General features: G+C 45.1%; 4 protein-coding genes across 6 annotated transcripts; 1 reads left to right on the top strand and 3 right to left on the bottom strand.

The window, feature by feature from the left end:
* Positions 1–1,433: 1,433 nt before the first annotated feature.
* tbc1d9b (TBC1 domain family member 9b) lies at positions 1,434–20,793 on the bottom strand. 2 transcript variants are annotated; one of them, XM_079250283.1, is made up of 23 exons: positions 20,595–20,793; positions 17,630–17,740; positions 17,432–17,550; positions 17,129–17,360; positions 16,762–17,020; positions 16,155–16,362; positions 15,071–15,268; positions 14,848–14,994; positions 14,621–14,771; positions 14,112–14,326; positions 12,820–12,937; positions 12,315–12,517; positions 10,559–10,641; positions 10,322–10,451; positions 10,117–10,215; positions 9,971–10,039; positions 9,651–9,891; positions 9,507–9,572; positions 6,057–6,125; positions 5,796–5,849; positions 2,803–2,847; positions 2,634–2,725; positions 1,434–2,539 (listed from the first exon to the last, which is right to left on the bottom strand). In XM_079250283.1, the coding sequence occupies exons 1-23, from the start codon at positions 20,710–20,712 to the stop codon at positions 1,916–1,918; spliced, it is 3,651 nt and encodes a 1,216-aa protein (XP_079106409.1). In that variant the 5' UTR covers positions 20,713–20,793; the 3' UTR covers positions 1,434–1,915. The 2 variants fall into 2 exon arrangements, with proteins under 2 accessions (XP_079106409.1, XP_079106410.1); XM_079250284.1 differs by lacking the exon at positions 5,796–5,849.
* Positions 20,794–23,756: 2,963 nt separating this feature from the next.
* Positions 23,757–49,799, bottom strand: rnf130 (ring finger protein 130). The gene is made up of 8 exons (XM_079250378.1): positions 47,713–49,799; positions 31,632–31,823; positions 29,371–29,621; positions 29,222–29,293; positions 28,796–28,878; positions 27,166–27,262; positions 26,895–27,081; positions 23,757–25,846 (listed from the first exon to the last, which is right to left on the bottom strand). Exons 1-8 carry the CDS (start codon positions 47,984–47,986, stop codon positions 25,734–25,736), a joined length of 1,269 nt encoding a protein of 422 aa, XP_079106504.1. The 5' UTR covers positions 47,987–49,799; the 3' UTR covers positions 23,757–25,733.
* Positions 49,800–53,953: 4,154 nt separating this feature from the next.
* Positions 53,954–71,948, top strand: LOC306763562 (proteinase-activated receptor 4). Its single transcript, XM_079250400.1, has 2 exons — positions 53,954–54,010; positions 70,634–71,948. The coding sequence occupies exons 1-2, from the start codon at positions 54,001–54,003 to the stop codon at positions 71,668–71,670; spliced, it is 1,047 nt and encodes a 348-aa protein (XP_079106526.1). The 5' UTR covers positions 53,954–54,000; the 3' UTR covers positions 71,671–71,948.
* Positions 71,949–77,163: 5,215 nt separating this feature from the next.
* On the bottom strand, positions 77,164–140,347 carry arap3 (ArfGAP with RhoGAP domain, ankyrin repeat and PH domain 3). Of its 2 annotated transcripts, XM_079250314.1 has the most exons (35): positions 140,243–140,347; positions 116,284–116,434; positions 114,165–115,067; positions 111,845–111,885; positions 111,632–111,714; positions 111,472–111,554; positions 110,966–111,205; positions 109,709–109,778; positions 107,226–107,346; positions 105,854–106,038; positions 105,629–105,735; positions 103,809–104,008; positions 103,450–103,535; positions 102,710–102,892; positions 102,474–102,615; positions 97,867–97,971; positions 96,588–96,744; positions 96,411–96,513; positions 96,088–96,286; positions 95,331–95,394; positions 95,035–95,198; positions 93,864–94,076; positions 91,676–91,781; positions 91,460–91,607; positions 91,317–91,385; positions 84,956–85,030; positions 84,764–84,881; positions 84,550–84,678; positions 82,586–82,722; positions 82,434–82,516; positions 80,006–80,041; positions 79,823–79,886; positions 79,608–79,745; positions 78,118–78,156; positions 77,164–78,022 (listed from the first exon to the last, which is right to left on the bottom strand). In XM_079250314.1, exons 2-35 carry the CDS (start codon positions 116,355–116,357, stop codon positions 77,549–77,551), a joined length of 5,139 nt encoding a protein of 1,712 aa, XP_079106440.1. In that variant the 5' UTR covers positions 116,358–116,434; positions 140,243–140,347; the 3' UTR covers positions 77,164–77,548. The 2 variants fall into 2 exon arrangements, with proteins under 2 accessions (XP_079106440.1, XP_079106441.1); XM_079250315.1 differs by lacking the exon at positions 140,243–140,347 and having other exon boundaries at positions 111,472–111,539; positions 116,284–116,360.
* Positions 140,348–144,179: the final 3,832 nt, after the last annotated feature.

Here is a 144,179-nt window from a genome sequence, read left to right as displayed (position 1 = left end):
CTCTGCGCCGGTCCGTCGTGGTGAAGAAGGAGCTGAGCCAGAAGGCGAAGCTCTCGATTTATCAGTCGATCTACGTTCCTACCCTCACCTATGGTCATGAGCTGTGGGTCGTGACCGAAAGAACGAGATCTCGTATACAGGCGGCTGAAATGAGTTTCCTCCGCAGGGTGGCCGGGCTCTCCCTTAGAGATAGGGTGAGGAGCTCGGTCATCCGGGAGGGGCTCAGAGTAGAGCCGCTGCTCCTTCGCATCGAGAGGAACCAGTTGAGGTGGCTCGGGCATCTGGTCAGGATGCCTCCTGGACGCCTCCCTGGTGAGGTGTTCCAGGCACGTCCCTCGGGGAGGAGACCCCGGGGAAGACCCAGGACACGCTGGAGGGATTACATCTCTCGGCTGGCCTGGGAACGCCTCGGGATCCCCCCCGCAGAGTTGGCAAATGTGGCTGGGGAGAGGGAAGTCTGGGCTTCCCTGCTTAGGCTGCTGCCCCCGCGACCCGACCCCGGATAAGCGGCAGAAGATGGATGGATGGATGGATGGATGGAAGAAAAATGGAAGGTGTACTGGAGTTACATGACGCTTTTCTAGTCATCTAAAAAAACTGCCTTATATGGAGTTTAGTCTTTATTGTATTTTAATATTGTAATATTAAAGTTTGATCTGATTTTAATTGATGTTTCGCTCATCTTTACAGTTGACGTGTCATACTTACGGTAGGTTTTCCTGAAAATGTGCCGTAAAGCTGGGGATTATAGAATTTTTCCTGTATCAATGCTGCTGATCAGTTATATGGATAAATAATAACACACAGTTCCATACAAATAAGCTGATAACCACTGATAGTGCTGAATCAGTCTGTGTGACTGTGTGAAAATACAAGCACCAAACCAGCGACCTTCGTTCTGCGACGCTAAACCACTGCGCCATCGTGCTAAAATAATTTCATATGAGGAATTAAAGCTATTTTCTTTTATTATAGTTATTTTGATGATGTAAACACATTTTCTTCTTTAGTCTTCCCCAAAAATACGCCAACAAATGAAACTGGTTCAGAACTCAGCAGCCCGGGTCACCACAGCCCGCCCTGTTCTGCAGCAGCTCCACTGGTTCCCCATCACTTACTGCATTCACTACAAAATCCTGCTGTTCACCTCCATAACCTCTCCCTCCCGACCTTTCTCGCCTTCTCTAGTATGTTTTCGTCGTAACATTTCACTGTTTCTGATTGTTTTATGCGTCTTTTATCGATGAGTTTATTGTTTTATCTTGTAAGATGACCATATAAAATGTGTTATGATTATTTTATCTTTGAGCTTTTCTTTGAACTCTAAAACTGAAACGTTGCTGTTTCTGAACGTTAGTTTGGACAATAAAAAAATAAAATGAAGTATAAAAGAAGGCAAAAAAAAAAAGCATTTGATTTCCTCCAGTGTTTATTAGAGTACAGATCAATAACCGATCAATATGATGGATTTAAAAGCAGGCAGGTTAAAGTGACAGAAACACTAACGGTGAGAGGAAGTACACACAAGTTCTGTCATTAAAACAGGAAAAAAACAAAACAAGGCTTCAAAACAAATGTGGAAAAAAAAACAGACCTTTTTTTCTTCAAATCAATAAAATCAATAAGTTTATTGACGAGTCTCAAAGTTAAAACATCAGAAAACGGGGATGGAAATATCCAACCGGTGAGTTCACCTGTCAGCCTGTTTGGACCTGCAGACACCAACAGTGACTGATGAATGACGCGGTATCACACGTCGATCGCTGATGACGACTTTCTTCCCTCTGCAGGACCAACCAGCCAATCAGAGTCACCGTCAGCATGATGTCATCAGTTAAGGGTCAATCAGCAGCACAAATTATATGATGACACTGGCGTCTCACCTGAGACGTCTCGTGTGGGTGAGTCAGGTGATTTAGGTGGAATGCTGTGCGAGTTCGAGGTCAGAGGCGGAACTTGTTTGGCGCTCCACGACCCGCTGAGCCTTACAGGCGGCCATCTTGGCCTTAATGTCTCCCTTCCTCTCGAAGTAGTCGACGAGCGGCGGCTCAGTGAGCAGCGACGCCAGCACCTGCTCGAATGTGATGGACCAGTCCACATCCAGCACGCTGCCCCGCCTCTGCTCGGCGCCGATCAGCACGGTGTCGTCTGCGATGTCCTCGCACTGCAGCGAGCCGGAGCTCACCACCGAGTACGACGACACCGACGTGTCATCTTTGATTTCCTCGTCAGATGTTTGTGGAGCCGGCGACTCCAGCTGGGCGTCGGCCAAAGCCTGGCACACCTGAGCCTCCCCTGAAACGCCCTCGCTGGGCCCGCCATCCTCCGCCTCCTGTGGGCCGACGGGCAACGTCTGAGCTGTGGGCGGGGCTGGAGGCGTGGTCTCCGGCTTCTTGCTGCCGTTACCGAACTTTTTCCCGACCTCCCCGATGCGCAGCAGCAGGCTGGCCACGGTGGCAATGGAGTGATAGAGCTCCTGCTCCAACGGCTCCTCGCTGAACAGGTTGTACAGAGTTTTACACAACTCTATGAACTGCTCCTGCACACACACACACACACACACACACACACACACACACAAGTAAACACACCAGTTTACACACCTTTACCTGCTCACCTGCACAACGCCTCACCTGATTCATCCTTGGCAGGTCTTTGATCGTCTCTTTCTTGGGCTCCTTCTCTTTGGCCCACATCCGCAGGTAGTACCTATAGTCCTTCACCTCTGAAAGGGGAACAGGTGAAAGGTTAGACAGGACCGTGCACCTGACAGACCGAGGTCAGGGAGTAGTTACCATTTACCTTTCTTCTCCTCACCATCTCCTCCTCCATCCTTTCCCTCCTCACCTGTTCAGAGAGGAAGTCGTCATCATTACCAGCATCATTATGATAATCATCATCGTCATTATCATTACAATTACTATAATCACCAATAACATGATCATAACCATCACCATTACCATTAACTTCACCACCCTCATCATCCTCCTTACCACTTTTATCATCAACATAACCATCGTCACCACCATTATCATGATCACCACCACCATCATCATATCCTCATCATCATCAGAATCAGCATCCCAACAAAACAAAATTACTTCCAGTACAACCAGTCCAAGACTTAGACAACATTCATGTGACATAAAAAGGATCAGGCAGACTGAGGCGCACCTTCTTATGCAGAATGAGGAAAAGATTACATGAGGAAGGATAGGTGGGTGTTAAAAAAAGAAAAAAAGAAGTATCACTACACTTCACCTAAAAGGGGGGAGGATAAAAATGCACACTTCTGAACAAAATAAGCACATTTTCAGACAGTTACAACCATAAACCGTATAGGAAAGATGGACGGAGCCTGCGGCGGTTAAAAGTGAAACCTATGTGGGAGTACATAAAACTGCAGTTCCCCCTTCATCCACTCGGGGCTGTAAAACAGAGCAAATCCCCATAGACTCCCATGTTAAAAAGACCAAGTTCACGGCAGAAACAAACATGTTTACAGCAGAAATAAACATCTTTACAGCCTGGTTCAAAAATCCATTTTAGGTTTAATAGGTCAGGTTTACCTTCATGACAACTGTGGGGGGAGTGAATTTTTATCTAACTTGCCCGTTTAAAAGTAATTTAATCTCGAAGTTCAGCACATTTAGGGGCGTGTCCTTTTGATTGACAGGTACCCGATCTCCCGCTTCAGGTAAGAACGTAGAACCGCGGTTTTTAGCCGGTTAACAACGTGACTTAGCTTTAGGCCGCTTAACTCTGTTAGCTGGTTAGCTCCTGTTATCTCCGGGTTAGCTCGGTTAGCTCTTAGCTACAGGCAGCTCGGAGTTCGCTCGTTGTCAATCATCCACCATGACGCTCACAGCCCCCCCTCTCGGCTCCACCTCTTTGCCCATTTATGTATTTTCTGGGTGAGACGACATGCATGCCCCTGCCAAGATGGCGATGGTAGGAACCGCCCACCGAACTTCAATTCAGCTTTTTGGAAACCAACGGGTGACGTTACGGAGGCTCCGCCCATCTTTTTTTATACAGTCTGTGGTTACAACATGAGAACAAATGGGAGCGGGGTGTGGGTGTGGGTGTGGTCTCCCAGACACCCAAGTGAGGTCGCTGCCAAATGGAGGGGCAAGATCCGGAAAAGGCAGAGAAAGATAGAAGTGTGTGCATTCAGTGAGTCTGCGAACTATCCCCCAGTTCATCCCAGTCTGCCACCAGTTGATGTAAAAGTGGCCTTGAGAGCTGAGTTCAGTTTATTTCCACAGGCCTGTAGTGGGAGTGGGTTAGGGTGGGGTCAGTTTCCACCAAACCGAGTCGACAGCTTCTCCATGATGTTTCCTACCCACAGATCAGCTCCAGAACCGCCACCAGTCTGCCACCTGGTAGACTCTGGCAGTAGACTGGTAAACTGGTGTGTAAACTGGTGTGTTAACAAAGAGGCGGAGTGGGAACTGGAGGGAGAGGAAAAACGTCCGTCCTCTCTGGGAGCATAACAAACGTCACCATCACCACATCTTAACCACCATCATCATCACCATTATCTTCATCCCCCTCATCATCATAATAATCATCACCCTCATCATCATCACCACCTTCACCATCATCACACCACATCATAACTGCCATCATCACCACCATAATCTTCATCACACTCATCATCATCATCAACATCACCGATTTCACCATCATCACGCTCATCATCATCACCCTCATCACCAACTTTACCTTCACCATCATCACCATAATCACCATCATCATCATCACCACCTTCACCATCATCACACCACATCATAACTGCCATCTTCACCACCATAATCTTCATCACACTCATCACCCTCATCACCAACTTTACCTTCACCATCATCACCATAATCACCATCATCATCATCATCAACTTTACCTTCATCATCATCACCATAATCACCATCATCATCATCAACAACTTTACCTTCATCATCATCATCATCATCAACTTTACCTTCATCATCATCACCATACTCACCATCATCATCATCATCAACTTTACCTTCATCATCATCACCATAATCACCATCATCATCATCAACAACTTTACCTTCATCATCATCATCAACTTTACCTTCATCATCATCACCATAATCACCATCATCATCATCAACTTTACCTTCATCATCATCACCATAATCACCATCATCAACAACTTTACCTTCATCATCATCATCATCATCAACTTTACCTTCATCATCATCACCATACTCACCATCATCATCATCATCAACTTTACCTTCATCATCATCACCATAATCACCATCATCATCATCAACAACTTTACCTTCATCATCATCATCAACTTTACCTTCATCATCATCACCATAATCACCATCATCATCATCAACTTTACCTTCATCATCATCACCATAATCACCATCATCATCATCATCAACTTTACCTTCATCATCTGATCCAAAAGTTTAGGGTTTTATGTGATGTAATCTAATTCCTATGGCAGTAATCAGATTACATTCTAAACATTAACAGTCAAACTGCAGCGTGATGCAACACTGGCCCTGTGATGTCATCGCAGGTGTGACACCTGGTTTACAGTTTCTGTCTGTGTTGTTCTGAGGTACTGGTGGGACGACGAACTCCCCCAACAGCCCGAGCCAAGGTGAGCAACGGGTCTGATCCGGGTTGAAGCCAGGTCGTCCTGGAGACGGTTAACGGTTTGGGACGTGCAGGTGGGACACACCTGCTGTGACATCACTGCCTATGTGGCATCAGCAAAGCATCATGTCTGACCAAAGGACACAAACCTGATGTCACTTCCTGCTGCCGCAAAGAGTCCAGATCAGACAGGAAGGAAGATTCTGGAGGAAAACATCACAGGGAGACGACGGCGGAGCAAGAGGAGAAGAAGAAGAAGAGGAAGAGGAGAAAGAGGAAGCAGCAGAGTGAAACAATCAGATTGGTTCATGCAGATCAAACAGTTTGTGGCTCTGAAAGCTGATGATCAGCAGGAAGGCAGCGTGTGTGTGTGTGTGTGTGTGTGTGTGTGTGTGTGTGTGTTTACTCACCTGGTGGCTCGTCCTCCGTGAAGAAGTGTGCGGCCTCCAGAGCAGATTCCGCCTCCTCGGGACACAAAGCTGCAACAAAACAAACAAAACAAACAAATAAACAAACGTCACCTGCAGGAATGAATCCATGAAACAACAACTTCAGTTCAACACCTGGACCCTCATTTACCGAGCGTACCCTCACGTCTACCTGTACCTGGTTCTTCTGCCAGCGCTAACACACGCGTTGGGTCTGCAGGTGTGTGTGTGCTGGAGCATCGGTATCGGCTCCATACCAAGTGTGTGTACTCCTACTTGGTAATAATAGAAGTGTACCGATACCACAACCCGATACTACACTAGTCAAACCAGCGCAGATGACATGAGATGACATGCTTCTGACATGTTTTAAAAAAACATAAATGCCTTAAATGTTAAAATGTGACATTTTTTGTTTTTCACTTTTGTTTTTCTTTGCCTTTTCACTTTTCATTTTCACTAAAAGCTGGATCTTTGTTTCCAAATCACACATTTATAGTTGTATTTAGGTAAAATGTGACAAATCAGAATAAAACTTGTTAAAATTGTTAGATCTGTAATGTTATTATATCTATTGGTGAGGTAACTTCAGAAAGGATGGCTCATTTATTACAACCTGATGAAATCTTACACAGTTATAACAGCAGTAATAAGCATAGTCACTATAATGTTCACATAAACAGATCTGGTATCGGCAAATATCAGTATCGGCAGATATTCAAATTTCAAATATCGGTATTGGATCAGAACTCCCTAGTGCACCCCTAGTGTGTGTGTGTGTGTGTGTGTGTTTTGCAGGTGGAGCTGACGTTGATCATCTTGGCCTCAGTATTTCAGCTCCGGCCTGATCACCAGGCTCTGCCAGACGGTCGCCACGCCACTGTTTCGACGTCAGACCTTTCCAGAATATTCGGCTTCTATTTTATAAATCGGCTTTTCTGACTCCACTCAGTCATCCCTGCTGCTGCTCCGAGCTCCGGTTCATTCCCGTTCACAGGGACACGTCACCGCTCGTTACGACATTGCATCTCAGCTTCCTCGTGTCGTTTTTATTTATTCAGTCAAGATAATAGTTTGTTGTCTTTTTACTAAATAAAGATTTAGTCTCGTTGTTCAGAAACCACTGTGTCAGACAGGTGAGACCTGACGGTGATGGATTTCATCACCATACAGCTGATCTGTTTGGTGAGATCATATTGATTTCTGATCAGTTTCGTTCATGATTTGCGACTTATGTTATAAAGTTGTACTTACTACATTACGGTTAATACAGAAGCAGACTTTAATCAATAACATGAGATAAGATACATTATCTGACGATCAATGATGCATCTTTAAATGCACTTTGTCCATCATCACCTTCATCTGAAACCAACTCAGACAAAACCAGAGAGCTTCATGTGGTTCTGCTTGGTTCTGTCCTCCAGCTACAGATACTTTTCACTTCTTTCTGTTATCGTTTGATATCAGCTGAAGAATTTTCATTAAAGGGATGCTACGATGGTATTTGGAGTTTTCTGAGCTTTCTACAGTGTTACAGTGTTGAATCCTCATCAGACATGTGAACGACACTGTTTTTTATCACCTAAACACATGTTTGAGTTTGAGTTTGAGTTCCAGCACGCTCTCCGTTCGGTTTCCATGGCGACGAAAAACGCGTGGTTTTAGAGAGTTTTTTCTACGTGGAAATCCTTGTGACGTCCCGGGGGATAAGGTTCGGTGATTGGTTACCTTCTACTGGTTAACAAGGGCATGTACAAATACACCAGGCGGGTGGAAAACATGGGATGAAGTTATTTCCAACGATGGCTGGTGAGTTTACCAAAGAGAGACATCCTGCTGCATTCGTTGCTGTGGGTTGCTGTTTTCCACTTCGTTTTCAGGCTCTGATTCAGGTTCCAACATGTAGGGCTGTATGCTATGTGTTGACATGGTATTTTGTTTTTCTATTGAGTTCATATGAGCCTAATCCTTCTGTTTATGAGATGTTACAATGACGGTGAAAGCAGGTGCGGTGCGCGCTCCCGATGTAGTGCAGTGGCGGGAGGCGGGGCTTAATGCGGAAGAGTCTCAATCCACTCGTTTTGCCCGCAGGCTGATCTGACAGCCTACGGAGAGGGTCGGTCTGAAGTAAATAAAGCCATTTGTGACAATAACTCCATCAATCCCAGCCCTTCTGGTCTCAGAAATAAAAATAAATTAGCCTGAAATGCACAGAATAGTTCCACTTTAACCTCTTTAAAACAAATCTTGAGCACAAACAGGAAATGGACCATGTCTGACTTTGTCTGGGAAAAAATTAATCAGAATATTTATTAATCTTCAATTTGTTTGAGACAAAGCTGGAGTCCAGTCCGAAGTCGTACACCGTCTGCCTTGGTCCAAAGATAAACTGTGGAAGATAAAGACTGATCTGGATCCTGCTTGTAACCGTTGTAAACATTCCCCGGCTACACTCCTACACACGTTTTGGACCCGTCTAAAGCTGCATGGTTATTGGTTATTGGTTATTTTTGACACTTCCTCTGGGATATGTGAGAGAACTGTACACCCATCACCGTTCATTTCATTGTTTGGAGTGGTCCTTATGGACGCTTCCTTCAGCAAACACCAAAGATCTATGACACTTTTTTGCTCTCTGTTAGCCACAAGACTCATTTTATGTAAATGGAAAGATCCGAACCCGCCAGCATACGGTCACTGGACGAGAGAGGTCATGTTTACTAGGAAAAGATTAGACATACTATAAAAGGGTCAGTTGAGATATTTTATGACATTTAGCACCCATTTATATCTTATTTTGATAGTATGTCAGCAGATATTTCTGTATAATTATCATACATTGTGCTGTACATGTTTACACATGACCTGAGTGAGTTTGTCATGCTGGTACCTGGATGCTCATCTTTTGTATACATCAGTATTGTAGCTGATCTGGTTTGAAGGGTAAAGGGTGGGTGGGGTTTTATCCGTTTATTTTATGTTTTCTTTTGTTGTATATTTTTATGTTTGCTTTGTATGTTCTAAATGTAAAAACAATAAAAAAAATTAAAAAAAACAAATCTTACAGATCTCATCGTCTCATCGCTTCATTTACTGCACTTCTTTCTTTGTTTTCTTTGTTTTTTTTTCTTTCAATCAGGTGATTGTTTATTAACATTTATCACCTACTTTTACATTTTTTAAAAATTGAGCTTTAAATCTATCGTTTTTAAAATAAACACAACTGATTGAACCAAAGCAGGTTTTTGGTTTGCAAACGCAGTAGAAACGGTTTCTATCTCCGTCGATTTAGAACATGTGGGATTTATCAAAAACCTCCATATGTTTGGATATTTTCTCTGCGTGTAGTTTCTGTGACCAGTTGATAAACGAAGGACCAGTCTGGGGGACTAACTGGACCCTGTGGTCGCCTGGTCAGGTGAGTGATACCTGGCGGCAGGTGGAGCTTGAAGAGCAGTTTGAGTTTCTCTGTCAGGTCTCCGTGATACATCCCACCTGCACAGACACAAACACACAGATGGAACCGCCTTCTGCCAAACTGGGTCCGTTTACTGGACCTGGATCGGGACTCACTGAGTCCAGTGATGAACTCTTTGAAGTTGACGAGTCCGTCCTGGTTCTGGTCCAGAAGTCGGAAGAGTCGGGCCGACAGCGTGGGGGTGTGGCCTCCACAGATCCAGGAAGCAAGAGCTGAGTAGAGCTGGGCGAACTGGACCGGGTCTATGCGGTACTGCTCCAGGTACGGCAGGCTGGGGTCATGGCGCTCTGCTGCGGAGCTGCAGGAGCCCCAGTAACAGCTGGTCATGTGTTTGGACTGAACCGGGTGAGAGAAAGAGACAGGTTAGATACAGAAGACAGAAACTTAGCAGACAGAGACTGGGTCTGATGCTGACCTTAAACAGACAGTAGAGCTCCTCCAGCTCCTCGATGCTGAAGGCCGACTCCGTCATCATCGCCCTCACCTGCACACAGACGCATCGAGCTGAACCCCGTGTCCTCAGGTACATGCTAGCATCGCTCACAACATGCCAACACCCACCACACTCCTCTTGGCTGTGTCTTCCAGTGACTGGATGACCTTTAACCTCTGCTTGAACCTCATCTGCTCGATGACATCAGAGCGCAGGCTGCCGAACCGCTGCAGAGAGAACGTCCAGGATTTAGACAGAGCCGGTCCCAGTCTAATCGCAGAAAGGCATTTTAACCGTCATGTGAGAAGTTCCTGCAGATGACATCACTCTGACCTCATAGGACGACTTGATGAGATCAAAGACGTCAATCTCAGGTGGGGGTTCGTCTCCACAGGTCAGCAGGGCGTGAAGATGGGGGATGGGTGCAGCCACAGTCTGCTTATTCACAACGTTATCCAGGTACCTGCAGCACAGGTGTGATGAACTTTTACCCTCATCTACAGCCTGATCAGCTTCAACCTGAACCAGGTCCAGGTCTGGTCCAGTTCTGCACCTGGTCTGGACTCCTACCTGCCCAAAATGGTCATGGCCTCTCCCTCATCACTGCAGGACAGCAGGGCATCCATGTTGTCATGCAGAACAGCCAACGCCACCTGCAGGTCAGTGAGAAAACTGAAGAGAACCAGGAGCAGAGACCAGTTCTGTCCTCATCAGATCCAGACTAGAACCTAAAATTCTTCTAATGACACATGACGCTCTTAGTGATGAGGCTCTACTGGAGCTTAAAGACCTCAGAGCTCCAGACTTTCCCAACAAATCACTCCAATCTGCAGGCTTACTTCTGGTTCCTAGAGGTTCTAACTCCAGAACCTCCGGTAATCGGACCTGGAACCAGGTTGGCCTCGGGAAGCAGACTCCTGGTTCCACAGATCAACTTCAATCTTTCCAACCTGATAAATCTTACAGCCAGGTCTGGTTTGGTGACCCTGATCCACCTTCAGTCCTGCCAGCCGCTACAGGCCGAGGCTGCTGGAGGATGTCCCATGATGCACTGGGAGACGTCCCATGATGCACTGGGAGACGTCCCATGATGCACCGGGAGACGTCCCATGATGCACCGGGAGACGTCCCATGATGCACCGGGAGACGTCCCATGATGCACTGGGAGACATCTGGGAGACATCCCATGACGCACTGGGAGACGTCCCATGATGCACCGGGAGACGTCCCATGACGCACTGGGAGACGTCCCATGATGCACCGGGAGACGTCCCATGATGCACCGGGAGACGTCCCATGATGCACCGGGAGATGTCCCATGATGCACCGGGAGATGTCCCATGATGCACCGGGAGACGTCCCATGATGCACCGGGAGACGTCCCATGATGCACCGGGAGATGTCCCATGATGCACCGGGAGACGTCCCATGATGCACCGGGAGATGTCCCATGATGCACCGGGAGACGTCCCATGATGCACCGGGAGACGTCCCATGATGCACCGGGAGATGTCCCATGATGCACCGGGAGACGTCCCATGATGCACCGGGAGATGTCCCATGATGCACCGGGAGACGTCCCATGATGCACCGGGAGACGTCCCATGATGCACCGGGAGATGTCCCATGATGCACCGGGAGATGTCCCATGATGCACCGGGAGACGTCCCATGATGCACCGGGAGATGTCCCATGATGCACCGGGAGATGTCCCATGATGCACTGGGAAACGTCCCATGACGCACTGGGAGACATGTCCCATGATGCACCGGGAGACGTCCCATGATGCACCGGGATATGTCCCATGATGCACCGGGAGATGTCCCATGATGCACTGGGAAACGTCCCATGACGCACTGGGAGACATGTCCCATGATGCACCGGGAGACGTCCCATTATGCACCGGGAGACGTCCCATTATGCACCGGGAGATGTCCCATGATGCACTGGGAAACGTCCCATGACGCACTGGGAGACATGTCCCATGATGCACTGGGCTCCTCTCTGCTGTTCATGTAAAAATATCTGACATTGGATTTTTTTATTCATGTGTATTTTCTTTCCCATCCGGCTTAGAGAATGGTACCAGTTGACCTGGTTCTGGTTCTGCTGGGAGCCTTCTTTCTAAATGGTAAATGGGAGTTTTTTTTCTCTCCACTGTAACTTCGTGCAGCTCAGGATGAGTCTCACTAAATTCCATGACATCACTTGGTTTCTTTATCTGCTCTCTATGAATTGACATCATATAAATTCTGAAGTGTGAACTTGTGCCTCCATTTTACTGTAAACTGATGCTACGTCGTCACGCCCATCAGCTGGTTCGTACCTGGAAGATAACTTTGATTCCTTCGTAGAAGAAGCAGTCGACCAAGAGGACAGCGCTGTCGAACGGCATCACAGACAGGAAGAGGGTGAGGAACCAGGAGAGGCTGATGGTGGAGATGACGCCCATCTCCTGCATGTGCTCGTATAGCAGGGGGAGGAAGGCCCGGGTCAGCTCCTCAAACACCCCCTGATCTACCAGAGCTCCTGTGGGGACAAACCCAGTGAGACCCACCATAACTGGTCTGCACGGTCTTAACTCTGATTGTGGTTCTGCACCTGTAGCTGAACCTGTTTCTGGACTCTCATCTTTTCACCAGACCTGGTTCTGTTAATGATCCAGGTTGTGTGTGTTGTGACGACACCAGTCCTGTTATCAATCCTGGCCTTATCAACCACTTTTGTCTGTTTATGAAACCTTATTTAGTTTCTAACCTCCGTCTTGTTAACAACCCCCAATCTCCAAACAAGGCCTTGCTTCTGTTACAGATGTTGGTCATGTTACTGACCTACGACCCTGGTGTTGTAGTAGTCTGGCAGCATGCGCTCACACAGCGCCACCAGCAGCCAGAAGGCCTCTTCCTCGGTACAGTAGAGCAGCAGGACAGAGGTGACGATGTTCATGGCCTGATGGAGGACAGAAAGAGTCAGCTAAAAGCAAAAGATCTTTGTGGGCCAAGCACTGATCTTGATAGTTTGATGGAAAAGTTGTGATTTTCCTTCAGTTTTTCAGTCTTAGTAAAAATTATTTATTCATTTCTTATTTTACACACAATTACATAAAAATGATATAAAAATACAAGGTCAGAAAATTTAGATTAGATCCAGGTGAATCCAGGTCAAACAAGTTAATGAGCATGTGTGTTTGTGTGTGTGTGTGTGTGTGAGTGGTGTACATGACATGTAGTGTAAACAAGCGGCGACCTCCAGCGGTGAAAAGTGAAGCCTATGTGGAAGTCCACCCCCACCCCGCCTACCTCCATTAGCCGGTTAGCTCCTGTTAGCTCTGGGTTAGCTCAGTTAGCTGTTAGCTACAGGCAGATCAGAGTTTGATGCCAATCATCTGCCCCCACACTCACAGCCCCCCCTCTCAGCTCCACCTCTTTGCCCCTTTTTGTATTTTCTGGAAGAGACGGCATGCATGACGCTGCCAAGATGGCGATGGTAGGAACCGCCCAATGAGATTCAATTTAGCTCTTCAGACACCTACAGGTGACGTCACGGAGGCTTTGCCATCTTGTATTCATACAGTTTATGGTAAAAACGCTTTGAGTGATGAACATGTGACTTCCTGTTTAAGTGCAGCACATTTTAGACTAAAGTCTGAAGTTATTCTCTGGAAGACTTGAGAAAGAGCAGTTCTGTGAAAAAGCTTGGCTTGATCCGAGCGTAGAACTGAAGAACCAGACGGTAACGATGAACATGGACTCAGATGATAACGGTGATCGCAAAACCGTACAAAAATAATCAATATAGAACCTGACGATAACGGAGACTGTAGAAATAAACTAGAACCATGACCACAAGAGCGATAACAATAACCATAGAACCCGGTATAGAACCGGATGGTGACCGTAGAACCGAATGATAATGATCACGTACAAACGTTTTAATAAAACTGTTTTAATGTGTCTGAAATCTCTGAATCAGAGTCTCTCTGTTGATCGTTTACTGAAACCACCACAGGGATCACTGTGCAGGATGGTGAGGAGGAGCACCATCTAATGCAAAGAACCAGAACCAAACTGAGGAACAGGAAGTTGGATTTCTCTGCCCAGTTCATCAGATGTTTTTTTTTTACCTGACAGTATCCAATGCTGGGATTGCGGTGAGCGTAGGCGGTGAGGACGCGGCGCAGGGCGGCGATTCCCATCTCATTCTGGAAGGCTCTGTGCTCCGGCATCGAACGATGAAGGTCACGTTCAATCTCCTCTGTAGCCAGTGAAGACAGTCCCACAGCCTGCTCCACCAAGTCGCCATAGTAACCAGGATGTGACGCCATTTCATTCTGCGCTCCTGAAGAGGTGGATGGACCGGAGGAAAGGTGGTTAAATTCAGATTTATGGATTCCCGACTGGATGGATGGATGGATGTCTGACTGGATGGATGGATGGATGGATGGATAGATGTCTGACTGGATGGATGGATGGATGGATGGATAGATGTCTGACTGGATGGATGGTTGGATGGTTGGATGGATGGATGTCTGACTGGATGGATGGATGGATGGATGGATAGATGTCTGACTGGATGGATGGTTGGATGGATGGATGTCTGACTGGATGGATGGATGGTTGGATGGATACTGACCAGAAAACAGCAGCCACAGCTCCCCTCTCAAACGCTCTGGGATCCCGTTGAGGACCAGCTCTCTGGCTCTGGAGGTCCGGTACATGCAGACACCTCGACCAAACTCTGAAAAATGGATGTTCCACGCTTCTTCCTTCATCTTCTCCTTCATCTGCAGGAGAAAGGTGGGACGAGGAAGATGTTTTTTGTTCCTAAGGATGTGTTGTATCAGCGGGACGTGAACTCACAGCTTTGGGTCCAAGGTCCTCTGGAGCGTCTCGGTGGAAGAGCTGTAGCAGACCCTGGCTGGCGGTGGGGAGACCATTGTGGTAATGGCGCCCCTTGTGGACTGAGTCTGACTCTGCAGATGAGGACAAGGGGCCGCTGGAAGGGACCTGAGGACATTTATAGCATTAACTTAGACTGATCTGTGGGACAGTAAAGCCTCAGTCTGAGGTGTGAGGGACATACCGAGTGTCCAATCAGCGACAGAGGGTTGGTGTCCCCCCAGGAGCTGTCTGGTGTACGCTGTAGGAAGTCTGAAATCCGCTGGACCAGGAAGTCTCTGTCTTTAAGGTTTGCAAAGAGGAAGTTCATCTTGTTCTTCATGCTGATGGAGACGGGACAAGGAAGGACGCTGCTGCTGTCCGCCTTCTCCACAATGGACACCTGACAAGCAGAGGATCATAGGTAAAATGACCAGAATGAGTCTGAAAACGTCCTCATGCTGTGTGAAGCTGTTGTTTGTTTCAACGCATCAGGGTCCAAATAGATGTTCCACTGCAGGACCGTTCCTGAGTTGGTTCTGTATCTGGACTCATTTTCCAGCCTAGATCCAGGTCATAGCTTCAGATAGGCATACCTATAGAACCTGACAGAACCCTCACAGCCCTTTCACACTGGTCCGGTTCTGGCACGGTGCAGGGTCCCAAACCCAACTTCAAACTGGCCAGCATATTTAGACCAAACAGAATAAAACAGTTGGTTCTCAACAGGAACCGAAAGATAATGGTTCCTCTTCGTGAACCGTGACATCATTGGTGGACAGAGGCTGGCCGGTCCACAGCTGGTTCTGGTGCATAACCAGTACGAAAACCTGAGAGAAACTGGAAGATCATCGTCTTCCCAATCCTGATGTTGAACCACCAGGGACATCCAGACCGGAAAAAGTTGGTCTTCCATCACACACCATGGCATCATTAGTGGACAAAGGCTAGATCCCCCTACAGGCCAGAACGCAGAACTTTCTTATGGTCTGAAATTGCCAACCGGTTCAGAAGGAGGTTCTGGAACCGGCACCACAGCTGTAACCAGCCAGTGTGAAAGGACCATTACAGGAATCTAAAGAAGACCAGAGAGGAACCTCTGGAAACCTGAAGGGAACCAAAGAGGAACCTCTGGAAACCTGAAGGGAACCAAAGAGGAACCTCTGGAAACCTGAAGGGAACCAGAGAGGAACCTAGAAAGAACCACTTTAAGCCTTTTAAAAGAAAGAGGACTAGAACTCTGAATGTGCCCGAAGTACCAGCAGGTCCGGCCCAGTCCGGTGGTTTACCTCTCTCAGTGGGATGATGAGCTGACACAGATCCTCCTCTTTGCTGCTGAAGCAGATGTAGTTGTTGGAGATGAACAGCTGTCCGACCACATGCATCTTCGCAAACGGCGTCCACAGCGTGCAGTCCGTGTGTCCGTCCAGCCGCTCATCCTGTGTAAGCCGGAACATGGCCCGGTACCGCTCGTTCTTCGCTCTGGCATCGAAGTCTCTGTGGAGAGGAAACGGCGGATCAGGTCAACCACAGAACCCGGATCTGGTTATAATGCAACCACAGAACCCTGATCTGGTCCCGATGGAACCACAGAACCCTGATCTGGACCCTATATCATCACAGAACCCTGATCTGGTCCCGATACCACCACAGAACCAGGTTTTTGGACTTGTTCCTGACAACAATTTGGATGCTTTCCTCTCTTTGATCCATTTCTTCATCAGAGATCTGGAAGACTGATTGGTCCGACCACAGTCCAGGTTTCTGGTGTGATCGCCCTTCTCAGATGCCTCTGAGTCCAAAAAATTTCACAGGAAATTTAAGAATCTGTTCATTTTCTGCTTTGTAAAGAAAATAAAACCCATTTCAGACTCAGAGTTTGGAGCAGAGTGAGACCTCTTTAGTGCAGAGACGTTTTTTAGTGTCTTGCAGGGTTTCGGCAGCGAGCGGTCTGCGGCGAACGCCTCATTGTCGAGCAGCTGGCGCATGGCGATGTTGGCAAGCTGCTCCATCAGCTTGAAGGTGTCGTTGATGTTGAGGAACATGGAGAAGAAATGTTCGGTGTGACGGGTGCTCACACGGACACTCTCAGGAAAAACCAGGGTGGCGTTCTTCTCCAACTGTGTCACCTCGGTCCACGGCACCACCAGGGTCACTGAGGTCACAGGAAATGATCACATGATGGAGACAGGTCAGTACAAATAAAAAACAGCTGTGGCGTGGATGGCTTCACTAACTCTGGCCTCTGATTGGCTGTTCTTACCCTCCTTTCCCAGCAGGAAGGAGTAGAAGCAGAGGTGGTTGATGGACAGGTAGAGCCAGCCCTGCCGCGGCACTCTGCCCTTCCAGTAGCTGCACGAGTAGTAATTCACCAGCTTCTCCTCTTCCGGCATCCCGAAGAGCTTCCTCATCTTCAGCTCCGCCTCCCGAAACTTCCCGCTGTCCTCCTCCTGCTCTTCGCTTTCCTTCAGCCGATTCTCCTCCGCGATGATGCCCTGCGTAAACGACGCCAGTCACCAACAGAACCAGGACAAGACCTAAACGGCACCAACATTAAGGAGCGTACACAAATTTTCCCTTTCACAAACGTGACGACGTCTTCGTCGTTGTCGAAGATGGAGATGGTCTGCAGCAGGTTGGACTCCAGCCAATCCCAATGCTCTGTGATCTCCTTCCTGGATGTGCCTGCAAGACACAGCAGAGGGTTAAAACACAACCGGCTCACCCAGCCAACTGGTGGGATGACCCGGTCCAGCTGACTCACCGCAGGCGATGGTCCAGTAGATCTGAGAGTCCCCCGTCTGCAGCAGGATTCTGTACGGAGCTACTCTGGCACTGGAGTCCAGGACCACATCCAGAGTCCCAACCAGGAGACCTGAAGGCAAACAAACAGGTAAACATACGAGGATAACCTTGATAACCATGGCAACTGGGCAACAAAGATGCAGAGGAACCAACATGCTCGCCTCGGGAGGCGACTACCGCTGTTCGATGCCTGCTGGAAGACCGCAGTGCAGAACTGGTTCTATTCTGAGCAAGGCAGGTTTAATCTACACAACATTTCACGTACAAGACAAGTCAGTGTTTTACATGAATCATGAAAAGCATCACAGCCAGGTGAAGAGAGCGTTGAAGTTATACTAAAAATATAGAAAAGATATAAAAAAAATTCAAATAAAGTGGCTAAAATGTGTGAACCAGAAGTTCCAGTGGGAGGGATTAACTGGTATTTTCATTAAAACTGACAAATATAAAAGTTTTTAACATGATCTAAAGCAGCAGATTTTCAGCAGATCTTAACGCTGCCTTTATGTTTGGTTCTGACTCTGGATCAGGACGTGGACCTGACCCTGATAACCTGAGGCACAGGTGTCAGACTCCAGTCCTCGAGGACCGGTATCCTGCAGGTTTTTGTCGTCTCCACGCTCCAACACACCTGACCGAAATTTAGAAATAGTTTCACAAGAAGCTGCTGGCTCCATTAGATTTGAATCTGCTGTGTTGGCAGAGGGAAACAACAAAAACTTGCCAGATACCGACACTCGAGGACTGGAGTTCGATGCCGACGGGATCGGATTGGTCCATAACAAACCAGAAGATCCTGCATGGATTCTGGTCTGAAACCATTCAGAGCTTCTAACAGCAGGATTTAGAAACCAGTTCTTTGACAGACAGAAAACCAGTATGATGATCTGAGGACTGGAGTCATATGATCCACTTCCTGGTCCTAGTGGGGACTGGATCAGCAGCGTTCTGGACTAACTGCAGGGCTCTGGTGGACTTTAGGGAGACCTGTAAGGACAGCGTTACAGTAGTCTAGTCTACTAAGATAAAAGCAGAAATCCTGCTGAGTCATCAGTCCTTTAATCCTCCAGATGTTCTTTCAGAGATAAAAGGCGACTTCACATCTGTCTTAATGTGATGCTGAAGTCCAGGTCTGAGTCAAGGACTAGACCCAGATTTCTGGTCTTTTCCATTTAACTGAAGGCAGTTCTGGCACATCCAGTCTTTAATCTGATCGATGCATTTGATCAGTTTGGGTCAGACTACGGTCTCCTGGTGAGATGGTTGTGTAGATTTGTGTGTTATCAACGTAACTATGGTAACATTTATTTGTTTTTTAGTTTGTTTTTTTATCTTTTGAGCAAGAGGGAGCCTGCAGATGCTGAACAGCAGCAACCCCAAGATGGAACCTTGTGGAACTCCGCCAGTTGTTTTAGTTCACTCAGATTTTAGCTGAAGACAGACGACTGTCTGTTAAATAGGACTTGGACCAACAGCAGTGCCAGAAGGTTCTAGATCAGGGGTGTCAAACTCCAGTCCTGGAGGGCTGGTATCTGGCAGGTTTTAGTTGTTTCCCTCTACCAACACAGCTGATTGAAATCAAATGGATCCAGCAGCTTCTTGTCAACCTATTTTTGAGTTTCAGTCAGGTGGGTCAGAGCGTGGAAACAACAAAAACCTGCAGGATAGTGGTCTGACACCTGTGTTCTAGATAGAGGACTGGACCCGCGTGTAGTGGGGCAGAGGATGGGGAAGAATCTGCTTCAACAGACACCAACATCCCTGGTTCTACTTACTCTGCAGAACAGCTCGATTCAACGTTCCCCTTCTGTAAACAGGAGACCGTTTAAGAGATCGGGTTTTATACTTTGGGGTGAAGCGGTTTCCGCTCTCCCGGGGATCTGGTCTGTGGAGATCTGAGTCCTGTTCCGGAAAGCAGCAACTGACTCTGAGTTTCTGCTTCCAGATCAGTAGCTTTGAGACGGTTCAACCAACTCTGAGTGTCCTTAGGAACCACATCAAACCCATCGATGGAGCTATGATAACTGGAGTCACCATGGCGACCGCTGGGGTCCACTGTAGCAAGAGGTTCCCAGCGTACGAGGAGACAAAGAGGAATTCTAAGTGTGCTTCAGGTGGTATGCGACAGGTAGAGACTTGTAGAAAACCTGTCAGCAAGCCGGTTATGTTCGTAGAATCAGTTACCATGGTGACACACTCGGTGTTTGACTTTCCCTTTCATGACCTGAAAACCCTGAAGTTCCCTTAACTCAACGTAGTCAAGCGTTTCAGCATGACCTGCTTCCTGGAGCATTTCTACACCAAGGTAGTCTATGACGAACCGGTCCATGGTGATCTGGACCATGGTGATCCAGTCCACAGTGATCTGGACCATGGTGACCAAGCTTGTTGACCCACTCTGCCTTGACCTTTAACCTCCACCAGGTTAACACCACATGTTGCCACCAGATGTAAACAAACCCATCAGCTGGAGACACAGCTGACTTCCTGTCAGCTGATTGCTGATGACGTCAGAGAACAGCTGATTATACAGAAAATTTAATTTTTACTGTAGATTATTTTACAGGGAAATGACAAGAACCTTCTTATTCTGGAAGTAGGCTCTGGTTCTGGACCGAGGCAGACTCGAGGTTCGGTGTCGGTCCAATCTAATAAACCGGAACAATGTGAGGTGTGTGTGCTGCATTCAGGGCCTGTGAGCAAAGTGTGCAACTCTGAGCTCCAACAGTCTGAAGGAGATGAGATGGAAGTCTGGTTCCGCTGAGGAAAACGGGCCGAACCTGAAGAATCGGTTCATACCAGCAGATCCGGTTTACTGACCCGTGTTTCTGACGGATCAGCTGGTTCACAATAAAACATCTGCTCTCACGTAACATGGCGAAGCCGGAACACACGAACCGAGCCAAAACTTGGACCGAACTCACCAGAGAGCCCCCCTCCGCGGCCATGACCCCTCCTCCTCTGCAGGATGAAGAACGGGTTGGCCCGCTCGGACACCCACAGGGCTCCGGCCAGCAGCACCTCCTCCGGGGGGATCCACATGTCTGCCTGCCGCTGCGCACCCTCCGCCGGGGAACACCGGGGAAACAAACCGGGCTCGGGAGGACTTGGATGGACCCGATGTTGTTGTTTTCAGCAAGTCTGATGACTCCACATCACTTCCGGGACTGGCGTGCACGGCCACGCCTTCTTTACACGCTGCGTCGTTGCGTCACAGCATCAAATCCGTTACAGAGGTGGAGCAAAAGATGATGATGATGATGATGATACCAAACAAACAAACAAACCGAGTGTAATAAAAACTGTTTTATTTCCTTTTGCCTTTTATTTGAACATCTAAGAAGTAAAATTAAAGCAGAAATATGGGTAAAGCAAATTGATAATAAAGCGATAAAAGATCAACACATTTAATATAAAAACGCAGTTATGAAATTAAATGAAGTGAAAAATACTTTATAAATCCCCAAAGGGAAATTCAATATTGTAGTATATAATTAATTTGAGGAGGTCTTGTTCCAGAAGATGATGGCTGCTGGCAGGAATGATCTTCTGTATCTTTCAGTCCTACAGCGGACCTGAAGAAGCCTCTCACTGAACACACTTTGTTGTTTCTTCACTGTGTTGTGGAGAAACACACTGTGTTGTGTCTGTGTTTATTTAGTAAAAGGTAGAAATCAACAAATAAAAAATATTGTTTTCAGTTTCTTTTCTGATTTAATTTATTCTTAAGTAAATTTCCTGGGGTCTTTTCACAAATATAGAGTTCAGTTTGACCACGTTTTTGAACATCAAGTCAGGCTGAGAAGGAGCCAAAAGGTCAGGATGGAGGCTGTAGGTGCATCTTCACAGCTGTCTTCAAAACACCACGGTGGATCTTATTCACTGATGCTGAAACGGAGAAATGGCTGCTCCTCACTTCGCTTCATGTGAACATCAAGTAATGGTGGAGGATGATGAAGAGTTTATGCATTTTATTTATAAAATAGATAAAACTTAAGAACCACTTTAGCAGACTGACTGACCTTATAGTGAAAACAAGTAATAGGCTTACTTTTGATAATCATTTCTCTTGAATAACACCAACATAATAAATGTTTCCTTCAGCCATTTACTCAGTAAACAGTTCCATTAAACCTGAGCAGGTAATTCCCATGTTATTGAGGAAAAATAATCCCAGCATTAATTCATGTTAAAACTTACTGTATGTTCAAGCTTGTAAAAATATCTGGGAGTTGTATTCCTGTCATTGTAAACGTGTCTTTGTTGTATGGAGGGTGCATGTTGTACTGTCACATCTGGCCTAGATCATCCCTGTAAATGAGAAGACAGATCTGTTCCAGTCGGGGGGTAAATACCAGTAAGTACCAGTACCACTTGTAGTCCATTGCTGTTTTCATCTAAGTGTGGGAGTGGATGATTGACATCTATCAAACTCCAACCTACCAGTAGCTAAGAGTTAACTGACCTAACCCGGAGCTAACCAGCTAAGTGGTCTAAAGTTAAGTCACACTGTTAACTAACTAAAAACCGCGGTTGTACTACACTTCGCCATCTTGCAGCCGGATATTGAGTACCTGTCAATCAAAAGGACACGCCCCCCCCCCCCCCAATTATTCCAAATATTGAGCCCCATAGTTATCATGACGGTAAACCTGACTTATTAAACCGAAAATAATTTTTGGCACAGGGCTGTAAACATGTTTATTTCTGCTGTGCAGTTGCCTGTTTAACATAGAAGTCTATGGAAATTGGCTCTGTTTTGGAGCCCCTAGTGGATGGGGGGGGGACTGCAGTTTTTTGGTACTTACGCATCGGCTTCACAACCACCGGAGGTTGCCACTTGGTTACTCATTGTTTACTTTCGGTGAAGGAGCTGTTTTCAGTCCTGTCTAATCCATTAGATAGATTTTCGTCTGCTTTCTTGTTAAGTCAGTGTTTGTTAGGGAAATATTGCCCCCTATCAGGTGTCTGTTGTAACTGCATGACATTGTCCAGGTGGTTTGGTCTCCTTCAGCAAAGTGCAGTGTGGAAGCAAACAGCACCCAGTGGTATACCCACTTCTTTTACAGTCAGCTTTGAGTATACTCACTTCTAAAGCACCTGTGATGCTGCTTTTATGGTTACAAACATTCCCATGACTGTATGTCCACCAGCAGCTTAGCTAATGTTACGAAAGACCCAATGGTGCAGTTAGCCAGCATCTGCATTAATTTTAGCCTTAACACAGACATAAAGATGTTTATATGCCTAGCAACCTGACGCTCGCAGACACTTTTTTTCCAAGGGCAAAAAATTAGAGAGTATACCAACTTCTTGAAGAATCACTACACCACTGACAACACCAACACCAGAAGTATAAAACTATTCAGATTTCCTACCCCATCAAACCGAGACCCCCAGGCTATCATGGTGTGAATGCACCCTAAATGAACCAGGTTCTGTGTTTTTCAAAACCAGTGTTTCCCAGTTCTGGTCCTCAGGACCTCACTGCCTTGTATGGTTTAGATGTTTGGCAGAGAACCCTGGTCCTCGAAGGATGCTGTCCTGCAAGGTTTAGGTTTCTCAGCTGCAGATCCAAAGTGTCTTTGAGTAGGGAAACATCTAAACCCTACAGGACAATGGCCCTCAAGGACCTGGTTGAACACCCTTGTTTTAGATGTTTTAGTATTTTATCACCTTTGTTATTAGCCGACGAACAGTTAACTTGACGTGCAGTTCAATTAATCTGGATCAAGTGTGCTGGAGGTGGAAACATCTCAAACATGCAGGGCCTTTACACCACAAAACTGTTTATATGTAGAGAGGGATTTGCCCTCGCAAGGTTCTAGACCGAGTGCCAAGATAAAGCACAAAGACCAAAGTTTTCTTGTCCTGTAACAGAACTGTCTCCAACCCCAGACTAACCCCTCAGACCCAACCGATGAAGACCTTCCCCAGGACGAAGAGACCTGACAGAAGCCGGTTTAACGCCAAACGGTGACAAACGAGCAGAGACTGGATTTAAACACAATAAAGAAAGTTTAATGATGACACTTGATGTTGAGGCAGTCAAGACACAATGGATTCAAAGCATCATACACCCTCCTTCCTCATTATCATCATCACCATTAGACACAGAAACAAGGACAGACAGACAGACATACGAGGACAAACAAAGACAGCAGCTGAGCGTCTCTCAGGACATCTTCAGGTCACTTTAGAGATAATATTGATTGATCAGTCTGATTATAGATGGTATAATAATACTGTTTATATAGTGAATGATTACAGGTGGTTATTTAATAAGTTGTTTAATACACGTTAAAGGAGCAGTCCGTCACTTCAGGAAACCCTCTGATGTCAACAACAACCTCGTCTAGTGATCACAAACTGGTTTATTCAACGGCTGGGGGGTCTTGGTAGAATGGTCCTGAATCCGTCCAGGAGAGGTCCACAGACCTGGACCTTCAGGACCGATGTGTTCTGGTGGTCCAGCAGCTTACTGAGACACATCATCACACTGCCGGAGCCAACAGCTGATTAAACCAGAGACAGATTTTACCAGTTTCCCTCTGAAAGTCTTTGTGCTAAGCTAGACCGACCAGATCCCGGACAAGACCCCGTTTCCTCCTCTGAGTTACATCGGAGCATGAAACATGTTTTGTCAGAGGTCGGAGAACAGAGAACGTTCCAGACATCAGGGGTTTCTGACATGTTGGACTGTTTCTTTAAATCTAACGCCTCTTTGTTCTACAGAGAAACTTGTTTCTCTACGGGGGGTTAACACGGTTAAAGTCCATATGATTGTTTCCTGCAGGGGACCTGTGTCCCGGTCTACATCCAGGACATCCTCTGGTTCCATATGATGAGGGAGAGGAAGCTCAGTCCGTATTTACAGACAAGAGGCACCGATTCAGGTCTAGGTCTGAACACAGAGCCTGTTAATGATGCAATCATCAATCAGTCAATCAGGAGGTCAGGTTATTCATGCTGAGAGGCTGAGTGATGATGACTGAACATAGAACATCAGAAAACACTGACAGGAACTTTTCTAGGTCCAGGTTCTTTGTGTCTGCTCTGGTTCTGGTCCAGCTGGAAGGTCCATCTAAGTGCAGGTCTAACATTTGATCTGTTTTCCGGGAACAAAAGGAGTCAAACTTACAGGAACCATATGAAGAACCTTTGTGGAGGAACACGTTAGCTTTTTTGGGTCACAGAAATGTTTCAGAACCTATCTTACACAAGGAACTTTTCCAGAAAGCCACAGGGCATCTTTAGGGACTCAGAAACTTTTCCTGGAACAGAAAAATCCAAGTGAGACTCCAAGAAGCCATTCCAGGAACCCTTTTAGGCACTCGGGAACATCACCAGGGGCATCTGTAGGAACGTGTGTTTTGAAAGAATTCCTTTGAGCTTTTCGGTACCAGCAAACGTTCCCAGGAACCATTTCCAGAAACAAATTCAGCTTTTAAGGGTCTTCTTATAGTTCCCAGAAAGCTCTCATCAGGGAACCAGGAACCTTTTACTTATGTTTCATACATAGAACACAGAACCTGCTTAGAACCTGGGAACACTTGTCGAAATACATAAAAACGTAGAACTTTCTTCAAGTTTCTGGTTACTTATCAGTTTCCCACAAAAGTTTAATAAAGGAAATAAACTGTCATTCTAGGAGAGGAAGAGCACTTTTATGGTTTTGTCAGGACGTCTTGAGGCTCTGAAACCTTCCCAGGAACTCAATGCTAACATCAACTCCAGCTATACAACGGATCTTGGATCATGTTGTTCCTGGACTGCAGATGGTTCTGGATTTCAGGATATAGTTTTAATCTAAAACTGAAATAAAAACATGACTTAACCAGTCTAAACTGAGACCAAGATCCAAACCGGGACTCAAAATGAGGATCAAGACCAGGTTCTGTTTAGTCTGAAGGAGGAGGATGTTTTCACCAGAACTCCTCCCAGTACCACCCCACATTCCAACAGGAAACGTTCTGTGAAAACCCTCCGGGTCCAGTAAAGATCGTCCATTTCCCAGCAGCTGAGTCGGTGCTGGAGATGGGCTGTAACCATGACGACAAGACTCATGACTTGTTGTCATCATAGAGATCGAGTGAAGCCTGGATGTCTGGCAGCTCCATCTCACAGATGATGTTGCGAGGAGACACCGAATTCCTGTTGAAGAAGTGACCACCACCTAGAGAACCAGGAGAACATGGTAAACATGGAACCAGGACAACATAGAGAAAATAGAACCAGGAGAACGTGGAGAATATAGAACCAAGCGAACATGGAGAACATAGAATCACGAAAACATGGAGAAAATAGAACCAGGATAACATGGAGAACATGGAACCAGAACAACATTGAACCAGGAGAACATGGAACCATGAGAACGTGGAGAAGATAGAACCAAGAGAACACAGACAACATAGAACAAGGAGAACATGGAGAACATGGAACCAAGGAGAACACGGAGAACATAGAATCACAAAAACATGGAGAAAATAGAACCAGGATAACATGGAGGACAGAAAACCAGGATAACATGGAGAACATAGAATCACGAAAACATGGAGAAAATAGAACCAGGATAACATGGAGAACATGGAACCAGAACAACATTGAACCAGGAGAACATGGAACCATGAGAACGTGGAGAAGATAGAACCAAGAGAACACAGACAACATAGAACCAGGATAACATGGAGAACATAAAACCAGGATAACATGGAGAACATAGAATCACAAAAACATGGAGAAAATAGAACCAGGATAACATGGAGAACATGGAACCAGAACAACATTGAACCAGGAGAACATGGAACCATGAGAACGTGGAGAAGATAGAACCAAGAGAACACAGAAAACATAAAACAAGGAGAACATGGAGAACATAGAACCAGGAGAGCATGGAACATGGAGAACATGGAACCAGGAGAACACGGAGAACATAGAATCACAAAAACATGGAGAAAATAGAACCAGGATAACATGGAGAACATAAAACCAGGATAACATGGAGAACATGGAACCAGAACAACATTGAACCAGGAGAACATGGAATATGGAAAAGATAGAACCAAGAGAACCAAGAGAACATAGAACAAGGAGAACATGGAGAACATAGAACCAGGAGAGCATGGAACATGGAGAACATGGAACCAGGAGAACGTGGAGAACATGGGACCAGGAAGCAGTTAACCATCAGGAACGGGATTGGTGTCGCTCTGGTAGTCTCTTACTTGTAACGGCGATAGTGATGTCAGCAGGTGTCCTGGGCGTGGCCTCAGTGTGGGGGGGGCTAAGCGGCTCCAGGCTGATGGACGGCTGGCTGTTGTCACTCAGAGGCGCCCTCTGGCTGCCAGAAGGCTGACTGACACCCAGATGCTCCACATCCAGCACCACACTGTCCATGCAGGGGAGACTGGTCTGAGGACAGACGCAGGACAAAGACAGTCATTTCCAGGTGTCCTTCAGACTCACCTGGTCTGCAGCCGGTGATGTCAGACTCACCATGATGCCGAGAGCTTTGAGGATGTTGAGTTTGCACATAGGACAGGTGCAATGTTCGTTCAGCCAGGGATCCACGCACGCTTTATGGAAGACATGTCTGCGTAAGACAGACGGTCTCATGTTAAAAGTAAAGAAGCAGGACAGAGACGGAGAATAAAGGCAGAGGTAGGAAACACATGGAGCTGCCTGTCTGAACACGCTCCTGGTGACCTTCCCAGAAACCATTACACTGGGGATAAGTCTGAACAATGAATGCTGCTCTAAAATCCAGCAACGTTCTGCAGTGTCGATATAGCCTATCCCAGCAGTCTTTGGGCGAAAGGCAGGGTACACCCTGGACAGCTCGACAATCCATCACAAGTTGTCTGAGGTATATTAAATGTATATAAATGTGTTTGTACTTTATATTTTCTTACTGTTTTTCTCATCTGAAAGCTGGATGGAGCCTTCTGTGGTTAAAAGTGAAGCCTATGCGGAAGTGCATAAAACTGCAGTTCCCCCTTCATCCACTAGGGGCTGGCTCCAAAACAGAGCGAATCCCCATAGACTCCCATGTTAAAAAGACCAACTTCACAGCAGAAATAAACATGTTTACAGCAGAAATAAACAGCCTGGTACAAAAATCCATTTTCCGTTTAACAGGTCAGGTTTACCTTCATGACAACTGTGGGGGGAGTGAATTTTTTTGGAACTCGCCCATTTAAAAGTAATTTAATCTCAAAGTTTGGCATATTTAGGGGCGTGTCCTTTTGATTGACAGGTACGTGATCTCCCGCTTAAGTAATAAGAAAAACATAGAACAACCGGTTTTTAGCCGGTTAACAACGTGACTTAGCTTTAGCCCGCTTACCTCTGCTAGCTGGTTAGCTCCTGTTATCTCCAGGTTAGCCCGGTTAGCTCTTAGCTACAGGCAGCTCAGAGTTCGCTCGATGTCAATCATTCACCATGACGATCACAGCCTCCCTCTCAGCTCCACCTCTTTGCCCATATTTGTATTTTTCGTGCAAGACGACACACATGCCCTGCCAAGATGGGGATGGTAGGAACTGCCCACTGAACTTCAGTTCAGCTCTTCAGAAACCAATGGGTGACGCCACGGAGGCTCCGTCCATCTTTTTATATACAGTCTACAGTTTTTCTCTACTGAGTTGTGGAAATGCAAAAATTGTGGGTGTGATAAAGTTTTATCTTTATGTAAGCATTTAACACGTCTTCTCTCACTGGTTCCTACTAACTCACTGCATAGTTTTAGTGGCTTTTAGGAGCTGCATGGTTGATATTTACATTTAATGGAGCTCAAAGGTTAGTGGTGAAAATGGCGGTTTATGTTCCAGTCTGTCCCTGGATGGGACTTTTTACTCCAAGATGATGGGAGAGAACTCCCTCTGAGCTGAGCCAGACTTATTGCTTAAATCAAGACTTTTTCTAAATTCAGTTTCATGGAAAAACCCCCACCAGATGTCCGGGGTCTGGTCAAGGAGTTTTGTTCACAGCATTTGGGTTTGGGTGATTTAGACTATCAGGATGGCCCGCCAGGGTGCGATAAGGGAGCACAACAAAAGTCCAGAGACAAAGTCTAGAACAACAGCAGGACCAAGCCCACTAGTCATCCTGTGAGTGCTGGACTCACTTGCACGGCAGAATCCGAACCACATCGTTCAGCTGGTATGCTTCAATGCAAACTGCACAGTGGTTGAAGTCTGGATCTGTTTCCTGCAAACACACACACACAAACAGAAGATGTTAAACTTAAGTCTGCTACACACTCCGCAAGGAGCAGGGACTTTTTTCATGTTCTCAAATCATTGTTCTCGCAGACGTGGTTAAAGGCAGATCTAAATACGTCGGCTGGCAGAACTTTCTCGTTGGGTTCTGAGAAGTATCGTGTGATTGGTTGGACATTTGAGGTGGGCGTGGTTAACACAGAGAAGCATGAAGCAGAAAGTCGCCGCTGCCACATTTTTGCTGATGCAAACTGATTAATAAAACAGCTGATGAAAGTGGCGGGAAAGTACGACGGACCTGGCCGTGTGCACAACAACTGCCAGGTGTTTACCTTGTCTCCTTTCTTCACCGTCCTGGTCGTCATCTTCCCGATGGCTTTCTTGGCAGCGTCGCTGAGACGGCGCTGCAGGGAGACGAGAGAGCGTTAGGTTTCCATGAGAACACCGGTGTGATCATGAAGTGACTCCACCAGCAGCTTACCTGGCCGCGGTCGCGTGCGCTGCTGTAGCGGATCTTCTGGATGAAGTAGAATATGAGCCAAGCAGATGAGATGATCATGAGGACGATGAAGGAGATGGAGACGAAGACCAGCGAGCCACGGTTGATGTTTTTGGTGGAACCACGTTGACCCACCACAATGGAGACCAGGACCGTCAGGTTCCGCTCCAGGTGAGCCAGGATCTCTTTACCGTACACCTCAGTGATCATCACTGCCACTATGTCACCAGTACCTGCACAGAGAACCACAATAAGGACCAGAACAATACTATAACACCAGACTGAAAAGGTTCTGGTTCAGTTAACAATCTGGCCGACTATCCCACCCTCAGCATTCATACAGCATCGTCTCACCAACTTCCTACATGTGTGATCATTTTTATCTTTCCAGCAGTTTTAAAGAGGATGCTAGTATGGTAAAATAGTAAAAAAAGACACAGAACAACCACCACAGGCCGACATCAAATCCTACAGTTTTAAGGGAGATAATTGAAAAAGCTGTTTTTCATAATCCAATTCTGTGTTTTTCAACACTGTCGTGGCACAGTGGTGTGCCTTGAGAGATTGTCAGGTGTGCCACTGTAAATGATCTTCAAGACACTTTGACAAGAAAAACTTCATGTTGTTAATATTGGCTACAGACTTTAATTTTTCAATATTTTCAGTTTGTGGTGTGCCCTGTGTTCTTTTCAATGAAAATAATGTACCTTGCCTGAGACTTTTCTGACAAAAGTGATCAATAAAAATATGTTTGAGTACAGATGATGGAAAAATCTGTCAGTTACTGGGCATCAGTGTTGGGTTTGACACAGCTGACCAGAATATATTACCCCAACAACCGCAGAGATGGATAGGCTTCTTTGGCGCCGTACTAAACTGGTCCAAAACGTACTTAGAGAACAGGCAGTACTTTGTGTTAATATGTAACTTTAAATCTGAGCAGACAAAAATTAAATTAAATGTGGAGTTCCTCAAGGTTTCATACTGGGGCCTCTTCAGTTTAACATCCACAAGCTCCCGCTGGCACAGTTTATACAGTATAACAACATCAGGTACTGCACCTACACAGACGACACACAGATTTATTTACATTACTACCAGAGGTCCAAGGACTTGTACAAATTGGTGAATCCATCAAGGAGAACTGGATGTGCCAAATTTTGTTCAGTTAAAATTAAATCTGAGGTGATTGTGATTGAAGCCAGAGAGAAATGATTCACAGCTTTATTCTATACACCTATAAACCACCAACCAGACCAGGAATCTGGGTGTAGCGATGAATTCAGACCTAAAAACCACCAACCAGACCAGGAATCTGGGTGTAGCGATGAATTCAGACCTAAAAACCACCAACTAGGGCAGAAATATGGGTGTAGCGATGAATTCAGACCTAAAAACCACCAACCAGGCCAGAAATATGGGTGTAGCGATGAATTCAGACCTAAAAACCACCAACCAGGCCAGAAATCTGGGTGTAGTGTTATATAATACATATGTAGCTAAATAAATATCTTCTCTGATAATACTTGTTTATCCACATTTTAAATGTATTTGTATTGATGACGAAAAATATTAAATCACTTCATTTTGCTGTAAATTGAAAATTAAATTTGAACTTGAAAGTGACAAAGAGTTCAGACTGTGATGAAGAATACAGACCAAATATTGACTTTTAAGCTCCTTGGAATCGGACCAAATCAGCTGGTTCCCGTTGTCATGGCAACAGAAAGGAGGGAGTCCAGTTCATTCCTTTATTTTCTGTTTGAATTTAATATTCAGTCCCAGTCAGGATGATTCATCCTTCTGAGCCAACCACACACACACACACACACACACACACACACACACACACACACACACACACACACACACACACACACACACACACACACACACACACACAGTGAGGTCACTGTGACCTCATCAATAATGATGCTTGTCTATATTTAGACCTGAAGCCACAGATCACTCACACCTTGCTCTGCTTCTGCCCTCCTTGTGTCAGAATCCTGCAGAGCTGGTGACACATCTTTCTTCTGATTTAAAGTCTGTCTGCTGGTGTTAGGTCTTGGTTTTAGGTCTATATCCTGGTCTCGGGTCTATCTTCTGGTCTCAGGTCTATATACTGGGTTCAGATGTCTTTGCTGGCCTTTGGTCAGTATGTTGGTTTGAGTTCTTAGTCTCAGCTCTGTCTGCTGGTCTCAGGTCTGTCAGAATCAAGGTGGTCTGTGCTGGACTCTGACCTTCGTGTCCCATCTTGACGGTGTTCTCGGTGGAGTTGTTGTAGATCAGCACCGCCGTGGCGTTGTAAGCCGCTGCCTTCAGGATCTTCTCTTTAAAGGTGCAGTTTCCTCTCTGCAGCAGCGCCACCCAGTGGACGCTCCGAGGAGGAACCAGGAAGCGAGTGTTTGGATCACAGCCCTGCCGGTCCACCACTGGGGAGACAAAAATGTTGTCATGGTTACTGAACATCAGACTGCGTCTTCAGGAAGCTCAAACTAGTCGCAGTAAAACAAAAGATTTTATCTCGTCAGTCAACATTCTGGTGACCATAATCAATCATGTTAACACATTATAATACAAACTAACACATTTAACCCCTGAGCTTGTCTTCTCAGGCAGGATAGCCTCACAGACAATCAGATCAGAGATCAATATCTGAATCACAACTGCAGATTGTGGGCGTCTACACAGAATCTCACTAGGATATGTGGATCAGTGACGGTACTGAAAACAAATCATCGGTCAGGAGGGTTAGGCGAATCCGAAAGGGTCGGGTACGGCAGCAAGGTCAAGGCGTGCGTCCAACAAACTGAATATGCATATGAAGGATGCAGAAGAGGAATGAAGAAAGGATTTTATCCTCTTTTAGCATAGAGCAGAAATAGGTCTATAAGAGACGGACCACGGCAGAGGTTTTCCCAGGGACACAGAAAGAAACAGATCTCTCTGGTTTTAAAAGACTTGACACTGGCTTTATGAGAACATCATTTTAATGTCTCAAATAACCAGAAAAAAAATCTGTTGTCATGAAAAGTGTTCCTCAAAAGATAGAAGTAACCAGCAGGAAATGTGTAATACCACAGATGACCACTAGGTGCTCCTGGGATCGGATCCCTGATCCCACGACTCATTCGGAAGCGAATTCAGTTTTCCCAGCAGACACTGTCATGTCGGATCCTCTCCTTTGGATCAGTGTTCTATCTGACAATAGCTCCAGGTATCAGGCCCGAAAGGTCCTGTCCAATCAGACGTCTCAGGTGTGCTCTTCACAGGTTAACAAGCACAAGCTGATCCAGGATCGGTGTTCGTCCTGTTTAGAGTTTCAGCTGCTGCAGTCTGCCGGCCGGATGCTGCTCCGTAAACTGAGATGAGTTACTTTTAGACTCCGCTGACAGCTGCTTCTCCTCATTCACATCCCAACGTTCTCTGCTGTAATTAAGCACTTCCTTCGTTCAAGCTAGTTTTTATTTATTTTCATTTATTTATGGTCAGTTGTGTTTGGTTGAACTTCTCCTGGCTGTAATCTTCATTCTCATCAGATTGGACATGAAGAAATAGCTAAGCTGATGTTGTCTTCCTGATAAACAGACCCACCATTGTGAGTTGCCATGGTGACGCTCACATGAATTACATGTATTGGTGTTTTAAAAGAAAAAAGACAAACTTTTGCTTGCACTGACATGTCGACACATGTTGGAGTCTCTGGGCAGTTGACATGCTCTTCATCAGTTTCATCCTGGAGACTGACCACCTGTCCAGCACCTGACCAGGTGAAAGACTGAACATACAACTACCTGAAATACAAACCACCTAACTAGGAAGTCCTCTTGCGTTCAATCATACCTCTCCGCAGTACAGCAGTGGGGGACTGGCTTTGGTTCTTTATAAACAAACAGAATCTAAAAAGTTTTAGCTGTCAATCTCTGACACAATAACTGTCTAAACATCTACAGCAGGGGTGTCCAACTCAGGTCCTCGAGGGCCACAATCATGCAAGTTTTCCATGCACCCCTGCTCCAACACACCTGACTCAAATTAATCAGTCATTGTTTAGAAGTTTATTGGCTGTTGGATCCATTTAATGGAAGCCAGGTTTGTTGGAGCAGGGATACATGGAAAACATGCTTGACAGCTGCCCTCAAGCACCGACTTGGGCACCGCTGATCTACAAAGTAGCCAGATCATAACAACACCGAACATGAAAGGTTCAGTAAAGAAGCATTATACCTCGCACACAAAACCCAATGGAAGAGACAAGATAACAAGCCTCATAATAAAACACCATGAAAACAGAAAGTGATACAAACTAAACACATCAATATTTTGGGAAAATAAGATGGACAGATGTGCAGAATAATCAAGATAAAGAAAATGGCCGATACCTGCTGCCTTTAACCCTTCGATGCGTCGTGTCCACCAAAGTGTAAACCTATTTAAAGGTTGTTTCTTAGTATATTCATTCATTTGCAATTTTGCCCCTTTAGTGGACATTAGGAGAGTCAACCAACACAATGCCACTCACTGAAGATTTTGTGGAAAAGTACAGGAAATTCCTCTTGACACCACAGATCGAGGGACACGGGAATATTTCATATGTACACGTACATGTTATTACCAACTTTACCTCAGTTATAAACATGTCAAGATGATATTAAGTCAGCTTTTAGAGGATATTTGTATTATATCAAGATGACAATATATTATTTTATAAATATTTCTACAGAATAGATACAATAAATAACTAAATAAAAAAAACCAAATAATATTAAAGACAAAGAAAAGTGTCTGTACATGTCAGTAGCAGTAAAATATTGCATGTGAAATATGTGGAATTGTTTATTAATAATTCATGTATCAGACGGTTTAGAACTGCAGAAATGAACCTCAAAGTCACTTTTAAGACAAAGATATTTGCTCTCAGTCACCTTTATTCTCTTTCTACCGTGCAGACCCTGCATGGCGGCCTTTGCATCTAGCCTCTGATCCTCTCCTTACTGGACTTGTTCTCTCCATTGTGGCAAAAAAACACTCCTTTTTAATATGTGGAAAGCAACAGTGAGCACAAGCCCAGGACTGAAATGAAAGAGCACTTTGTTTATTTCTAGTATAAACAAATTAGCAAATGATGTAACATAGGTTTAAGATTAGTACTCTTGTTAACTAGCTTAAAACTGTATGTATTAACTAGTCATCGTGCAGCTAACATTACCTGAAAAAGCATCAGTCAACTTACAGGCTTTGTTTGGAAAAAACTGCAAAGTCTTTGCAGACTTTGGTTGGTTTCCTGAACAAGATTCTGACCCACATCGTGCAGCACAGCTCAGCAGAACGTCTCCACCACGGCATGTGTATGATCATGGTGCATTTAAAGACGGCTTGGAAAAACAAGTTACTACATATTAACGGTTGATTAAATGGTTGCAATGGCTAAAGAAAAGTATGAGAGACAGAGGGCACAAATGAGAAAAATGTGGGGGGCATCCAGACCGTTACGCCCATATACACAAGGACAACATGCAAACTCCACACAAAAAGGTCCGATTGGAACCAGGAACCTCCCTGCTGTCAGGCAGTGGTTCTTCCAAACCATCCCACCACGGCGCCGACGGAGCAGCTCACCAGGTGACAAACAGACCACCTCATTAGATTAAAACCATGGTGAACCAGCTGATTTAATTATATCCTGTTTCTTTGACTTGTTCACCTTTCAGGTTGAAATAAAAGATGAAATGTTTCATTTGACAGAATAAAATTCATCTTCATCGAGCTGAAACTTTGGTGAATATGACTTTTTATATGTTATAATACAAAATTATATATAATGTTTAATAAAAAATCTGAGTGAACTTTCCAAAAAGGTAAAAAAAAAAAAAAAAAGCCTTTATGTGAATGAGATTTATATTTCATTTCATGTTTCCGTGCGGGAATGTTTGTGTGAGAGATTTACAGCAACGATGCAGCCAGTCGGCAGTCACAGCTCTGTCCAGAAGCTGCAGTGTCCTTGGACCGCCTGACTGTAACACGACACTTCAGAGCGGAGACGCCGAGTCCTTCACGAGCCGGAAACCTCCGCAGTGTCTCCAAGAGACACACACCACCGCTGCTTCAACAGACGACAAACACAACATGCACACAACTGCTGGAACCTCCACAACTAGAAACACAACGTACACACAACTGCTAGAACGTCCACAACTAGAAACACAACGTACACACAACGGCTAGAACGTCCACAACTAGAAACACAAAAATCATACAACTGCTAGAACGTCCACAACTAGAAACACAACGTACACACAACTGCTGGAACCTCCACAACTAGAAACACAACGTACACACAACTGCTAGAACGTCCACAACTAGAAACACAACGTACACACAACGGCTAGAACGTCCACAACTAGAAACACAACGTACACACAACTGCTAGAACGTCCACAACTAGAAACACAACGTACACACAACTGCTAGAACGTCCACAACTAGAAACACAACGTACACACAACGGCTAGAACGTCCACAACTAGAAACACAAAAATCATACAACTGCTAGAACGTCCACAACTAGAAACACAACGTACACACAACTGCTGGAACCTCCACAACTAGAAACACAACATGCACACAACTGCTAGAACGTCCACAACTAGAAACACAAAAATCACACAACTGCTAGAACGTCCACAACTAGAAACACAACGTACACACAACGGCTAGAACGTCCACAACTAGAAACACAAAAATCATACAACTGCTAGAACGTCCACAACTACAAACACAACGTACACACAACTGCTGGAACCTCCACAACTAGAAACACAACGTACACACAACTGCTAGAACGTCCACAACTAGAAACACAACATACACACAACTGCTGGAACCTCCACAACTAGAAACACAACGTACACACAACTGCTAGAACGTCCACAACTAGAAACACAACGTACACACAACGGCTAGAACGTCCACAACTAGAAACACAACGTACACACAACGGCTAGAACGTCCACAACTAGAAACACAACATACACACAACTGCTAGAACGTCCACAACTAGAAACACAACATGCACACAACTGCTAGAACGTCCACAACTAGAAACACAACATACACACAACTGCTGGAACCTCCACAACTAGAAACACAACGTACACACAACTGCTAGAACGTCCACAACTAGAAACACAACATACACACAACTGCTGGAACCTCCACAACTAGAAACACAACGTACACACAACTGCTAGAACGTCCACAACTAGAAACACAACGTACACACAACGGCTAGAACGTCCACAACTAGAAACACAACGTACACACAACTGCTAGAACGTCCACAACTAGAAACACAACATACACACAACTGCTAGAACGTCCACAACTAGAAACACAACATACACACAACTGCTAGAACGTCCACAACTAGAAACACAACATACACACAACTGCTAGAACGTCCACAACTAGAAACACAACATACACACAACTGCTAGAACGTCCACAACTAGAAACACAACATACACACAACTGCTAGAACGTCCACAACTAGAAACACAACGTACACACAACTGCTAGAACGTCCACAACTAGAAACACAACGTACACACAACTGCTAGAACGTCCACAACTAGAAACACAACATACACACAACTGCTGGAACCTCCACAACTAGAAACACAACGTACACACAACTGCTAGAACGTCCACAACTAGAAACACAACATACACACAACTGCTGGAACCTCCACAACTAGAAACACAACGTACACACAACTGCTAGAACGTCCACAACTAGAAACACAACGTACACACAACTGCTGGAACCTCCACAACTAGAAACACAACGTACACACAACTGCTAGAACGTCCACAACTAGAAACACAACGTACACACAACTGCTAGAACGTCCACAACTAGAAACACAACGTACACACAACTGCTAGAACGTCCACAACTAGAAACACAACATACACACAACTGCTGGAACCTCCACAACTAGAAACACAACGTACACACAACTGCTAGAACGTCCACAACTAGAAACACAACATACACACAACTGCTGGAACCTCCACAACTAGAAACACAACGTACACACAACTGCTAGAACGTCCACAACTAGAAACACAACATACACACAACTGCTAGAACGTCCACAACTAGAAACACAACGTACACACAACGGCTAGAACGTCCACAACTAGAAACACAACATACACACAACTGCTAGAACGTCCACAACTAGAAACACAACATACACACAACTGCTAGAACGTCCACAACTAGAAACACAACATACACACAACTGCTAGAACGTCCACAACTAGAAACACAACATGCACACAACTGCTAGAACGTCCACAACTAGAAACACAACATACATACAACTGCTAGAACGTCCACAACTAGAAACACAACGTACACACAACGGCTAGAACGTCCACAACTAGAAACACAACATACACACAACTGCTAGAACGTCCACAACTAGAAACACAACATACACACAACTGCTAGAACGTCCACAACTAGAAACACAACGTACACACAACTGCTAGAACGTCCACAACTAGAAACACAACATACACACAACTGCTAGAACGTCCACAACTAGAAACACAACGTACACACAACTGCTAGAACGTCCACAACTAGAAACACAACATACACACAACTGCTAGAACGTCCACAACTAGAAACACAACATACACACAACTGCTAGAACGTCCACAACTAGAAACACAACATACACACAACGGCTAGAACGTCCACAACTAGAAATACAACGTACACACAACTGCTAGAACGTCCACAACTAGAAACACAACATACACACAACTGCTAGAACGTCCACAACTAGAAACACAACATACACACAACTGCTAGAACGTCCACAACTAGAAACACAACATACACACAACTGCTAGAACGTCCACAACTACAAACACAAAAATCATACAACTGCTAGAACGTCCACAACTACAAACACAAAAATCATACAACTGCTAGAACGTCCACAACTACAAACACAAAAATCATACAACTGCTAGAACGTCCACAACTAGAAACACAACATACACACAACTGCTAGAACGTCCACAACTAGAAACACAACATACACACAACTGCTAGAACGTCCACAACTAGAAACACAAAAATCATACAACTGCTAGAACGTCCACAACTAGAAACACAACATACACACAACTGCTAGAACGTCCACAACTAGAAACACAAAAATCATACAACTGCTAGAACGTCCACAACTAGAAACACAACATACACACAACTGCTAGAACGTCCACAACTAGAAACACAACATACACACAACTGCTAGAACGTCCACAACTAGAAACACAACGTACACACAACTGCTAGAACGTCCACAACTAGAAACACAACATGCACACAACTGCTAGAACGTCCACAACTAGAAACACAACATACACACAACTGCTAGAACGTCCACAACTAGAAACACAACGTACACACAACTGCTAGAACGTCCACAACTAGAAACACAACATGCACACAACTGCTAGAACGTCCACAACTAGAAACACAACGTACACACAACGGCTAGAACGTCCACAACTAGAAACACAACATACACACAACGGCTAGAACGTCCACAACTAGAAATACAACGTACACACAACTGCTAGAACGTCCACAACTAGAAACACAACATACACACAACTGCTAGAACGTCCACAACTAGAAACACAACATACACACAACTGCTAGAACGTCCACAACTAGAAACACAACATGCACACAACTGCTAGAACGTCCATATTTATGGATAGAAGCGGAATAAGCGGAATAATATTAAGTTTCTATTGTCAATACGAGTCCTTGTCATTATTTCTAGTATTGGTATTATGACTCTGCGTGATGTAGCTTTAACATTTCCACGCTTTACTTTTTGAAATCTTTGTTATATCTTATTAATCTTAGAAGAGAAATTTCTGCATGTCACTCCTCCTTGGAGGAGCACCAGCCTACCAGACACTCCCTGCAGCAGCCTGAACACCCCGTATCGTCACCATTATATATAGTATACCGCTTATTGTGCTATAGCCCACCTCGTGGCAGTATTATGGATATTATATTGTTATGTATAATATTTTATTAAATATTCACTGATATTACTGTTTATTTTAGCCTACATCAGTAACATACAGATTATTATTATTATTTCACTGTGTTTATTATATCACAGTGTTGTACTGTGTAGAATCCAATATTCTGTAATGAAAAAGCACACACCGCTTTGAGCATCCATGATGTTGTGACGGCTCAGTGTTTCTTCCTTTGTGTGTTTTAATCACAGTTCTGGTGTTCTGTTACTGCTGCTGGTTCTGTAAATCCCGTGTGATGCTTGTTGGTTCTGGTTTTCAGAACCAGATTTCTCATCTGCCTCAGTCTTCATTTGGTTCTGTTTGTTTTGATCTCTGATTCTGGTTTCACAAACTGTGGTTTTTCTGGGCTTGTAGAGTTACATTCAGTTGTTCGTGCAGTCGACGCTCGTCAATGTCTTGCTGAAGGACACGTAAACAGAGTCTTGTGCTGCTGGGAATAAAACTGTCGACTTTTCTGAGCGAAGAACGTGCTGCCACACTAAAGCTACACTACTGACATCAAACGCTGCATCAGTGCTTTCAGCTCCGTCTGCTGAACCAGCATTATTGATCAGCTACAGCTTTAATAATACAGGATAAAGGTAAAAACAACACAACCACGCTGTAAATCTGCAGAGCCTCTACTGGTTTGTCAGACAGATGGATGAGGGACTGGAGAGAACTGGTTTTCAGGGATTCAACTGGTATGGTGGCGACATTCCACATGGTTATAGTAGTAAACAAGGGATTGACAGAGGTCATCACAAACCCTTCAACTGTTTTTATTCTGATCCAGGATCAGTTTTTCCAGGTGGCTGACAACGTAAGAGGAGTTCGAAATGAACAACTCCTCCGAATTCACCGTCTGTGGTGAATTCGTACAGTTCCTACAGACCTTTCTCAGCTTCATCTCTGATCACCTGACTTGCACGCTGGTGACAAAAACATAAACAGGTGTCCTGGAACCGGCTCGTCTGCTGCTGCAGCTAGCTTTTAATGCAGAGAAAAACCAATAGATTTCCGCTGCATGAAGCTGTTGCAATCAGTTTCCCATTGATGGATTTTATTTTCCAGACTTCTAACTGAACTTGAACGGCGAGATATGCTGCCATCAAACCAGATAACGGGAAGCCTCTCAGCCGTGTTAGCAGCACAAATTAACCAAAAAATCATTTCCTTTGTTGCGTCAACAAGTCATGGAGTTCCTCAAGGTTCTGTACTTGGACCAATACTCTTCACGCTATATATGCTCCCTTTAGGCAAAATTATTAGACAGCATGGAATAAACTTTCATTGTTAGGCAGATGATACTCAACTATACTTATCCTTTAAACCAGATGAAACAAATCAGCCCAATAGGCTACAAAATTGTCTCATAGACATAAAGACTTGGATGTCTAGAAATTTTCTCCTCTTAAACTCAGATAAGACTGAAGTAATTCTCGTTGGATCTGAAAAACTCAGAGCTAAATTTTCCGGTTTTGTAATGAACCTGGATGGCATTACTTTAGCTTCCAGTGCTACAGTGAGAAACCTTGGAGTAATATTTGACCCTGACCTGTCCTTTGGCCCACATATTAAGCAGGTTACTAAAACAGCCTTCTTTCATTTACGTAATATAGCCAAAATTAGGGACATTCTGTCTCGGAGTGATGCAGAAAAACTGGTTCACGCTTTTGTTACTTCGAGACTAGATTACTGTAACTCTCTATTACTGGGCTGTCCTAAATATGCCCTGAAAAGCCTTCAGCTGATCCAGAATTCTGCAGCCAGAGTCCTGACCAGAACCAGCATGAGAGATCATATTTCTCCAGTTTTAGCCTCTCTTCATTGGCTGCCTGTTGAATCTAGAATAGAATTTAAAATCCTTCTCCTTACATATAAAGCCCTCCACAACCAGGCACCACTATATATCAAAGACCTCATTGTTCCTTATATACCAAGCAGAGTACTTCGTTCACAGACTGCAGGCTTACTTGTGGTTCCTAGAGTCTCAAAGAGCCGAGCAGGAGGCAGAGCCTTTGGTTATCAGGCCCCTCTCTTATGGAATAAGCTCCCAGTTAGTGTTAGGGAAGCAGACACCCTCCCCACCTTTAAGACTAGGCTGAAGACTTATCTTTTTGATAAGTCCTATAGCTAGGGATGGTTAGCATCCCTTAGTTATGCTGCTATAGGTTTAGACTGCTGAGGGACATTTCCTGATACACTGAGCTTCTTTCTTTTTCTCTTTATCTCTTTCTTTTACCCCCCCCCCCCCCCCCCCCATAACAGTGTTGCATCATTAACATGTATGTCTCCTGTCTCAGCAGGTCTCCCTGGCCGGGAGTAGCAGTTCCTGTTGTCTGTTGTCTTTCTGTCCTCTTCCCCCCACACAGCAGAGGCAGATGGCTGCCTGTCCTGAGCCGGGTTCTGCCGGAGGTTTCCTTCCTGTTAAAAGGGAGTTTTTTCCTTCCCACTGTTGCCAGTGTGCTTGCTCAGGATGGGAGATTGAGTTGGACTCAACTCAATCTGTTGGTTTCCTTATATAGGCTGTTATGAATTGGCCTTCATTATGTTTTCCCCTCTGTCTGTAAAGCGTCTTGAGATGACATTGCCGTGATTTGACGCTATATAAATAAAGTTGAATTGAATTGAATTGAGACGTAAAATATAATTGTTTCCTCACATTAAAGCTGGGGTATGTAATGTTGGGGATCTAGCAAGATGTGAAAGTGGCGCCCTGTCCTGGCTCCTCCCCCTCTGGTTTTGCTCCTTGTGTGATCCAAGGCTTTTTTATTTGCAGCTTTTTCCACCAACGATTTTCTCTTTCTCGGCTGTTTAGCGGGAGGAGGCAAACAAACCGGGTCGGGAAATCCTTCCTGCATTTTCTCAGTCATGTTTGAGGGGGCTGGGGGAGTGAATTTTTTTCTAACTCGCCCGTTTAAAAGTAATTTAATCTCTAAATATGGCATATCTAGGGGCGTGTCTTTTTGATTGACAGGTACACGATCTCCCGCTTCAAGTCAGAAGAACGTAGAAGAACTGCGGTTTTATCCGGTTAACAATGTGACTTAGCTTTAGCCCGCTTACCTCCGTTAGCTGGTTAGCTCCTGTTATCTCCGGGTTACCTCGGTTAGCTCTTAGCTACAGAAAGCTCGGAGTTCGCTCAATGTCAATCATCCACCATGACGCTCACAGCCCCCCCTCTCAGCTCCATCTCTTTGCCCATATTTGTATTTTCCAGGCGAGATGAAACGCATGCCCCTGCCAAGATGGTGATGGTAGGAACCGCCCACTGAGCTTCAATTCAGCTCTTCAGAGACCTATGGGTGATGTCACGGAGGCTCCGTCCATCTTTTTATTAGGGCCCGACCGATATATCGGCCGGCCGATATTATCGACCGATATGGGGGTCCAGGGTGATATCGGCTATCGGTAAAAAGTTGCCGATTTTTTATTGATTTATTTTTGTCATATATTTGTTTCTGCATCCATTAATGAGACTGCCCAGTTAAAAATATAATTGGGCGCCCCCGCTACTTATCCAACAGATAAGTAGCGGGGGCGGGGTCATCCTTGCTCATGGCTGCCTACCGTGGATGCCGAGTGAAATAAAAATTAAAAAAAAAGCTGTGTGCATAATAGTTCCACACAAGTGCAGCGTGGTCATGGCGAGCAGAGGAACTTGAACGCCTCAGTTCATTCCAATCCCCTGTGTGGGAACACTTTGGTTTCCCTGTCAGATACGATGAAGAAGGAAAGAGGTCAGCTGATAAAACAGTGAGGGTGTGTCGGCACTGTGGAATAAGAAAACTGTATTTAGATTTTTTTAAATCAGTGAATAATTCAGATAGTTCATGGTGTCTAACAGGTAGACATGACTTTAACAATGAGCTTAGAATGTAGTGTTTAAGCTTTGAGTAATATTTTTGAATTTTTTTCTGGTGGATGGATTTATCAGCCATCGGCCTGCTCTAAAGTCTTTATATCGGTATCGGTATAAAAAATCCAAATCGGTCGGGCCCTACTTTTTATACATAGTCTATGAATGAAGCATGCCTACTTCAGTGGAACACTAACACCTCCATTCGTGAAACACATATTAGGCATACTAGACCTCACAGTTCTTCAGGATCTTTGAGGACTGAAAAGCTCTTCAAAAAACAAAACACCCTCAAGATCTTTAGTCTGGTTGCATTTTCATCCCAGTCCAAAGGAACAAAGTCTCCAATCGGACAGAGTCTATCCTGATGTGAATGCACCCTTATTTATCCACACTTACTGAAGTCAAACAGCATCATGATTATAACTGTATTTCAATCACTTTATTTGACCAAACTGTGGGACTCGAGAAAGGTCCTAAAAGCTTCCCAAGCGCCAGAACATGTCAGCTTACTGCTCCTGGTGTATCTGGAAATTAGTAAAATGCAGAGGTCAATGTACTGGTTGGAAGTTAATATTATCAGTATTATTTTTACTATCATGGCTGTGAAGCAGAGCCCCCCCCAACACAAATACATAGACGGCACATTTTTATCTGAATTGCACATTGACGTTTGAGGAGTAAATGGAGAAATTCCTGGAAGCTGCAGAAACCACATCTGGGGAAAAAACCTGCCACTAATCATTCAGATCACAAAGACATTTAGCGTAATACTGTAGTTTGATATGTTAACACCCCTGCAGATCAATTTACGATCAATGACAATAACAACCGTGTGCTGCTGTAACTGACTGCAGATTTTTGCACCATTTCATAAAAAAAAACCCATTCATCCATCCAGTATCCAAACCACTTAGTCCAATAGAGGGTTGCAGGGAAGCTGGAGCTTATCCCAGCAGCCATTGGGCTAAAGGCAGGGTACCGCCAGGACAGCTCGCCAGTCCATCGCAGGGCCACACAGAGACAAACAACCACTCATACTCAGTCCTATGGGCAATTTAAAGTAACCAATTAGCCTAACATGCATGTCTTTGGATGGTGGGAAGAAGCTGGAGAACCCGGAGAGAACCCACACATACACGGGGAGAACATGCAAACTCCACACAGAAAGACCACTGACCAAACCAGCCAACTGAGGATCGAACCAGCGACCTTACTGTGACGCCACAGTGCTAACTTCTTTATGCAGCCCTCATAAAAAATATGATGTTTTTATTTGTTTTCCCATGTCACTGATTTATTGTAGTTTGGAGATCATTAAAACTGAGTATTTGCTGTTTTTTGTGCTTTGGAGTTTCAGGAAGTAAAGTCAGCAGATTTCTGCTCTTTCACAGTTTTATTTGTATTTACTCATTTTATAATATATAGATAGAAAAAGGCATCAGTGCACGTGATAAAATTCTTTGCATTAGTTTAAGGTCATAAACCCCACAGGTACCAGGGGACGGGATCATAGACCTCACAGGTACCGGGGGGCGGGTCATAGACCTCACAGGTACCGGGGGGCGGGGTCATAAATCCAACAAGTACCGGGGGGCGGGGTCATAGACCTCACAGGTACCGGGGGGCGGGTCATAGACCTCACAGGTACCGGGGGGCTGGGTCATAAACCCCACAGGTACCAGGGGGCGGGGTCATAAACCCCACAGGTACCGGGGGGCTGGGTCATAAACCCCACAGGTACCAGGGGGCTGGGTCATAGACCTCACAGGTACCAGGGGGCGGGGTCATAAACCCCACAGGTACCGGGGGGCTGGGTCATAAACCCCACAGGTACCAGGGGGCTGGGTCATAGACCTCACAGGTACCAGGGGGCGGGGTCATAAACCCCACAGGTACCGGGGGGCTGGGTCATAAACCCCACAGGTACCAGGGGGCGGGGTCATAGACCTCACAGGTACCAGGGGGCGGGGTCATAAACCCCACAGGTACCGGGGGGCTGGGTCATAAACCCCACAGGTACCAGGGGGCGGGGTCATAAACCCCACAGGTACTGGGGGCGGGGTCATAGACCTCACAGGTACCGGGGGGCTGGGTCATAGACCTCACAGGTACGAAACACCTTCAGGTTTTTCTCATTAAGATATTAAACCTTTAGAACCAAGCAGGCTTTGATGTCCTTGAGACTGGCCGGGAGAGTTACGAAGGAGAAAGCACTTTCTTTTTGACTGGCACATATAACGGATGATTATCGGTGTAAACATTTCAGAACCGATCCTAGGGCCAGAAAGAGAACAGAACGGGTCCTAAACCGGACCCCAGCAGAATCCCAGACGTGGAGCAGAGCTGGATTCAAAGTGATTTAAAAGCCTAGAGGTGGTGTGAAGGTGGCCCGCACCAGGCCAGGTGTCGGATCTGAGCATGCTCAGTTCATATCAGGTTCTGATGGAAGAACGGGTCGGTCAGAGCCACAGAAAATGGAATCGGACAGAACCTCTCATCAATGAACAGAATGTGACTTTAGACCTTCAGCAGAACTGATCAAAACTTTAAGTTTGTTCTTCAGACAAGAAGAAAAACACCTGAACAGGTGTGTGCAGGGGTGTGTGTTCTTAGATGTGTGTGTTTAGATGTATGTGTGTTCAGATGTGTGTGTGCAGGTGTGTGTGAGACGTTGATACTTCCTTGGTGCGGGGCAGGTGTGTGTGTGTGTGAGACGTTGATACCTCCTTGGTGCGGGGCAGGTGTGTGTGTGTGTGAGACGTTGATACCTCCTTGGTGCGGGGCAGGTGTGTGTGTGTGTGAGATGTTGATACTTCCTTGGTGCGCGGCAGGTGTGTGTGTGTGTGTGAGACGTTGATACCTCCTTGGTGCGGGGCAGGTGTGTGTGTGTGTGAGACGTTGATACCTCCTTGGTGCGGGGCAGGTGTGTGTGTGTGTGTGAGACGTTGATACCTCCTTGGTGCGGGGCAGGTGTGTGTGTGTGTGAGACGTTGATACCTCCTTGGTGCGGGGCAGGTGTGTGTGTGTGTGAGACGTTGATACCTCCTTGGTGCGGGGCAGGTGTGTGTGTGTGTGAGACGTTGATACCTCCTTGGTGCGGGGCAGGTGTGTGTGTGTGTGTGTGTGTGTGTGTGTGTGAGACGTCGGTACCTCCGTGGTGCGGGGCAGGTGTGTGTGTGTGTGAGATGTTGATACTTCCTTGGTGCGGGGCAGGTGTGTGTGTGTGTGTGATGTTGATACTTCCTTGGTGCGGGGCAGGTGTGTGTGTGTGTGAGATGTTGATACTTCCTTGGTGCGGGGCAGGTGTGTGTGTGTGTGAGATGTTGATACCTCCTTGGTGCGGGGCAGGTGTGTGTGTGTGTGTGTGTGTGTGTGTGTGTGTGTGTGACGTCGGTACCTCCGTGGTGCGGGGCAGGTGTGTGTGTGTGTGAGATGTTGATACTTCCTTGGTGCGGGGCAGGTGTGTGTGTGTGTGAGATGTTGATACCTCCTTGGTGCGGGGCAGGTGTGTGTGTGTGTGTGTGTGTGTGTGTGTGAGACGTCGGTACCTCCGTGGTGCGGGGCAGGTGTGTGTGTGTGTGTGACGTCGGTACCTCCGTGGTGCGGGGCAGGTGTGTGTGTGTGTGAGATGTTGATACCTCCTTGGTGCGGGGCAGGTGTGTGTGTGTGTGTGTGTGTGTGTGAGACGTCGGTACCTCCGTGGTGCGGGGCAGGTGTGTGTGTGTGTGTGTGTGTGTGTGTGTGTGTGTGTGTGTGAGACGTCGGTACCTCCGTGGTGCGGGGCAGGTGTGTGTGTGTGTGAGATGTTGATACTTCCTTGGTGCGGGGCAGGTGTGTGTGTGTGTGTGTGTGTGTGTGTGTGTGTGTGTGAGACGTCGGTACCTCCGTGGTGCGGGGCAGGTGCGTGTGTGTGTGAGATGTTGATACTTCCTTGGTGCGGGGCAGGTGTGTGTGTGTGTGTGTGTGTGTGTGTGTGTGTGTGTGTGAGACGTCGGTACCTCCGTGGTGCGGGGCAGGTGCGTGTGTGTGTGAGATGTTGATACTTCCTTGGTGCGGGGCAGGTGTGTGTGTGTGTGTGTGTGTGTGTGTGTGTGTGTGTGTGTGTGTGTGAGACGTCGGTACCTCCGTGGTGCGGGGCAGGTGCGTGTGTGTGTGAGATGTTGATACTTCCTTGGTGCGGGGCAGGTGTGTGTGTGTGTGTGTGTGTGTGTGTGTGAGACGTCGGTACCTCCGTGGTGCGGGGCAGGTGCGTGTGTGTGTGAGATGTTGATACTTCCTTGGTGCGGGGCAGGTGTGTGTGTGTGTGTGTGTGTGTGAGACGTCGGTACCTCCGTGGTGCGGGGCAGGTGTGATGATGAGACCCTTGGTGTCCACTTTCGGGGAGTTCTGTCCGTATGTCCCGTCATCGCTGCTCATCATGTGGACGGCGTTTCCTCGTCCATCCAGGACTGTGGCGTTCACCGTGGCGCCCACGTTCTCTTCCAACGGCGTGTTCCTGTCTGAGCGGGCCGAGGACACAGAGCAGGTCTGGACCAGAATCTGGACCAGCACCAGGATCAGTACAGACGGGAAGGAGAGACAAGTCCATTTCTGGGACGTCATGTTGTCGTTTCGTTACATCCAAGCTGCCAGAAATAAAAAGTTTCACTTCCTGTCTTATAGAGACTGTCCGTCTCCCAACGTGTCCCTGAATGTCCTCTCTACATCGCCTCTGACAAGGTTCTATCCTGAATGTTCAACGTCCTGTTCTGTCCATAGGTGTCCTACTGTCCCACGTGTTCTCCTTGTCCTCCTTCTGTCTCTGCTCAACACTTTAATGTCCGTCCATTAAAACGTTTTTATGTCCGACAAATATTTTCATTTGTCTCTCACCTCAAAATGTCCTGCTGTCACGCTAAACGTCCTCCAGATGTTTGTCTATAAACGTCCTCCAGATGTTTGTCTATAAACGTCCTCCAGATGTTTGTCTCTTAATGTCCTCCAGATGTTTGTCTCTGAATGTCCTCCAGATGTTTGTCTATAAATGTCCTCCAGATGTTTGTCTAAAAATGTCCTCCAGATGTTTGTCTATAAATGTCCTCCAGATGTTTGTCTAAAAATGTCCTCCAGATGTTTGTCTATAAATGTCCTCCAGATGTTTGTCTATAAATGTCCTCCAGATGTTTGTCTAAAAATGTCCTCCAGATGTTTGTCTATAAATGTCCTCCAGATGTTTGTCTCTGAATGTCCTCCAGATGTTTGTCTCTGAATGTCCTCCAGATGTTTGTCTCTGAATGTCCTCCAGATGTTTGTCTCTGAATGCCCTCCAGATGTTTGTCTAAAAATGTCCTCCAGATGTTTGTCTCTTAATGTCCTCCAGATGTTTGTCTCTGAATGTCCTCCAGATGTTTGTCTATAAATGTCCTCCAGATGTTTGTTAGCGTCTCTTAATGTCATCCAGGTGTTTGTTATTTGCTTTAGGTCACATCTGGATGTTTGTTATTGTCTCAGAATATCCCCCAGATGTTGTTTACTGTCTCTGAATGTCCTCCAGATGTTGTCTCCTGTCTCAGAATATCCTCCAGATGTTATTTACTGTCTCTGAATGTCCTCCAGATGTTGTCTCCTTCTCAGAATGTCCTCCAGATGTTATTTACTGTCTCTGAATGTCCTCCAGATGTTGTCTCCTGTCTCAGAATATCCTCCAGATGTTATTTACTGTCTCTGAATGTCCTCCAGATGTTGTCTCCTGTCTCAGAATATCCTCCAGATGTTATTTACTGTCTCTGAATGTCCTCCAGATGTTGTCTCCTGTCTCAGAATGTCCTCCAGATGTTGTTTACTGTCGCTGAATGTCCTTTAGACGCTTGGATACCTACCAGTGTTCAGTAAATCCTGCGTTTTGTCTGTCAGGCGCAGGAATGCCAGTGTGAGGGCATGGGGACTCTGCTGTCACACTGGCAGGACATGGAGCATCATCAGCAGGCCAACATCTGTTCCCTCCGTCCTGGAAGCCTCTGCTGCTGGAGACAAGCTCGGTATTCACAGCATAAAGCAGCTTTTAAATCTCTGCGGTGGATCCAGAACCGTGAATCTGTGTTTAGGCTTCGTTTGGAAGCGGAGCTGGAAGCCTCTTCATGCCGCCTGCAGGCGGCCAGACAGGCGGTCTCCCCCGGTCCCCCGGCCCGGTCTCCCTTCACTGGCTGATGTCTGGCGGGGTCTGGTGGGGTTTTCTGTCAGGTTCCAGCTGGATGACGGTGATCCAACACGGTTTGGACTCAGAGCTGCACGGCCAGGAGGCTCCGTCTCCGCTTTCGGAGCGCACTACGCATGCGCAGAAGCACGGCAAGGGCGTGTGAGACGCGTAAATGCCGACAGTTGAAGAGCGACCCTCCTCCTGGAGCTGCGCAGACTGTTATTAATCACCGATCAGACCCCCGTGGACTTGTATTGACTGCTGATCGCTTTTCCGTGACGCGACAGAAGCAGCAGGCGGTGCGCGCGGCTGTCAGGACTGACACCTGCTGGACACCGTCAGTAACGCGCGCGCAGGTTCCGATCAGTTCAGTCCTCAGTTGATCAGGGTTCAGTAAAGGGGCGTTTGGGGGGGTCATTTTGCAACATGGTTCTCTAAGTCACGTGCACATCACATCACTTTAAGCTGCTTTTAGAAAATCATTTAGGAAACTAAATAAAAAAATATCCACTGACACATAACTATGTTTTAGTGCTTGGGATGGACAGTATTATTATTTTATGTACTTAAAAGCCAGATAGTTACACCACAGTCTCCAGTGTGTTGCTACTGGTACCACTGGCTGAGATTTGTGAGAAAAGTCATTTTACAGTGTTTCATTCAGAATTTCCACAATGTTGTGGATGGGGAAGGGGTGCTCTGGAACACTCTGGGCTCAGGGGCTTGTGCACTTTTAATACGGCCGTGATCATTAACATAACCAGTGTCAGTGTTGTGTGCGCTCACAATGCATCCTGCACCGAAGCTAAAACACACAAACACACACTGGGTCTGCAGGCAAAACTAAACAGCTGTGGAATACATGCTACTACATGTTCAAATGTAAAAACTTTCATAAAACTCAACTCGAAGACGATTCATTCCCCTGAAATTTACAGACGTTCAAATATACAAACTTTTTATTTATTTATTTTTTTTTATTAACTTTTAAAACTCAACTCTAAAGCGATTCATTCACCTGAAATCCATGACTGAGGCACCAACAAAAAGCACTTTTACATAAAACAAAAGTTAAAGGAGAAAAAAGTTACATTTCATCTGGTGATGTGAATCACATGTATCATAAAAACACCGTTAGATGTTAACTGCTTATTCACTAACCTCAGTTTCAATAATTAGTCTGGTAGCTCCAACACAAACAGGGTTGAGGAACAAAACATGTTTGACTTGGACTCGAACATGTACAGATGTGTTTGTTGTTGACATTATTTCCAGAGGAACTACTTTGATTTGGCAGATCTGAGAGGATCAATACAAAATCAATAAAGGGGTTTGTTTAAAATGCTTGATTATTTCTAGACCTTCTGGACTTGCTTATTAAAATGAAATAGCATGAAATGTGCATGAAAGAGCCACTTTAAGTTGATTTATTTGTACTTGCCTTGCATTATGTTACTTCACCGCGCCAGACGCTCTTATTGGGCATCATGGTCACGTGACGGTCACGTGTTGACGGTAGGCCGTGCAGATGCGGTTTACCGCCGGTAGATGGCGCCAGAGATTTTTGGTTCCTAACGTCACTGGATTTTGATGATTTATTGTATATTTAATTAAGTTAACACATTTCCAGTTGAATATGGTTATCGTTTCTCATTTATTATATATTTAATATTGTACAGTTTTAGTAATGTTAATTTTTTGTACTCTTGTTTTCTGTATAGACCACACACACACACACACACACACACACACACACACACATACACATTTCCTCACCTGCATTAATTTAAAACCCACTATAACAATAAAGTGAGCTCAGAACCAGCTTCTCCAAGCCCTTTTCTTTGAATGGAGCTCTGTGGAAAGAATCTTATTAACCCAGCAAAGAGTCCCACTTACCCCAAAAAGCAGCAACACACTGTAAAACCACAATAAAATAACAGATTAAATTAAATTAATTAAAAGTAAGATCATTTAGAGGTTGCAGTGCAGGTTTAACTGAGACACATGAGAAAAGAAACTGTTTAAAGCTGCAGTAGGTGATCCTGCTAAGAGACATGTTCCTCTGGGTGAAGTGGTTCCTCGTCCTGATAGTAGTCTGTACATTCTGTAATCATGAACAATAAGAAATATTGTTTACTGTAAATCTGTAAAAACTCTGACCAATCAGGTGGAAAAAGCTGCAAATTAACAAGCAAACCTCTGCCTAGGCCTTTAAAAAGTTCCTAGATCCTAAAGGTGATCCGGATCACCATCAAAACTGAATGAGTTCTTTTTTTCTCATTTCCAACAAGTCCTGAAAATTGAATTAATATCTGTCGATAACTTTTTGAGTTATCTTGAACACAGACAGATAAACGCCTGTAAAAACATAACCTGTCACGTAAGGAGCAAAACCAAAGGGGGAGGAGCCAAAACAGGGGGAGGGGGCATATAAGGGGGAGGGGCCAAAACAGGGTGTTCCTTTCACATCCTGCTAGCTCTCCAACATACCTACCCCAGCTTTAATCCAGATAAAAACATGGCATCATGTGGTGAAACTCTCTGCTCTGAACCCTGATCTGGTCCCTGATCTGGACTCTGATCTAGTCTCTTTGCCTGGACTCTGGTTTGGTCTCTGGTCTGGTCTCTGGTCTGGTCTGGTCTCTGGCCTGGACTCTGGTCTGGTCTCTGATCTGGTCCCTGATCTGGAATCTGGTCTGGTCTCTGGTTTGGTCCCTGATCTAAACTCTGGTCTGGACTCTGGTCTGAACTCTGGTCTGGTCTATGGTCTGGTCTATGGTCTGGTTTCTGGTCTGGACTCTGGTCTGGACTCTGGTCTGAACTCTGGTCTGGACTCTGGTCTGGACTCTGGTCTGGACTCTGGTCTGGACTCTGGTCTGGTCTATGGTCTGGTTTCTGGTCTGGACTTTGGTCTGGACTCTGGTCTGGTCTCTGGTCTGGTGTCTGGTCTCTGGCCTGGTCTCTGGTCTGGTGTCTGGTCTCTGGTCTGGTCTGGTCTCTGGCCTGGACTCTGGTCTGGTCTCTGATCTGGTCCCTGATCTGGAATCTGGCCTGGTCTCTGGTCTGGTGTCTGGTCTGGTCTGGTCTCTGGCCTGGACTCTGGTCTGGTCTCTGATCTGGTCCCTGATCTGGAATCTGGTCTGGTCTCTGGTTTGGTCTCTGGTCTGGTCTCTGGTCTGGTGTCTGGTCTCTGGCCTGGTCTGGTCTCTGGCCTGGTCTCTGGTCTGGTGTCTGGTCTCTGGCCTGGTCTCTGGTCTGGTGTCTGGCCTATGGCCTGGTCTCTGGTCTGGTGTCTGGTCTCTGGCCTGGTCTCTGGTCTGGTGTCTGGCCTATGGCCTGGTCTCTGGTCTGGTGTCTGGCCTATGGCCTGGTGTCTGGTCTCTGGTCTGGTCTGGTCTCTGGCCTGGACTCTGGTCTGGTCTCTGATCTGGTCCCTGATCTGGAATCTGGCCTGGTCTCTGGTCTGGTCTCTGGTGTCTGGTCTAGTGTCTGGTCTCTGGCCTGGTCTCTGGTCTGGTGTCTGGCCTATGGCCTGGTCTCTGGTCTGGTGTCTGGCCTATGGCCTGGTCTCTGGTCTGGTGTCTGGTCTCTGGTCTCTGGTCTGGTCTGGTCTCTGGCCTGGACTCTGGTCTGGTCTCTGATCTGGTCCCTGATCTGGAATCTGGCCTGGTCTCTGGTCTGGTCTCTGGTGTCTGGTCTAGTGTCTGGTCTCTGGCCTGGTCTCTGGTCTGGTGTCTGGCCTATGGCCTGGTCTCTGGTCTGGTGTCTGGCCTGTGGCCTGGTCTCTGGTCTGGTGTCTGGTCTCTGGTCTCTGGTCTGGTCTGGTCTCTGGCCTGGTCTCTGGTCTGGTCTCTGATCTGGTCCCTGATCTGGAATCTGGCCTGGTCTCTGGTCTGGTCTCTGGTGTCTGGTCTAGTGTCTGGTCTCTGGCCTGGTCTCTGGTCTGGTGTCTGGTCTATGGGCGGAACCGTTTCCTGTTTATCAATAACAGCAGGAAACGCCCACCACCACTATCTCACACATGTTCAGCCTTCTTGTTGCAGCACGTTGATGTGTTGAATTTAAAACCAACAGAACTAAGTCAGTTAAAGTGAAACATGAGAGTGGTCCTCATAGAGGCACACACACACACACACACACACACACACATACACACACACACACACACACATACACACACACACACACACACACACACACATGCCCTGTGCGGTGGGGGTGGGGATGAGGGGCGGATCGGGCTGTTGAACTCAGATCGGAGCCAGACATCTCGGCTGCAGAAGGACGAGAAAGAGGCTGATGAAGATAAATTCAGAAGGAGAAAAACTCCAGAAGAAGAAGAAGAATGAGGCTGCTTGTTGGTGCTCTGGTCTTCCTCTCCATGGCCTCCGTCTGCAGCGTCTCTCCGTCGTCCCGTCCTCCAGATGAATGTCCCATCATGTCCACCCGTAAGTCGGCTCCTCTTCCTGTGAGAAATGTGTCTGCTTCACGGTTTTTATTCACTCTGGGATCCTTTACGTTTAAATAATCACACAGAAATGTGTAAAATGATATTATTACCTTTTCACCGTGGACGTGGGTTAAAAGCTGTTTTCTGGTATCTTCATGGTGTGTTTGTAAACTAATCATGTAATCATTAGTGAGTCATCCAACCCCACCCGGAACATGCAAACAAAGTATATGATGGAGCATACATGCATACATTGTGATGAGAAAGTAAATACAAACACAACTTTGTACATGTCTGTAGATGTAAAATATAAAAAAAAATTTAAATGTAAAATGTCAAACATGTAAAAAAATATGTATTTTACACACATTTAAAACGATTGAGTAGAATATGTCCAATTCTCTTTTATTTCATTTTCAATGTCTCTCACATAGTAAAAGAAAAACTAAATAAAAACAAACTCCAAATATACCCAACATAAACTACCCCAACTATCCGGTCAAACAGTAATGTCTACACAAACGTCTCTCATCAGGAAGAATAAGAAAATAAACTAGAAATAAACAAACAACGTAACTGGTTTACTCTCAGGCATTTCTATTTGTAAAATATGACATGAAACAGGTGCATTGCTAGACGTAGAGCTCTACTGGGGGCACCGCCCCCCCCCCTCATAATCAGTGCTTTAAGTGGTGGTACTCCCTTATTGACTTGCTGTCAGTTTGTTTTGCAAATATGGGACAAAAACATGGGTAATACTTACATGCAGCTCTATAAATTGATCTATAGGTTAATAGTTTTATTGCACAGAAATGACAAAAAAAAACCAAAACAAAACAAAACAAACAGGAAGTTCTAAATCAAATCCACATTTGCCAAATTCAAAGTGCCATGGTAACACTTTTATGAACTTTAAGCCTCATTGCATGGACATTAAAAATAACACTGAAAAGTAAATACATAAACTTAAAGTTTATGTTGATGAAGAACACATCAATATATTGTCTTATTTTTAGCTAATTTTATTTTACGACTCCTTATAGATGTTGGTATCTGCATTGTTTTAACCCAATGCCACATGGTTGGCAACATGCGTTATTTACTAATGTTTATCTGGTTATTTGTTTAGCCTCAAGCAGTACACAACTAGCAATCTCAATGTTAAAGCACTAGTAACATTTAATTACTATTCTGCTAGCCTTGTAGCTAACAACTGTGTGCCAGTTGGCGTTAGCGTCTTACCTGGGAACAATCACCATAGTTTTTGTTATATTTGATGGATTCAGCTGCGAGTCAGGTCTTCCACATAGATTTATCCATATTTGGCATCTGTCCTACCGTGTTTTGTGTTTTGGGAAGGTAAAATACGTCACCCTAACCCAAGTACACGCACCACTTTGGCATTTTGGAAGAGAAAGCTCACCAGACCCTTCTCTCTTAGTTATTGTTGCTAACGTATGATTGGTCAGTGATTGCAGGGCGGGACTTAGCGAAGGGTCAGATGTAAGTTCAGGGGTGTCCCAGCTAATCCCTGCCCCGTCATGTGCAAAGCTGAAATAATCAGATGGGTCTCACTTGGTTGCCGAAGCCTATCTTCTGTATTGGTTCCAAGCCATGGGCTTGGAAGGTTAAAAGTGAAGCCTATGCAGAAGTGCATAAAACTGCAGTTCCCCCTTCATCCAATAGGGGCTGCAAAACAGAGAGAATCCCCATAGATTCCAATGTTAAAAAGACCAACTTCACAACAGAAATAAACATGTTTACAGCAGAAGTAAACATGTTTACAGCCTGGTACAAAAATCCGTTTTTGGTTTAATAGGTCAGGTTTACCTTCATGATAACTGTGGGGAGAGTAATTTTTTTCTAACTTGCCCTTTAAAAAGTAATTCAACCTCGAAATTCGGCATATTTAGGGGCGTGTGCTTTTGATTGACAGGTACCTGATCTCCTGCTTCAAGTCAGAAGAATGTAGAACAACCGTGGTTTTCAGCCAGTTAACAACGTGACTTAGCTTTAGCCCAATTACCTCCATTAGCTGGTTAGCTCCTGTTAGCTCCGGGTTAGCTCGGTTAGCTCTTAGCTACAGAACGCTCGGTGTTTACTCGATGTCAATCATCCACCATGACGCTCACGGCTCCTCTCTCAGCCCCACCTCTTTACCCGTTTATGTATTTTCCAGGTGAGACGACACACATGCCTCTGCCAAAATGGCGATGCTAGGAACCACCCACCGAGCTTCTTTTTTTTTTTTTTTTTGTCCTGTCCAGCATTTAAGCAAGCAGACTGATGTTCTGAATGCTGTGTTCTGCTGAGCAAATTTATTTTGCCAAGGGGAACTTTTATAGATGTAATGATCCCCTTGTATTTCTGGATTCTTATTTTATTTTTCTATTTGTTTTGGATAATAGTTTGTATTACAGAGTTTATGCTGCTGGACCGGAAAGGATAGAAAAGGGGCAGAAAGAGAACAGAAAAGAAAACAGAAAACAAGAGAAAGAGATAAATGCATACACGTATATGCACATACATACCCACCTATAGACACACGTGCACACACACACATACACACACATATATATACATATATGTGTGTGTGTGTGTGTGTGTGTGTGTGTGTATGTACACACACACACATACACATACATTCACATATATACATATAAATATATATATATATATATACACACCCACACAAGCCAACTCTAGATTCATGGTCCCTGTGGAGAACAAAACCACTGACTGTCAGGAGGACCAGAAACTAGCAAGGTAAATAAAAAAAAAGACAGAAAGAGAGCTACCTGCTGCTAATGAACAAACTTGCTGGATGACTCAGTGACTGTGACACATGCAGAACATTCAGAGTGGAACGTGTTCAAAGAAGAGTGATCATGCCAATGTGACCCCACCCACCCACGGCTAGAGGCAGGCCAGGAGAACCCAGAGACCCGGGTAACCGGCAGTCACTTCCAAGCACAGACCCCAACCACCCCACTCCGGAGCCAGCCATGCATCCGCCCAGGAGGTGGTGAAGGAGGTGCCCGAACCAGAGTCCCCCGCAGTCAGGGGGAACAGGCCCCAGCAGGCCAAGGGCCGACCCCGCCGGGCCAGGGCAGACAGAACGTAGGCCCCAGGGCCCCAAGAGCCCGAGAGCAGCCTCCCGCCCCTGCAGGCAGAGGGCAAAACCCACACCACGCCAGAATCCCCAGACCGCCACCTAGCGGCAGCCAGGTCACACCCCAGTGCACCAGCCGCGCTCCCCGTCTACAGGGGTTTTTTGGTTAATTATTTCATTCAGCTCTAGTTTAGCCTTCCTTATGTGATTCAGCACTTGCTCTTCTGGAGAAGCCTTGTAAATCTTCTAGTGATTTTATTTTAAGCTCTAGTTCAGATGTTTTTGAACTCTCCTTCTTTTTCTTATGTGATGAAAACTAAATTATTTTCCCTTTCATTACTGCTTTTCCTGCCTCCCAAAGAACACATGCTGATGTTCCTGGTATGTCATTGTTTTCTATATACAAAGACCACTCCCGTTTGAAGTAACTGATAAAATCAGGATCTTTAAGTAATGATGTATTAAATCTCCATTTGCTATAAGATGGTTTTCTTATTAATTAGGGTAAATGATACTGGTGCGTGATCACTGATAGTGATGGAATGAATTTTAGTTTCTGAGATATTGTTCATCATAGAGCTGTTAGTGAGGAAGTAGTCTATTCTGGGATATGAGTGGTGGACCGATGAAAAGTAAGTGTACTCTCTAGCAGTGAGGTGTTGTGAGCGCCAGACATCACAAAGACCAAAATCCTCCATATATTGTTTAACAACTCTTGTTGACTGCCCACCGAGGTTCAATTCAGCTCTTCAGAAACCTATGGATGACGTCACAGAGGCTCCGCCCATCTTTTTATATACAGTCTATGGTCCATGCTTTCCTCTGTGACATACTTCCTCTGAAACATACTAAGTATTGCATCATCATTAGTGGCTGTATTGTAGTTTACTATAGTTAAACTGTGTCGGTGTCTGTAGTATTGCCCATTCTTCTGCTGGGTTGAATCATTTTAAACCAGGAATCTCTACTACTTCATGTGAGCTGAGTTTTCAGTGAGATGATACTGTTTGATACTGTGACACTGTGGTCTCTTCATTATTAATTGTTGATTATTGATTGATTGATGATTACTATTCCCTGGTCGTTACCTGGTCAAGCAGGGGCAGATATGCTCCATCATACTTTCTTCTGTTTTTATTGTACTTGAAGTCTCTCTTGTTGATTCATCATCGTCATAAACGATGCATTCTGACTAAATTTGATAAAACCTTAAGGTATCATCAACATCTAGCTTTACGTTTTGTTTCTGGAAAATAAGGATGAATCTTCGGCACTTTGGCATTTCTCAGATATGTTACACTAATGAAATGGTGCAAATGGTTTCCAGGCTCCCAAACACTGCTTCCATGAGAAAGAAACACCCAAATACTAAAAAACATAAGTGAGTACATCTCAACTTGTCTCTGGACAGACGTGGCCTTTATTCATACTGGCTCTGGACAGTAGTATGAATCTCAGTGACCCCCTGTGCTCTCTGTAGGTGGAGTCCTTGTTTCTACCAATGGGTCCTGGTCGGTATGGTATATTTTGGGGTTTCCACAGGCAGAAACTTGGTACCAGAATGTCTGGTCCAACTTGTCCTTTATGGGTCCCCTCTGTTGGGGTACCAGTCTTATGGATCTGACCCCAAAGGGTGGAGCTTAAACACACACGAATGACTCTGGTGTGAGTGATTTGGAAAGTGCCTGGGAAGGAAGCTGCTCTGTAGACAAAATTTCTGTGTTTACCATGCAGCTTTTTCACTCCCCTCTCAGACGACAGATGGACGTTTCCTGTCCATCTTTGCACGTCACTGCCGTCCCTACGATGAAGAGGGATTATTGCTGAATCTTGACATGAGGAGCTGCTCTTCTCTGTTGAGCCATACGTTCATTAAGCTTCTCCCACGTAGAGGTCTGAACGCTCCCTGGACTGCATAAACAACACTGGAATGCTGCTTTTCCAGTCATGTATGGAATAACAACGTTCTGGTGTCTGTTTTACGCTTTAATCTTTGCTTCTGTTTTATTTGATAAGACATTGTTTTCATTTTTATTTGACAGGGACATTCAGCAATCCACTGAGCTCGAGGCAAAGCATGCCTGGTGCCGGGCTTCAGTAAAGCTTCTAATTTCCACCTGTGGTTCCTTCTCTTTTCCCTCTCTCCTGCCCTTTTGGACATTGTAGGTAGTTTTCTTTTTCCGGTTCACTTAACATGTGGCTTCAGTTGAGCACAAGTCGGCCTGCAGTGCACATATGATGCTCAACCTCTATGTATGTAGAAATGCTTGATAACTGATATGTTTAGAAAAAGTAAAATTAGGTAGTTAGTAAGTAAACAGTAATAATTAGTGTTCCTTTGGCCAGTGCACATGTGGTAGACTAAATCTTTTATTGCTTATGTCAGCAGTTACCAACTTACCAGCTTGCTTTTATCCTTTATTTGTAATATTGAGCTTAGTTTGTGTTTAATACATTTACAACCCTAATACCAATGAAGTTGAGGCATCGGGTAAAACAGAAGTGCCCTAGTTCGGTCCTCCAGATCTACCATCCTGCAACTTTAAGATGTAATCCTTCTCAACACACCTGATTAAAATGTCTGAACTCCCTCTTCTGTACATCGTCCAGCTCTGCAGAGGCCTGGGACATTTACTTGATTCAGGTGTCTTGGACAAGAATTGCATCTAAAAGTTGCAATAAAATAGATCTCGAGGACTGAACTTGGGCACATCTGGTGTAAAACATAGATATAATCAGAATACAGTGATTTGCACATTCTTTTTTTTTTATTATCAATTAAATTGAATTCACTCGAAAGATATTTAGTGCTCAAACTGATAAGCTTCAGGTTTTTTTTTGTTTGATTTTTGCAAATATTTACTCATTTTGAATGTGATTCCAGCACCCGGTTCCAGTAATATTTTATACTTCAACAAGTCCCTCATCACCCTCTCCGATCATTTTATGTATTGATATCTGATATTGTTTCTCATGTCAGACCAGATGCAGCTTCTGTTCTCTTCAGATATTTGTTTCAGTCTTCTGTCATCAGTATTAAATCTGTGTACGGAGTCTAGATAGATCTGGTCCAGAAGTCCAGTGTCTGACAGAAGCAGACAGCATTCCTGAGAGGATCTCAGTGGTCTTAAAGGACTGAGTTTAAGGAGATCCAGAAGTCTTTCTGAATTTGATTCAGGCAGCCATGGACAGCTGGTAGAGGTTCATAAGGAGCAGAGGGTCCCGTGACCTTTTTGCTAGACTGACTCTGCCGGGTTCTGAACTATCTGTGGAGGTTTCACTGTGAGAGAAAACCGAGGTCTGAACCAGACGATGGCGTTGGATGAATCAGACAAGACAGAACATGGATAGAAGCAGGATGAGCGGAGACATTTGGGTCTCATAGAGCTCAGTTTCTTCATAGAAACAAGTCTTCTGCATGTCTTGGTTCTGGTTTCCTACAGTGTAATCTGCTTCTTTTGGCTGTTATCTTCAGGAAACATCACATCCTATCCTTTCATATGCTGATGACAAACCCTTTTAGTTTTTGTATAGTTCCCGGAGTAACTAGTCAGTTCCTGAAACTATGGCTTTGCTTTGGAGCCAGTGAGTCCCTACCTTCAAAACTTTTTGTTCCTGGCCTTTAAAATCTCATAGATTCCCCATTTAACCATGTAATTATTCTGGATGATGAAATCTTGGCGTCCAGGGCTAGTCAGGAACATCAACTGGATTTTATTCACCAAAAATGCCTTACATTTCCCCCAGTCAGGTTTAAAAAATGTCTTCTTTTATTTAATGTTACCAACATGAAGATGACTTGCCCCAAAGGAACACTTAAAAACTGGTCCATGGATTGATCATATCTAGGCTGGACTACTGCGTTGAACCAGATCAGACTGGGAATCTTTGAGCAAACAGAAAACTGTCCAGAGAACTGAAAGCGGTGATATCTTTCCTCTTATCCTCTCCACCTTGCTTCCTGTAACTGGTTGGATTTCAACTCCAACCTGGGTCCAGAACTGAGCAGTTTTCCATTGTCAGGAACCAGCTCCTGCTCTGGGTATGAAACATTACCGCTTTCATTTTAACCCATTCTGACCGAAACAGCAACATCACTTTGTTGTCAACACGCTTGTTGCACCAACCTTTTTAAATATGATCCTTTTAAATGACTTACAAACAAATTCAGCGATCAAACAGATGCTGAAGGCTTAATTCTCCAGTTTCTTTAGACAGAAAAGGTTTTCTGATGTCTTTGGTTCACGTTGTTTTAAAATAGACCTATCTTAACAAGTGGAGACCACATCCTGCTCATGTTCTTCCTCATTTCTTTGTCTATTACTGTCCATGTTGGTACGTGAAGTGTACCGCACCATCGCTTTACTGCTGTGGTATACCATTTTACGTTCAACCATAGTTGTTTTGGATGAGCTTTATAAATAAATTTGGACAGAGACATAAAAAATATGGTTTTACTGAAGGACAGTGGAGTCCAGCAAGAAAAATATTAATAACATGAAATAAGTTGTCAGTCCTTCCAGTTATGTACAGTGGCTTTCAAAAGTATTCATACCCCTTGAACTTTTCATCATTTTGACACATTACACGCCACAAACATAAATATAGTTTATTGGAATTTTATGTGAAAGACCAACACATGAGCAGTCCCCTTCCCAGAATGTTGCCTTCACAAGCATGATGTGGGGCAGAATTATCAAACCAGGGCAGCGGTGGAGTGTGTTATCACACTCGTGTAAGACTCTGTAGACACGGATGTCTAGGTATCACATGTAATTCCCACCCTCTCTGCTGATTGAAGTTTATTTTCACATTTTCTTTGACCGACTGGTCCATGTTTGGAATGACTTCTTCAGACAGACGTTTGTAAGGCACCATAACGTGGTGCCGTTCCACTACTTTCATTATCCACCTGAAACCTTCGTTTTCAACGACAGAATACATATCCCTAAAAATGAAGCCTGCAATCGCCTCAGTCATTTTGAGAAAATGTGCAGAATTGGCCGGATAATTGTAAAGTTTGCTTCAGTTTCATCTGTTGCGGCCCGGTGGACGACTTAGACACAAGATCATGTCTCAACATGCGGTTACTCAGGTTTGTTGTATTTCCAGAAAGCTTCACCTCCGTTTGGCATGTCCTGCAAATCGCTTTGCTTTTGTAGAGTTTGTCTTTCTGTTTGTCTTTTCGGAATCCAAAATGTTTCCAGATATCAGTCTTAAACGTTTCGGGTGTTTTCAAAGCCGGGGCTTGGCTAACAGCGCTAGTGCCTGACGCCATGGTCACTGTTTTAAAGTCTCCACACGCGTATGAGTGAATTCAGTGACGCAGCAAAAAGGTTAAAGTTCACCGGGGAAACATTTCTTTGGACTTACGGATCAATGTTTTGAAAGTAACATGAAAATTGGTTTAGAATTGCTGAATCGATCTTTCCAACACACCTCTAGTCTGTAAGGACTGGAAAAGCTGCATCACCAGTTTAAACAGCCTCTCAGGATAAAATGGTGAGTTTAGCATCAAGGTCGCCACAGTTGAGGATCTGGAGCAGCTGTTTGACCCTGATTTTCTGGTCCAGATACTGAAGCGCTGCAAAACGGCAGCTTATAATCCCCCAATTGGTTGGTAATTACAATGACGTCACTTTAAAACCACATGAGACACCGAGTTACAACAGACAAGAGGAAGGAACATCCCTCATCTGGTTCAGAACTCTGTTACTGGATCAGAACTGTTACTCTGTTTGACACAGTCAACCAAAACGTCTTACAAGACCAGCGAAACAAAACTAGGTAGGAGTCGATGGCACTGCAAATAAGTATTTTAAGTCTTATTTAAAGGCAGGGACTACTTTGTGCCTATAGGTAATAAATCTGAGTGAACTACAATGACCTGTGGCGTTTCCCATGTCTCCATTGTTGGGCCCCTGATGTTGAAGATCTACAGGCTCCCACTCGCTCAAGTTATGAAATTCAACAAATATATGTTACCACAGTTACGTTGATGATGCACATATCTATACAACCATCTCACCAGGAGACCGTAGTCTGATCCAAACTCTGATCAAATGCATCGATCAGATTAAAGACTAGATGTGCCAGAACTTCCTTCAGTTAATAAAACTGAAATAATTGTCTTCGGAGAAAAAGAAGAAAGATTAAAAGTCACAATCAGCTCCAAATGACAAAGCCAGAAATCTTGGTCTAGTCCTGGACTCAGACCTGGACTTCAGGATCACATTAAGACAGATGTGGAGTCGCCTTTTATCTCTGAAAGAACATCTGGAGGATTAAAGGACTGATGGCTCAGCAGGATTTCTGCTTTTATCTTAGTAGACTAGACTACTGTAACGCTGTCCTTACAGGTCTCCCTAAAGTCCATCAGAGCCCCGCAGGTAGTCCAGAACGCTGCTGATCCAGTCCCCACTAAGACCAGGAAGGGGATCGTATGAATCCAGTCCTCAGATCATCATACTGGTTTCCTGTCTGTCAAAGAACTGGTTTCTAAATCCTGCTGTTAGAAGCTCTGAATGGTTTCAGACCAAAATCCATTCAGGATCGTCTGGTTTGTTATGGACCAATCAGATCCCTCAGGTCATCAGGGTCAGGTCTACGTCCTGTTCCAGAGTCAGAACCAAACATGGAGGTTGGGTTCAGATCTGCTGAAACTCTGCTGCTTTAGATCATGTTAAAAACTTTCACATTTTAACTGCTTGTTATGTTTTCATGTAAAGCACTTTGAATAGTTTCGTACATGATGTGTGCGATAAAAATACACTTGCCTTGCCACCTTAATCCCAAAAACCCACACTTGTTACAAAAAGGAAACAGTTCTTAATACAGGAAGCCCAGCTCGTCACTGATAATTAAACGGGAAGTTCGGCTGTCAGCAGAAGGACTGAGGGCACAGTTTGCTGGTGAGAAGTCGTTCAGACCACAGTAAACCATCTGCACTTGTGGTCAGCTCAGTTTTTGGTTGAGTAGACATCATGAGGACGGTCCATAGACCAGGAAACGGACTCACCTGCTGGTGAGTCAGGTGTTAAAAACCATAACTTCCAACTTGAGATGATCAACATGACCAATCACAGTGAGACAATACTGGAAAAAAGCGAAAGATCAGAACTCCAAAATAGTAATGGAGCTGATGTGTGATGGTCTCTACAGGTCTACGGACTCATGTGTGATGGTCTCTGCAGGTCTACGGACTCATGTGTGATGGTCTCTACAGGTCTACGGACTGATGTGTGATGGTCTCTACAGGTCTACGGACTGATGTGTGATGGTCTCTGCAGGTCTACAGACTGATGTGTGATGGTCTCTGCAGGTCTACAGACTGATGTGTGATGGTCTCTGCAGGTCTACAGACTGATGTGTGATGGTCTCTGCAGGTCTACAGACTGATGTGTGATGGTCTCTACAGGTCTACGGACTGATGTGTGATGGTCTCTGCAGGTCTACAGACTGATGTGTGATGGTCTCTGCAGGTCTACAGACTGATGTGTGATGGTCTCTACAGGTCTACGGACTGATGTGTGATGGTCTCTGCAGGTCTACAGACTGATGTGTGATGGTCTCTACAGGTCTACGGACTGATGTGTGATGGTCTCTACAGGTCTACGGACTGATGTGTGATGGTCTCTACAGGTCTACGGACTGATGTGTGATGGTCTCTGCAGGTCTACGGACTGATGTGTGATGGTCTCTGCAGGTCTACGGACTGATGTGTGATGGTCTCTGCAGGTCTACAGACTGATGTGTGATGGGCTCTACAGGTCTACGGACTGATGTGTGATGGTCTCTACAGGTCTACGGACTGATGTGTGATGGTCTCTACAGGTCTACGGACTGATGTGTGATGGTCTCTACAGGTCTACGGACTGATGTGTGATGGTCTCTGCAGGTCTACGGACTGATGTGTGATGGTCTCTGCAGGTCTACGGACTGATGTGTGATGGTCTCTACAGGTCTACGGACTGATGTGTGATGGTCTCTGCAGGTCTACGGACTGATGTGTGATGGTCTCTGCAGGTCTACAGACTGATGTGTGATGGTCTCTGCAGGTCTACAGACTGATGTGTGATGGTCTCTGCAGGTCTACAGACTGATGTGTGATGGTCTCTGCAGGTCTACAGACTGATGTGTGATGGTCTCTACAGGTCTACGGACTGATGTGTGATGGTCTCTGCAGGTCTACAGACTGATGTGTGATGGTCTCTGCAGGTCTACAGACTGATGTGTGATGGTCTCTACAGGTCTACGGACTGATGTGTGATGGTCTCTGCAGGTCTACAGACTGATGTGTGATGGTCTCTACAGGTCTACGGACTGATGTGTGATGGTCTCTACAGGTCTACGGACTGATGTGTGATGGTCTCTACAGGTCTACGGACTGATGTGTGATGGTCTCTGCAGGTCTACGGACTGATGTGTGATGGTCTCTGCAGGTCTACGGACTGATGTGTGATGGTCTCTGCAGGTCTACGGACTGATGTGTGATGGGCTCTACAGGTCTACGGACTGATGTGTGATGGTCTCTACAGGTCTACGGACTGATGTGTGATGGTCTCTACAGGTCTACGGACTGATGTGTGATGGTCTCTACAGGTCTACGGACTGATGTGTGATGGTCTCTGCAGGTCTACGGACTGATGTGTGATGGTCTCTGCAGGTCTACGGACTGATGTGTGATGGTCTCTGCAGGTCTACGGACTGATGTGTGATGGTCTCTACAGGTCTACGGACTGATGTGTGATGGTCTCTGCAGGCCTACAGACTGATGTGTGATGGTCTCTACAGGTCTACGGACTGATGTGTGATGGTCTCTGCAGGTCTACAGACTGATGTGTGATGGTCTCTGCAGGTCTACAGACTGATGTGTGATGGTCTCTACAGGTCTACGGACTGATGTGTGATGGTCTCTGCAGGTCTACGGACTGATGTGTGATGGTCTCTACAGGTCTACGGACTGATGTGTGATGGTCTCTACAGGTCTACGGACTGATGTGTGATGGTCTCTACAGGTCTACGGACTGATGTGTGATGGTCTCTGCAGGTCTACGGACTGATGTGTGATGGTCTCTGCAGGTCTACGGACTGATGTGTGATGGTCTCTGCAGGTCTACAGACTGATGTGTGATGGGCTCTACAGGTCTACGGACTGATGTGTGATGGTCTCTACAGGTCTACGGACTGATGTGTGATGGTCTCTACAGGTCTACGGACTGATGTGTGATGGTCTCTACAGGTCTACGGACTGATGTGTGATGGTCTCTGCAGGTCTACGGACTGATGTGTGATGGTCTCTGCAGGTCTACGGACTGATGTGTGATGGTCTCTACAGGTCTACGGACTGATGTGTGATGGTCTCTGCAGGTCTACGGACTGATGTGTGATGGTCTCTACAGGTCTACGGACTGATGTGTGATGGTCTCTGCAGGCCTACAGACTGATGTGTGATGGTCTCTACAGGTCTACGGACTGATGTGTGATGGTCTCTGCAGGTCTACAGACTGATGTGTGATGGTCTCTACAGGTCTACGGACTGATGTGTGATGGTCTCTGCAGGTCTACAGACTGATGTGTGATGGTCTCTGCAGGTCTACAGACTGATGTGTGATGGTCTCTGCAGGTCTACGGACTGATGTGTGATGGTCTCTACAGGTCTACGGACTGATGTGTGATGGTCTCTGCAGGTCTACGGACTGATGTGTGATGGTCTCTACAGGTCTACAGACTGATGTGTGATGGTCTCTGCAGGTCTACAGACTGATGTGTGATGGTCTCTGCAGGTCTACAGACTGATGTGTGATGGTCTCTACAGGTCTACGGACTGATGTGTGATGGTCTCTGCAGGTCTACAGACTGATGTGTGATGGTCTCTGCAGGTCTACAGACTGATGTGTGATGGTCTCTACAGGTCTACGGACTGATGTGTGATGGTCTCTGCAGGTCTACAGACTGATGTGTGATGGTCTCTACAGGTCTACGGACTGATGTGTGATGGTCTCTGCAGGTCTACGGACTGATGTGTGATGGTCTCTACAGGTCTACGGACTGATGTGTGATGGTCTCTGCAGGTCTACAGACTGATGTGTGATGGTCTCTGCAGGTCTACGGACTGATGTGTGATGGTCTCTACAGGTCTACGGACTGATGTGTGATGGTCTCTGCAGGTCTACGGACTGATGTGTGATGGTCTCTACAGGTCTACGGACTGATGTGTGATGGTCTCTACAGGTCTACGGACTGATGTGTGATGGTCTCTACAGGTCTACGGACTGATGTGTGATGGTCTCTGCAGGTCTACGGACTGATGTGTGATGGTCTCTACAGGTCTACAGACTGATGTGTGATGGTCTCTGCAGGTCTACGGACTGATGTGTGATGGTCTCTGCAGGTCTACAGACTGATGTGTGATGGTCTCTACAGGTCTACGGACTGATGTGTGATGGTCTCTGCAGGTCTACGGACTGATGTGTGATGGTCTCTACAGGTCTACAGACTGATGTGTGATGGTCTCTGCAGGTCTACAGACTGATGTGTGATGGTCTCTGCAGGTCTACAGACTGATGTGTGATGGTCTCTACAGGTCTACGGACTGATGTGTGATGGTCTCTGCAGGTCTACAGACTGATGTGTGATGGTCTCTGCAGGTCTACGGACTGATGTGTGATGGTCTCTGCAGGTCTACGGACTGATGTGTGATGGTCTCTACAGCTCTACAGACTGATGTGTGATGGTCTCTGCAGGTCTACAGACTGATGTGTGATGGTCTCTGCAGGTCTACGGACTGATGTGTGATGGTCTCTGCAGGTCTACAGACTGATGTGTGATGGTCTCTGCAGGTCTACAGACTGATGTGTGATGGTCTCTACAGGTCTACGGACTGATGTGTGATGGTCTCTGCAGGTCTACGGACTGATGTGTGATGGTCTCTACAGGTCTACGGACTGATGTGTGATGGTCTCTGCAGGTCTACGGACTGATGTGTGATGGTCTCTACAGGTCTACGGACTGATGTGTGATGGTCTCTGCAGGTCTACGGACTGATGTGTGATGGTCTCTGCAGGTCTACAGACTGATGTGTGATGGTCTCTACAGGTCTACGGACTGATGTGTGATGGTCTCTACAGGTCTACGGACTGATGTGTGATGGTCTCTACAGGTCTACGGACTGATGTGTGATGGTCTCTGCAGGTCTACGGTCTGATGTGTGATGGTCTCTGCAGGTCTACGGACTGATGTGTGATGGTCTCTACAGGTCTACGGACTGATGTGTGATGGTCTCTGCAGGTCTACAGACTGATGTGTGATGGTCTCTACAGGTCTACGGACTGATGTGTGATGGTCTCTACAGGTCTACGGACTGATGTGTGATGGTCTCTACAGGTCTACGGACTGATGTGTGATGGTCTCTGCAGGTCTACGGTCTGATGTGTGATGGTCTCTGCAGGTCTACGGACTGATGTGTGATGGTCTCTACAGGTCTACGGACTGATGTGTGATGGTCTCTGCAGGTCTACGGACTGATGTGTGATGGTCTCTACAGGTCTACGGACTGATGTGTGATGGTCTCTGCAGGCCACTGACTGATGTGTGATGGTCTCTACAGGTCTACGGACTGATGTGTGATGGTCTCTGCAGGTCTACAGACTGATGTGTGATGGTCTCTACAGGTCTACGGACTGATGTGTGATGGTCTCTGCAGGTCTACAGACTGATGTGTGATGGTCTCTGCAGGTCCACAGACTGATGTGTGATGGTCTCTGCAGGTCTACGGACTGATGTGTGATGGTCTCTACAGGTCTACGGACTGATGTGTGATGGTCTCTGCAGGTTTACAGACTGATGTGTGATGGTCTCTGCAGGTCTACAGACTGATGTGTGATGTCTCTACAGGTCTACGGACTGATGTGTGATGGTCTCTGCAGGTCTACAGACTGATGTGTGATGGTCTCTGCAGGTCTACGGACTGATGTGTGATGGTCTCTACAGGTCTACAGACTGATGTGTGATGGTCTCTGCAGGTCTACGGACTGATGTGTGATGGTCTCTACAGGTCTACGGACTGATGTGTGATGGTCTCTACAGGTCTACGGACTGATGTGTGATGGTCTCTGCAGGTCTACGGACTGATGTGTGATGGTCTCTACAGGTCTACAGACTGATGTGTGATGGTCTCTGCAGGTCTACGGACTGATGTGTGATGGTCTCTGCAGGTCTACAGACTGATGTGTGATGGTCTCTACAGGTCTACGGACTGATGTGTGATGGTCTCTGCAGGTCTACGGACTGATGTGTGATGGTCTCTACAGGTCTACAGACTGATGTGTGATGGTCTCTGCAGGTCTACAGACTGATGTGTGATGGTCTCTGCAGGTCTACGGACTGATGTGTGATGGTCTCTGCAGGTCTACAGACTGATGTGTGATGGTCTCTACAGGTCTACGGACTGATGTGTGATGGTCTCTGCAGGTCTACAGACTGATGTGTGATGGTCTCTGCAGGTCTACAGACTGATGTGTGATGGTCTCTACAGGTCTACGGACTGATGTGTGATGGTCTCTGCAGGTCTACAGACTGATGTGTGATGGTCTCTGCAGGTCTACGGACTGATGTGTGATGGTCTCTGCAGGTCTACGGACTGATGTGTGATGGTCTCTACAGGTCTACGGACTGATGTGTGATGGTCTCTGCAGGTCTACGGACTGATGTGTGATGGTCTCTGCAGGTCTACGGACTGATGTGTGATGGTCTCTGCAGGTCTACAGACTGATGTGTGATGGTCTCTGCAGGTCTACGGACTGATGTGTGATGGTCTCTGCAGGTCTACGGACTGATGTGTGATGGTCTCTGCAGGTCTACGGACTGATGTGTGATGGGCTCTGCAGGTCTACGGACTGATGTGTGATGGTCTCTGCAGGTCTACGGACTGATGTGTGATGGTCTCTGCAGGTCTACAGACTGATGTGTGATGGTCTCTGCAGGTCTACGGACTGATGTGTGATGGTCTCTGCAGGTCTACAGACTGATGTGTGATGGTCTCTGCAGGTCTACAGACTGATGTGTGATGGTCTCTACAGGTCTACGGACTGAGGTCTACGGACTGATGTGTGATGGTCTCTGCAGGTCTACGGACTGATGTGTGATGGTCTCTACAGGTCTACGGACTGATGTGTGATGGTCTCTACAGGTCTACGGACTGATGTGTGATGGTCTCTGCAGGTCTACGGACTGATGTGTGATGGTCTCTGCAGGTCTACGGACTGATGTGTGATGGTCTCTACAGGTCTACGGACTGATGTGTGATGGTCTCTGCAGGTCTACGGACTGATGTGTGATGGTCTCTGCAGGTCTACGGACTGATGTGTGATGGTCTCTGCAGGTCTACGGACTGATGTGTGATGGTCTCTGCAGGTCTACGGACTGATGTGTGATGGTCTCTACAGGTCTACGGACTGATGTGTGATGGTCTCTACAGGTCTATGGACTGATGTGTGATGGTCTCTACAGGTCTACGGACCTTCAGGCTGACCACCACCACCTGTAACACCACCACTCTAAAGGAGAAGCAGCTGAAGGAGATCCAGGCTCCGACTACCAACCTCTACCTGCCGGTTCTGTACCTGGTGGTTTTCTGCGTGGGTCTTCCCTCCAACCTGCTGGCTCTCTGGGTTCTAGTGTTCAAGACCAAACCGTTGCCGTCCATCGCCCTGCTCATCAACCTGACGGTGGTGGACTGCCTCCTGCTGCTGATTCTGCCGTTTCGTATCGTCTATCATATCCGAGGCAACCACTGGGAGCTGGGGGAGCCCTTCTGCCGCATCGTCATGGCGATGTTTTACGGCAACATGTATGGATCTGTCTGGTGTCTGGCCTTCGTGGCTCTGGACCGCTACGTTGCCTTAGTTCACCCGTTCAGGGCCAGGACTCTGCGCAGCCAGCGGCTGTCTCTTTACCTGACAGTCGCAGTGTGGGTGGTGGTGCTGGTTGCCATGGTTCCACTGCTGCTGTCACAGCAGACCTACCTCCTTCACGAGCTGAACATCATAACCTGCCATGATGCCCTCCCCGAGGAGGAGCATGAGACCTACTTTCTGCCGTACTTCACCACCCTGTTTGCCTCCTGCTTCCTCCTTCCCTTTACCATCGTGGTGTTCTGCCACATCGCCGTGTTGCGCACTCTGCTGGCTGAGGGGAAGCGCTACGTCCATGCCATCGTGGTGACGGTGCTGGTGCTGTTCGTCTTCATTGTGTGTCTCCTGCCCAGTAACATCCTCCTCCTTGTCACCTACACAGACAGCTGGGCAGACGGAGACGGCGAGGACGCCTACGTCCCTTACATGATTAGCTTGGCAGTCAGCACCTTCAACAGCTGCATCGACCCCTTTATCTTCTACTTTGTGTCCAAGGAGTTCAGGCAGAGGACCAAAAGTGCTCTGTGTTGCCATGACTACTGCAAAGAGAAATCAACCTCGAACAGAGACGGGTTGTCATCATCAGGCCCGAAGTCTCAGGTCACCCTGCTGTCCGTCTCCAGTCGAAAGTGAACATCCGAGGCTGTGCTTAACTCCCAAGAGGATAACGTGACGGTCACATGACCGCTGACATCATCAGGATGAATCCACATCAAATGTATTGATATTCTATAACATGCAGGCTGTAGTGGTCGCTGGTCCATTCTGGTCAGCTGCAGTTTATTCATGTTGAAAACAAACAGATGTTTACATAAAACCTGAAAGCCTGGTTTCACACCTGTCGGTGACACACCTGTAACCAACCCCAGCTAACGAACCAATCAGAAACGGAGGTTCCTGTCCCAGACGCTGCTTCCTCTAATCACATCGTTTGACAGGTATGATCACAGTTTGGACTTTGAACATGAGCCTGGAAACGTTATATCTGTAATATTGATCCCTTTTTATCATCTTTCTTTTTTTTTTTTTAACCTGTCCTGTGCAGTAACCATGACGACAGAATGTCATTCTAGCCGCCATGTTGTGCATTCAGGAGGAGCTTTGATGTTATATATGAATATATCATTCTGAAGTATTATTCTTTATGCTTAATGAGGCTGATGCTGAATTTACAAAATAATGCTAGATCCAACGGGGGGATGGGGGCGTAACGGGCTTTACAGAAAAGAAAAATCTATGTTTTGTTTTATTAATATTAATGTTTGCTTTACTTTTATCTGCTAAAGTTCTGAACTTGGTCTGTTTTTATGAGTCAACATGAAAACGGTCACAATGAGCTGAATTATAATAAAGTAGAAACAGATCAAAATCCTGATGCGAACTTTCTGACCTGAAACGTACTCCTGATAATCTATCTATCTATCTATCTATCTATCTTTGAATTGGTTTTCCACTCGTTTTTCCACTTGAAAAGGAGTGTTTTCCTGTTTCAAAGCAGTGGATGTAATGGTATGAATCAGTCTGAACTGGGAGCAGGTGTGTGTAAACATGATTCCTGTACAAACAAATAAAAACGTCATTCTCTTTGGTGACTTATTTTAACTCGAGTCAGAAGAAAAGAATCGAGTTCACCATAAACACACACGCTGCCATGTCTTCTGTCATGCTGCCTTTCAGACATCTTATACCGCCACCTATTGGTCATGTATACAAATAACACCAATCAGTGCCCTACTGTGTTATCTGGAAGTTTCATTTTCAGGTTATATCATACATGCCATGAGTCACGTGACCCTTTGAACACACAAATCGTCCCTCTGGGAGGAACATGGATGGACCACAGGAAGCTTAATGTCAGATCCATCCAAAACCAAAAAATGAAAAATAAATGATATTTTATGTTTTTGTTAGTAGACAAAGAGACAGCAGCATTGGTATTCATGATGACTTTCTACATGTGACCTCAGGTCCTCTTCATCCTCAGTTTGAAGGTAAAGCTGAGAAATTCACTCATTCTGGCAAACAGCTGTTTAAGTCAGATCCAGGTCTGGGTTTGTTGCTTCATCCAGCTTCACTGCTTGAACATGATGTGTCTCCTGATGACCTTATGATGCGACGAAGACAAAAACATCTTCAGAGAAGATGCTCAAATCCTCAAGAGAAACCGTCACATATGTGTGATGTGTGTTTTATCTACATATATACATATATATATATATATATATATATATATATATATATATATATAGTTTATATATATGTAGATATATATAAATATAGTTTTATATTTATACTATATTTATATATATATATTTATATATATAGTTTATGTTTCGGTTCAATTAATTTTGTAATAAACACACAAAGGTCCATAAATGTAAATTCTTAGAAACATTAAAAAAAAAAAAAGCAGATTTGTGGATTTTCACACAATAATAATTGTGAGATAATGCAGACTGGTTCCTGTGGTGGGAGAGGTCCTTAAACTCCTTAATGTGAAAATAAGCAGATAAAGAAAAGCACTGGGAAAATCTCATATCAATTATCTGAACAATTTTGGTTCTAATTCTGTTTATCCTCACGGACACACTTCACACCGAGAATCAGATGTTATTTACAACTGTTTTTACCCAGTACAATACATTTAAATGAAAAATATTGTAGTTTTCACACAACAATGTGACTAATAAAGGTTAAACATTTAAATCCTTGCCCAGCTCTAGTTTAAAAATAAAGGTTTTGTGTTTTTAGGAGCCATCAGGTGTGTGTTTAAAAGTGTTTTATAATGTCAAGTTAAGGAAAATAGCTGAGAATGAGTAAATTGTTGGAGCAGCCTGTTGTGTCTCATGTTTTTATAAACGCGGTTTGTTTCTGCGTCCACTAGAGGGCAGAAAGTCTCTTATTAACTGCATCATGTTGGATGTTTATATTGATCCCTGCGGTTCTGTTTCTGTAATAATATAATGAACTTTACGGAGTCGTAGTCACGGTGGTTTGAGATCTTTGTCTGTCTGTCTGTCTCTCCTGCAGGTTTATGCAGAACTGGAAATATCAGGTGTATCAGGACTGTTTGCGATTGGATGCTGGGTAATGCTGTAAAAATCTTACATTATTCAAAGGAGCTGCAGAGATTGTTCTGGGTTGTTTTGGAGAGAGTAAAACATTGCTGCATGATGGGAAAGATGACTGTCCAAACTGTCAGAAACCTGCCAGGTCCTACAGGAGAAAAAAAAAACCTCACAAAACTTACTTTCAGGGAAGTTTCTGGAAATTACAGCTGCAGTTGTAAAACCCTGAAAAATCCAGTCCGCTGTCCTGATCATTGATGTCAAACATGTTGGATTTTATAGAGCTGCGTTAGATGATTAGAGGCATTAACGTAATACTGCACCGTGACAGGGAAATATCCAGGAAATATACTGCGCCATTGCAGGTTAACATGGAGAAAATGCACCAAACTGTGATAGGTTGATATCCAGGAAATATAAGGGACCTTTAGAGATCAGCATCAAGGGAATGTTCTGGACTCTTACATGTCAACTGCAGAAAACAAAACATTTTACCCCACTGTGAGCTGGACCGGATTAAGAGTGCACAGGCCCCTGGGACACTCTGGGCCCCTTTACCACCACAACATTGTGAAAATGGTCAATGATACACTGTGAAACAATATTTATAACATCTCTCAGCCAGTGGTACCAATAGCAATACACTAGACACTCTCAATACACTAGACACTCTTGTGTAACAATATGGCTTTAAAGTACATTTTGTTTTATATCCAAACTGCTGGTGTTTGCCCTTTGTGGGCCCAACATGGGCCCCAAGTGGGCTTGGGTCCCTGGCCTGTGCCCAGAATGCCCAGTGAATAATCCGCCCTTGACTGTAAGGTCAATATCCAGGAAATATACTAGACCAGTACGAGGTCAAGCTCCAGGAAATATGCTAGACCAGTACGAGGTCAAGCTCCAGTAAATATACTAGACTAGTACGAGGTCAAGCTCCAGGAAATATACTAGACCAGTACGAGGTCAAGCTCCAGGAAATATGCTAGACCAGTACGAGGTCAAGCTCCAGTAAATATACTAGACTAGTACGAGGTCAAGCTCCAGGAAATATACTAGACCAGTATGAGGTTGAGCTCCAGGAAATATGCTAGACCAGTACGAGGTCAAGCTCCAGTAAATATACTAGACTAGTACGAGGTCAAGCTCCAGGAAATATACTAGACTAGTACGAGGTCAAGCTCCAGGAAATATGCTAGAACAGTACGAGGTCAAGCTCCAGGAAATATACTAGACTAGTACGAGGTCAAGCTCCAGGAAATATGCTAGAACAGTACGAGGTCAAGCTCCAGGAAATATGCTAGAACAATACGAGGTCCAGCTCCAGGAAATATGCTAGACCAGTACTAAGTCAAGATCCAGTAAATATACTAGACCAGTTCAAGGTCAAGATCCAAGAATTATATTAGACCAGTAGGAGGTCAAGATCCAGGAAATATACTAGACCAGTTCAAGGTCAAGATCCAAGAATTATACTAGACCAGTAGGAGGTCAAGCTCCAGGAAATATGCTAGACCAGTACGAGGTCAAGCTCCAGTAAATATACTAGACTAGTACGAGGTCAAGCTCCAGGAAATATACTAGACCAGTAGGAGGTCAAGCTCCAGGAAATATGCTAGACCAGTACGAGGTCAAGCTCCAGTAAATATACTAGACTAGTACGAGGTCAAGCTCCAGGAAATATACTAGACCAGTACGAGGTCAAGCTCCAGGAAATATGCTAGACCAGTACGAGGTCAAGCTCCAGTAAATATACTAGACTAGTACGAGGTCAAGCTCCAGGAAATATACTAGACCAGTATGAGGTTGAGCTCCAGGAAATATGCTAGACCAGTACGAGGTCAAGCTCCAGTAAATATACTAGACTAGTACGAGGTCAAGCTCCAGGAAATATACTAGACTAGTACGAGGTCAAGCTCCAGGAAATATGCTAGAACAGTACGAGGTCAAGCTCCAGGAAATATACTAGACTAGTACGAGGTCAAGCTCCAGGAAATATGCTAGAACAGTACGAGGTCAAGCTCCAGGAAATATGCTAGAACAATATGAGGTCCAGCTCCAGGAAATATGCTAGACCAGTACTAAGTCAAGATCCAGTAAATATACTAGACCAGTTCAAGGTCAAGATCCAAGAATTATATTAGACCAGTAGGAGGTCAAGATCCAGGAAATATACTAGACCAGTTCAAGGTCAAGATCCAAGAATTATACTAGACCAGTAGGAGGTCAAGCTCCAGGAAATATGCTAGACCAGTACTAAGTCAAGATCCAGTAAATATACTAGACCAGTTCAAGGTCAAGATCCAAGAATTATACTAGACCAGTAGGAGGTCAAGATCCAGGAAATATACTAGACCAGTAGCAGGTCAAGATCCAGGAAATATACTAGACCCATACGAGGTCAAGATCCAGAGAATGTACTGTGCTGTTACTGTCAACATCCAGGAAATATATTCCAGGAAATGTCCACTGGAGCTTAGAAAAACTGTCCTCGCTATGAATTTAATTTCCTTTTCATAAAATGGCCAAATCCGTCTGACTCGTTGGAGTCTGACATACATTCCATTCTCGGTTGCGCTGTCTGTTGGCAGCAAATTGTAGTAGCTCTGACTTGCTATCTTGATTTTTTAAAAAGTACAAAGTCTTCTTGCATAGATATTACTTCAAATTTGGTTTTTTTTTTCTGAGGATTTCATGCCGGTTCAGAGGGTGTGCTGCAAGGACGATTTTTCTGCATATTTTTGTGTCTTTCAAGACTTGTTATGATGAGTCTCCATGGCAACGAAAGACTTGTTTACAATCGGTGTGTTCAGTGAGAGACTTCTTCAGGTCCGATGCAAGACTGAAAGATACAGAAGATCATTCCTGCCAGCAGCCATCAGGATCAAGACCTCCTCTATGGTTCAGCTTTTACAGGTACGCCAGCAGAACCTCCAGGTGAACCTGACTAATGGAAAGGAGATTTATTTACCTGCAACCTCTCACCTGTAACAGTTGATTGATTTCTAACAGAAAATGTATCAACAGGAAACAAACGCAATTCCTTTTATTCATCCGGGTTTATTGGGTCTCCACAAGCAGAACAGAACCGCAGTCATTTACATCACAACCATGTTGGAGCGTCTCCAGACAGCGCCTTCCTGTCACGCTCAGAAAGAAAACCGACCAATCAGAGTCCGGCTCAGGCCGACGTTTCTGTCCAAAGGTTCTGCTCCGACCCAAGGCTGGTTCTGATCCGGTTCACTCTGAACCAGTACACACACTTTAGCTTCTACACTGGAACCAGTCAAACTTCTGAAAACCAGTAATGTGATTAGACTGATGAAGACCACACGATGAAGGCTAAAACCTGCCGAATGAACGCTTGTTCAGTTTCTGACACGTTTCAACTTGCTTGAGGAGTTTCTCCTTCTCCTTCTCCTCCTCCTCCTCCTCAAGTTCGTTGGTCAGACATCATATGGTTGCTCCTCCTCCTCGGTCTTCTTGGTGAAGGCAAACGACAGCTCCTGCAGGAGCAGCTCCTGTGACGGCGTGCAGACTCCCTGCAGCTGCTGCCTCCTCCCTGCAGGCTGAAGGAGGACCTTTGAATCCAAACAGCTGACGTCTGCTCCATCACCTCCTCCTTCTGCTCCTCCGTTGCTGCTGCAACTGCTCTGCTCCAGCGTCTCCGTGGAGCCACCGACCGGCCGGTCTGTCTCCGGGACAACCATGTGGTCCAGATGTCCAGCGTCTGACAGGACCAGTCTCAGTGGCGGTCGGTCCAGGACTTCTTGCGTCTCTGCGGCGCTGCTGGACAGGAAGCTGGTCTCCAGAGATTTCAGAACCTGCAGGCCGAAGTCTCCAACCTCTTCGTAGAGCGGCTCTGGGAGGTCTGGACACTCTGAACGCTCCTCAAAGGAGTCCTGCTGGACCTTCATGGGCTGCAGACACAGAGAACACATCAGTCCTACAGGATCCAGTCCACGATCCTCCCAAAGTCCACAGATACACACAGTGTTAAGAAGAAATAACTCACAAAGTACATGGACAATGTCCGTCTGTCGTGTAACTTCCTCTGCAGAGAACACAAAGATGACATGTTATGAGTGTCTGTAGTGGACAAGAGGGACAAACTGTCCCTTCCATGTCCACCAGACTCCTTCAGGTCACAGAAAACATGGAAACATCACTGGTTTTATGGTAGACAAGACGGTCGAACATCTAGATGTGAGACGTGTCTGTCCTGCAGATGTGTGGACTCTGAGACGTTGGGACTTGGTTTGAGATATGAAGAGTCGATTTATGACTCTGTGTGTCTTGTGTCGACATTGTGTGACCATAGAAGTATATGAAAGATGGACAGAGCCTTCGGCGGTTAAAAGTGAAGCCTGTGCAGAAGTGCATAAAACTGCAGTTCCCCCTTCATCCACTAGGGGCTGCAAAACAGAGCGAATCCCCATAGACTCCCATGTTAAAAAGACCAACTTCACAGCAAGAATAAACATGTTTACAGCCTGGTAAAAAAATCCATTTTAGGTTTAATAGGTCAGGTTTACCTTCATGACAACTGTGGAGGGAGGGAATTTTTTTTCTAACTCGCCCGTTTAAAAGTAATTTAATCAGGAAGTTCGGCATATTTAGTGGCGTGTCCTTTTGATTGACAGGTACCCGATCTCCCGCATCAAGTAAGAAGAATGTAGAACAACCGCAGTTTTTAGCTGGTTAACAGCTTTAGCCTGCGTACTTCCATTAGCTGGTTATCTCCTGTTATCTCCTGGTTAGCTCGGTTAGCTCTTAGCTAGACACGCATGCCTCTGCCAAGATGGCGATGGTAGGAACCGCCCACCGAGCTTCAATTCAGCTCCTCAGAAACCTACGGGTGACGTCACGGAGACTCCGTCCATCTTTTTATATACAGTCTGTGTGTGTGACTCCTGGACTAGAGTGGGACTGGTATCTATCAACCTCCAAACTGCCTGGTGCTAAAAGCTAACCAAGCTAACCTTGAGCTAACGGGAGCTAATCAGCTAACGGAGGTAAGCGGGCTAAAGCAAAATCATGCTGTTAGTCAACTAAAACCTGCGGTCGTGCTGCACTCTGTCTTCTTAAAACTATTGGGTACCTGTCAATTAAAAGGACACACTTGAAATTATGCCGCATTTCAACATGAAATCACTTTTAAACGGGCAAGTTGGAAAAAAGTTCACTCCCCCCCAGTTTTTCATGAAGGTTAACCTGACTTATTAAGCCTAAAATGGATTTTTGTAGCAGGCTGTAAACATGTTTATTCCTGCTGTAAACATGTTTATTTCTGCTGTTAAGTTGGTCTTTTAAATATGGAGTCTATGGGGATTCGCTCTGTTTTGGAGCCCCTAGTGGATGAAGGGGGGAACTGCAATTTTGGCTCTTCTGCATAGGCTTCACTTTTAACCGCCGGAGGTTGCTGCTTGGATTTAGTTCATGGACTGTGTGTAACTCGTAAACTCGATGTCAATCGTGAACCCGGTGTGCCTCGTGGACCCTGACCAGCGTCTGATTGGCTGACAACATGCTGCTGTTGCTCTCGTCTCCGCGGATCGGAACGAGCGGCATCGTTCCAAACTTCTGCTTGGAGATGTCTGAGGAGGAGTGGCGGCGCAGCACTGGAGGACCTGGGTCATCATTCTGAAAAAGAAGATGGTCAGTGGACGGACACGGACTTCTGATCCTGGATCAGTCAGCTTGTGGACAGGTGGACTTACCTGAGCTTTGAGGAAGCTGGTGACCCAGTCCCAGAGCTCGGCCTCGCAGCTGCAGCACAGGTACCTGAGAAGAGAGAACACCTGTCTCTGTGAGGTCCGCTCAGATCCTCTGTCATTTTGATGATGATGATGCACCTGTTTCTGAATGTGAGAGATGAAATGTACCTTACAGGTGATACTTACAGCTGGTGTTTCTCTGATATCACCGTGAATCCCCACCTACAGGACAACACACAAACATCTCAGTAAGTTGTATCACCTGTCTGACCCCTGACCTTTGCAGATAAACTGGTCTCTAGACTCTAGTGGTTTTCCTCCATTCACCTGTTTGGATCTCAGAAGGACAGCAGAAGGGAATGTAGACCAACTGAGAGATCTGAGTATTTTTCTCACAAAAAACAAACAAAAAGATTTCTTAAGAGTTTTTTTTTTAAGTCTCAGGGATCAATTCAATTCAATTCAATTCAACTTTATTTATATAGCGTCAAATCACGGCAATGCCATCTCAAGACGCTTTACAGACAGAGGGGAAAACATAATGAAGGCCAATTCATAACAGCCTATATAGGGAAACCAACAGATTGAGTTGAGTCCAACTCAATCTCCCATCCTGAGCAAGCACACTGGCGACAGTGGGATCACAGGCTCCAAGCCTCTCAGGTCAGTTTCCTGAGAGGAAAATGAGGTTAAAATGGACCATATGACAAAGGCGTTGGAGGGTGATGCAGCCAAATGTGGAAAGCCATGGTTTTTCTTTTGACAAAAGGACTAACAAGCCAGAAACAACAGATAAATAAATAAATGAGTGTCATCACGTCATTGGAAGTCAGAAGCTTGTAATTAGAAGCAACATTAAATAGGATAAAAAAACTGCTTGTAAATTAAAAAGACAAAATGTGTCTGCAGCAAAGATCTGAAACCAACATCTGGAACTAACACCAGAGACAAACCTCTAGAACCAGCATCTGGAAGCAACATCTGGAACTAACACCAGAGACAAACCTCTAGAACAAGCATCTGGAAGCAACATCTGGAACTAACACCAGAGACACACCTCTAGAACCAGCATCTGGAAGCAACATCTGGAACTAACACCAGAGACAAACCTCTAGAACCAGCATCTGGAACTAACACCAGAAACACACCTCTAGAACAAGCATCTGGAAGAAACATCTGGAACTAACACCAGAGACAAACCTCTAGAACAAGCATCTGGAAGCAACATCTGGAACTAACACCAGAGACAAACCTCTAGAACCAGCATCTGGAAGCAACATCTGGAACTAACACCAGAGACACACCTCTAGAACAAGCATCTGGAAGCAACATCTGGAACTAACACCGGAGACAAACCTCTAGAACCAGCATCTGGAACTAACACCAAAAGCACACCTCTAGAACAAGCATCTGGAAGCAACATCTGGAACTAACACCAGAGACACACCTCTAGAACAAGCATCTGGAAGCAACATCTGGAACTAACACCAGAGACACACCTCTAGAACAAGCATCTGGAACCAACATCTGGAACTAACACCAGAGACACACCTCTAGAACCAGCATCTGGAAGCAACATCTGGAACTAACACCAGAGACACACCTCTAGAACCAGCATCTGGAAGCAACATCTGGAACTAACACCAGAGACAAACCTCTAGAACAAGCATCTGGAAGCAACATTTAAAACAAAGATTTGGAACAAACGTAAAAAGACCTGAAATAAAAAGAAAGAGAAGAAAAAGAGACAGAAACCTTCAGTGGGACAACAGTCAAGCAGCTGTTACTGTCGGTACTGGTAAGTTTAATTTCTTTACTTGCCCTAAAATGCAGGATGTGGACATGTTTTACACAAACTTACAGCAAAGATGCAAAAGAGTTGCATGTTTGCAGCAAGTGTATAACCAACTGTAAGTGGCTGAGACCGATTAAAACGCAGTCTCTAAAACCCTTTGTGTTTCATATTTTCACCTGCTGGAAACCATTTTTTATAAAGGAAGGTATGAAAACATGGAAACAAAGTGATTTAGTCATTGTGTTTGCAATCTGGTGAATCCCTGCAGGATTTGGGGCTTTTAAATGGTAAATGGACTTGTACTTCTATAGTGCTTTTCTAGTCATACAGACCACTCAAAGCGCTTTACACTACTTGTCACATTCACCCATTCACACACACACACACTCATTCAACACACTCATACCCCGATAGACACATCGGGGGGCAGTTTGGGGTTCAGTGTCTTGCCCTAGGACACTTCGGCATTTCAGGGGAAGCCTGGAATCGATCCCCCAACTTACCAGTTGAAGGACAACTGCTCTTCCTCCTGAGCTACAGCCGCCATGTCTCCATTTTCCCAATAAACTACATTTGATCTCCTGTTATAGAATAAGTGAACACCTTTGTCCCCCATCCGGACATCTCTGACCTCTGACCCAACCTGGAGCTGATAAACTGGATCTGCTCGGACAGGTGGGTCAGCAGGTGAAAACGGAGTACCAAGAACCAGGAAGAACCAGATTCTCCTCTCTGTCTGTCCTTCATGTTTCTAATCAGTCAGCTCTGAAAGAAACGCCTGAAACAGACGCAGTGACATCAGCACGACATTAGCATCACCTGGTTGGAGCTTTGAGCTTCCTGCGGATGCCGATGTAGATCTTCATGGACTTCAGAGGCCACTCCTTCTCTGGTTTGATGCTCTGAGTGGAGACAGACTGGTCAGGACCGAGATGACACCGGTTCTATGGTTCATTCTGTACCCTGCTTACCTTCTTGTCTTTAAGCAGCAGCAGTTTGTGGTCTTGGATCTGGAATGTTCTCTCCTGGAATCTGGTTCCCTGAAGGAGCTTGGGAGGCTCCTCTCGACACCTCAACAGACCAATCTTCATGACCTCGCTCTTATAAGCTGAAAGACGGACAGACATGTTGGAGTTAAAGTGGTAACGTTCCTCTCAGTCTGGCACCGGTTCTCCTTCAGAACAAAGTCTGTATGCAGGTCAGAACCTCCTGAAGGTGAACAAGTGCATCTGAAAGCTTGGACTGAGACTCTGCTGCTTTGTTTGCTGCTGGACAGTCAGGACCTGCAGAGCTTCTCAGGCCTTCAACAGAAATGCAGTCTCACAAAGTCCATGATCATTCTCACCATGGAGCGAGCAGCCTGGACAGAACCTCACTGGGATGTTAGACCTGGATCGGAAACTGGAAGGATATAACAAGCCAAAAACATCTGGGATAAACCACCATCTGAAACATCTGAAACAAAGACCTTGAACCAACATCTGGGACAAAGACCACGTTCCCATGTCTGGAACCAACATCTGGAAAAAAAATGGAGCAAGGATCCAAAATCAACATCTAAAACAAAGATCTGAAACCAAACTTTGGAGCAAAGACTTAGAACCAACATTTAAGACATACCAAAAGCAAACTTCTAAAACAAAGGCCTAAAACAGCAAGGATCTGGAACCAACGCCCGCTACCAAAATCTAAAACAAAGACCTGCAGCAGACATTTGGAACCAATGTCCAACCAACTAAGATTTGGAACAAGCATGTAAAAAGACCTGAAATGAAAATCTAGAACCAGCATCTGGAACAAAGGCCTGGTCCACTGATGTACAACAAAGATATAGAACCAACATCTGGAACCAATGTAAAAAACAAACCAACCTAACACAAATATGGAACCAAAATCTTAAATAAAGACCTTGAACCTAACAAGGACCTGCTACAAATATCTACAGTCAACGTTTAAACAAAGATCTGGAAAAAAAAAGACCTCTAAATAAAAAAACCAACCTCTAAAACAAAAACAGAACCAAGATCTGGATCTTGAAAGAGTTCATGAAATGAAAACATGTTACTGAACGACCAGAAGTTGGATGTGAAACCATATTTATTGTTTCTATGGAAACACTGCATCACCAACATCTGTTTAGTAAAATTCATGTTTCCTGTAGTCTGAGAGCACCTCATTTATCTGCAGTCTATTCAAACTGGCCGGAAACACAGTCTGCACCAGTACAAGCTGGTATGAATGGTAAGAGCAGTTTCTGACCGGTATCTCCATCTCTTACTGGTATCGGCAATGTTCTGACTGGTATCTCCGTCTGTGAATGTTACTGGCAGTTCTGACTGGTACCAGCGATACTGACTGGTCCCAGCAGCTCTGTCTGTGCTGGAACTGATATTTGGACTGAACATTGTGCTGAAAGTCACATGACTGCAGCAGCTTTATGTGACTAGTCGGCCTATGAGCGTTGTTACGACTGCGGTCCTTATGTTGTGTGTATATATTGTATTTTGTGTGTACTCTGTGAATAGGTGTGTCCCACCGACGTTACGGATGTGCCAGGGCCTAAACCAGGATTCAGACTGAATCAAGCTGGTAGTGTGTGAAGTCCTTTGTACAGAGTAGATGTTGAGAGGATTGCTGGATAGCAGTAAGCTCAGTTATGTAAGAACCAGATCTTGTTTACCCATTTGTTTCTTCAGGTAAGTTTCATTGAGGTAGCAGTTTGTTATTTTAGCTGTTGCTTACTTGAAAGTTACTTTAAACATATTATCACTGATTTGTTTTTAAATCTGTCATTTTTTTGTTACATCATTATTCGTATTGTAAATAAAAACTTGATTTTTCGTTTAAACCTGTGAGCCAGTTTGAGTCAGTTTGAAGGATGGTGCTTCATGTTGGGTTCAGGAAACCCTGGACTGTGTTCAGATGTGTGACCTACAGGTGAGGATGGTGATGGCTTCTCCTTTAGGAACCCTCTTCACCACCAGGTAGGCAGAGCTCGGGTCGGCCAGTTTACACCACTGCAGCGCCTGCTCCAAAACCTTCTCTTTGGGGTGTAACGGGCGCTCTGCGACAACAAGAACAAACCCGTCAGCTGCTCCGTCCAGCTACATCAAAAAGAGGGAAATACTTATGTGGCGGTGCTCGCTCACCCAGCTGTCCATCTTCAATGGCCTCAAACGTCATCCAGACCTCTTTGTCTCCAGCCGGGACGTTCCTCATGTACAGAACCTGATTGGTCAGCTCCTCAGCACACATGGTGGGAGAAACCTGCAGGGTCAGAGGCCACAATGGTCGCACCTGTGTCACACCTGGGCAGTATCAGTGGTGATGGTGAGACGTACCTTCAGGGTGATGCAGCAGTCGGGGATCTTCATCTCCAGGTAGACTTCGATGATCAGATCACCGGCCTGAGACAGCTGCACACAGAAACTCAAGGCTGTTACTACACATCCGTCACTGATCACTAACTTATAAACACACACACACACACACACACACACACACACACACACACACACACACACACACACACACACACACACACACACACACACACACACAGAGAGAGGATGTTCCTGAGTAGCTCCAGACGTTCTGCAATAATTTTCCACTAAGAACCAGGTCAACGGGTGAGATGATGTATAAATGTGTCAGTAAATAGTCTGACCCAGACACAAATTTCATAAATTATGAAAAAAAAAACCCAAAACAAAAGCCCTCAGAGAACTCAAACTCCCATCAAGCAGAACATCTGGTGACTTACGGCTGATGTTCTGTTCCTACATTCATGTCACATGGATCCGCTATCACATTCCAGATCCACAGCGTTTTGGCTACATTGTGGGGTTTGTTGCATGTTTGTTCTGATGTACTGATGAAATGTTGTTCCTGTTCTGGATGGTAGTATTTAGAATGTTCTTCCTGTTCTGGATGGTAGTATCCAGAATGTTGCAAAGATCCACATCTATCTTTGATATCTTGGAAAACTTGTTGGGAACAATCCTGCATCCAAATGCTGATCCGGATCACTCCCAACATTTAATGGAGTCTAATTTAGATCAAGTCCCGTCTTAACCCATCATGAGAATCTTTTCAGTAGTTTTTGCATAAAGAAGCAAACAAACAAACAAACAAACAGATAAACATCAGCATGGGATTTTCCGGTATGACGTCACACTGAGAGGTTCAGCGCTTAAGAGCTCCCGATGAGGCTTTCTCAATTTTAATATATTACGGTTGAATAAAGCTACCAATTTTTACACACGACGGATACTTTGCATATGTAAACATGTCTGGCAAAAGAGGAGGCGAAACTGTGGATAAGAGGCCAGTGAGAAGCACTCGAAATCAAACTGGCGTCGAGGCCACTGCTACGGCTAATGATGACTGCACCGTGGATGCTAACCAAGCTAACTCCGGCTATCCCTTTGATTTTACGGCCTTGAAAAAGGACATTAGGGACACAGTTGCTGCCGTTGTAGAAGACAAGATGGCGGTTATCACCGATAAACTGGACACAATCCAGACTACTTTAGACGGCAATACAAAGCGTCTGGAGGAAGCCGAAAATCGCATTTCTGGTGCGGAAGACACCATCGCCAATATTGAGACAAGAATGATGCAGGCTGAGAGACGACTTACCACGCTGACAAACCGAATGGATGAACAGGAATCTAGAATGCGAAGAGACAACATAAGAATATTTGGAGTGAAAGAAGGCATAGAAGGAAAGGATGCCATTCACTTTTTTGAAACCTGGCAAGATCCGGCTGGACCGCTGCCACAGGAGTTTGGGAACGCCAAGACCAGGAGTTCCACGGGCTGTCATCATGAAGCTTCACTATCCGACCGACGCAATGAGAGTCTTCGCTCTCAGCAAGAAAAAGAAATTGGTTTTCGATGGAGCCTCGATTATCATCCGTCAAGACTTCCCACAAAGAGTATTATTGCAACGAAGAAAGTTCAACGCAGTATGTCAACAGCTGATCAGCAAGAACATCAGGTTTGGGATGCTGTATCCTGCGGTTCTTCGTTTTTCTTACAATGGTAAGAATTTCTCCTTCGATTCTGCTGAAGACGCAGCAAGTGTTGTAGAGGCGTTGGACGGCCAAACGAGTGATGAATAGTGTGGATAAGACGCCAGATTATGTTTTTGAATATTTTCATTTCAACCATATTTGAGTAAGGATAAAAGTGACTGTTCGTTGTTTACCTTCATTACAGTATAAGGTAGCTTTTACGTTTTGAACTGAAAGTTTGATCGGGAGTATGAGAGTGCCGTTATGGGAGCGGACGTGCGGAGTCTGCCTTGGAATGTGCGCTCACAACAGGTGGTGATTCCTCCCAGACCGGAGAGTCTTGAACTGTTTCTCCAGAGGACTATTATACCTCTCATGCTTGGGTGTTTTGATCTTTTTATTGATATATATATGTTGTTTTCGCCCAGGCTTTTTTTTTCTTTTTCTCTTTTTCTTTCTTTTGTTCTTTTCTGTTCTGGTTCGAGCAAGTCTGAGCAAGGTTTTCTGTATTTTAATGCAGATTATGAGTGTTATGTGTTTTTTCCCTCCATTGTGTTGCATAAATGTTTAGTTTTTCTTTTTTCTTATGAGTACAACTAAGTATATTTCTTTGAATGTTAAAGGAATAAATAATGCGGTAAAACGGAAAAAAATATTAAGTTGGTTTAAGAAAGAGAAGGTTAATATCGCCCTTTTACAAGAAACCCACCTCACTGATGAGGAACACAAAAAGCTTAAAAGAGAATGGGTTGGACAAGTATATTATTCATCTTTTTCAAGTAGTAAGAGAGGAGTTGCAATATTAATTAATAAAAACACACCATTTACCTTAGAAAAGACTGTGACAGACACTGAAGGTAGATATGTTATCATCAGAGGTTATTTGTATGGGGAAAATATTTTGATTGGCTGTATTTATGCCCCAAATGTTTATTTAAAAGACTTTTATTCTAAACTTCTTGCTGTGAGTTCTTCTTTTATGGTCGCATTTAGTATTCTTGCAGGTGACTTTAATTGCACTATGGATGCTAAGATGGATCAAAGTCCTCCAGCAAGAAGTTCAATGTGTAGAATGAGAGAGGCAACTAAGGCATTATGCTCTGATTTGCAATTGATTGATGTGTGGAGAGCTATTCATCCACTTGAAAAAGATTATACGTTTTATTCAAATCCACACTGTAGCTTCTCTCGCATAGATTACTTTTTTTGCTTCTAGGTCGGTTCTGGATAGAGTTCAGGTATGTGACATTGGTACGAGGGTACTTTCAGATCATGCAGATGTTCATATGCTGGTATTGCCACCTCAACCACAACTAATATCACGTAACTGGCGTCTCAATCCATCACTTTTAAACAGCCCATTATTTGTAACATTTATTAGAGACCAAATTGAACTGTTTTTGTCCACTAATGATAATGACAGTACAAACCCATCTATCCTCTGGGAGGCGCTGAAGGCCTTTTTAAGGGGAGCCATAATTTCTTACAGTACAGCTAGAAAAAAGGAGGCAATCCAACAACAATTAGAGTTAGAACAGGAGTTACACAGGTTGGAAACTCAACTTAAGGCCGGTTTTACAGTGGTTCTGCACAAAAAGGTTGAGGCCACTCGCTCAGCTTTGAATCATTTGTTGACTCAGAAAGCTGAGGCCAGTGTTTTTTATGCTAGACACAGATTCTTTGAAATGGGAGATAAACCAGGACGGCTCCTGGCACGGTTGGCAGCAGGCAGACAAGACATTCAAGCTATATCATCCTTGAAAGATGAGAATGGTCAAACTCACTATGAAAGTACAAAGTTAGTAAAAATAATGGAACATTTTTATCAGAAAATATATTCATCAGAGACATCAATATCACCAAATGCTACTTCTAAGTTCTTGGAAACTCTCAATTTGCCTTCTTTAACAGATGAGGATCAGGCTGCCCTTGGAGGGCCAATAACAAAAGAAGAAGTGATTAATGCAATAAAATCTCTTCAAAGTGGAAAAGTAGGTGGGCCTGACGGATATGGTCCCGAGTTTTACAAGACTTTCCAAGACCAACTTGTTCAACCGCTTCTAAATATGTACCGGCATGCGGCAGGATTGGGCACCTTCCCTACTACATTGTACTCAGCAAATATCTCTTTAATATTAAAAAAAGGTAAACCAGCAGATCAGTGTAGCTCCTATCGTCCAATTAGTTTGATAAATGTAGATAGCAAGGTTTTCTCAAAAATATTATCAAGAAGATTAGAGAAATATTTACCAACCCTCATCAGGTCGGAGCAAACAGGGTTTATTAAAAATCGACTCTCATTTAGTAATATGCGAAAGCTCATGAACATCATTGAATACTCCAACGTCACTAAAACAAAAGGTCTGGTCATATCGCTTGACGCTGAAAAAGCGTTTGACCATGTGGAGTGGCCATATTTATTTGCAGTTATGGAGAAATTTGGTCTGGGGGATGGCTTTATTGCCCTAATTAAGTTGTTATATAATTCTCCCAAAGCTTGTGTTATTGTAAATGGTATTAAATCGACTGAGTTTAAACTGAGTAGATCCACGCGCCAAGGGGACCCGATTTCTCCATTAATTTTTGCATTGGCAATTGAGCCTTTGGCTGAGGCCATTCGAAGTCATAGTTCCATTTCTGGATACCAAATTGGAGGGTCTGAATATAAAATTGTGTTATATGCTGACGATGTTTTGCTGTTTATCACTAATCCTGAGAAGTCTGTTTCAGCTGTCAGTTATAAAATCATTTGGGTCTCTTTCAGGTTATAAAGTTAATTTTGATAAAACAATTGCCATGCCATTAGGAAATTGTAACAAGATTGATACTTTTCCATTTTCTTGGTCTGACACTGGGTTCATATATTTAGGTATTCATATTTCGCCAAATATTAGGACTATTCTTAGGAAAAATTTTGAGGTGGTTCATAAGAAAGTTAAAGGAGATCTCACTAGATGGGCGGAGCTCCCAGTGTCCTGGATGGGCAGGATAAATTTAATTAAAATGAATGTGTTACCACGTCTTCTATACCCTTTACAAATGCTTCCAATATATTTAACAAAAAAGGTGATAAAGGATATTGAGAGGGACTTGTCAAATTTATATGGAGAGGGAAAAAGCCCAGATTAAGTTTTAAAACTTTGCAGTTACCCAAAGATGGGGGTGGACTCGCTCTTCCTAATATTATGTATTACAACTGGTCTTGTCATTGTAGAATTCTCCATGACTGGGTACATGCTTATTTGAAGGGAAAAGGAAATCCCCTTGAATCATGGGCGTGTACTCCCTATTCATTAATAAGTGAACTTATGAGAAAGAAGAAGGTAACACAGACTAATGTGTTGATTTACAATACTATAAAAGTTTGGCGAGATATGAATAAACATACATCTTATATTTCCAACCTCTATTACTTGACACCTTTAATGAATAATATTGATTTTCCCCCAGGGGTCAAAAGTGCTGTTTTTCAAAGATGGTACAGTGCTGGAATAAGAGTAGTTGGTGACTTATTTGAAGGTAATATCCTTTTGTCTTTTGTACAGGTACAGAGTAAATATGGTATTTCTCAAAAGGACTTTTTTGCATATTTACAAATTAGACATTTTGTTCAAGTAAATTTTGGACTTACTCAAGGAACAATGTTGCCAGGACCCATCGAGAAATTTGTACTGGATCTTAATGTGAAGAAGTCCATCATTAAGCAGTCGTGTGCAAATTTACAGGAATATGCTGGACATCATCTTGGAAAGTTGATTGATCGATGGGAGGAGGATCTTCAGTGCCACTATGATGAGACTGACTGGAAAGATTGTATTCGATTTACGCATACATTATTTCTTAGCAATAAATACAAAGAAATTCAGTATAAAATATTACATAGGCAGCACAGGACTCCGGTCTTCCTGAACAAGATAGACTCACTATGGTCCCCCTTATGTACTAAATGTAAAATTACTGATGGGACGTATTTACATTGTCTATGGAGCTGTCCAAAGATATCGAAGTATTGGACTTGTGTAACAAAAGAAATAAGTGCTATATTGAAGAGAAGAATCTGCAAAGACCCGGGTCAGTTTCTTTTGGGGCTGCCGTCTTCTAATAAGTTTGCAGATAGAAAACAATTTATGTTAGTAAATAAGCTTTTATTTTTAGCACGGAAGTGTATTTTATTCAATTGGATAAAAGATAAACCACCAACTGTTACTCAGTGGTATAAAGAAATTTTTCAAGTTTTACCTATGGAAAGACTGAGTGCAAAGTTGAATGGTAATGATGACCGTTTTTTTTATTTATGGCGTCCCTTCTTGGACTACTTACCCGGAGACTTGAGCGGTGTCCTTCGGAGAGGTACAGGCCTGAAGTGGAGTGCTTTGGGTCTATCCGAATGAATATGTGATGTTACGTTTGTGACAGATGGAGGTATTTATTTTTTCTATTTTTGTGATATATTTTTTTTTTTTTTTATATTGCTCAGACTGCTCATCGTTCAGTGTTATGTTTTGTATTTATTTTTCCATTTGTGTTGTTTTGTTTTGTTATATTAAAATTCAATAAAATATATTTACAAAAAAAAAAAAAACATCAGCATGAACACAACCTGTTCGGTGAAGGTAAAAAAGAAAAAGGTCTGGATTCCAGTCTTGGGATTCTGATTTGGGACCAGGTCTGGATGTGTTGATACCTGTGTGTCCTTCCAAGAGGTGATGAGGCTGACTTCCAGCTCGATCTGAGTCTGATGCTCCTCGTCAATCTGAAACAGCGTCGGAGGTAAGCAGGTTGTTCATTCAGAAGAAGATCTTCTTCAGGTGCGCTTGGTTTACTCACCTCAAAGACATACAGGTAGTTGTCGATCAGATCCTCCACGATCTTCACCTCGTGCTCCCCTTTCCCGTCGGTCTGGAACAGGCTCGGGGCAAACAGCAGCGACAGGTTCTTAGTGCACATCTGGTTCAGATCGGCACACTTCTGGACCCTGACAAAGAGATGAGGAGTCAGAATTTGGTTTACAGAGACGGTTCTGTTTCTGCTGCTGGAACTCACCTGTACAGGTGACTGATGAGGGCCGCCAGAGTGGTCCGGTTCACACGAGGAAGACTCCGGATGATTTCTTTGTAGCGGTCCAACCTCAGACGCTTCGGAGAGATTTCTGGACATGAAAAGAATATTTTCAGGAAACAGTTCTTCAGAGTCTGGACCCGAATTCTGACAGCAGAGATTCTGGGGCCTCATTTACGAAGCTGTCGCAGCACAAAACCTGGCGTACGCCAATTATAGTCAACTTTTGGGATTTATCAAAACACGACTTGGTGGTAAAACGTCCGTACCTCCACGCCAACTCTGACCCCGGCGTACACACAAAATCTGGAGAAACGGGAAACGGCGACACCAAAGGCAGAAAATAAAACCAAAGAAATTGTGTGAAATTTGATACATCTGTTCAAAATCCAATATAAACCTTTTCGCAGAATGCCGTACATTAATAGCATTTGCAAAAAAAAAAAAAAAAATAGAAAAGAAAAAAAAAACCCCGCACATTTGATATTGTTCCTCCACCACAGAAAACATCAACTACTAAAATCTGTTCTGAAACTAAACAGTTCTACATGTTATAAAAACCATTTCACACAGTTAAGTCGTACAGAAGCAGCCATAATAACAAAAGTCTAAATGAATAATTGCATTAAAATGACGTGGTTGCCCATCATCAGGCTGATCAGGGTGTTTCCTCCACCTGAAGTGATGGTTGGATATAAAATGCTCCCCAATGCGTAACGGCGCACAGTGGCTTATCTGTCCCTGCGGATGATCATGGAGACCCTGGAGTTGATCCGGCACCTTCCAAAGGGAAGAACTGACAAGTTGCGGCTGCTCGCTCCTTTTTCCAACCCAGAGCAGAGGAACAGAACGATGTTCTCCACAACCAGACACGCCGTGGTGTAGCGGCCATCGGGCAGGTGGAGGCAGGTGGAGGTGCCTCCATGCCCAGGAGGAAACCTGTTGTACAGCTGCAGATGTGTGCAGATAGTGGAGACGCTACATAACATGCTACTAAATGACGTCAGCGCTTCACCTGCGTTCACCTGAACAATCATCCAATCTGAATGATTGTGTTGTCAATCATCCTCTCACGTTGGAACCAAACGCTGCTGCTTTACGTCTAGAAGTGATGCAACACATCAGAGGTGGAGAATTCTGATTTATTCACAAGTTTATCTTTAGTGTGGTTTCTGTCAGGGTGGTGTTTGTTTCTCTCCATCTCCTGCACCTCCTCCTTCATGGCAGTTATTGGTTCCTCTGTGAGGACACCGCAGCTAGGGCACAAGGTGGAACCACCGCCCCCCCCTCTCCGACCACATCTGCAGCGCTGCAACCCAGCTGGGACACACAGGAACACCAGTATGTTCCCAGTAAATAAACTGGAGTCAGAGATGTCTCATTTATGTCCGTTCATTTTATAAAATGAAACAAAGGAATGAAGCACTTCCAGCATCATCTGGAGCATTTTGTTCCAGCGTATCTCTGGACTCCTTCATTTCCCCGCCAGCTTCTAATCTGTGGGAGTGGGCAGCGCCCCCCCCCTTCCTCCTCCTGTGAACCAAGATGCACTTTCTCCCTACATTTTATTTTCTGACCACTTTATTTTTACTTTCGGGATAAGTCCGGACTTATCCCGGACTTTCGGGATAAGTCCGGTCGCTGAAGAGACAAGCTGACAGTGTCTGTCCTCTGCTAACCTCCTCTGCCTTTCTGGTGGTGCTGATGTCCATCCCGTCTCCACCAGATAAAATATTTTGACATTTTACAACCTCATCGATTAGAATTTCTACCTGATTTTCAAAAAAATCCTCTTTTTGGCTTTTTTCCTGCTGAGCCGTCATGGAAATGAGCTCGATTAATATTTATCAGGGGTGTTCACCTGACCTTTTATGGCCAACAGGTGGGCGTGACAAGATGTTCCCTCACGTGCGCAACGTTTAGTGTTGCTCCTGATTTATGAAGCTAAACTGGCGTGGGACATGCACACGCACTGCTTTATAAATCGGAATGTTTTTTTGCGCCACATTTTCCGTACGTACGCCACCTGTAGTCATCATTGCTACGCACAGTTTGATAAATGAGGCCCCTGGTCTGAAATCTGGACCCGAATACTGACAGCAGAGGTTCTGGTCTGAAATCTGGACCAGAACTTTGACAGCAGAGGTTCTGGTCTGAAGTAAACTGGACTCACTAGCAGCCTCCTGCCACAGCGGATGCAGGTCTGCCATGAAGATCGGGTCGTCGATCTCTCTGAAGAACCTCTTCAGAACATCAGTCACGTCCTCAATGAAGTGGTCTCCGATCCGCAGCTTGACGTTCCGAGCATCTTTACGGAACTCTTCCATCAGCAGCCTGATCCTGGATTTGGCTCCATTCTTCCTGTAGATCCCCTCGTGGCCCAGACCTGCAGAGAAGCAGAACAAACCCACTTTGGTTCCTGTAAGCAGAAGGTCCAGCTGCAGATGTCGGCATGGACGTCAGACTGCGTTAATCCTTCCGTAGACCTGGACCTGAATCCCTGGATCCTTTGGAGCACTGTTTCTCAAATGGGGGTACACGTACCTCTGGCGGTACTTCAAGGCATTTTAGGGGGTACATTAAATATTTTGAAAATATATGTCCCAAAAACTCGCCAACCAATGGGAATGCACCCCTGAAAAGAGCCCGCTCATGAAAGGTTTGTGTCAGAAATTAAACCAAACAATCAAGAATCAAAACCAAAGACTGTGAAGCGCAACCAAATAGAGAGAAGAGAGAAAGAGGAAGAGGAAATTGCGAACAAAACTACTCAATTTAACTAAATAAAAGCCTAATAGTTTTCATGATGATTGATAATTTTTGATTTTGAGATCATTTATTTGACTTAAGTTTTAGAAAGTTTTGGTTTTAATTGTTGTTTTTTGCTTGAGTTTTAAAAAGTTTTGCTTGGAGATTATGGAACAAATCTGATTCCATAGGTACTGTGTTGCAAAAAGGTTGAGAACTGCTCTGCAGGACACGTAAACTTGTCAGACTTCATCTGGTGGCTTTAGTTCCCAAAAGGGTTTTTCCAGGAACTGAGAATATTTCTTCAGATCTTGATGTTCCTCTGATCTCCAGAAGAATCAAGAACTCTCTGAAGTACTGAGTCCGAACCGGACCCTGTTGGAAGGTGGAACGTCTCCCGGTACTTTGTGGTGGAACTGGAAGTTGTCATGGCTCCAGAAGTCTCTCGGGTCACTGGAACGTCCACGAGAAGTTCTGGTTTCTGCTGGATCAGACCTGAACCACCATTCAGCTCGCACAAAGTTCCTGGACCTGGACCTGACCGGGTTCTGCTGACACACAGGAACTGACCAGAGGTTAGCCATTCTCTAACTCACCGTACTGCGTGATGAAGGCGATACAGCTGTCGACGATGATGGGAATGTCGTTCCTGCTCATCTGCTGCTCCCTCAGAGCATTCCCTCTCCCTCCGGCCGCCCGCTGGATGTCCGAGAACCACAGAGAGAAGTCCGTCCGCCCAACGCCCTGAAGATGGAGGGTCCTGAAGCACGCCATGAAGACGGAGATGACAGAAAACACAGAGATGAAGATCACGGGAAATGAAGATGAAGCATGAGATGGTCATGAAGGTGATGATGATGATGAAGAAGATGTCACAGCAGCGTCCTCTCACCTTCCCTTCTCCACCAGAACCAGGATGTCCTTCTTCTCGTGGTTCTCGCCCTCTGAGGTGATACCTACAACAGACAAAAGCCTAGAGTTACATCTGCAGACCAGGACCAAAGTCAAGACCAAGATCGGGCCAGGTCCAGCGCCAGGGCGGGGTCCAGGACCAGGACCAGGACCAGGACCAAGACCAAGACCAGGACCAGGACCAGGACAAGGGCCAGGACCAGGACCAGGACCAGGGCCAGGGCGGGGGCCAAGACCAGAACCAGGACCAAGACTAGGACCATGACCAGGACAAGGGCCAGGACCAGGACCAGGACCAGGACCAGGGCCAGGGCCAGGGCGGTGGCCAAGACCAGGACCAGGACCAGGACTAGGACCAGGACCAAAGACAAGACCAAGACCGGGCCAGGTCCAATGGGGGGCCAGGACCAGGACCAAGACCAGAACCAGAACCAGGACAAGGGCAAGGACCAAGACTAAGACCAGGACAAGGGCAAGGACCAGAACCAGGTCCAGAGCCAGGACCAGAACCAGCGCCAGGACTAGGACTAGGACAAGGGCCAGGGCCAGGACTAGGACCAAGGCCAAGACAAAGACTGGGCCAGGTCCAAGGCCAGGGTCAGGGTCAGGGCCAGGACCAAAACCAAGCCCAAGACCAAGGCCAGGTCCAGGGCCAGGGCCAGGACCAGGACCATTGCCAGGGCCAGGACTAGGACTAGGACTAGGACCAGAACAAGGACCACGACCAGGATACTGACTCAGTTCCTGCAGGCGGTTCAGGTTGATGATGTCCTCGGCGGCTCCGTCGTTCCGGGGGCAGATGAAGAGGTTGGACTTCTGCAGGACAAAATAAGCTTCTTTCCACTGCTGAGGGTCCAGCATGGCCCGGTACCGCATGAGCCCAACCCGCTCAAACTCCCGGGTCAGCAGGCAGTGACAGCTGATTGGCGTCGCAGCCTAGCAACCAACGACAGACAGAAGGATGTTAACCAGACATTTTATCAATACTGAATTTACAAATTCTCCTCTGGACTCCAGCGGCTCACACAGAACCAGAACCCAGACCTGTGGGGGTTCTGACCTTTACGATGGCTCGCGTCCAGTTGTGCAGAGCGTCAGCTGTTTCCAAACCAAACTGATAAAGTTTTCCCGAAGTCAGATACAACTCGAAGGTGTAGCGGAACCTGACAGACAGAACAGAACCGTCAGAACCGTTATACGAACCAATGATCGCCGGGTTAGGATGAGTAGGAAGAACCTGTCAATGAATCCGTGGCTCCGGTTGGACGAGTCGGGTCGGCTGACTCCCACACACACTATGTCTTTGACGTTGATCTGCATGCAACATTCTGATGAGTGATCCGACTCGTAGAGGAGCAGGGACTGGTCCACGGTGCACCAAAACTTCTGGAAGTCTGAGAACAAGAGCAGGTTCAGGTTCTGCACCTGAGCTTACCGAGTTACCATGACAACACATGGTTCTTATTCTGGACAAACTCCAGATTTTAAAGTTTAGTCTTCAAATGATTCTTCTGATGAAGAAGAGAATGAACTCCTCAGCATCCTCATCGTCACCTGCAGCTTTTAAAAGGTTCTGACCCGGTGAGCAGCTCCTTCATGTTCAACAACCAGAACCAGAACCCTGCACAGAACTGCCCTGAGGCCAGACTGAGAACAACTAATGACCTCAACTGACCGATGACCATCCATCCATTCATCCATCATTCATCCATCCATCAATCCATCCGTCCGTCCGTTCATCCATTCGTCCATCCAACCCTACATCCATCCATTCGTCCATCCATCCATCCATCCATATGTCCATCTACCATCCTACCATCTACCATCCATCCATCCCTACTTCCATCCATTCGTCCATCCATCCATCCATCCATCCATCCATACGTCCATCTACCATCCAGCCATCCACCATCCATCCATCCATCCATTCGTCCATCCATCCACCATCTGTCCATCCATCCATCATTTGTCCATTCATCCCCAGGGTCTCCTCCCAGAGGGACGTGCCTGGAACTCCTCACAAGGGAGGCGTCCAGGAGACATCCTCACCAGATGCCCAAGCCACCTAAACTGGTTCCTCTCAATGTGGAGGAGCAGCGGCTCTACTACCCACACATCCCAAATCAGTGACAAAACTCCTGATCCATGTCCACTTGTGTCATCAGTGACAACGTTCCAGATCTGAGAGGATGTTCCAGATCTGGAATGTGTCATTAACTGGACAATGACAGTAGAAAATATTACAGAAACCTTCAGAGAGCTAGAGAACCTTGGATCTGGTTTCTGGATCAGGACTCCGGATTTGGATTTTGGATTAGGACTCTGGATCTGAATTTTGGATCAGGACTCTGGATCTGAATTTTGGATCAGGACTCTGGATCTGAATTTTGGATCAGGACTCTGGATCTGAATTTTGGATTGGGACTACTGAAGCTGTGAAATGAAGTCTGGACCATTTACAGCAGTTCTTTGTGGACCCAGAAAGGACAGAGTCCTCCTGACCTTCCTCCTCCCACCTTCTCGGGTCTTCCTGGATAACGTTCCTCTGCTGGTGGAGCTGGACTTGTAGAGGAAACCAGAGTGAAGAACTGGCTGCATGATCTCATCGTACACGCTGGGATCTGACGGAACACACACAGGAAGGGTTGGATAAACATCAGAAAACAGATATGTTGCCATTTAATCAGACGTCAGCACGTCAGATGAGACATTCAGGTGCTGTTAGGAAAAACAGCCTACAGACGAGACCGGAGCTGGAGTCAGTTGGTACTTGTCAGGAACCCCTTCAGCCCAGAACCTCAGACACAAAACAACTTTTCTTTTAGCAGCAAAGTAGACACAAGCACTGATTTTAAGCATAGTGGTTCAGTCAGCTTGGAGAGTTACTGCTAGAGTTTCTGTCTTGGTTTCGGGTCTTTGGTGCCGGGCTCTGTCGTTACCACATTTTCTCTGAGATCAACAACAGCTGAGTCCGTGACGCGGGTCACACTCCCTGTTCAACTGCTGGGGGTAAGCAGAAACAGGCGGTTTCAGCCGGCTGCAAAATCAAGCTGAGTGGACTCAGCTGTGTCAGCTCAGGTACTTAAGCATCCCAGGTGCGCTGTCGCGTCAGTCAGGATGTCAGCCCACGTTGAGTTCAGACCACTAAAGGGTAAATATCTGCGAGTCTACCTGCGCGAGTCCACCGAGCAAAGACACGAGCAGCCGTAGTTAAGCTCACGATACCATGTGTCACCAACCCATCCCCGTCCAATATGGGTACAGACCAAGGCGTGTGTCCGACAGATGACGCAACCTTCTAAACCTCTCTCGACCACTGTCTCGCACACTATCCGCATGTTCTGTCACCTTCGGTCTTTGGAACTGTCAGTCCACAGTTAACAAAACAGAATTGATCAGTTCACTGATGTCAGTCTCAGACGTTCAGGTCCTAGCCCTGACTGAGACCTGGATCCGTCCAGAAAGCACAGCTACTCCAGCTGCCCTCTCCCTTAACGCAGATTTCACACATACACCTCGCTCTACCGGATGAGGAGGTGGAACGGGCATCCTACTTCCTAAAGAATGGAACTTTATCTCTCTCTCTCTCTCTGTCCATTGGCTTCCTACTCGGCACTCGAATATCATGCAATAAAGGTCTCTGCACCTACCAATACATACATCTGGTCATATATCGCCCTCCAGGAGGCAGTATGAATGACTTTATCTCTGAGATGGACATGTTACTCAGAGATAAAGTAATTCATACTGCCTCCTGGAGGGCGATATGTGAATGTGAATATTTAAGTCTCCCATGACAATTAGGGGTGTGCCATCATCAGGTATGTCAGAGAGATGGACATGTTACTCTCTGACATACCTGATGATGGCACACCCCTAATTGTCATGGGAGACTTAAATATTCACATTGGCAAAACTCGGGCCAATCACTTTATGAACCTCGTCAACTCATTCAATCTCAGGCTAGTCCAGACTCCTCCAACACACAAAGCCGGCAATGCTCTTGATTTGGTTCTGACCAGAAACTGCTCCACAGTTGATCTGTCTGTCACTCCGCTGCACATTTCAGGCCACTTCCTGGTCACATTCTCAGTCCTTCTCTCTCATGGTGTTCAAGAGGCTCCGAGGATGGTTTCCTACCACATAAACCCGAGATCTCTAAGCCCTGCACAACTGTCTGATGAGGTTAACTCTACCCTCCCCTCTGATTCAGACTTCTCCTCACTGTATGAATGAGGCTACAGAAACACTCTGCTCCTCTCTGGACAAACTCTGTCCTCTGCTGTCTAAACCAGCCAGACAGATATCCACCCAGTCCATGGCTCACTGAGGTTCTAAGACGTCACAGAGCAGGTCTCAGGGCAGCAGAAAGACACAAACCAAATAAACTCACTGACTTGTCAGAGTACCGACTTCAGCTCTCACTCTTCACATCCAGCCTAAAGGCTGCCAAGATAGACTTCCATCAGAAAAAGATCTGCAATGCTCCTAACGCACAACAGCTATTCATGGCATTCAACTCTCTTCTCTCTCCACCTCCTGCTCAGCCACCAGCCATGCTGACCGCAGAAATGTTTGCATCCTTTTTTACTGAAAAGGTTGCTACCATCAGTAATCAATTCTCTGAGCCTGACCAGCTCAGTCCACCACATCCAGCCAGTGGTGCTTCATTTTGCTCCTTCCACACTGAGTGAGAATGAAGTCCTAAAGCTTCTACAAAACTCTAAACCCACTACCTGTGCACTTGATCCAGTCCCTACAGATATCCTGCAGAGCATTTCTCCTACAATCAAAGCTGCAGTGACTCATATTATCAACTCCTCTCTTGAAATTGGGGTCTTTCCCTCTGTCTTCAAGCAAGCTCGGGTCACCCCGCTGCTGAAGAAACCCACACTCGACCCAGCCCAGGTTGAAAACTACGGGCCGGTCTCGCTGGTGCCTTTCTTATCTAAACTACTAGAGCGTGCAGTCTTCAGTCAAATCTCGCAATTCCTCCATGATGAAAACCTTTTTGATCCATATCAGTCTGGTTTTAGGCAAGGCCATTCCACTGAAACTGCTCTCCTGTGTTACCAATTCCCTCCGGCTTGCCAGATCCACTGGTCAATCTTCAGTCCTGATACTTCTGGACCTGTCTGCTGCTTTTGACACAGAGAACCATCAGATTCTCCTCTCCACACTCTATGAGCTTGGCATCTCTGGATCTGTCCTCTCCTGGTTCTCGTCCTACCTCTCAGGAAGATCCTTCAGAGTATCCTGGCGAGGAGAAGGGTCCAGCTCACATGAGTTGAAAACAGGGGTGCCTCAAGGGTCGGTACTCGGCCCTCTTCTCTTCTCACTATACACCTCCTCACTTGGTGCAGTCATAAGTTCTAATGGCTTCTCCTATCACTGTTATGCTGATGACACTCAGCTTTTCCTCTCCTTTCCTTTGGATGACACAACCGTCTCAATGAGAATATCAGCTTGCCTTGCTGACATCTCGGCATGGATGAAGACTCGCCATCTTCAGCTCAATCTGTCCAAGACAGAGCTCATTATCTGCCCAGCCAATCATTCTTTACATCCGCAATTAAGTGTGAAGCTTGACTCTGTCACACTTGTTCCTACATCTGCTGCCTGGAATCTGGGTGTCATGGTGGATGACCAGCTGACCTTTAAGGTCCATGTTGCCTCGGTTGCCCATACTTGCCGATATGCTCTCTACAACATCAAGAGAATCAGACTGTACCTGACAGAACACACAACTCAGCTGTTGGTTCAGGCTCTGGTCATCTCACGCATCGATTAGTGCAATTCCCAACTGGCAGGTCTGCCTGCATGCTCTGTTAAACCTCTGCAGTGATCCAGAATGCCACAGCGCATCTGGTTTTCAACAAACACAGACTAGCTCATGTCACTCCGCTGCTAATCACTCTTCACTGGCTTCCGGTCACAGTACGCATCAAATTTAAAGCTTCGCTTCTGGCTTACAAAACAATAACTCTAACGGCTCCCGTCTACCTTCACTCCCTAATCCAGACCTACACTCCCTCTCGACAGCTACGTTCCACCAGTGAAAGACGCCTCGTGTTGCCACCACAACGTGGGACTAAATCACCAGCCAGACTCTTTTCCTCTGTTGTGCCACGATGGTGGAATGATCTCCCAAACTCTGTCCGCTCTGCAGAATCCCTGTCTACTTTTAAGAGCAAGCTGAAGACTCAGCTCTTCAAGGAGAACTTCAACACTTAGTATAGCTGTATTTATTGGAAAGTTGGAGAACTTATCCCAGTTCTTTGCAACAAACTTTATGGTATTAATTCTTTGTATTATAACATCGGTGATATTATGGGGTGAGAAGGGAGTAAACAAAAAACAAAAAAAAAAAAAAAAGAGCCTGTAACACTTTATGGAAGGATCTGCGTCCAAGTGGATATTCCACCAGCATCTTCCTACCATGTCCTCTACTGTTTGATTTCCTGCTTGTGTTGTTCTCACTCATATGTAAGTTGCTCTGGATAAAAGTGTCTGCTAAATGACTGTAGAATACAATAGAAAAAGTCCAGCAGAACCCAGCTGCATAGCACAAGCTTATAGAGTCCAGAACAGCAGGGTTCTAACCTGATGTGGGACAGAATGGTTCTAACCTGATGTGGGACAGAATGGTTCTAACCTGACGTGGGACAGAACGGTTCTAACCTGATGAGGGACAGAACGGTTCTAACCTGACGTGGGACAGAATGGTTCTAACCTGATGTGGGACAGAATGGTTCTAACCTGACGTGGGACAGAACAGTTCTAACCCGATGAGGGACAGAATGGTTCTAACCTGACGTGGGACAGAACAGTTCTAACCCGATGAGGGACAGAATGGTTCTAACCTGATGAGGGACAGAACGGTTCTAACCTGATGAGGGACAGAACGGTTCCAACCTGACGTGGGACAGAACAGTTCTAACCCGATGAGGGACAGAACGGTTCTAACCTGACGTGGGACAGAACGGTTCTAACCTGATGAGGGACAGAACGGTTCTAACCTGATGAGGGACAGAACGGTTCCAACCTGACGTGGGACAGAACAGTTCTAACCCGATGAGGGACAGAATGGTTCTAACCTGATGAGGGACAGAACGGTTCTAACCTGATGAAGGACGGTGACCCAGCAGCTCATCGTGTCGCTGGCAGCCGTCTGATTCGCTGGAGAGACGAGCTGCTTCCGCCTCAGAGAAGATTTGAGTGACAGTTTTTAGGAGAGTCTGCTCGGAGACGGCAGAGCAGAGGACCTGTTGGAGACACAGTCAGCTGATTTACAGATACACACACCTACTCTGCGTGTTTGTGTGTGTGTGTGTGTGTGTGTGTGTGAGTGTTACTGACCCGGAGCAGGTCCTCCTGGCTGCTGAATGCTGGGTGGGCCAGACGGAACCGACCATCCCTGTACTTCTGGGTGATGAACTCCCTCCTCTGCTCAGGCGAAGCATCGCAGTCCAGCTCCTCGGACAGAGAGAGACGGGCCGCCCAGAAATCGTTGGCCCTGTCGTTCCCCAGCATGATGAACAGCTGACACAAACAAACAAACAAAGTGAGTCTGCTTTCCCCTTACAGCCTCATGCTGAGCAGAACCAGAGCAGGCGATGTTCCCAGCTAAGAGAGCGGTCCATGTAAAAGCCACACACACACACAGACCAATCCAAACGTGGAAATATAACAAGACGTGTGTGTGTTTACAGACTGTCATCATCCTCAGATCAACAAAACAACTCAGAAAAACCTGTAGAATTTTCTGTGTCTAAAACTATCAATAATGAATCATCGATCGGATTAATGATTATTCAGTCAGGGTGTGTTGTGTTCACCTGGATGAAGGGATGGATAGATGGAGGGATGGATGGATGGATAGAGGGATAGATAGATGGAGGGAAGGATGGATAGATGGATGATAGAGGGATGGATGGATGGATAGAGGGATAGATAGATGGAGGGAAGGATGGATAGATGGATGGATATATGGATAGATGACCAGATGGATGGATGGATGGATGAAGGGATGGATGGATGGATGGACACATGGTGTAACAATGGAGGAATGTATGGGTGTGCGTTAGTTGTGGTCCCACCTGGACTATTTCATTGCTCCACACGCTGGTGTCAAGTTTCAGACTCTGAACTTTGGAAACCATTGTCCCCAGACCTCTGTGCTGTCCTGGACACACACACACACACACACACACACACACACACACACACACACACACACACACACACACACACGCAGACACAGACACACACACAGACACACACAGACACACACACACACACACACACACACACACAGACACACACATACACACACACACACACACACGGTTTATTACGCATCACCCCAGCATAACTCCAATGACATAAAATCAGTTTAATGGTTTGCATTAAATTTCTAAAATAAACTTCCCTGAAGGAGCACCTGAACATCTCCTACCTGCACAGTTCTTGCAAATGACCACACACAGATTGATGGAGGCCCAGTCCGGGTTCAGGGCCTTGCAGTCAGCACACATCCTGTTGGAACGGTTGGACCAGATCTTCTCAGCTACCTCGTAATCGGACAAAGTCTCTGCTATCGCCTCCTGCAGTGCCTCCATCCAGTCACGCTTGTCCCGGTCCGACTCAGCTGTGAAGCTGATGAGGTGAAGCAAACATCTATGATGAAACTTGCTGGACAGTTGCCATGAAAACGGCATTTTAAAGGAAACTTTCTCTATTCCAGGTATCTGATTCTCTCTGACAGAACCAACATTTTTAGTACTTCTGATTCACAGAGATAATTCTGGGACTAAGACTCAATGTCCGGTAGAGAGGACCAGTTCCATCTGCAGATCACCATCCATGCATTCATCCATCCGTCTGTCCATACATCCATCTGTCATCCATCCATCCATGTGGCCATCATCCATCCATCCATTCCTTCCTTCCATCCATGTGGCCATCATCCATCCATCCATCCCTTCCTTCCATCCATGTGGCCATCATCCATCCATCCATCCCTTCCTTCCATCCATGTGGCCATCATCCATCCATTCATCAAGTGTCCATCCATCTATCCATCCATCCATCCATCCATCCATCCATCAAGTGTCCATCCATCCATCCATCCATCAAGTGTCCATCTATCTATCTATCTATCTATCTATCCATCCATCCATCCATCCATCCATCCATCCATCCATCTGGTCATCCATTCATGCAACGACAGTTTTTACTCACAGAGATAAAAGACGAGAACATTCTGAGACATCTTCATTATGACCAGAATCAAAGAGGTTCTGGAACAACGAGGTTGTGGAGCAAGGTTCTAAAAAGGGGTTCAGCCAAAATGAGGTTCTCAAACAACCATGTTTTGGAACAACAAGGTTCTGGAAGAACAACCTTCTGAAACAACAAGGTTCTGAAAAGAGGTTCTGCCACAAATAGGTTCTGAGACAACAATGTTCTGAAACAACAAGGTTCTGGAACAGAGAGGTTCTTCAGTTGAGAGATGTTCTAATCTGGTGAAAACCTCTCTGCTCAGAATAAAGGAGACAGCCTCAGTGTAGCTTCATATTGATGTCTGCTGCTAGTAAATCATTCATTCATTACTCAGATGTGATAATCAGTTTAATGACTGACAGATGAGCGGATAAATTTAAGCTCCATGAAAAAAAACAATTCTGAAAAAATTAAATATGTAACTGAATAGTTACTCTTCCTGGAACCAGTTACTTTTATCGTTCTGTAATAAATGTGACAGGATCATTGAAAGAATAGTACGGAAATGTTACAGGAATGTTTTGGGGATGTTACAGAAACACTGAAGGAGTCATATAGAAAAGTTGCAGGAATCTTCCAGGAATGTTACATGAATATCACAGTAATGTTTGAGGAACAACGAAGCAACAGCCTTGGAAAGTAACAGAAATGTTACGGGAAAGTTTCATGGATATTACAGGAATGTTACAGGATCACCGACGAAATTAATAACAAAGGTTGCAGGAGTCTTTCAGAAATGTTACAGATATATTTTAGAAATTTTACAAGAATATTCAAGGAATGTTGTTGGAACAGTTGAGGAAAGTTGCAGCAATGTTAAAGAATGAAGTTGGGAATCTTGCATGAACGTCACATGAGTGTGAGGAAGAGGAATGTACTTGGGAAGCAACGGTAAACTCAGCAGTGCTGCAGGTTTTTCTCTGGGATTTTCCGGTTTCCGCCTGTAGCATGCAGAACAGGATTCAGGTCCTCGGAGAGAAAGGCAGACTCTACCTGAAGGTTTTGTATGGAGTGATGAGCTCAAAGCTTCGGTGTTTTCCGTCTCGGATTGTTGCTCCTCGCGCTTCGATTAACGTGATGCCGATTCCGTTACGGAAACACTGCAGACACACATGAAACGTGTCAGAAAAAGTCTTTCATCCTGTCTCATTCTGGTTGTTTCTGTCTGTATCAGTTCGTTACGTTGGGTGGACGGAGTTCACCTGCCCACGCACTCACCTGTTCGCTCTTGTAGAGCCAGATCTGGTCTGTGTTGATGGCGGCGTACACTTTGGATTTGTTTCCTTTGAATTCAAGGACACCGTGTTTCTGGCAATGAGACCCAGGCCCGAAACGGCGCCGACCAAAGACCAGCTGATCCCGGACGTGTTCCTGCAGCGTGGACAACCAGTGCCGCTTCAGCACTGACACACGGGACACAGTTATGCTGTCGTCATGGCAACATCAACAGCAGCATCGTTATTGTTTATAGAAATAACTGATTGAGACTGAGACGACTAAGAACTACAAATGAATGCTGGAAACAGAACAAGTACCAGTAAAACGTATGGAGACACTTTCCCATTACATTTAATGAGTAAATGTGACACAAACTTCTGTCTGAACATTGTGTCCTAGAAATGATAAATAATGGTGTTCATGATTTCACATTAAAATGGTTAATTATTATATTGCTGAAATGAAGCAGTGTGTTTGTGTGATTGGATTTAACTCCAGCATGGTCTGATTACTCCATGGAGTTCCACATGGTTTCTTTATGGGACCATTACTGTTTTGTGTCTACATTAATTACAACCAATATTTTCTGTCTCCGGTAATGTTTGCTGATGATACAACATTTTATTTCCCTTTGACTTTTCAATTTTAGATGCAAAGATGCCAGCCTCTGCAGGTTCGAGTCTCATCTGGTTCCAGTCTCAACTGGTTGGAGCCTCAACTGGTTGGAGCCTCAGCTAGTTGGAGCCTCTGTTGGTTAGAGTCTCAGCTGGTTCAAGTCTCGGCTGGCTCGAGTCTCAACTGGTTGGAGTCTCAGCTGGTTGGAGCCTCTGTTGGTTAGAGTCTCAGCTGGTTCAAGTCTCGGCTGGCTCGAGTCTCAACTGGTTGGAGTCTCAGCTGGTTTGAACCAGCAACGTTCTTGCTGTGAGGCCGCAGTGCTATACATTACGCCACCGTGCAGACCAAGTATCATCAAGTAGATTTTAGAAGTCATTGTTGAAGAGGACCTAACCTGGAGGAGACTGGGTTAGTTCTACATTTATTAGATCAGTTGGGACAATACAGAGGACCTGGATGTTCCTGATGATCTTGTATTTACTTAAGGTTTATCTGTGAGTTTCTCTTTTCAGATTGGAGGTCAGCTCCTGTTTCCTGCTGGAGCTGCTTATGGAAACTTCTCTGAACTCAGAGTTTTCCCTCCAAGCTACCAGCAAAGCCAGTCTTTTTAACCAGCAAACCAGTGTTGAACTGTTTAAAGAGAACTGAGCGTATCCACATATTTGAGCTCAGACTGACTGATGAAGATGCTGTTGCAACATGGCCAGATCAGTGATCAGTAAGTGCAGGTAAGACCTGGAGATTTCGGTGAACTTACCTTCGTTCTCTGTCCGGAACACAAAGATCCGCTGACTTGTCACTATTTCAAACTTGTTGTCTTTGGCGGAGCGGGCCATCTGGATGGCAGCCAATGGGATCACTCCTTTGGGATAAACATCCTTGAAGAAGACACAAGTGGCAGGAGAGAGGTCAGAGTTCAAACGCCTCCATCATCAGAGGACACATGTGCTTATGATCACACCTTCTGGATCATATGAACATATGAACATGTGGAGCCATGAGTGCAGGGGTGTTTTCACAACAACACACTTTCTAGTGTGACAGCAGTAACACCATCTATCTGACCATTAGATGTAGAACTAAGACGGGGCTGTGGGCATACGGGCGAATGACAGAAATCTATCAAACTCCGACCTGCCTGGAGCAAAGAGCTACTCAGAGAGTTAGCTTTCCACTCCTGCTCTCAGCGAAGGCAGACACTTTTCTCTTTTGCTCCTGTTTCTTCCCTCTCCTCCCACTCTGGCCTGCGACTTTGTCCTGTCTGGCTTTGAGCCTCTTTTTACATCTCTTTACTTCCACTCAAATTTACATCATGGATTTGATCGGCTGGTCTCTCAATGCAATTGATCAAATTTTCTCAATCCAAAGATCGGGCAGAGGGGAAGCCGCATGTCCTGAGGGGACGCTTCCGGGTGGATACATTCAGGACTCATGGGCCAGGTGGAGATCGATGTGTCTGGCGGTTCTGTCCTCTGAGGACGTGGAGGACATTTTTGGATTATTGGTGATCGGGATTCTGCTGATTGGCGTTGGTGGAGTCCTGATCTACCTCAAGACCCGTGAGATTCTGGCAACAACTGGCAGGTTGCCAGAATTCTGTAACGGTATGTGCCGGGCACAGACTCTTGCGTTGACCGGACTCGACCGTAAGCAGGATGCCAGTCTGGTCCATACTGGTCATTTGGCCGAGGTCCCGGAGCTGGTCCGCAGAATCGATAATAACATGGAGAAGATGTCTGCTAGGATCGGTGGAAATTGACCCCCCCCATTCGGCTGTCTGGAGCTGCCTGCCTGAGAACGGCTATGGACTCAAGGCCGAGGGCAAATTGTTTTTCCTCTCCTGGAACCCAAACAACAATCATATCTGGATTTGGCTTGCCAGCGGCATTGGGCCGGCGCAACCCGACCTGAAAACGGAAGAAGACATGTTCACAAACGCTATGTCTTCCCTCCTCAACCGCCCCCAGTCCCCTCCCACATGACTCACAGCCTCCCTGGACTTTGTGTGTCTTGTTTTAGTTTGTGCTCCAGTGTATGAGGTTTTTTTTCTCTGTATGTCTGGACTGCGCCCGGAGTTACATGACCTTTTTTTTTTTCTTTAACCCCGCCCCATGATCCTAATGTATGTCTTATCTTGTAAGGCAGCGCCGGTAAACTGGCTGCACGACCTAAGCTTAAGCTTGGTTCTGTATTACTCTTTTGTCATTAATGTTACATGTCTGTATGTCTGACCTTGGACGAGCTGCCTTGAACTCTGAATTTCCCCTCGGGGATAAATAAAGTATCCTTGATTTGATTTGATTTGAGAGAACGGGAGCTAACAAAGGGAAGCGGGCTAAAGCTAAATCATGCTGTTAGCCGTTAAAAACTCGGTGATGGTACACTTTGCCTCCTTGCAGCGGGATATCAGGTACCTGTCAATCAAAATGACACGCCTGCAATTATGTAAAATTTGGAGATAAAATTATTTCTCAACAGAGGACAGAAATTCACTCCCCCCACAGTTGTCATGAAGGTAAACATGTCCTACAAAACCAAAAAATGGTGTTTATTTCTGCTGTAAACATGTTTATTTCTGCTGTGAAGTTGGTCTTTTTAACATTGGAGACTCTGGAAATTTGCTCTGTTTTGGAGCCCCTAGTGGATGAAGGGGGAACTGCAGGTTTTGGCTCTTCTGCATAGGCTTCACTTTTAACCACCGGAGGTTGCTACTTGGTACAAACCTGACATGCGCAGTGAAACGTTTATAGATTATGCTCCACACACACATAGAGGCAGCTACCTCCTCATGCAGGGTTAGATCCTGCATCTCAGGGCCTCCTCCAAAGGCTGCGGCACCCTGCTGATGTGCAGCATGTTTTGTTTTGTTTTTACATCATCTGTCACGTCATGTCAATGTTTGTATCTGGGCCATGGCGTGATGCTCTAAACCAGACGTTTCTGAATGGGAATTGCATTTGTATGTGTATGTGCAGGTGCTTCGGCTTCCTTCCACAGTCCAAAAACAACGTATGTAGTGTTGACCAAAAACAGAAAAAAATCCATGGATGGATTTTTCCTCCACATTCTGTTCAACTAACTCAGTTTCACATGCAGAAACAAGCCTCAGCAGCTCCAGATCACCTAGATGTGTCAGGTGATCTGTCAGGTTTAATGGGAGGAGTCACAGGTCATGTGACAACCACAACTAAACTACAAGACAGAGCGTGGTCACATGACTAGAGCAGTGGATGTACGTACCTTATCGCTGCTAAAGTACATCAGGTTTTTGCCGTCAAACTTCACAAAGCGCTTCTGGAAAACATAGTTCCTGAAACATAAAAAATCCACATTAAATCGGTCACATGATCACACGAGAAAACAACAGTCAGGCCCGAGTTTGTAAAAATGTTCAGGAGCAGCCGGGGAATAGAGAGGAAACCACAAACACACACCGAGCAGAGGAAGAAGAGCAGGAGGAGAAGAAGGCGATGAGGCAAAGACAGTTCCTCAGTACGGAGGAGACACAGGGAGAAGCAGAGAGGAGGAGACACAGCAGGGCAGCTGTCGCTGACCTCCGACCCCTGACAGATACACAGACAGAAAAACTGTGGAACCAAATCAAGGAAACCAGTAATCTGATCATAGCACATGTTGAAATCAATCACTCCTGATCGGACCACACGTTTGAATCAAACGCACCCATGATCGGACCACACGTTTGAATCAAACGCACCCATGATCGGACCACACGTTTGAATCAAACGCACCCATGATCGGACCACACGTTTGAATCAAACGCACCCCTGATCGGACCACACGTTTGAATCATACGCATTCCTGATCGGACCACACGTTTGAATCATACGCATTCCTGATCGGACCACACGTTTGAATCATACGCATTCCTGATCGGACCACACGTTTGAATCATACGCATTCCTGATCGGACCACATGTTTGAATCATACGCATTCCTGATCGGACCACACGTTTGAATCATACGCATTCCTGATCGGACCACACGTTTGAATCAAACGCACCCATGATCGGACCACACGTTTGAATCAAACGCACCCATGATCGGACCACACGTTTGAATCAAACGCACCCCTGATCGGACCACACGTTTGAATCATACGCACCCATGATCGGACCACACGTTTGAATCATACGCATCCCTGATCGGACCACATGTTTGAATCAAACGCACCCCTGATCGGACCACATGTTTGAATCAAACGCATCCCTGATCGGACCACATGTTTGAATCAAACGCACCCATGATCGGACCACACGTTTGAATCATACGCATCCCTGATCGGACCACATGTTTGAATCAAACGCATCCCTGATCGGACCACACGTTTGAATCATACGCATCCCTGATCGGACCACATGTTTGAATCAAACGCACCCATGATCGGACCACACGTTTGAATCAAACGCATCCCTGATCGGACCACACGTTTGAATCAAACGCATCCCTGATCGGACCACATGTTTGAATCAAACGCACCCTTGTGGTGACAGCTTGTCCAGCCAGCCGCTGATGACGGGCGGGGCTCTCTCAGTCAGTGACGTGTAGCTGGCGTAGGGGGAGATGGTCAGGTCCTCGTCAGCCTCTGAGCTGAAGGTGTGGGGAGGTAAAGAGAGGCGGCTTAGGGGGGGCGGAGCTTCCCCCACCGTGCTGTAACCCTGAGAGTCTCCGGAGTGAAACGCCTGCGACAAACGTTTCGTCCAGGAGAACTTGTGACACCTGGAGATACAAAAGAAACTTTATTAACAAAAAAAAACAGATCCAGATCCAGACCCAGTTTTGAGTCCATGAAATATGGTTAATGTCTTGTAGAAGATTTAAGGTGCTGGTTCTAGCCCTGGTTCTGGTCCTGGTCATGGTACTGGTTCTGGTTCTGGTCCTGGTCCTGGTTCTGGTTCTGGTACTGGTACTGGTTCTGGTTCTGGTCCTGGTTCTGGTTCTGCGCGGAACCCATGGGAACATGTAAAACACGGTGGCATTTGTACCCATGATCTTCTGCGTGTCTGTCCTCCTCCGGCCTCGTCTCTCTTCCGTCCAGTCGGCTTCTGTCACTCTGCAGGACAAACCGCTGAGTTACACGTTTTCTCTCCCAGCAGCTTTCTGTACTGGGCAAACTGGAAATGGGTGTGGCTTATTGTTTCTCACTTCACTGACGTGCGGCGGTCTTCTGGTGTGGAAAACCGTCTCACAGTAGGGGCTGATCTCCTCCTCGGGGTCGTCGGTTGAAGCTGGAAAACAGAAACTGGAGGTATTACTGCTGGAGTCTCACCACAGCGAGTCCAGGATCCTGTGTGTGTCATCAGCTCCATTACCTGCAGCGAAACACCTAAACATGGTCGTAGGGAGACATTAACTCACCTCTGGCTGATGATGAAGAGTTGTTACTCAGAGTGCTGCCACTGGAACACACACATACAAGATCAATATGATCAATAACTGCTTCATGTTTGAGTTTGTGTTGATCTCTGTGAGACGTGATGATGTGTCGCAGCTTTAACAGAACCAGGTCCAGTCCAGCCATCTGCCATCAATACTGTTCTGCTTTTTTCAGCATAAACACCTTGAAAATCTTCAGCTCTGCCTAAAACTCACAAACATTCAAGGATTCAAAGGACGGCTTCATCATTTGGTTCACTGCTGTTGTTGTCCCCACCTTTTAGGACACAAAATGTCTCATTAAGTCTCAGTAAAATCATGTTTTTACTCTAAAAACTATAATTATTAATTCTGCAGGAGGTTAAAGCAGAAACTATCACCAGCATGTGAACTTTGATTTCAAGGCCTGGACTTAAAATGCTGTTAAGCAAAATCAAAAGTTTCATTGTAAAGAATTTGGAGAGACTTCTTTATGAATAATTGTCCCATGAATGCTAACAAGGTCAAACATTGTGGCCAGAATGGACAAAAATCTCTCTAGTGACGAACAAAGTTTAATACTTAGTAGTGTTCAGATGCAGATCAATATCAGAAGGAGTTTCACCAAATTACTGCAAGATGAGACAGGAAAAATGTAATAAAATAACAGAAATTTTGGATAAACATTTAAAGCATAAATTACACGTACAACAGTCAATTCCAGAGCCATTCTGAGATTTACAGAGTGTCATTGAACATGTCAGAAATCAGTTCAGATCCTACGAGCAATGTAGAAGAGAAGAGGTGTTTTATTTAAAGTGTCTCTATTTCGCACATTTCAGGCTCATTTGTTTTAATATGCAAATCTAGAAGAAAAGGGTATAATCAAGTATTTTTTAACAAACCCCGTCATAAATTTTTTTATTGATCCTCTCAGATCAGCATCTGTCAAAAACAAGCGAACAGAGAAAGCTCCGCCCTAAGCTCCGCCTTAAGCCCCGCCTTCCCCTGCTGTGGTTTGCGTCTGATTGGTCAACTGCTTGTTAAATATTTGTCAGGAGCGTGCACATAAGCTGTTTTCTTCGTAGAAACACAGACAAAACTGGTAAACAAACCCAAATAGTAACTGCAAATAAAATCAACACCAAACACAGTCGTAGATGTTCAAGCGCAAATCAGATCCGAAACGAGAGCGAACAACTCAGCAGCAGCGAATGCAGCAGGACGTATCTGTTTGGTAAATATTCGCTTTCCAGCTATCGTGCAAAACAACGTTGCTTGCCAGTTTTTACTCTCCTTTTATCATGTCGATATTAATCAAATCAAATCAAAGATACTTTATTCATCCCCAAGGGGAAATTCAAGGTTCAAGACAGCTCGTCCAGGATTTGACAAACAAACATTTACGACAGATAAACAGGTCGAACTGAACTTAGGCCAAGCAGCCAGTTTTACCGGCGCCAGCTTACAACAGATAGGAACAGAGGTACATTAGGATCATAAGGGTCGAGGGGAAAAAAACATATACCTCCAGACTGTGCCTCTAGATGGCGCAGTCTGGAGAGACAGAAAAAAACACCTTATATACACTTAAACACAAACTCAAACGAAGTATAATAGGTGTAGATGTGATATACTGCAATGCCCTCTACATCTATCGTTCCACGTAGCTTATCATCTGGATGTTTTTAGCCTGACCAAAACAAACCAATGTTTTTGGGTCGTTCAGTTTTACTCCCAGCTTGTGTTTCAGGATGAGAAATGAGGTCCTTCAATGTAGGAACAGACCCTCCTTTCAGCTGAAGCCCGGTAGCAAATCGTCATACTGGCCCGTTTTTATCCAGTTAACCATCGGTCACCAATGAAAACATTGCAACGTTGGCTGCTCCCAAAAACAAACGAAATCTGAACAAATTTAGCTTTCCCTCACAGACGAAGAAGCATTTCTTATGCAACATGTTTGCATCGACCAAAGCTTTAGCCTCTTCCGCCTTACACTGAGCAGGAAAGGTGGGCGTGGCTTTCTCCTTGTAAACATGCACAACCTAGAGAAGCCGACCAATCACTGAGTCCCCCACATAAACTGTTATCACATAAACTCATGCGCTTTTCCAAACAGCATAGAAGATCCAGTTAAGACCTGCAATTGGCTGGAAGCTAAGAGGCGGTTCTGTTCTTTATTTCTGAGGAAACAAGCTGGTCTGACAGATGTTAGCAGCTGCTTGCAGAGATTTAGGCTTTGTGTTTTCTTGCTAAAAAAAACATTCACCGAAACCTTTAGTCTGGATCCTGGTCTAGAGTCTGAACCATCAGAGGGACCCACCTGTTCCTCTCGGGGTTCCTGTCGTGGTTACGAGGTGGAGTGGGCGGAGCTTCCTGGGGGCTGCTGTAGTTCCTCCCTCTGCCGAGGCCAGTAGAGCTGGGTGAGGCACCCCAGTAGATCTCATTGGAGACCATCTCTATCCCTGTTCCTCCTGCAGAACCTGAGGATCCAGACAGCTTGTCCAGACTACCGGGACGAGGCAGCGAGGACAGAATCTGCTTCTGCTCTGTGCGTACAGGTGAAGAGGAGGATGAGGACTGCCGGAACATGGCGGACAGGGCCCCGCGGTTCAGGCGTGGGGGGACAGGCGGCACCAACCCTGCTGTGTCTGACAAAGACAGGCTGCGACTGGGCCTGGTTCTGCCCGCCTGGCTCGGTCTCCGTCCAGACTCAGGTGTGTCCTCTGAGCTCAGACTTTTATCAGGTGTGGGTGTGTCCACTGAGCTCAGACCCTCCAACACAGTGAAGCAGATGGATTCCTGGGACAGCCTCCTGGGAAGAGGCGGCGCAGGGTCCACTGCTGGACAGAAGTGGACTGGTGCAGTCCTGCGCCGGTTGAAGACAGTTCTGGGTTTGGGGACGGGCTTCACCGCCACTTTGCTGCTGTCAGAGTTGGTCAGCATGGCGGTGAGGTTGGGAGTTGAGCTGTTTCGAGGTCCGGGTGACTGGAGGGGCGATGCTGTACTGGAACCTCGCTCTGTCACCGACTGACAGCGGTCGCGTGGCGGATCAGCTCTCTGATTGGCTCTCTGACCCTCTGTCCTCTGGATGTGGCTGACTAATCGCAGGATTCTCTTCCTGTGTCCTGTAGCGGTCACACCTAGACTGACCAATGCGTCATGATCCAGGTGTGTGAAGTCTCTAGCCAATAGGAGGCTAGCTCTGCGGAAGGTGTCCAGGTACCTGCAGGACAACGGGATCATGAATGTACCTTCAATAATAGTCATGTTTCTTGTTTTTATGACTGATTCTGGTTTGTTCTGTTGGTTTCCTGTCAGAGACCACCGTTCTGTTTATTATGTAGCCTGCAGCGCCACCTGCTGACCATCTGAACATCTGTGGAGAATGTTAGCAAAGATTTTCTTCAAAATCAGAACAAACATGGCAGTCGGGTGGTTATCATCGTCTGTGCTGAGAGGGATGGACGGGACATTTAATTTAATTTTTTTAATTTTTTTTAAATTTAAATTTAATTTAACTTAATTTAATTTAATTTTACTTGACTTTAATTTAATTTAATTTTACTTGACTTTAATTTAATTTAATTTTACTTGACTTTAATTTAATTTAATTGAATTTCATTTAATTTTACGTGACTTTAATTGAACTTAATCTAATTTTATTTAGATAAATTAAGCTGAGTAGTTAAAAATGAATTACATAATTCAATTAAATGCAATACAACTCAGTCAAATTAATTAGAGTCTAATCGAATTCTGATCAAATAATTCAGTTCAGTTGGTGGGATTTCAATCAATTAAGCTACTTTGAAATCACATCTGTTCAGTTTAGTTAAATTCAGTCGTTTAAATTCAATTTGATTCAGATGAATTCATCTGAGTTCAGATGAATCAGATCAGTTCTATTTAGTTCAATAATCGTGTTTCAATTTGACTAAATCTGTTCCGTTGAGTTGAGCTCCATTCAAATCCATTAACTTAAAGTCAATAAACTTTGCTTAATTCAACACGGTGCAGCTGATATCAGCAACATTCAGACCAGTTCAGTGTGACTGAATGACAAAAGACTCGTGTGAAATAAAAGAACCGCGTCTGCTTGATGGATCTTTCATGGTTCTGTTCGTCATTCATGCTCAAGCATCAATGAGGGACCAACCAGATGACTTCATGCAGTTAACCATTAATTAACTATTAGTTTCTGAGCTCTGTTGTGATCTTTACTCAGATATTTAGCATCGGTTTGATAACGAAGATCTTTTCATGTGAAAAGAATTTTAGATTCTTCTCTGGTTTTCACAGGAAGAGGATGAAAAGAAGGTGAAACTGGACGAATCTGGTCTGGTTCTCAGTAGAACCCTCGCTGCAGTGTTTTCAGAGAGGCGAACTGTGCATCAACATGGTGGTTCTGTCTCCGTGTTGCAGCCCGGTCTGCATCTCACCTGTCCAGATGGATTGCTGCCAGAAGTGTCTCAACCGGCGTGCTTCCATCCAGCGAGGCCATCACGATCAACATGGGGTCTGGCTTGAGTTTCGTGTCGGCGTGCAGGAAACAAGGCGGCCATCACTGACCTACAGAAGACGAGCGTCCATCTGGAGGAGACAAAGACAGCAGCATCCCCTCAGCTGATCGTCATGACTACAACAAGGGGGTTAAAAACCAGCAGAACCAGCACAGAAGAAAAGCTTCCCCCATTACAAGTCTTGTATAATAAATCCTCATCATGGCGTGAAAACATCTGATCAGTCAGCTGATTAGCAGGAGGCGAGACTACATTTCCAACTTAATATAAGGGTCACCTGATCTGGAATACAGAGCTTGCATTTCCCCTGTGGTCAGCAGGAGGCGCCAGGCGACTTCTGCTGGATTGACCACCTCAGTGAAGAGAGTCAGAACAGCTGAAAATAAAACTGGGTCTAAAAACAGAACTTAAAGCTTTTACATCACAGATGTCGGACTCCAGTCCTCGAGGGCCGGTATCCTGAAGGTTTTTGTTCCATGCTCCAACACACCTGACCAAAACTTAAAAACAGGTTGACAAGAAGCTGCTGTATGCATTTGATTCGAATCAACTGCGTTGGTAGAGGGAAACAACAAAAACCTGCTGGATACCGGGCCTCGAGGACTGGAGTTTGACACCCCTGTTTTACATGATCACAGAACAGGAGCGCCGGGTTCTCCTGAGGGAGAACTCGACGCTCCGTGGAATTTTCCCACGTGGGGAAGCTGCGTAAGAGCTGTGTAAGACGCCTTGGGATCCCCCCTCTGCCAAGGCGTTCCCAGGCCAGCCGAGAGATATAATCCCTCCAGCGTGTCCTGGGACTTCCCCGGGGTCTCCTCCCAGAGGGACGTGCCTGGAACACCTCACCAGGGAGGTCCAGGAGGCATCCAAACCAGATGCCTGAGCCACCTCAACTGGCTCCTCTCGATTTGGAGAAGCAGCGGCTCTACTCTGATCTCCTACCGGATAACTGTGCTTCTCATCCAATCTCTAAAGGAGAGCCCGGCCACCCTGCGAAGGAAAATCATTTCAGCCACAATCTCGTTCTTTCAATCACTTATGGGTCCCGTGATGCTTTTATCCGTTCAGTCAATCACAGAGCAGGACTATCAAAGATGGTTTCCTTAATCTGTAAGATCCACAGACTTCACTAGGAGTTAAAGTTGTGGATCAGAACTGGACCAACAAATCTGGCTGAGGATGGGCTGGTGAAACCTTAACTGGATTGTTCAGTGCTGAACGTTTCCGGCTGACCCAAGGGCACCTAAATTTAGAGATCTACTATCCTGCTCCCTTCTCCAACATGCCTGAATACGATTAATGACTTGTTACCAGGCCTCTGCAGAGCCAAATGTTTTGCAGATCAAGGTATTTAGCCATTTCTTTCAGGTCTGTTGGAGAAGGGATGCATCTAAGAGTTGCAGGATAGTAGATCTTGAGAACCAGACTTAGGCACCCTTCGGTTGCCCAGATATAAACCCCAGTGTTAACGTAATTATCCACGCTGCATCGTGAGCTGTCGTGGTAGTTAGAAGTCCAGAATGAACCGGAGCAACAATCTGAACAGGAAACCAGTGAAGGCTGAGCAGCAAAGCCCACTTCCCTTTGATTTATGCTCGGTCTAGTTCTAAAACCAGATCCTTTTACTACCACGAGACAGAATCGCTGTGTCCTCTGGAGGACATGACCCCCTTCCAACATCCTAAAACCACATGAGAAGAGAAGGTCAGATAGTGGATGGAGACAGCTACTGAAGTCCAGTTTCAGCTGTTTAAAGCTGGGGTAGGTAACGTTGCTCAGGGACATTTATTTTTTACTCTGGGTAAAGTGATTCCTCGTCCTGATAGTAGTCTATACATTCTGTAATCATGAACAATAAGAAATATAGTTAGACCCCTCAGTTTACTGTAAATCTGTAAAAACTCTGACCAATCCAAACGATTGGGCCAAAATGAAGTTGTTCATTTCTTATATTTCGTAGCTTCTTCTCCCGGCTCCCCTCCTCCCCCTCCAGCAGCGCATACCTGACAGCCACACCCTGCATATAAACAGCGTGTTAGGATGAAAATACAAAGTAGTGAAGAAGAAACTCGGAAGGCAAACATGGCTGAGAAAATGCAGGAAGGATTTCCCGACCCGGCTCGGTTTATTTGACTCCTCCCACTAAACAGCCGAGAAAGAGAAAATCGTTGGTGGAAAAAGCTGCAAATAAAAATGCCTCGGATCACGCAAGGAGCAGAACCAGAGGGGGAGGAGCCAAGACAGGGCGCTACTTTCACATCCTGCTAGTTCCCCAACATTACCTACCCCAGCTTAAAGGGAAACTGAGGCAGTCATGTGACTAGCAGGGATTTCACCAAGAAAAAATTCAATTTAATTCAATTCAGCTTTATTTATACAGCACCAGTTCACAACAAAACTTATACTTATAATACCAATTCATTCTGATCCAATTAAAACATCACATTCGTCCAATATATAACTGTTCATACACACAGGTCCTGATTTTCCCCCTCCAACTTCTGTCCACAGGTTCTGTCTCACAGTCCAGAACCAACTGGTTCTATATTTCGACCAGTACTAGAGTGAGACGGCTGGTTCAGTTTAACAGGAAGTCCTGACGGGGTGACAGGAGCAGAAACACACACAACCAGGATGCAGGGACAAGCTGTTGTGTTGAGCTGGATTCTGCTGCATTTTAAAGAACTGTGTGAGAGCGATGTCCTGATCTATGAGGTTTTGCTGATCCATTATGGATGCGTTATGAAGTTCTGAACACGCTGCTTTTCATTTGTTTGAGCGAAATGAAGACGACAAAGGAGACAAACTTCTGCGATGTTTCTGAGCTAACCGTTAGCTTCCTGTCATCACCGCTACCTGTTGCTCCTGCGGCCATTTGCCGCTCTGAACAGCCAATCAGAGCAAGCGCGCTCAATGCCTGACAGCAATCTGAGTCTGCAGGTCCAATCGGTGAGAGACAAGAAGTCTGATGGAAACAGAAGCAAACCCAGATTAACAAATGGAGTCCTAAAAGCTCATGAAGCTGGTCAACTTCAGACTCATAAATTTAGAATTTTCCTCATGGAAACAAGACTGAAGTGATAATAGATCGTTCAGGTGGGGAGGCATGTGATCAGTTAACTCAGAGTCTTTTCTCAGAGGCGTCCTTTAAACCAGAGAAGGAAGAGTTGACCAGAGTCCAGTTCAGTTTTCAGCAGTTACAGCCAATTACCAAAACCCTCCACCAAAAGACCTGAAAGTGTCGCCACTCCTTCACCACCGTCCCATTTGGACTTCAGACAGTCTTCATACCACTGTCTTTATCACCTGCATTTAGTCCAGAGTGATGCTGCACATCCGTTATACATACAGCCATTGTAACTAAAGATACGCAACATTTATTTTGGGGGATTTTTACATTTCAGACAGGAAGCAGAGAAAATAGAAGTGGTAAAACCGCGTCTGTTAGTTGTTGTGTCTCGTCCACCAGGAACCGACGCTGACGGCTGTCCTTCTTCTTCTCCAGGCTCAGATAAAACAACTTCATCTGAAATGGACCCAAACATTCCTGTTTTAGACTCTGACAGAAGACAGGCCAGAACCAGGAACAGAAGCAGTGGAAACAGAAGAAATAAAGTGCCAACAATGACACACACACACACACACACACACACACTCTGAGGTCAGCAGCATCCTGCAGGGAGGCCAAGTATGAAGTGAGTCATAGCAGCTTCCTCCTTCCAACGTTCTTCCTCCTCCAGCTTCTGTTCTGACCTGAGATCAGCCGTCTGATGGAGAAACAAAGACACTGCCTTTAACGGTCACACCTATACAGGTATGCAGCAGTCAGGTGGGAGGTCAGGGAGCAGCAGGTAAACAGGCACCACTTAAAACCCGTCAGCCGATGGAACAACGGAATAAAGTTTGTTTCAAGAAGCAGCAGCAGGAACATCTTCCCGTGAACTTCCAACAACTTTCCTCGCGTCTCACGTTTTAGTCAGAAGCTCTCTGATTGGCTGGTTTCAGCTCAGATGATTGATCAGAAATGTTTCCTGTAAGGTTGTTTTTGCCCAGACGTCACATGATCAGCAGCAGGAAGTGATTAAATCTGCAGCCACTCTCATCAGCTTCACACCCGAACTGGGTCAGAACCCGACAGGCTGATCACACCCGGGTCACGAAGGAGGAGGAAGAACATTCCAGAAGCAGGAGCAGCTTTCCAGAGAGGCAGGAAGTCTGCACGGCTGCAGATAAAACATGGAAGCGAGGAAACAGCAGGATGATGCAGACATGCCAGTGCAGCTGAGAGACCACCACAACGACCAGAACCAGGCCCAGATCAGGTCTACAGGTTTACAACTGTTGGGTCTTCAGGTCCCTGATCAGGTCGGTAGGTTATGATCAGCATTGAGGCTCAGATCAATGCATCATGCTTCTTCATTATACATTTCTGCAGTTTTTACGCATAAACCAGAAAAGCACTCTGAGAGCGTGAAACTCCACCGAGGACCCCAGTTCTCCACATGATGTATTCATTTCTTCTCTTATGATGAAAATTACAAAGGCCTCCTACTTTTTTACATTCTGGATCATCGTATCCGGAATGATTCCTTTACCTGGATCAGCCTTGGATATATTTTACGTGTTGGAAGATTGTCCTGTATTTTTTTTTTTTTTTGGACCGTTTTCATTTGGGGTTACATGCACAAATGTTGAAAATGCCCCTATCTCACAGTGTTTTATTTATTTAGTTATTTGTCTTGTCTGGCATTTAAGCATGCAGAATGATTGTTGAAAAATAAACTTACTTCGCCAAGGGGAGCTTTATATATATATATATATATATATATATATATATATATATATATATATATATATATGTATATATATATATATATATATATATATATAATGATCCCCTTTATATGGGGATTCTTATTTTATTTTTCTATTTTCTTATCATAGGTGTAATTACAGAGTTTTTCATAATACTGCTGGACCAGACCAGAGAGAAAAGAAAAATGATAGAAATAAAATAAAATAAAGAAAATAAAAGACAGCAGGGAGGAGACAAAAACCACCTTGTAGAGGGTGACAAAAAACATACAAAAATCCAGATATATATACACACACACACACGCACGCACACACACACACACACACACACACACACACACACACACACACACACACACACACACACACACACACACACACACACACACACACACACACACAAACATATGAGCCAACCACAGATTCATGATTCCCCTGCGGTAGGACAAAGCCAACAACTGTCAGGAGCACCAGAAACTAACTAGTTAAATCAGAAACACAGAAAGAAAACCAGCTGCTGTTGGTGAATAAACCTGCAGACGACTCAGTGACTGTGTCACATGCAGAACATACAGAGTGGAACGTGTTCAGAGAAGAGGGATCATGCCAACGTGACCCCGCCCACACGAAGGAGAGAGGGAGGCCAGAAGGACCCCAAGACCCGGGGAGCCGGAAGCCCCATGCAGATACCCTAACTGTCCCGCCCCTGAGCCAACCACACACCCACCCAGGAAGTGGAAGAGGGGGGATCAGTCAGAGTCCCCCGCAGTCAGGGGGAACAGGACCCCGTGGGGCTAGAATGGCAAATACTGGCCCCACCGGGCACAGGCCACTCAGAGCAGACAGAGTGCAGGCCCCAGGGCCCCGAGAGCCCCAAAGGAACCCCCCACTCCCGCAGGCAGAGGGCCCACACCAAAGGTGAGCCAGGACCCCCAGGCCACCACCGAGTGGCAGCCAGGCCGCATCCCAGTGCACCAGCCTCTGGCACCTGCTGGCTGGTTGAGCTGAAACATGTGAAATGACCGAAACAATTGTATTAATACTGACATCTGTCTTTTCAGGAAAATGGTTTAGTCAACAACTAGATCAGCATTTCCATTTCCAGTTGTAAAATGGTGTTTGGAAGCACATCCACTCTCCAGGTCCCAGTCTGACAGAGCTTCACATCTAATGTGGCGGGTAGAGGACATGGTGATGTCGGGACGCTGCCGCCACTTTCAGAACGGATTGTAAAGATTACAACCGCTTGGAAAACAATAAACAGGTCATTAAATCTCTCAGGATGGTTTATAAAACATGCTACCATGTTCAGGATGTTGGAAGCTACACCGAAGTTCCAGGATTCAAACCACAGTTTGAGTTTCTGCCACCACTCTGTCAGTGGTCTGTTTGGAGATTGGTGACCAAACCGGGGTGGTCCACTCTGGTCCTGCAAGTTTTGGCAGTTTCTAATTATAAAAGTGCAGTTTAGCTAATCTTCATCAAGTGAAGATGACCCAGAGCTCCTTTATTTGATAAAAGAAGAAGAAGAAGAAGCAACTTGCGCACACAGATCCATAGATGAACCTGGTGAACTGCTCTTCACTGCACATGCGCGGAGAAATCGCTCTTTCTGAAGGTTTTTTGTGGAGTCTGGTAGCACATGCATGAGAAGTGATGACATGTTGAATATTTTTGACGTGCAAAATCATTCCCACGTAAAAACGCGTCCGGTGTGACGAATTCTGTGTTCATCCATCCAGTCAAGGCTGCATAGATTGTGTAACCTTGGCAACCAGTGTTATAGTCACCATATTTACCGGTTAATTATTAATAATTCATCTGCTTGGTTTTAAACAACAGGTATGCTCTCACAACATTAATATAAATCCTTTTCTTGTAAGCCGATCTGTATGAAAACAAGACCTGCATGTAAAAAAGTAAGCAAAAATGTCAAAATTTACTTTACTAATAATACTATATATATATATATATATATATATATATATATATATATATATATATGTATATATATATATATATATATATATATATATATATATATATATTAGGGCTGGGCGATATGACCAATATCCCGATATAGCTAATTTCATATCCAGTGACGATACATAACCATATAAAACTGTGTAATGTTGTGTCAGTCATCAGTTATGTGTCAGATGTTGCTAGGCAACAGCAGCAGAGATCTCCGTCCATCTGGGGGAACTATGGCCGTATGACGTTCCACAGGTAAATACCTGATGCAGCGTTTGTGTCTGGAGTTTATCATGAGCTTTCGCCTCCACTTGACGGTGCTTTTGCTGCTTTTTCTTGTTGACTCTATTCTTCATTCTGTATTCCTGCACACGTGATAAAATAAGTTAGTTGTGTCTGAGTCCGTTGTTGGGACTGTGAGCTAGTCTGTTGTCGGTTCCACGTCGGTCTTTTTATATCCAAAACCATCCATGCCACAGAAAGTTCCTTCTTTTATCACCAGTTTAGGTTGGCTGCTCATCTTTTAGTGAATTATCCTGCTCTGAAACACGTCTTCCTCCATGTTTGCTTATATATTGCAGCGTGCCGTAAAGCACATCTTGACGTAAAATACTGCAGTAAAGCAGCTTATCGTGGCATAAACAAATTTTTCACTGCAAATGAATATCGGTTCTAAATATCACTTTTCGGTTTCCTTCATTACTAATAATCGGTATTGATGTCAACCCTCAAAAAAACCATATAGATCCGTAGTTTCCACATTTTCAGTGGTTAGATCTGTCTGTCGTTTGGATGAAACTCTGTCTGTGTCCAGATAATATTTGACTGAGATGTGAACTCCAGAACCTGGATAATGTAGGGATGTCAGAGTTACCTACAATGACTTCATGAAACACAACATCACATGAAGGATTATATTGGAAGCGTGTGGCTGATCGGGAACGATGTGATGCTGCTTGGTTTTCATGTTAGCAAATTGTCATGGTGGAACCTGCAAAGTGTGACCTAAAAACGTTGCATGCAAAGTAAGAAATATCTGTAAATGTTTCATAACCTGGTTAATTATCTTGATGTTTAACTGGGGTGATGGGAGTTGGAGGATGTGGGTTTGTATGCAGCCACACTTTTCCTGGTGAAAGCGACCAACACACACACTTTCTGAGCTGGTTGCTCGACTTGTTCTGTGTCTTGTGTGCCTAAATCAGAACACGACTGTCAGATCTGCAGCAGAAACCAGATTCAGCTCCACATACGTGGTCTTGTTTCTGGCATTTTCACTCCTCTGGCTTCATTTCTGGTTCAAACAGCACTGGATGAGACGCGTCGTCCTGCAGCGTCTGATCCAAACTTCCAGGAATAAAAAACATTCAGGTTTCTCTTCAGGCTGCATCTGAGCCGACTCTGGAGACATTCTGGAGGAAAGTCTGTGATGCCGCCCCTTCAGCTCACCTCTTCAACCCAGCCCCTCACCCCCTCCCTCCCCCTCCCTCCCCCATCTCCCTGAGCTGTAATCAGCTCTGAATCTGAACAAAACACAGGAAGCAGCCGTCCTTCAAGCTGCTGCAGAGGAAACACAACGTCCTCAGGACGTCCTTACTGCAGGACAACACAAAGTCTCCTCAGACAGCAGGGGTCCCGGACCCTGCTGCCTTCTTCATCATCATCATCATCATCATCATCATCATCATCATCACCACTTCATCGTCATCACCACCATCGTCTCAACCGTCATCTATCAGGGTGGATAAACAATATTTAGTGTTGGAATAGAATAGAATAGAATCTAACAAGAAATGAATTTACATCTGCCAGGTCCCGCTGTCAATCAATCAATTAATCAATCAATCAGGAAAAGAAAGAGGAGAATGAAATGTAATCTAACTACTGCAGCTGAAGAAGATCTGTGGGAAAAATATTACAGTCAACGTCAACTAAAATGAATCCATCGTTTTCTGGAACATATAGTCCATTTCAAGGTGGGCGGAGTCTGTCTCAGGATTAGCAGGTGAGAGACAGGTAGACCTGGATGGCTTGCCAGTCCATCGTCGCGGCAACACAGAGAGATACGTTAAGCTAAAGCTTCGTTTGGATGGTGGGAATACGAATAACTGAAATAGAAAAGAAAAGAAGTAGAAGAACACAGGTTCAAGTGTCTGGTGCTGGGACGAACCACTGAGCAAGGCAGCTAACCCGTCCCATCTGCTCCCCAGGCAGCCACATTCCTCTATAGTAGACATGGAGATGTTAAATGTAGAGCCTGATCGGTCTTAATAAAGTAAAATAAGTTTAACTAATGAACAGTCAGCTCACATGCAGAGATTAAAGCTTTTCTATGCCACTGGTGAAGGTTCGAATCCCAGACCAGCCCTTTGCTGGAGGGCACACCGACTGGCTCTGACTATAGGTTATAACCTTACAGCTTTAACAATACCTGCGTTTCCATGACACCTAGAACTGCACAAAAACTAACTATTGTAATAAAAAATGCAGATGAAAACAACTACATTTTGAAAAAAATGTGAAATATTGCTAAAAGGTTTTTACACTCTCATGAGGTGGTTTTTCAAACATTTCAATGTAGAAATATTTTGCTAAAGTGTAATGGAAACACTTTTTTCACATTTACGTGTAACCTGGATGTGACGTGGGGGTCATGTGACCAGTTCATTTTTTGTAAAGAAGGCGCAGTGCGGAACAAACAACAGCAAATTTTAGGGTTTCAGAAAATGAAATGAGGGAAATAGTTGTTGCAAATTCTCGGCAGCAAGTAGAAAGCCTCAAAATAATGCTACGTGGAATAAACCGAAAATTAACAGATCGCAAAATTTACAACAAAAAATGATAGAATTTTGACCATGTCAGTAATTTTGGGGTGTGAAAAAAAAAAAGCTGTTTCTTTCTTTTTGGTTGCGTGTAGGTAGCCTCTGCTCCTATCTTTTTAAGACTGCTTTCTATGTGTGTAGTCATGTGACTCGGCCCCATCCAGTCAGTAACTAGCAGGGAAGCGGCTGTTGAAGCTAGTAGAATCTAGTAGAAGCGGCTGCTGCAATGGCGAATATAAATGCAGAAAAGCTGCAAGAAGCTATCAAAAAGTGACTCCACATCAATGCAGGAGTCACTACCCGAAGAAGGGCTGCTCTATTATGACAAAAATTATAATCACGATTATTTTGACTGAAATTGAGATCTCGATTATTTAACACAATTATCCAGTATTTATAAACAACGCTGCGCATCGTGGTGTTCTCGACTCCGTGTCGTGCATTATAACCGTCTAATGCACGGTTCCGAGTTGTTTAATCCGCTTTTACCGCTTATATAGGAACTATTTTATGTTGGCCTTGATGTACGTTTTATGCCAAACAACCGCTATCAGGCTGCAGCGCGTTTCTCTCATTCACCTGTTAAAAGACGGCTGATCTGAACCAGCTGGTTAACGCGTTGCCATGGTAACGCCCCGTAACGACATATTAGTGTTTAACTCTCCAAACTATGTATAGGAAAATAATGCAGCCAGTTGTCACTGACAATGGTATAAACTATGTTTAGGTGAACTTCCACAACCTACTGCAGTTATTCTACATTGACCTGCAGCCGGAGCCGACTGAGACTGGCCGCCTGGGAGTGCTTTAGGACGGGAGAGGCTCCCGCTGCTCCTTCCTTACAGTAACTGCAGAACAATATGTGCCTTCAAGTCAGTCGCCAAAACACCAGAAAAGTCTCTAATAACTCCAATAAAAGCTGCTAGATTTGTCGCTTTTAACAAAAAAAGTCTCCAGACTTAGCGAGAAAGTGGCCAAGTTGGCAACAGTGTCTGAATGAAAGCAAAGCGGCTGTGGGAGGAGTTTACAGCACAGCGCTGCAACGCCAGAGACGCTCGATTAGCAGCTGAAGACAGCAGGAGAGGAAACTGCAGAGAGGAAAATAATCACACCCTTTTATTTTTATCATCGTTGAAAACCCAGATCGTAGTTGAGATTAAAATCCGTTTAATTGCCCAGACCTAACCCGAGGCATTTGCTAGTTCTCAACAATATAAGTGAATGTCAAAAAGATGGATTGAAATTACAGTTGCAACAGGCTATCATGGCTCCCATTGCTACTGTCCAGCCCGAAGGGTTTATACACCTCATGAAAACCGTCGACTAGAGATACAGCCTGTGATCCCCAGCATGGAGAGAGAAAAGTTCGTTGCAGAGTTGAGATACGTTCAGCACGTTGCAGTCACATCCGATCTCTGGACCAGTCGCACAATGGATCTGTACATCAGTCTGAAGTCTAGTGTCCATCTAGTAGTTATCGTCCATTTATTGTTATCGAGTTGACCTGCTCAAGATATTGTGATATTTATTTGAGGCCATAGCGCCAAGTTCTAGTGTGGGAAGATATGCAGCTCTGGACGGGAGAAAAAGCTTTAAGTCAGAGACAGAAGAATTCAGTAAAACTTCGGCTAGAATCCTGATCAATCGAGACCGCTAGCATCTGATGTGGCTCCATGTTTAGCTGTAATGTTCTAAAAATATTGCAGTTGTTCGTACTGTTGTAATTATTGTCCCTCTGTCCCCTCTTGCCTGTCCACCTGATACACAGACAGACTCCCTCCCCTTTGTTTCTGTCTTTACTGTCTCTGTTGTCTTTACTGTCTCCATTGTCTCCATTTCAGGTGTCCATGTTGTCTCTGTGATGCAGAGACGGACCCGTCCCTTTTATTTCTGTTGACTGTTTCTGTCTCAGCTGTCTCTGTTGTCTCTACTGTCTCTTTTGTCTCTAATGTGTCTGTTACCGCTAATGTCTCTGTTGTCTCTACTGTCTCCGTAGTCTCTACTGTCTCAGTTGTCACTTCTGTCACTTGTGTCTGTTGTCTCTACTGTCTCTGTTGTCTCCACTGTGTTTGTTATCTCTTCTGTCTCCGTTTTCTCTACTGTCTCAGTTGTCACTTCTGTCTCTACTGTCTCTGTTGTCTCTACTTCTCTACTGTCTCTTTTGTCTCTACTGTGTCTGTTATCTCTAGTGTCTCAGTTGTTGCTACTTTCTCTACTTTCTCTGTTGTCTTTAATGTCTCTGTTGTTGCTACTGTCTCTTGTGTCTGTTGTCTCTACTGTCTGATTTGTCAATACTGTCTCTACTGTCTGTTGTCTCTACTGTCTCTGTTTTCTCTACTGTCTCTGTTGTCTCTACTGTCTGTTGTTTCTACTGTCTCTGTTTTCTCTACTGTCTCTGTTGTCTCTACTGTCTGTTGTCTCTACTGTCTCTGTTTTCTCTACTTCTCTACTGTCTCTGTTGTCTCTACTGTCTGTTGTCTCTACTGTCTCTGTTTTCTCTACTTCTCTAATGTCTCTGTTGTCTCTACTGTCTCCGTTGTCTCTACTGTCTCTGTTGTTGCTACTGTCTCTTGTGTCTGTTGTCTCTACTGTCTGTTCTCTACTGTCTGTTTTCTCTATTTCTCTACTGTCTCTATTGTGTCTGTTATCTCTACTGTCTCCATTTTCTCTACTGTCTCTGTTGTTGCTAGTGTCTCTTGTGTCTGTTGTCTCTACTGTTTCAGTAGTCTCTACTGTCTCAGTTGTCTCTACTGTTTCAGTAGTCTCTACTGTCTCAGTTGTCACTTCTGTCTCCGTAGTCTCTACTGTCTCTGTTGTTGCTACAGTCTCTACTATATATTTCTCAAACTCAGGCCTGCATGCCAATTTTGGCCCGCATTATAATTATATTTGGCCCAGAAGATGATTTCAAATATGTATTACGTCTGGCCCACCAATCCATTATACAACACATGTACCACTAATACTGCAAATCCCACAATGCTGTCTTGGCGCTAGACACCGGACTGGAAACCCCCCCCCCACCATCCACCCCCCCCCCCCCCCCCCCCCCCCTCTTGTGTTGACACTCATTAGCAAACCTGCTGTTAAGCACATGCTCTAAGCAGACCTCTACCGCCGTGTTGCCTTTTGCACAGTTTGCTGAAAAAGTCAAACTACTTAGCACTGAATTTACCCGACAATTTGCCACTTTGACTTGAGTGTTTCATTACACTGTAGCTCAATAAGCTCCACTTGGGGGTTTGTTGGTGCACTTTTCACGTCAACCACAAACAAGTTGCTAAAAAGTTCAAATCTACATTCTTTTGGCTTCAAAGTATGACTCTGTTGGTGCTGCGCAATTTCCACCTTACCTCCCCGACACGCTGACCCAACTCCGGGCCCAAGTTGCGCAAATGCTCTCTATGTTCGGCAGCACATATCTGTGTGAGCAACTGTTTTCTATACTGAAGATGAACAAAACACCACACAGAAGTCGTCTCACTGATGAACACCTTCATGCAGTCCTGAGGATTTCCTCAGCTCAGAGCCTGACTCACAAATTGACGTACTTGCATGTAAAAAGTGATGCCAAGTATCTGGATTGGACCCATGTGCATCCTCAGAGTAAATGGAAGCAAACTAAACTGGATAAATATGATTTTATTTACTGAAGGCACGGTCTGTTCAAAGTTGAAAGAGGTAATTGGGTTTTTATTTAGGTGTTGGCCTTGATGGCCTGTGATGAAAAGATTTAGGTTACAATTAAAAAGAAAATATAAAGTTCCAGATATAGAGGCCTGATATTTATTTCAGTTTGAGACAAAATATGTTCAGGGTTCAGTGTTTAAGCAAAAACAGGCCTTACTATAATTTAATATATGACAATGTTTAATACAGAACATGAATAATAGCCGTCACTTTTAGAATTAAAAAATTAGTTTGGCCGTCTACTTTGTTCATCTTTTTAATTCTGGCCCTCTGTGAATTTGATTTTGACAGCCCTGCTCTTCTGTCTCTGTTGTCTCTACTGTCTCTGTTGTCTCTACTGTCTCTGTTGTCTCTTCTGTCTCTGTTGTCTCTTATGTCTCTGTTGTCTCTTATGTCTCTGTTGTCTCTACTGTCTCTGTTGTCTCTTCTGTCTCTGTTGTCTCTACTGTCTCTGTTGTCTCTTCTGTCTCTGTTGTCTCTTATGTCTCTGTTGTCTCTACTGTCTCTGTTGGCTCTACTGTCTTCCTTGTCTCTACTGTCTCTGTTGTCTCTTCTGTCTCTGTTGTCTCTTCTGTCTCTGTTGTCTCTACTGTCTCTGTTGTCTCTACTGTCTCTGCTGGCTCTACTGTCTTCCTTGTCTCTACTGTCTCTGTTGTCTCTTCTGTCTCTGTTGTCTCTACTGTCTCTGTTGTCTCTTCTGTCTCTGTTGTCTCTACTGTCTCTGTTGTCTCTTCTGTCTCTGTTGGCTCTACTGTCTTCCTTGTCTCTACTGTCTCTGTTGTCCCTTCTGTCTCTGTTGTCTTTTCTGTCTCTGTTGTCTTCAACTGTCTTCCTTGTCTCCACTGTCTCTTCTGTCTCTGTTGTCTCTACTGTCACTGTTGTCTCTACTGTCTTTGTTATCTCTACTCTCTCTGTTGTCTCTTCTGTCTCTGTTGTCTCTACTGTCTCTGTTGTCTCTACTGTCTCTGTTGTCTCTTCTGTCTCTGTTGTCTTTTCTGTCTCTGTTGTCTTCAACTGTCTTCCTTGTCTCCACTGTCTCTTCTGTCTCTGTTGTCTCTACTGTCACTGTTGTCTCTACTGTCTTTGTTATCTCTACTCTCTCTGTTGTCTCTTCTCTCTCTGTTGTCTCTACTGTCTCTGTTGTCTCTACTGTCTCTGTTGGCTCTATTGTCTTCCTTGTCTCTACTGTCTTCCTTGTCTCTACTGTCTCTGTTGTCTACTCTGTCTCTGTTGTCTCTTCTGTCTCTGTCTATCTGATGTGAAGACAGGCGCAGTCGTCTCCCAGTTTGTAGATTCTGTGACAGAAACAGTCATAAATGCAGGAATGGAGGAAAAGAGGAAGAGGAAACAGAGGAGGAAGAGACGGAAAGAATTTAAAGGGCTGGGAGGTGAGGAGGAGGAGGAGAAGAGGATGGGTGTGTTTGGTGTTCTGGGAGAACAGGGTGGGTCAGAGGAAAGCACACTGACTACTCTGTTTTCAGTCCTGCAGAAGAAGATCGGAACCCTCCTGGTTCTGGTCCCATGAGTCCAGCAGCATGAAACCCTCCATTACAAGAGTTCAACGGAGACACACAACTGACACAGTCTGATGACTTGCTGTGGTCTTTTGTGTTTAGAGTTGGAAGAGAGTCTGAGACCTGGTCCCGCATGTGGTCGAAACTGTCCTAAAGTCCATCCTACCAATAAAATGCAGAAAGTTCTTCAGTACAAAACCGTATTCATGAAACGTGTACATCAGTTGTTGCACGTTAGTCATTAATCCGCTTTATACAATGGTTTGGGTGAAAACTCAATTCTGATTGGTTGTTGGATGTCCGTTAAAAAGTGATAATAGACACCAGTTAAAAAAAGTTCTGTCAAATAGCCGAATTATTCGACATCATTGCGCTGGCTCAAATGCCAGTTGGTAACCATGGCAACAGAAATATTAGCAACAAACGGATAAAACATAAAGCAGAAACAATATCTGGAAGGACTATGTCAAATAGCGGCCCATGGTTGCTAATGAATCTAACTTGTCTGCCAGTTTAAGTTAATTTATTATTTCAGGGTAATTTAGACCATCGGTTGTACAATAACCAGAGTAGAAAAGGGAGAAAGGAAAGAAAGTCTCCCGATCACTACCCATTTCACTTTTGTATTATCTTGATGTTCTACAGAGATCGTTAGTTGAAATCAGTCAGATAAAAATCAGATAAAATATCTATTATATTGTTTCAACAGTATTAAATATTTAATCAGTTAGTTTGAGATGAAGCTCCAGATGTCTCAAAGAGGGACAGAGGACTCTGACGTCACCCTGCAGAAGTCCGTGCGTGTGTTTCTCTGCATTAATGCTCCAACGGTTACGCCAATTTCACAGCCATCTTCAAAACTTAAAAAGGTCCGTGCTGTTCGCATTTAGATTTTTCCACGGCCAAATTTTTTTTATGCTGTTATAGAAACCAACCATTGGATGTGCTCCCCAATTTCCTTCATATTGTGAAGAAATATGCCTTTTCATAAAATCACCATACTTTCATGGGAATCTGAGAGTTTATCAGCTGAAATTAGCCGTCTGCAGACCCTACACTCGACTGTAAACACACCCCATCTGCGTCAGCTATGTGAGCCCAAACTGAAGCAGTTGTCGCATGAGTATAAACCATAGACTGTATCTAAAAAGTTGGATGGAGCCTCCATAGCGTCATCCATAGGTTTCTGAAGAGCTGAATTGAAGCTCGGTGGGTAGTTTCTACCATCGCCATCTTGGCAGGGACATGCGTATTGTCTCACCAGGAAAATACAAATATGGGCAAAGAGGTGAAGCTGAGAGGGGGGCTGTGAGTGTCATTGTGGATGATTGACATCGAGTGAACTCCGAAGTGCCTAGCTAAGCGCTAACCGTTCTAACACAAAAATAACAGGAGCTAACCAGCAAACAGAGGCAAGCGGGCTAAATCTAGGTCACGCTGTTAACCGGCTAAACACAGTGGTGGTTCTACGTTTATCGTAATTGAAGCGGGAGATTGGGTGCCTGTCAATCAAAAGGACACGCCCCTAAATAAATTACATTTAAACGGGTGAGTTAGAAAAAAATTTACTCCCCCCACAGTTGTCATGAAGGTAAACCTGACCTATTAAACCTAAAATGGATTTTTGTACTAGGCTGCAAACGTGTTTATTTCTGCTGTAAACATTTTTATTTCTGCTGTAAAGTTCTTTTCAACATGGGAGTTTATAGAGATTTGCTCTGTTTTGTAGCCCCTTGTAGATGAAGGGGGAACTGCAGTTTTATGCACTTCCGCATAGGCTTCACTTTTAACCGCTGGAGGTTGCAGCTTGGTATAAACCGGCCTTAAATTACTGTTGAGTCTAAATAAATCATAGCTACATGCAGCTGGGGAGGACAGGCCCCACCCAAACACTGTGTATGAGAACACAGACGATCTGTGATGTGGGTCTCTGAAGAGCTGAACCGAAGGTTGGTGGGCGGTTCCAACAATCGCCACCTTGGCAGCATTATGCAAAGAGTTGCAGTTGGGAGGGGGGCTGTGAGCGTGGGCGTGAAAGATTGACACCCAAACGGGAGCTAACCAGCTAATAAGCCGAGGGGTGCTTTTAGATGGCTAAAAACCACATCTGTGATACACTCTGCCTTCTTGGGTATCAGATACCTGTCAATCAAAAGGACACGGCCCCAATTACGCCAAATTTCAAGAATAAATTAAATCTAAACGCAAGAGTTGTAAAAGATTAACGGATGATCAATGTCCACAGATGCATCTATGTACATTTCAATTCAGTTCATTTCAAATTTTATTTATATAGCACATTTAACACAACCTCCGTTGACCAAAGTGCTGAACGAAATTAAAATCAAATTAAAAGTATGTATACTAATGATATCAAATAAAACAGTCTTTGGTTTGAAAAAAATACTATGGGGACAACAGGTAAAACACAACAATAAAACCAAAGTAAGAGAAAAAAAATTAAGTCAGTAGACATCTATATAAAAAAATAACGTAATCTCTCAAGTTTTTTTATTTTAATAAAGTTGCAAATATTTTCAAAATACTTTTTCCACATCGTCGTTTTTGGGTGTTGTGTGTAGAATTTTTGAGGAAAATAAATTAATTTTATCCATTTTGGAAAAAGGTTGTAAGATTAAAAGTTGAGGAAAAAGTGAAGCGCTGCGATTACTCTCCGGATTAACTGAAAATGGTCCCATATAGCCATGAGGAAGACTCCATCATAACATTCATGCATGGATAATGTTAGACCAGGACCGGTTCTCAGAAAACATCATGAGAATCCTTCCAGTAGTTTTTGTGTAAAGTTGCGAACAGGCAGATAAACGTTGGTGAAAACACAACCATATCCTTAGAGGAAATACTTAAAGGGGAATTAAAATTCTCGCGTGCCCATTGTGAAAGTTGGAAACCACTGCTCCACTTCAGGTTCATTCAGGTTCTATCCCACTGGGAAAACTACTGGTCAGTAGGTAGATAGACCAGTATAGACCTTGAGCAGAAAACTTCTCTAGAACAGGATGAAGGATCTGACTATTCCGACTGTTCTGACATCACAGACCATTTTCACCTTTGTCCTAAATCTGTCAGACTATATCTGGATCAGGGCTTTCTTGCTGGTCGTACCAGTCATGGTCGTCATGGTTTCCACTGCGAGTGATGGAAGCCAAACTGGTTCTGAATGTGAGTTGGACACATGAGGAGGTTGAGAGGACAGAGGATAGCGAGGGTCGACAACAGTGAGGCTCTATTGTGTCAAACAAAGTGCTGATTGTTCCTGACAGTGACTGGAGCCACACGCTGACACTGACTGGGAACACTGGGACTCACCATCCCAACAGCAGACAGTTTCTGTCTCACTCACTGGGTCCAAGGGCCTCATTTATCAAACTGTACGTAGCAACGGTGACTACAGGTGGCGTACGTATGGAAAACAGGAAATACAGCGCAAAAAAACTTTCCGATTTATAAGGCAGTACGCGCGCACGTCCCGCGTCTGTTCCGCTTTATAAATCAGGATCAACACTAAGTTTTGAGCACGTGACGGAACATCTTGTCACGTGCACGTGTTGGCTATAAAAGGTCAGGTGAACACCCCTGATAAATACTAATCCATCTCATTTCCATGATTGTTCAGCAGAAAAAAAGAAAAAAAAAAGAGGAAGAAATTCTAATAGATAATGTTGTAAAATGTAAAAATATTTTATTTGTTGGAGACGGGATGGACATCACCAGGGGACAGATGCTGTCATTCAGCAACCGGACTTATTCAGAAAGTAAAAACTAAGTGGTCAGACAATAAAATGTAGGGAGAGAGAGCATCTTAGTCCACAAGAGGAGTATGTTCACCTGGGAGGAGTGGGATGGGGTTACAACTCCACAGATACGCTGGAACCAAATGCGTCAAATGCTCCTTTGTTTCACTTTTTAAAATGAACGTACATAAATGAGACGTCTCTGACTCCAGTTTATTTATTGTTAAAACACTGGTGTTCCTGTGTGTCCCTGCTGGGTTGCAGCGCTGCAGATGTGGTCGGAGGGGGGGGCAGTGGGTCCACGTTGTGCCGCCCGGTAGGCATCTCCTCGCAGAGGAGGAGGTGCAGGAGATGGGAGAAATAAACACCACCCTGACTGGAAATACACTAAAAGATAAACTTGTGAATAAATCAGAATTCTCCACCTCTGCTGTGTTGCATCACTTCTAGACGTAAAGCAGCAGCGCTTGGTTCCAACGTGAGAGGATGATTGACAACACAATCATTCAGATTGGATGATTGTTCAGGTGAACGCAGGTAAAGCGCTGACGTTCACCTGCAACAGCACTTGTCACAGATGAACGTGACATGTTTCCATTTAGTAGCATGTTATGTAGCGTCTCCACTATCTGCACACATCTGCAGCTGTACAACAGGTTTCCTCCTGGGCATGGAGGCACCTCCACCTGCCTCCATCTGCCCGATGGCCGCTACACCACGGCGTGTCTGGTTGTGGAGAACATAGATCTGTTCTGTGCTCTGGGTTGGAAGAAGGAGTGAGCAGCCTGTCAGTCACTTCTTCCCTTTGGAAGGTGCCGGATCAACTCCAGAGACTACATGTCCATCAGCAGGCACAGATAAGCCACTGTGCGCCTTTACGCATTTGGGAGCATTTTACATCCAACCATCACTTCATGTTTTGTATCTGCAGGTGGAGGAAACGCCCTGATCAACCTGATGATGGGCTGTTGTCATGGCGACCACGTCATTTTCATTGCAATGATTCATTTAGACCTTTATTATGGCAGCTTCTGGACGACTTATTGTGTGATCTGGCTTTCATAACACATAGAACTGCTTCTTTCAGAACATATTTTAGTGGTTGACGTTTTACTTGGTTGGGGAACAATATCAGATACACATTTTCTCATTTTATTGCAAATGCTGTTAATGTACAACATCCTGTGTAAAAGTTTATATTTGATTTTAAACAAATGTCTCAAATTTCACACCATTTCTTTAGGTTTATTCCTCTGCCTTTGGTGTCACAGTTTCCCGTTTCTCCAGATCAGGGTCCAGAGTTGGCGTGGAGGTAGGGACATTTTACCGCCAAGTCGTGTTTTTATAAATCCCAAAAGTTTACTATAACTGGTGAATGCTGGGCGTATGCCAGCTTTATAAATGAGGCCCCTGGTCTGGTTACATTTGAGTTCTGATGTGTTCTTCATTTAGATGTAAACAGGTTGTTTTCAGTTTGGTTTTCAGATTAAAATTGAGAACCACTTACAATATCTGAAGATCAATCAGTCTAATCAATCTCAAAACAAAAAAACATATCTTCACTGACTGTCTGAATTTGAATAAGTACTGATCAGTTTTCAGCTTTGTGCTAAATCAATGAGAAAAATGAAAGTCATGATTAATGTCGTCATTCTGAAATGGCACATAATGAATGGTCTCTCTGTGCTCAGTCCGGGTCTCTACAGACGGCTGAGATATGTGAGAGTACTACAGACGTGTCAGAATCAACATACATTACTGTGTTAGAGGCAGAGTCATTGGAGAACAATAGCAGAGTCCATACTTTCATATGACGCCTTGTTCATGTTGAGAAACGATCAGAAGCTCTGAAGTGGACGGTGATGTTCTCATGTTTTCTGCTTGGAGTTTCAACTGTGTTTGATTCAAAGGCAGATGCAGGTCGAGTCTTTTAGCTGAGTTTCTCTCAGCCATGTTGCTATGCTACACGTTAGCGTTGCCGCTTCCTGGTGTGTGCAAACCATATGAAAGATGGATGGAGCCTCCGACAGTTAAAAGTGAAGCCTATGTGCGAGTGCCAAGACTGCAGTTCCCCCTTAAACCACTAGGGGTTCCAAAACAGAGCGAATCTCCACAGACGCCCATGTTAAAAAGACCAACTTCACAGCAGAAATAAACATGTTTACAGCCTGGTTTAAAAATCCATTTTCGGTTTAATAGGTCAGGTTTACCTTCATGACAACTGTGGGGGGAGTGAATTTTTTTCTAACTCGCCCGTTTTAAAGTAATTTAATCTCGAAGTTCGGCATATTTAGGGGCGTGTCCTTTTGATTCACATGTACCTGATCTCCGGCTTCACGTCAGAAGAACGTAGAACAACCGCAGTTTTTAGCCCGTTAACAACGTGACTTAGCTTTAGCCCGCTTACCTCCGTTAGCTGGTTAGCTCCTGTTATCTCCGGGTTAGCTCAGTTAGCTCTTAGCTACAGGCAAGTGGGAGATCGCTAGATGTCAATCATCCACAATGACGCTCACAGCCCCCCTCTCAGCTCCACCTCTTTGTCCATATTTGTATTTTCCAGGCGAGATGACACACATGCCTCTGCCAAGATGGCGATGATAGGAACTGCCCACCGAACTTTAATTCAGATCATCAGAAACCTACGGGTGACGTCACGGAGGCTCCGTCCATCTTTTTACATACAGTCTATGGTGCAAACCTAACATGTCGCAATGCTACATGTTAACATTGCTGCTTCCTGGTGTGTGCAAAGCTAACATGTTGCTATGCTACATGTTGGCATTGCTACTTCCTAGCAGCTGCAAACATCTTCTGTTTGTTGCTGATCCACTTAGATGTTCTCCATAGAAACGGTTTGACATGATGTGTTTGTTCCTTTAACAAAGTTTTTATGAATGGGTTTAAACTGGTACTGAACAAACCAGACTGAATTTAGCCATGCCAGAACTGGACTGGTTTACCTCCTTTGTAAGTTCTGTTATCTCACCGTCACATCTAAGCCCCGCCCACAGCTCCAAGTGCATTGCATTGATTGGTCCAAACTTCTGTTTTCACCACACATTCAGATCTGAAGTCCTGCAACATCATGAGAACGGTTCTTTATGTGCAGCTAGAGCTGATCTGAGATCAGTAAACACACAGGAAGTTACATCACAGCCTTTTGTTTTTGGGAGTTTCTGAGGATGAAGACACACCAGCCCACTTCCTGTTTCTGTTCACACACACACACACACACACACACTTACACTTGGAGGTAGCTTCTGTGTGTGAGATGTTGTAATCAGCTGACTGTGAAGTCATCATGTGGTGACTTAAAGGGTTGCTAGTTTGATTCCCAGTGACCTGTTTTCTGGTTGGATCGTTTAATATCTTCAATCAGTGAGTGGAAGAGAACAAACAAAACTTACTGACGCACTTTGATGACATCATCAAACAGAATTTAAAAAAACAGATTTTAACTCCACAGATTTTCTTCTGATGTTCCTCCGAAGATTTCCAGACAAACTAATGATTACCATCTCAGAACTCCAACACGACCAAAACCACCAAGACCCAAGGAAGATCAGAGGAACTCCACAGAACCCCATGACCCGAAGCAATCCTGACCCGACAATCACCTGACCTGAAAAACACTTCACCGAGAAACATATGAGCAATACCTGATCTTATGGAGGCCTGACAACCACCGGACCTGAGGAAAACCTGACCGAGAAACACCTGACCTGAGGAACACCTAACCTGAGGAACACCTAACCTGAGGAACACCTGACCTGGGGAACACCTGACCTGGGGAACACCTGACCTGAGGAACACCTGACCTGAGGAAAACCTAACCTGAGGAACACCTGACCTGGGGAACACCTGACCTGAGGAAAACCTAACCTGAGGAACACCTGACCTGGGGAACACCTGACCTGGGGAACACCTGACCTGAGGAAAACCTAACCTGAGGAACACCTGACCTGGGGAACACCTGACCTGAGGAAAACCTAACCTGAGGAACACCTGACCTGGGGAACACCTGACCTGGGGAACACCTGACCTGAGGAAAACCTAACCTGGGGAACACCTGACCTGGGGAACACCTGACCTGGGGAACACCTGACCTGAGGAAAACCTAACCTGGGGAACACCGGACCTGAGGAACACCTGACCGAGAAACACCTGACCTGAGGAACACCTAACCTGAGGAACACCTGACCTGGGGAACACCTGACCTGGGGAACACCTGACCTGAGGAAAACCTAACCTGAGGAACACCTAACCTGAGGAACACCTGACCTGGGGAACACCTCACCTGGGGAACACCTGACCTGAGGAAAACCTAACCTGAGGAACACCTGACCTGGGGAACACCTGACCTGGGGAACACCTGACCTGAGGAAAACCTAACCTGAGGAAAAGATGACTTGAGGAAAACCTAACCTGAGGAACACCTGACCTGAGGAACACCTGACCTGGGGAACACCTGACCTGGGGAACACCTGACCTGAGGAAAACCTAACCTGGGGAACACCTGACCTGAGGAAAAGATGACTTGAGGAAAACCTAACCTGAGGAACACCTGACTTGAGGGACACCTGACTGAGACACATCTGAGCAATACCTGACCTTATGGAAACCTGACAACCACCTGACCTGGGGAACACCTGACCTGAGGAACACCTGACCTGAGGAACACCTGACCTGAGGAACACCTGACCTGAGGAAAAGATGACTTGAGGAAAACCTAACCTGAGGAACACCTGACTTGAGGGACACCTGACTGAGACACATCTGAGCAATACCTGACCTTATGGAAACCTGACAACCACCTGACCTGGGGAACACCTGACCTGAGGAACACCTGACCTGAGGAACACCTGACCTGGGGAACACCTGACCTGAGGAACACCTGACCTGAGGAAAACCCTGTCTACGCTTTGCTGGCTCTGCAGCAAATCTGGATGCAAACCAACAACTAACATCTGCAGATGCAGAAATTAACCAAGAAGACAGAACCTGAACCGAAACAACGGAATAAACCCCAGTAAGACCCCCAGTCCCTCCAAATCCTCCTGGGTCCTTGTGTCTTTTTTGTCCTCAGACTAAAACCAGACTTTGTATCCGCTTCGGTTCGCGCCAGATCCTTTAAAAACCCGGAGTCAGTGGCCCGACACAGGGTCCGGGGTCGGAACCACAGACTGGAACAGAGCCAGAACCCGGGACCCGGTTTCTGCCTCGTCTGTGATCTTCCTACTTCTCTGATTCAGTCAAAACCAAAATAAAATAAAATAAGATAGAAATAAACGGACCCAAATCACCTTACCTCTGATCCAGTCTGCTGTCTGACCCGGTTCTGCCCGGTTCCTGATATTTTCCCAGCGCTTGGTACGAGTAAACCAGTCGGTAAAGTCCAGAGCGAGTCCCGTTCAGACTGGGAGTTCTGGGAGGAGAAACTCCGGTCTGAACTGCAATAAAGACACCGAGAACAACCGCAGCTACCATTTCTGGTACCTTTCACAGTTAAAGTCCCAAAGAGGGAGAAGGAACTCCATCCTGTCTGAGTGTTTATCCCCAAATAAAATCCACTCTAGTCAATCCTAAATTTCACTGCTAATAATAAATAAATAAATAAATAAATAAATAAATAAATAAATAAATAAATAAATAACAACAACAACAACAACAACAACAACAACAATAATAGTAATAATAATAATAACAATAATAATAATAATAATAATAATAATAATAATAATTATTATTATTATTATTATCATTATCATTATTATTATTATTGTTATTATTATTATTATTATTATTATTATTTTAAACTGCATGATCTTATAACATTTCAACAAATACAAATACACTGGCCTTAACTTCTCTGATTCCCTAGTACTGGACCAGTTCTCTGTTCTTGTGTTGGAACCTATAAATCTGTTTTGTACATGTTGGGCCTGATTGAACTGATCTTGGCCCTGCATGTCTTACTGGTGCAGATGAAGTGTTTCCTAAAACTGATCCAATCAGTTATGACTGAAAAGCAGGAACCAGGAGGAGTCAGGCAGAGTGTGACTGATGTGGAAAAAGCTTTTAATTCCTGAAGATCTCATAAACAGGAAGACAATAATGATGGAAATGCTATACGAGGACCTGGTGGAGTCTTTATTTTGATGGGGAAAAAAATTACAAGGGGTGCGTGAATTATTGGAACAACAAAAACCAGGTGCGACAGAAGAAATGGGAGTAAAATGACTTGAAAACAGGAGATCGGAGAGAGTACAAACAAACCAAAACATGGAATCCTCAAACACAAAGATCACAGACTGACATGAATAAATTCAACTACAAACACAACTCTAACAAGAACTGGACCAAAACCAGAGCCAAAAACTGACTGGTTGATCTCATTCAGCTGATTAGTTTGCTGTGCAGGTGAAAATGCTTGCTGTTGGGATGTTGTGTGAAATTTAAATAAAAGCAGAATTAAATAATTTGCAAATGTCATGAAGCCATATTTTATTCCCAGTAGAGCAAAAACAGCGTGTCAGATGTTAAAACTGAGTTAAAATTTAATATGAACTCACTTTAAACATCAACATGTCTGTGAAAAGTTGGAACAGGAACAAAAGGCCGGAAAAGTAATTATAACACTCAGAAACAACTAAAGGAGCATTTGACAACTAATTCATTTACATGGCAAAAGGTCAGGATCATGACTGAGGAGCATTTCAGAGAGGAAGAGTCTCTCAAACGGAGAGATGGACAGAGCTTCACCAGTATGAGACAAACTGGGTAAAAAAATTGTGGAACAATTTTAGAAAAAAAAAGTTCTTCGACATAGAGTCTGCAGAGTTTGACATTGTCAAAAGATTCAGAGAATAAGGAGGAATCTCTGTATGCTGGGGACAAGGCTGGATGCCAGTGATCTTCTGCTTTAAGAGCAGACACAGTTCTCTAGTAGAATAACTGCATGGAATCAGGAAGCCTTCTAGAAACCACTGTCTGTAGACAAAGTTCACCCTGAAATCCACAAATTAAAAATGCAACACATGAAAACAAAGTTTACCTGTTAGAATGAGCAACGATGAAGATTAAGGAGTTTAAATCAATGTTGAGTGTCATGTCTGGACTTTTCGAGTCAGACCAACAACTCTCCTCATCGTCATCCTGTGTGTAAAACCAGTTGTCCAGACAGCTGCTGCAGATGTGTCGCTCCCATCAGATTCACAATGAGCTCATATGTTGCATGAAATGGTAAAATGTCTCAGTTTTAACATGTTGTTTTTTGTTCTACCTGGAAGAAAATATGGCTTCATGAGATTTGTTCCAGTGTTTTATTTTTTTTGTATTTATGACATCTTGGCACCTCTGAGGTTCTTGTCCTGCACAGAAACGGTTCCAGGTCATGTTACCCAGCTGGCAGGGCCACAAGTTTATAGTTGGACTGCTGCAGGATTACATCACAGATGATGGGTATGTTGAGGATGTTGTGTGTTAACAGACTTAAAGCAGAAACCGCCCCCGATGAGAGTTTCTTGCACGTTAGGCTCATACAGTGTGAGTCCTTCAGAACCGGACGGAGGAAGTCCTGGTGGACAGCGTGTCCTGTCCTCTCCGCAGTCAGAAACTGGACGGTGGTGGAGTTTCCTCCTTGCTGCCAAAACAACAATCAGAGCTGAGCAGACAGGAAACAGGAAGTGGCTGAGACAATAGAACCGGAGAAGATCTGGAGGTCCGCAGCATTCTTCAGCAGCTGACGGAGGATGCAGAAAGTTCTCCTCATCAGCGCAGGAAAAGCCTTCATCATTCAGGCTGAACACCAACAGAGAGAACACACTCCCAAAGTCACATGGTTTGTCCTGCAGGTCAGAGACAGCGCCACCATGTGGCTTCAGGAGGAGCCGACATGTAAAAACAGAACATGCATAGCTGACACGTAATTCAATTCAACTTTATTTGTATAGCGCCACTTCACAACAATGTTGTCACAGGACACTTTACATACACATCATTTCAAGCCAATTCATACATATCCTATAATAGAAACCAACTGATTGCATCGAGTCATGACTTCCATCCAATCCTCCATCCTGAGCTGCATGAGGCGACAGTGGGAAGGAAAAAACTCCCCTTTAACAGGAAGAAAACCTCCGGCAGAACCCGGCTCAGGGAGGGCAGCCATCTGCCTCGACTGGTTGGGGTGGAGACGACAGGAAAGACAGATCAACATGTACAACTGCACTTATTCAGGAAGACAAAAGGAGAAATAAATTAGAGACGGCAATATTGGCATATATTTATACATTAATATATTAGAGAAATAGAGCGAGGTACTTCTCAGAATACAGAAGATCCAGAAGATCATTCCTGCCAGCAGCCATCAGCCTCCGGAACAAGATCTCCTCAAATTAATTATTATTATATACTACAATATTGAATTTCCCTTTGGGGATTAATATTTTTCATTTCATTTCATCTCAGAGCATCAGGTAAAATCCACATTGCTACATAAGTAATAGTTGGCTAGACTACCCATAACTATAAGAGCAAAGAGCATAACCTGGACAGTTGGGTCCCGTACATGCAGACTCCAACTCAGGAGATGTTCATATCCTAACTATAAGAATCATGGAAAAGGAAGGTTTTCAGCTCCATCTTAAAGGTGTGAAGGGAGTCTGCCTCCTGAACCCACGGTGGGAGCTGGTTCCATAAGAGAGGAGCCTGATAGCTAAAGGCCCTTCCTCCCATTGTACTCTTTGAGACTCTGGGAACCACCAGTAAACCTGCAGATCCTAGATCCTAGATCCTCCCCCTCAGGTCTTTTAGGGTTACCTGGTCATAGCTCCTCCCTTCAGGTGTGAGAAGGGAGGAGCTATGGGAATGAGAGGCATCGTCCACACACAGCAGGTATCTCACAAACCAAAGATATTTTTCTCCGATTCGGCTTGTCATCCACACCAAAATGTAGATTTATGCATCAAAAACGCTGTTTAAAAAACTGACCAAAGTGAAGATGTGTAAATACTCCGTCTGCATGTGGACATATAAAACTGGGGATTTAGGTTTTGAAAAGTAACTTTTTGTGACAGAAAATACCATGACGTCACATTTACGACCTTTGTTTCCAACGATTGGACGTCATCAAACTTGTGATGGCGTTCTCTGTTTCCAGGTGCTGTGTGCGTTTTTACACTGCAGTCAGTACCGCTCCACGTAGACGACCGAAGGCGAAGGACGACATTAAGAACAGTTATTTC

This window comes from Telmatherina bonti, assembly GCF_933228915.1.
Source record: "Telmatherina bonti genome assembly, chromosome: 12".
In the NCBI taxonomy this organism is placed as follows: Eukaryota; Metazoa; Chordata; class Actinopteri; order Atheriniformes; family Telmatherinidae; genus Telmatherina; species Telmatherina bonti.
This window is presented reverse-complemented; position numbering and strand designations above follow the sequence as displayed.

What these genes read in the sequence shown, in the direction of transcription:
- tbc1d9b (XM_079250283.1), bottom strand. Translation starts at nt 20,712, where the DNA reads ATGTGGATCCCCCCGGAGGAGGTGCTGCTGGCCGGAGCCCTGTGGGTG. An exon ending in AACGTCTCTGCACTAAAGAG is followed by an intron (nt 16,363 to 16,761) that starts GTCTCACTCTGC and finishes TCCTCTCCACAG; the next exon opens with AGACTTCGATGCCAGAGCGA. An exon ending in CACGGAGGACGAGCCACCAG is followed by an intron (nt 5,850 to 6,056) that starts GTGAGTAAACAC and finishes GTTTTCCTCCAG; the next exon opens with AATCTTCCTTCCTGTCTGAT.
- rnf130 (XM_079250378.1), bottom strand. Translation starts at nt 47,986, where the DNA reads ATGACGTCCCAGAAATGGACTTGTCTCTCCTTCCCGTCTGTACTGATC. An exon ending in GTTCGGATTCTGCCGTGCAA is followed by an intron (nt 27,263 to 28,795) that starts GTGAGTCCAGCA and finishes TGTCTTACGCAG; the next exon opens with ACATGTCTTCCATAAAGCGT. An exon ending in CATCACTATCGCCGTTACAA is followed by an intron (nt 25,847 to 26,894) that starts GTAAGAGACTAC and finishes CTGGTTCTCTAG; the next exon opens with GTGGTGGTCACTTCTTCAAC.
- arap3 (XM_079250314.1), bottom strand. Translation starts at nt 116,357, where the DNA reads ATGTTGATCGTGATGGCCTCGCTGGATGGAAGCACGCCGGTTGAGACA. An exon ending in GACCGCCGCACGTCAGTGAA is followed by an intron (nt 111,555 to 111,631) that starts GTGAGAAACAAT and finishes CGTGTAACTCAG; the next exon opens with CGGTTTGTCCTGCAGAGTGA. An exon ending in AGACACGCAGAAGATCATGG is followed by an intron (nt 111,206 to 111,471) that starts GTACAAATGCCA and finishes TTGTATCTCCAG; the next exon opens with GTGTCACAAGTTCTCCTGGA.